The sequence below is a fragment of the Anabrus simplex genome, chromosome 11, assembly GCF_040414725.1.
Source record: "Anabrus simplex isolate iqAnaSimp1 chromosome 11, ASM4041472v1, whole genome shotgun sequence".
Classification (NCBI taxonomy): domain Eukaryota; kingdom Metazoa; phylum Arthropoda; class Insecta; order Orthoptera; family Tettigoniidae; genus Anabrus; species Anabrus simplex.
The window spans coordinates 119,528,102-119,672,280 of NC_090275.1; the positions used below are offsets into that span (position 1 = coordinate 119,528,102).

The window sequence follows — 144,179 nt, forward strand, 5'->3', positions numbered from 1 at the left end:
TCTGTTGGAATCCAAACGGCGAGGTGTACGGACTGGAAGTGCTGGTGGTGAGAGCGTGTGTACAGTATCTATCGAACAATACAGGAGCACGTTGCAGTATAAAAATCAAATACATTCCAGATACCACCAGTCCCCTTAATATAGGGCAAGTGTTGTTGACGGTAATGATTGATGGTGATGAGATGAACCCCGTCCCTGAACTATCACGGGAGGATATTGAAAAGTTAAAGCAGGTAATGAAACATGCCAAATCCCAACACACGTTTTCCGAAATTAAAAATCTGGCTCCGAGGTGCATTTGGACCTCCTTCCATCTAAAAACACACAGTCACTTCCTTTTGTTATTAAAGATTACTTCTTTATCATACACCCCAAGGTGGAACCAAGTTCAGAGCCAATAGTCTTTGTATTTAGCCCTCTAATATTCTGGTAGAAGTCTAGTTCACATCCCCCGTTATTAATCATTAAGGCAGATTTTAAACACCCTCCACTGACTTCAGGGTATACACATATCTGTCGCTTTCTTCTTTCAATAATTTTATATTTCGAGCCCTATATGCCCAGAGACAATACCCCTTTCCTGCAGGGAGTCAAGCTCACTGGTGGAGAATCCAGTACAAAGTTCTCTTCACCTTGCGCTTCTCTTTGTCAGCTCTTCATGCAATGGTTTCGGGTTTCCTGAAGCCACGACATGTATCTGACATCTCTAAAGTTATTTGCAGGTCGAACCCTCGACCTACAGGTCGTGTTGCTCGCACCGAACTGAACTGAGTCATGAATCTGCAATTTAATTTCTTCAGTATTGTGTTTTAATGAAAATTTTTAGTTCTTGGAAGATCAATTCATTCATAATACTTCTTTCAGGTGTCTGCCTCAACCTTCAGTCCAAATTCTCGTGTACAAAGTTAAAAGACTTGTTAAGTTCCTCCTGAATAGTCACATGAGATTTGGAAAGAGCAAAATCCTGTTCATGAACTGAGAGTAATATACTATTTACATCTTTGGGCGTTGGACAGCCTGTTGTGCCTCCAAGAGCTGTTTGATTGCCATCCCTCCTCATACTTTCACGCTTGGCTTGGATACACTCTTCTCATTTTCACAGTATGTCTGAACTTCTCAAGATCTCGATGTCTTCCTACTTTACATTTACAAAAGAAGTCTCTTAATAGTTAATGCGCAGTGTGTTCCAGTTTCTAAGAAAGGAATAGAATTAAGTAATTTAATAGATATATATTTACCAGATATTGTAATAGGAGTTGAATCATGGCTGAGAAATGATATAATGGATGCAGAAATTTTCTCACGGAACTGGAGGGTGTATCGTAGAGATAGGATAGGAATGATGGGAGGGGGAGTATTCATTCTGGTGAAAGAATAATTTGTAAGCTACGAGAAAGTTAAAGATGAGAAACATGAAATTCTAGGTGTAAGACCCATTTCTAAAGATAATAGGCAACTTGATGTCTTTGGAGTGTACAGACCGGGAAAGGGTTGCGCTGACACGGATTCAGAATTATTTGACAAGATAATCAGCTCTGTGAGAAATGACATTGAAAGGAATGTGATTGTTGCGGGAGATCTGAATTTACCAAACGTCAGTTGGGAAGGAAATGCGAACGACAGAAAGCATGACCAAAAAATGGCAAATAAGCTAATATAGGAAGGACACCTAATTCAGAAAGTGACGGAACCAACTAGAGGGAAAAATATCCTGGACGTGGTGCTGATAAAACTAGATGAGCTCTATACACTGACTGAGCAAATGTCATGGGATAGCGGAGCACTGTTGCGCAGATGTGTTGTCTGCGTACCACAAGCCCCCTGTGCCAGCGGCAGTTGTATAGGAGACCTTGTGAGCAGTGGCTGTGCATGTGACAGGCATAACATGGAACGTCGTCGTGAGCTGACACCGTTCGAACGGGGTATGGTGGTCGGTGCCCGACGGATGGAAAGTGCGATTTCGGAGGTTGTGCGGGAATTCGGCTTCACACGATCAACCGTGTCCAGGGTGTATCGTGAATGGTTGAATGCGGGTGTCACCGTCCACAACAGACGAACGACCGGCCGTCCAGCCACCCTCGATGACCGTGACTGGCAACATCTGAGACAGATTTTCAATAGTGACAAACGGGCAACCGTGCAACAAATCACGGCTCAATTCAACATAAGCCGTGCTAGAGAAGTCTCCCAGTGGACAATCTGTCGGAACATGGGTGCTATGGGGTATGGGAGCCGGTGCCACACACGGATGCCACTGTTAACCCAACGTCATCGGGCATAACGACGCGCATTTGTCGCCAGTCACCAGGGATGGACACTGGAACAATGGCGTAACGTGATGTGGTCGGACGAATCACGATTTCAACAGCACCATGCAGATTGGAGGCACCGCGTATGGCTCAGATCACATGAAGCGATGGATCCCGCCTGCCTCGAAGGTGTGGTCCAGGGCGCTGGTGTCCCTCTTATGGTCTGGGGTGTATTTTCCTGGTATTGAATGCGTCTCCTAGTCGTTGTGGATAATACTTTGAATGGTACGCGGTATGTTGAGCTGCTCGGAGACCATCTCCACCCATTTTTGGCCTTCCAGCGCCCAGACGGTTCTGCGGTATTTCAAGATCATAACGCGCCGTTCCAGGAACATGCACCGGACGTCCAACGACTGCCATGGCCACCCAGGAGCCCCGATATGAACCCTATCGAGCATGTCTGGGATGTCCTGGAACGCAGGCTCCGTGCCATGGATCCTGCACCCACGAACAGACCACCATTAGCGGCCGCTCTGCAAACGATTTGGTGTCAGCTGCGTCCAGAGGACTACCAGGGACTTGCCGATTCACTTCCACGGCGTCTCACTGCACTTCGCAGGGCCAGAGAAGGCCCCACACGCTATTAGGTGACTATCCCATGACATTTGCTAAGTCAGTGTAGAGAAACCGAAGTAATGGATGGTATTAGTGATCATGGAGCGGTTTCTGTCGTAGTTAAAAATAAATGTAATACAAAGGAAGGTTATAAAAGTAGGACTATTAGGCAGTACCATATGGCTGATAAAGCAGGCGTGAAACAGTTTTTAAAAAGTAATTATGATCGGTGAAAAACGGTAAATAAGAATGTAAACAGACTCTGGGATGTGTTTAAAGAAATTGTTGAGGAATGAGAAAACAGGTTTGTACCTTTAAAGGTGGTAAGAAATGGTAAAGACCCACCTTATATAATAGAAAAATAAAGAGACTAAGAAGGAGGTGCGGACTCGAAAGAAATAGAAATGGCTGTTGAAGTAAGGGGACATTGAAGGAACTTACTAGGAAATTGAATCTAGCAAAGAAGGCAGCTAAGGATAACGTGATGGCAAGCATAATTGGCAGTCATACAAATTTTGGTGATAAATGGAAGAGTATATATAGATACTTTAAGGCAGAAACAGGTTCAAAGAAGGACATTCCAGGAATAAGTAATGGACAAGGAGAGTGTGTATGTGAGGATCTTCAAAAGGCAGAAGTATTCATTCAGCAGTATGTAAAGATTGTTGGTTACAAGGATAATGTCCAGATAGAGGAGAATAATGCTAAAGAAGTATTAAAATTTACATATGATAACAATGATATTTACAATTAGATACAAAAGTTGAAAACTAGAAAAGCAGCTGGAATTGATAAGATTTCTGGGGATATACTAAAGACAATGGGTCGGGATATAGTACCATATCTTACGTGATTATTGTTTGGTTGAAGGAGCTATACCAGATGAATGGAGAGTTGCTATAGTAGCCCCTGTGTATAAACGAAAGCGTAATAAACATAATGCTGAAAATTACAGGCCAGTAAGTTTGACATGCATTGTATGTAAGCTTTGGGAAGGCATTCTTTCTGATTACATGAGACACGTTTGAGAAATTAATAACTAGTTCGATAGAAGGCAATTTGGTTTTGGGAAAGGTTATTCCACTGAAGCTCAACTTGTAGGATTCCCGCAATATATAGCAGATATTTTGGATTGTGGAGGTCAAATGGACTGTATCGCGATTAACCTGTGTAAAGCATTTGATAGGGTGGATCATGGGAGACTACTGGCAAAAATTAGTGAAATTGGAGTGGACAAAAGGGTGAATGAATGGGTTGCTATATTTCTAGGAAATAGATCTCAGAGAATTAGAGTAGGCGAAACTTTATCTGTCCCTGTAATAATTAAGAGGTGAATTCCTCAAGGCAGTATTATTGGACCTTTATGTTTTCTTATATACGTAAATGATATGAATAAAGGAGTGGAATCAGAGGTAAGGCTTTTTTCGGGTGATGTTACTCTATACAGAGTAATAAGTGAGCAACTGCAAAATGAACCCGATAATGTTGTGAAATGGACAGTAGCCAATGGTATGATGACAAGGGTTAAAAGTCAGGTTGTGAGTTTCACAAATAGGAAACGTCCACTCAGTTTTAATTACTGCGTTGATGGGGTGAAAGTTCCTTTTGGGGATCATTGTAAGTATCTGGGTGTTAATATAAGGAAAGATCTTCATCGCGGTGATCGCATAAATGGGATTGTAAATAAAGGATACAGATCTCTGCACTTGGTTATGAGGGTGTTTAGGGGTTGTAGTAAGGATGTAAAGGAGAAGGCACTGGTAAGACCCCAAGTAGAGTATCGTTCCAATCTATGGGACCCTCACCAGGGTTACTTGATTCAAGAACTGGAAAAAATCCAAAGGAAAGCAGCTCGATTTGCTCTGGGTGATTTCCGACAAAAGAGTAGCGTTAAAAAAATGTTAGAACGTTTGGGCTGGGAAGACTTGGAAGAAAGGAGACGAGCTGCTCGATTAAGTGGAATGTTCCGAGCTGTCAACGGAGAGATGACGTGTAATGACATCAGTAGACGAATAAGTTTGAGTTGTGTCTTTAAAAATTGGAACGATCATAATATGAAGATAAAGTTGAAATTTAAGAAGACAAATTGGGGCAAATATTCATTTATAGGAAGGGGAGTTAGGGACTGGAATAACTTACGCCTACCAAGGGAGATGTTCAATAAATTTTCAATGTCATTGAAATCGTTTAAGATAAGTCTTTTTTTTTTTTTTTTTTTTTTTTTGCTATTTTGCTTTACGTCGCACCGACACAGATAGGTCTTATGGCGACGATGGGATAGGAAATGCCTAGGAAGTGGAAGGAAGCGGCCGTAGCCTTAATTAAGGTACAGCCCCGGCATTTGCCTGGTGTAAAAATGGGAAACCACGGAAAACCATCTTCAGGGCTGCCGACAGTGGGGCTCGAACCCACTGTCTCCGATTAGTGGATACTGGCCGCACTTAAGCGACTGCAGCTATCGAGCTCGGTAAAGATAAAGATAAGTCTAGGAAAACAACAGGTAGGGAATCTACCACCTGGGCGACTGCAATAAATGCAGATCGGTATTGATTGATTGATTGATTGATTGATTGATTGATTGATTGATTGATTGATTGATTGATTGATTGATTGATTGATTGATTGATTGATTGATTGATTGATTGATTGATTGATTGATTGATTGATTGATTGATTGATTGATTGATTGATATCACCCGAGGGAGGTACTGAGGCGGTTACTGGTATGTGAAGTGGCGTTATGAGGTAAGGGCTGAATCTTCATCTAACTATATGAATATTACCTACGTGTGGATAAAGCTTTCTCCCTTGGCATGTAAGGGTTAGTTCGATCTCCGTTTACTTCAACTTTAACGTAGGGGTTTCTCTTTTTGATTTAAACTTAACATGTAGATTTTTCTAGGTAGTCTTTTTTTTTTTTGCTAGGGGCTTTACGTCGCACCGACACAGATAGGTCTTATGGCAACGATGGGATGGGAAAGGCCTAGGAGTTGGAGGGAAGCGGCCGTGGCCTTAATTAAGGTACAGCCCCAGCATTTGCCTGGTGTGAAAATGGGAAACCACGGAAAACCATCTTCAGGGCTGCCGATAGTGGGATTCGAACCTACTATCTCCCGGATGCAAGCTCACAGCCGCGCGCCTCTAAGCGCTAGGTAGTCTTAGTACTTAAAAATAATCACCGCAAATGGGGGATTTTATAAAATGTAAGGGCAGATGAGTGTGTATCCTTGTAAAAATAATCACCTCTAACTGTCAATTTGTAAAATGTATTGACGCACGAGTGTGTATCTTTGCTCCCCTTCTTCAGTTTGTCTTGTGGTGATTTTTTTCTTCCAATTTTCTCAATTCATCTACCTCTCTTCCGGCCTTTAATTCTATTTTGTCTTGTCACCGATTAGTATGGCGAACGGGCTTTATGTTATGTTAGGTGTTTATTTGGTCTTAAACGCCGGAGCGCTTCATTGTTCTCGGCCTCCAATATTCATATTGTTCTGGCCGTTGTCCTTTCTTATATATGTACATGATATGAATAAAGGAGTGGAATCAGATCCACACCTCGAAATTAGCTTCCCTAGCAGAGTGGCTGGTGCTTAACTATAAACATTAAAGAAATCTTCTGGCCCAATACAGGGCCTTTTTAAGGTATAATTTTTAACTAGGCTTCAGGGTTCTAGATCCGTCCTATATAACTTTGTTCCACAAGCTACGTCTTCTTTATCTGAACTGAATCCGCTCCATGTTAGGCTAGCCCATGGTTTTCAATCTGTCGATATCCGACTAACGTACACCAGATGTGAGTTCTTCACCTAATATTTTAAAGCTTCTGAGCTTATAAGCAACCTTGTATTTATTTTCAAGGTTTCTCTCTTGTATGATCTTTGTTGTTCCTGTCTGAAACATAATGAAAGAAAATATATTTTCTGCAGTTGGTATTGTTGGCAAAATTTAAACTTTGGTTCAAACTTCGTCCAGTCATTCATCCCTTAAGTATCTTTCCTATTCTGCTCCGTGAAATCACCGTAACAGTTAATTGTTGTTAATGCTAGCGGCAGTGACAGGTGCTGAGGAGGAGACACTTGTATTGGGATGTTGCTACGAACACACCGTTATTGCTATGCGTTTCATTGTAAATATTAGTTTTAATTTAATTAGCTTCCCATTAAAAATTGTTCCTGAGGCAGTCCAGATTGTTAGCGATAACTGGACGTATTCACGCGTCATGCTACGAGCACGAATATAATTCCCACTGAGACTGCCACTAATCAACCCAGCGACCCCGAAAACTATGGATTTGAGACCGGCGAGAAGCGTTTTCATATGTACACCTCACCCCCTGCTGACTCCTGACCCTGGAATGTCAGCGCTGTCTTATCCCCAGATTGTAACTCATATCTGTTCAAACTTGAGTTGAAAACGGGCCAGTGATTTAGGAGGAGGTGTAGAACATACACACATTTGTATATAGATATTATTTATTTTCAGGGACGAGACACGCTGATGAAGCAGGAGGTGGAGGTAACCAGCGACACTTACTGTCACATGTTCTGGTGGGTTTGGGCGCTGGAGCTCATTGACGAGAAGTCCATGTGCACACAATTCCACCGTGAGAAGACGCCATCACACAACTCGTGGGTTCGTGTTCCATTACATTTCAGAAATAGGCTAAGTAGAAATACGCTTTAAACCTGCATTCGAAAGGTGGTGACTTCAAATCCCGCTATCGTTTCGCCGCAAGGCCGATTCGGATTCTAAGTTCACTCCTTCAGACAGCAGTTTCTGACTTGCACTTTGCAGTGGAAAATATAGAGACCTAAAGACGAGTTGTCCAGAGTTGTGCGGATCTGACACAATTTGCTGTAGCCATCTAGACTGTTAAATACAGAAGTACAACGAGTTAAAGGAAAGAAATCACTCGACTCCTCGAGTAAATGCCATCGATTTATGTACAATAGCCGTGAAGACAGACGTTTGGAACTTTGCGCGTATAATTTAATGACACATGAACTTGCCCTTCAACTGAACTACGTGCTATTGTATTTATGAAAATAGCCAGAAAAGGCTCAGGCGAAAAATGAACAGAAATGTTGAGAAGAACTGAGCTCAAGAGCACACAATGAACAGAGTTGTTGAGAAGAACTGAGCCCAAGAGCACACAATGAACAGAGTTGTTGAGAAGAACTGAGCCCAAGAGCACACAATGAACAGAGTTGTTGAGAAGAACTGAGCTCAAGAGCACACAATGAACAGAGTTGTTGAGAAGAACTGAGCTCAAGAGCACACAATGAACAGAGTTGTTGACAAGAACTGAGCTCAAGAGCACACAATGAACAGAGTTGTTGAGAAGAACTGAGCTCAAGAGCTCACAATGAACAGAGTTGTTGAGAAGAACTGAGCTCAAGAGCTCACAATGAACAGAGTTGTTGAGAAGAACTGAGCTCAAGAACAAACAATGAACAGAGTTGTTGAGAAGAACTGAGCTCAAGAGCACACAATGAACAGAGTTGTTGAGAAGAACTGAGCTCAAGAGCACACAATGAACAGAGTTGTTGAGAACTGAGCTCAAGAGCTCAATGAACAAAGTTGTTGAGAACTGAGCTCAAGAGCACACAATGAACAAAGTTGTTGAGAACTGAGCTCAAGAGCACACAATGAACAAAGTTGTTGAGAACTGAGCTCAAGAGCACACAATGAACAAAGTTGTTGAGAACTGAGCTCGAGAGCACACAATGAACAGAGTTGTTGAGAGGAACTCAGCTCAAGAGCACACAATGAACAGAGTTGTTGAGAAGAACTGAGCTCAAGAGCACACAATGAACAGAGTTGTTGAGAAGAACTGTGCTCAAGAGCGCACAATGAACAGAGTTGTTGAGAAGAACTGAGCTCAAGAGCACACAATGAACAAAGTTGTTGAGAGGAACTCAGCTCAAGAGCACACAATGAACAGAGTTGTTGAGAAGAACTGAGCTCAATGAACAAAGTTGTTGAGAACTGAGCTCAAGAGCTCAATGAACAAAGTTGTTGAGAACTGAGCCCAAGAGCACACAATGAACAAAGTTGTTGAGAACTGAGCTCAAGAGCACACAATGAACAAAGTTGTTGAGAAGAACTGAGCTCAAGAGCTCAATGAACAGAGTTGTTGAGAAGTAGTACTGTGACAAGTAGTACTGTGACAAGTAGTACTGTGACAAGTAGTGCTGTGACAAGTGGTACTGTGACAAGTGGTACTGTGACAAGTAGTGCTGTGACAAGTAGTGCTGTGACAAGTGGTACTGTGACAAGTAGTACTGTGACAAGTAGTACTGTGACAAGTGGTACTGTGACAGGTAGTGCTGTGACAAGTGGTACCGTGACAAGTAGTGCTGTGACAAGTAGTACTGTGACAAGTAGTGCTGTGACAAGTAGTACTGTGACAAGTAGTACTATGACAAGTGGTACTGTGACAAGTGGTACTGTGACAAGTAGTGCTGTGACAAGTGGTACTGTGACAAGTAGTGCTGTGACAAGTGGTACTGTGACAAGTGGTACTGTGACAAGTAGTGCTGTGACAAGTAGTGCTGTGACAAGTGGTACTGTGACAAGTAGTACTGTGACAAGTAGTACTGTGACAAGTGGTACTGTGACAGGTAGTGCTGTGACAAGTGGTACCGTGACAACTAGTGCTGTGACAAGTAGTACTGTGACAAGTAGTGCTGTGACAAGTAGTACTGTGACAAGTAGTACTGTGACAAGTGGTACTGTGACAAGTGGTACTGTGACAAGTGGTACTGTGACAAGTGGTACTGTGACAAGTAGTGCTGTGACAAGTAGTGCTGTGACAAGTGGTACTGTGACAAGTAGTACTGTGACAAGTAGTACTGTGACAAGTAGTGCTGTGACAAGTAGTACTGTGACAAGTGGTACTGTGACAAGTAGTACTGTGACAAGTAGTGCTGTGACAAGTAGTACTGTGACAAGTAGTACTGTGACAAGTGGTACTGTGACAAGTAGTACTGTGACAAGTAGTACTGTGACAAGTAGTACTGTGACAAGTGGTACTGTGACAAGTGGTACTGTGACAAGTAGTACTGTGACAAGTGGTACTGTGACAAGTAGTACTGTGACAAGTAGTGCTGTGACAAGTGGTACTGTGACAAGTAGTACTGTGACAAGTAGTACTGTGACAAGTAGTACTGTGACAAGTGGTACTGTGACAGGTAGTACTGTGACAAGTGGTACTGTGACAAGTAGTACTGTGACAAGTAGTACTGTGACAAGTAGTGCTGTGACAAGTGGTACTGTGACAAGTAGTGCTGTGACAAGTAGTACTGTGACAAGTGGTACTGTGACAAGTGGTACTGTGACAAGTAATACTGTGACAAGTGGTACTGTGACAAGTAATACTGTGACAAGTAGTGCTGTGACAAGTAATACTGTGACAAGTAGTGCTGTGACAAGTGGTACTGTGACAAGTAGTGCTGTGACAAGTAGTACTGTGACAAGTGGTACTGTGACAAGTGGTACTGTGACAGGTAGTACTGTGACAAGTAATACTGTGACAAGTGGTACTGTGACAAGTAGTGCTGTGACAGGTAGTACTGTGACAAGTAGTACTGTAACATGTGGTACTGTGACAAGTAGTGCTGTGACAAGTGGTACTGTGACAAGTGGTACTGTGACTGGTAGTACTGTGACAAGTAGTACTGTAACATGTGGTACTGTGACAAGTGGTACTGTGACAAGTGGTACTGTGACTGGTAGTACTGTGACAAGTAGTACTGTAACATGTGGTACTGTGACAAGTAGTGCTGTGACAAGTAGTACTGTGACAAGTGGTACTGTGACAAGTGGTACTGTGACAAGTGGTACTGTGACTGGTAGTACTGTGACATGTAGTACTGTAACATGTGGTACTGTGACAAGTGGTACTGTGACAAGTGGTACTGTGACAAGTGGTACTGTGACAAGTGGTACTGTGACAGGTAGTACTGTGACAAGTAGTACTGTAACATGTGGTACTGTGACAAGTAGTGCTGTGACAAGTAGTACTGTGACAAGTAGTACTGTGACAAGTGGTACTGTGACAGGTAGTACTGTAACATCTGGTACTGTGACAAGTAGTGCTGTGACAAGTGGTACTGTGACAGGTAGTACTGTGACAAGTAGTACTGTAACATGTGGTACTGTGACAAGTAGTGCTGTGACAGGTAGTACTGTGACAAGTAGTACTGTGACAAGTGGTACTGTGACAAGTGGTACTGTGACAGGTAGTACTGTGACAAGTAGTACTGTGACAAGTAGTACTGTGACAAGTGGTACTGTGAAAAGTGGTACTGTGACAAGTGGTACTGTGACAGGTAGTACTGTGACAAGTAGTACTGTAACATGTGGTATTGTGACAAGTAGTGCTGTGACAGGTAGTACTGTGACAAGTAGTACCGTGACAAGTGGTACTGTGACAAGTGGTACTGTGACAGGTAGTACTGTGACAAGTAATACTGTGACAAGTGGTACTGTGACAAGTAGTGCTGTGACAGGTAGTAATGTGACAAGTAGTACTGTAACATGTGGTACTGTGACAAGTAGTGCTGTGACAAGTGGTACTGTGACAAGTGGTACTGTGACAGGTAGTACTGTGACAAGTAGTACTGTAACATGTGGTACTGTGACAAGTAGTGCTGTGACAAGTAGTACTGTGACAAGTAGTACTGTGACAAGTGGTACTGTGACAAGTGGTACTGTGACAAGTAGTGCTGTGACAAGTGGTACCGTGACAAGTGGTACTGTGACAAGCGGTACTGTGACAAGTAGTGCTGTGACAAGTAGTACTGTGACAAGTGGTACTGTGACAAGTAGTGCTGTAACATGTGGTACTGTGACAAGTAGTGCTGTGACAAGTGGTACTGTGACAAGTGGTACTGTGACAAGTAGTGCTGTGACAAGTGGTACTGTGACAAGTAGTGCTGTAACATGTGGTACTGTGACAAGTGGTACTGTGACAAGCGGTACTGTGACAAGTGGTACTGTGACAGGTAGTACTGTGACAAGTGGTACTGTGACAAGTGGTACTGTGACAGGTAGTACTGTGACAAGTAATACTGTAACATGTGGTACTGTGACAAGTAGTGCTGTGACAAGTGGTACCGTGACAAGTGGTACTGTGACAAGTAGTACTGTGACAGGTAGTACTGTGACAAGTAATACTGTAACATGTGGTACTGTGACATGATGTGCTGTGACTTGTAGTACTGTGACAAGTAGTACTGTAACATGTGGTACTGTGACAAGTAGTGCTGTGACAAGTGGTACTGTGACAAGTGGTACTGTGACAGGTAGTACTGTGACAAGTAGTACTGTAACATGTGGTACTGTGACAAGTAGTGCTGTGACAAGTAGTAATGTGACAAGTAGTGCTGTGACAAGTAGTACTGTGACAAGTAGTACTGTAACAAGTAGTACTGTGACAGGTAGTGCTGTGACAAGTAGTGCTGTGACAAGTGGTACTGTGACAAGTAGTACTGTGACAAGTAGTACTGTAACATGTGGTACTGTGACAAGTAGTGCTGTAACAAGTAGTACTGTGACAGGTAGTGCTGTGACAAGTAGTGATGTGACAAGTAGTGCTGTGACAAGTAGTACTGTGACAAGTAATACTGTAACATGTGGTACTGTGACAAGTAGTGCTGTAACAAGTAGTACTGTGACAGGTAGTGCTGTGACAAGTAGTACTGTGACAAGTAGTACTGTGACAAGTAGTACTGTGACAGGTAGTACTGTGACAAGTAGTACTGTAACATGTGGTACTGTCACAAGTAGTGCTGTAACAAGTAGTGCTGTGACAAGTAGTACTGTGACAAGTAATACTGTAACATGTGGTACTGTGACAAGTAGTGCTGTGACAAGTAGTACTGTGACAAGTAATACTGTAACATGTGGTACTGTGACAAGTAGTGCTGTGACAAGTAGTGCTGTGACAAGTAGTACTGTGACAAGTAGTGCTGTGACAAGTAGTACTGTGACAAGTAATACTGTAACATGTGGTACTGTGACAAGTAGTGCTGTAACAAGTAGTACTGTGACAGGTAGTGCTGTGACAAGTAGTACCGTGACAAGTAGTACTGTGACAGGTAGTACTGTGACAAGTAGTACTGTAACATGCGGTACTGCGACATGTAGTACTGTAACAGTACTGTGACAAGTAGTACTGCGACAAGTAGTACTGTGACAAGTAGTACTGTGACAAGTAGTGCTGCGACAAGTAGTAGTGTGACAAGTAATACTGTAACATGTAGTACTCTGACAGGTAGTGCTGTGACAAGTAGTACTGTGACAGGTATTACTGTGACAAGTAGTACTGTAACATGTGGTACTGTGACAAGTAGTGCTGTAACAAGTAGTACTGTGACAAGTAGTGCTGTAACAAGTAGTACTGTGACAAGTAGTGCTGTAACAAGTAGTACTGTGACAAATAGTGCTGTGACAAGTAGTACTGTGACAAGTAGTACTGTGACAGGTAGTACTGTAACATGTGGTACTGTGACAAGTAGTGCTGTAACAAGTAGTACTGTGACAAGTAGTGCTGTAACAAGTAGTACTGTGACAAGTAGTACTGTGACAAGTAGTACTGTGACAAGTAGTGCTGTGACAAGTAGTACTGTGACAAGTAGTACTGTGACTGGTAGTACTGTGACAAGTAGTACTGTAACATGTGGTACTGTGACAAGTAGTGCTGTAACAAGTAGTACTGTGACAAGTAGTGCTGTAACAAGTAGTACTGTGACAAGTAGTGCTGTGACAAGTAGTACTGTGACAAGTAATACTGTAACATGTGGTACTGTGACAAGTAGTGCTGTGACAAGTAGTACTGTGACAAGTAATGCTGTAACAAGTGGTACTGAGACAGGTAGTGCTGTGACAAGTGGTACTGTGACAGGTAGTGCTGTGACAAGTAGTACTGTGACAAGTAATACTGTAACATGTGGTACTGTGACAAGTAGTGCTGTAACAAGTAGTACTGTGACAAGTAGTGCTGTGACAAGTAGTGCTGTGACAAGTGGTACTGTGACAAGTGGTACTGTGACTGGTAGTACTGTGACAAGTAATACTGTGACAAGTGGTACTGTGACAAGCGGTACTGTGGCAGGTAATACTGTGACAAGTACAACTGTGACAAGTAGTACTGTGAGAAGTAGTACTGTAACATGTGGTACTGTGACAAGTGGTACTGTGACAAGTAGTACTGTGAGAAGTAGTACTGTAACATGTGGTACTGTGACAAGTGGTACTGTGACAATTGGTACTGTGACAAGTAGTACTGTTGGAAGTAGTGCTGTGACAAGTAGTACTGTGACAATTGGTGCTGTGACAAGTAATACTGTGACAAGTGGTACTGTGACAGGATGTGCTGTGACTTGTAGTACTGTGACAAGTGGTACTGTAACATGTGGTACTGTGACAGGATGTGCTGTGAGTAGTAGTACTGTGACAAGTAGTACTGTAACATGTGGTACTGTGACAGGATGTGCTGTGACTTGTAGTACTGTGACAAGTGGTACTGTAACATGTGGTACTGTGACAGGATGTGCTGTGGCAAGTAATAGTGTGACAAGTAGTACTGTAACATGTGGTACTGTGACAGGATGTACTGTGACAAGTAGTACTGTGACAAGTAGTACTGTGAATACTGTAACATGTGGTATTGTGACAGTGCTGTGACAAGTGGTACTGTGACAAGTAGTGCTGTGACAAGTAGTACTGTAACATGTGGTACTGTAACATGTGGTACTGTGACAGGATGTACTGTGACAAGTAGTACTGTGACAAGTAGTACTGTGAATACTGTAACATGTGGTACTGTGACAGTGCTGTGACAAGTAGTACTGTGACAAGTAATACTGTAACAAGTGGTACTGAGACAGGTAGTGCTGTGACAAGTAGTACTGTGACAGGTAGTGCTGTGACAAGTAGTACTGTGACAAGTAATACTGTAACATGTGGTACTGTGACAAGTAGTGCTGTAACAAGTAGTACTGTGACAAGTAGTGCTGTGACAAGTAGTGCTGTGACAAGTGGTACTGTGACAAGTGGTACTGTGACTGGTAGTACTGTGACAAGTAAAACTGTGACAAGTGGTACTGTGACAAGCGGTACTGTGACAAGTAGTACTGTTGGAGGTAGTGCTGTGACAAGTGGTACTGTGACAAGTGGTACTGTGACAAGTAGTACTGTTGGAGGTAGTGCTGTGACAAGTGGTACTGTGACATGTGGTACTGTGACAAGTAGTACTGTTGGAAGTAGTGCTGTGACAAGTAGTACTGTGACAATTGGTGCTGTGACAAGTAATACTGTGACAAGTGGTACTGTGACAGGATGTGCTGTGACTTGTAGTACTGTGACAAGTGGTACTGTAACATGTGGTACTGTAACATGTGGTACTGTGACAGGATGTGCTGTGACTTGTAGTACTGTGACAAGTAGTACTGTAACATGTGGTACTGTGACAGGATGTGCTGTGACTTGTAGTACTGTGACAAGTGGTACTGTAACATGTGGTACTGTGACAGGATATGCTGTGGCAAGTAATAGTGTGACAAGTAGTACTGTAACATGTGGTACTGTGACAGGATGTACTGTGACAAGTAGTGCTGTGACAAGTGGTACTGTGACAAGTAGTACTGTAACATTTGGTACTGTGACAAGTAGTACTGTGACAAGTAGTACTGTGACAAGTAGTACTGTAACATGTGGTACTGTGACAAGTAGTACTGTGACAAGTAGTACTGTGACACGTAGTACTGTGACAAGTAGTACTGTGACAAGTAGTACTGTAACATGTGGTACTGTGACAAGTAGTACTGTGGCAGGTAGTACTGTGACAAGTAGTACTGTGACAAGTAGTACTGTGACAAGTAGTACTGTGACAAGTAGTGCTGTGACAAGTGGTACTGTGACAAGTAGTACTTTGACAAGTGGTACTGTGACAAGTAGTACTCTGACAAGTGGTACTGTGACAAGTGGTACTGTGACATGTAGTACTGTGACAAGAGTACTGTGACAAGTAGTGCTGTGACATGTGGTACTGTGACATGTAGTACTGTGACAAGAGTACTGTGACAAGTAGTACTGTGACATGTAGTACTGTGACAAGAGTACTGTGACAAGTAGTGCTGTGACAAGTAGTACTGTGACAAGAGTACTGTGACAAGTAGTACTGTGACAAGTAGTACTGTGAATACTGTAACATGTGGTACTGTGACAGTGCTGTGACAAGTGGTACTGTGACAAGTAGTGCTGTGACAGGTAGTACTGTGACAAGTAGTACTGTAACATGTGGTACTGTAACATGTGGTACTGTGACAAGTAGTGCTGTAACATGTAGTACTGTGACATGTAGTACTGTGACAAGTGGTACTGTGACAAGTAGTACTGTGACATGTAGTACTGTGACAAGTGGTACTGTGACAAGTGGTACTGTGACAAGTAGTGCTGTAACATGTGGTACTGTGACAAGTGGTACTGTGACAAGTAGTGCTGTAACATGTGGTACTGTGACATGTAGTACTGTGACAAGAGTACTGTGACAAGTAGTACTGTGACATGTAGTACTGTGACAAGAGTACTGTGACAAGTAGTACTGTGACAAGTAGTACTGTGAATACTGTAACATGTGGTACTGTGACAGTGCTGTGACAAGTGGTACTGTGACAAGTAGTGCTGTGACAGGTAGTACTGTGACAAGTAGTACTGTAACATGTGGTACTGTAACATGTGGTACTGTGACAAGTAGTGCTGTGACAAGTAGTACTGTAACATGTGGTACTGTAACATGTGGTACTGTGACAGGATGTGCTGTGACTTGTAGTACTGTGACAAGTAGTACTGTAACATGTAGTACTGTGACATGTGGTACTGTGACATGTAGTACTGTAACATGTGGTACTGTGACAAGTAGTACTGTAACATGTGGTACTGTGACAGGATGTCCTGTGACTTGTAGTACTGTGACAAGTAGTACTGTAACATGTAGTACTGTGACATGTGGTACTGTGACATGTAGTACTGTAACATGTGGTACTGTGACAGGTAGTGCTGTGACAAGTAGTACCGTGACAAGTAGTACTGTGACAGGTACTACTGTGACAAGTAGTACTGTAACATGTGGTACTGTGACAGGATGTGCTGTGACTTGTAGTACTGTGACAAGTAGTACTGTAACATGTAGTACTGTGACAAGTAGTACTGTGACAAGTAGTGCTGTAACATGTAGTACTGTGACATGTGGTACTGTGACAGGATGTGCTGTGACTGGTAGTGCTCTGGTATGTATTGCTGGGTCAGGTATTTGTATGAGATCTAGTGCTGTGACAACTGGTATTGTGTGAAATGTATCCTCTCCGCTCGTGCGCATGCTTCATCAGTGCACACTTTATGCGAAATGAACGTACATTTGTTAGGAATCCCACTGATTATGTGGCAGGGTGCGATCCTGTCTTTCTCTCTTAATGTCCCATTTACATGATGCTGATATATTGTCTTTGTTCGTTTCAGAGCGACTACGGAAGCACCGTGGTGGCCAACGGTCAAGTGATTGGGATCACGTTTTACAACGATGAAAATTATTCGCTTCCTAACGTTCACACTCGAGTGTCCTACTTCATCGACTGGATAGAAGGTCATGTGCGCCCGTCGGCGTGGGAAAGTGAAGAAGTTGTAACTGAGATTCCGATTACTGAATAAAGAACTAATTCATTTCACTTGACCTCTTTCTAAACATTCAATAATCTTTTCATTTTATTCCTTGTTTGCTGGCCTTTTCTTATACATTTACCCACGACACATTCACAAAATTGTCGCCGAACGATTGGAAATAAACAACGTTGAAATCCCCGACCCGGTAAGCATTTAGCCCTCCAATACTACAGGCTATGACGTGAGGGCAGTAATGCGACACACTTTACATAGGAAGCAAGCTACACGTGTTGAAATTCTTTACTGCACAGGTAAGGTCTTCGCTCTGAAGAGCTACGCATGGCATAATTCGTGCTCTCTCCGTGTGACCGGCTTTTGTATAGTCTCGTTGTAGCTGCCACGAGCTGATTAGTGTACGCCTACAGTTAATGTGTAGGAACTTGTTTTCTTGTAGTAGGTGTTACTGCAGTGGTGTCTGTAGTTAAAATCTGAAATTGTTTTGATAGTGAAGACGTTGAAATATTTTCCTTCTACCTCATCTTACTTCCTTTCTTCTTGAAATATTTGCAAAGTGAGAGAACGTGTGGTAGGCTTACACCTAGAATTAGAAATACACAATTCTAGCCCCTCAGGCAAGCAACTCAATGCCGAAAGCATTCTAGGAATATGAGCTACGAATTTTAGCTAAATAAAATGTAGTAAATTATGAGAACAATCTGTATTTATTCCTAAAAATTTTAATGCGTTCCTTAATGATCGTTATGCGGCCGATTAGCTGAGCTGTTTGCCACCACGAGTGCAGCCAGGGACAGGCTAAGACTTGAAGTGATTTTCTAAATTTGTTTGTTTAGTTTTATAGATTCCACGGACCTTTAGCCATCCAACTGTTGGCACAACTGATGATATTGTGGGGACCCCCACTTTGTTTGCTAAGGAATGTTTTCGATATTTATGGCTCTGATAGTAAAGAATTGTTGGGATCTCAATTTTAATCCTCCTGCTTCTTTTAATTTTGAGATGTGCGCGTAATAGCAGGTTCAGGCAATGAGTAAGATTTTAAAATATTTTGCTTGAATAAACTTCTTCCTCGATGAAGCTGCACTAAAATCTCCGCTCTGAGTGTTTTAGAACTGACTTCTAAAGCGTTTCCCAGAGGTGCCAACTATTGCGGATTGTACGGTTCTGAAGACGAAAATGTCATCTCAGGCGGAAGTGTGTTTCAACAAAACCTACACCAAAAAGCAGCTGCTGCGCGCGAAACAAGCTACAAAGAAATTTTTACTACCAGGTAATGAGCAAATTTTATTGTGTAATATGATATACTTTAGAATAGATTGCTGTAGGAAAGGGGAAACGGGCTCCTTTGTATTTAACTCGTAAATGTTTTGTCCGGGGTGGAGGGGGGGGGGGGGAGGGGTTGCGCGCGTTCAAAATGGGATTACTGATAACCCACTTCAAAGGTTGGCACCTCTGGTTTCCACTCAGAAACAGTCTTACACGATATCTCATGACATCCCTTGTTGTATCCCCGCACGCTCTTTGCAAGTATAGCTAGGAATGGGTTGCTCCATCATAGACAATTTTACTGAATTAAACTAAAACAATATCAAATGATGAATCTCTGTTTCAAACAGACGCAGTTTGCCATGCGAATCTATCGCTTACAATCTCTCTCTCTTATACAGGTGAGCTTTATGTAGTGCGCCTTCTGTAAGCTCTAGTTCGCAATTGAAAGAATCATTATAACAATGCACATGCGAGACGGCTATAAGCGAATGGTACAAATGTCAGGGTTCGATTAGCATCCGCTGTAGAGTAGAGCTCATCTGAATAGATGTGGTATAATGTGTAACATCGGTAGTAGTATAATTGGATGGTTCTGCGGCCACCGCCACCGCGGGCTCCCAGATGCCTCCTCCACCACCACCGCAGCCAGAGGCCTCCCAGAGGTCTCCTCCACCACCCGCGGGAAATTTGAATTTGAAAAACAAAGCCACGTGCTATTTGACAGCTGTCATCGACAACAACCCATCGCTAACCTCAGTACTGCCATCTTGACGGGCCTAAACCACAGTAGTACCAACTTAACATAACTAGCGCGAGATAAACAAAGCCACGTGTTTTTTGAGAGCCACGTGCTTTTTGACAGACAACAACGCATCGCTAACCTCAGTACTGCCATCTTGACGGGCCTAAACCTCAGTAGTGCCAACTTAACCTAACTAGCGCGTGGTAAACAAAGCCACGTGCTTTTTTGACAGCTGTCATCCGCCATCTTTAAACTACAGAGCACTGTGCTGCCCTCTTTATCGCAGTAGCTACAAATTCGTCACCTGTCATCGGCAGTGCTGCCATCTTGGCGGGTCTAAACCTTAGTGCTACCAACTTAACCTCACTAGCGCGAGATAAACAAATCCACGTTCTTTTTGACAGCTGTCATCCGCCATCTTTAATCTATAGAGCACAGTGCTGCCCTCTTTAGCTACTTACCTTTGAAATGTGGTGGCGGATAATTTGAAAAATACGTTTTGATAGCAGCCATCTTTAATCAAGAGAGCACCGTGTTGCACTCTATGTGGTAGCGGCAATTTGAAAACTTCTAAGTGCCCCTGTTTGGAAACAAACCACGTGCTTTTTTGACAGCTACATCCGCCATCTTTAATCAAGGGAGCACCGTGCCGCACTCTTTAGTTGAAATGTGGTGGCGGTAATTTGAAAAATTCCACGTGCTCTTGTTTGGAAACAATGCTACATGCTTATTTGACAGCTACCGTCCGCCATCTTTAATCCATAGAGCACAGCGCTGCCCTCTTTAGTTACTTACCTTTGAAATGTGGTGGCGGATAATTTGAAAAATGCTTTTTGACAGCAGCCATCTTTAATCTAGAGAGCACTGTGCTGCCCTCTTTAGCTAGATACCTTTGAAATGTAGTGGCAGGCAATTCCACATGACAGCAGCCATCTTTAATCAAGAGAGCACCGTGCTGCCCTCTATGTGGTGGCGGCAATTTGAAAAATTCTACATGCTCTTGTTTGGAAACAAACTCACGCGCTTTTTTGACAGCCGTCATCCGCCATCTTTAATCAACAGAACACAGTGCTGCCCTCTTTAGCTAGATACCTTTGAAATGTGGTGGTGGCAAATTCACGTGCTCTTGTTTGGAAACAAAGCCATGTGCTTTTTGACAGCTGTCATCCACCATCTTTAATCAATAGAGCACTGTGCTGCTATCATGCGGGTAATTTCGTCAGTTGTCATCCGCCATCTTTAATCCACAGAGCACCGTGCTGCCCTCTGTATGACATGTAGTAGCGGGCAATTTGAAAAGTTTTGTTAGCTGTCATCCGCCATCTTTAATCAAGAGAGTACCGTGCTGCCATCTTTAGCTAGATACCTTTGAAATGTGGTGGTGGCAATTTGAAAAATTCTATGTGCTCTTGTTTGGAAACAAAGCCACGTGCTTTTGACGGATGTCATCCACCATCTTTAATCAATAGAGCACTGTGCTGCTATCATGCGGGCAATTTCGTCAGCTGTCATCCGCCATCTTTAATCCACAGAGCACGGTGCTGCCCTCTGTAGTAGCGGGCAATTTGAAAAGTTCTGTTAGCTGTCATCCACCATCTTTAATCAAGAGAGCACCGTGCTGCCATCTTTAGCTAGATACCTTTGAAATGTGGTGGCGGCAAATTGAAAAATTCCACGTGCTCTTGTTTAGTACACAAACTCACGCGCTCTTTGTCAGCTGTCATCCGCCATCTTACATCGCAAACCTCAGTGCTACACTCTTTAGCGGATAATTTAAAAAGAAAAATTCTACAGCAGCCATCTCTCGACGCTAATTGCACAAGATGGTAGCTATACATGACTCCTTAAAGGTGCTTATGCAAGATGGCTACTATACATAGGTTCGTATGAGACGCCCTTGGGATGCTTGCGCAAGATAGCGGTTATACAAGGCTCCTTATGAGACGCCCTAGAGATGCTTGCGCAAGATGGCGGTTGCTCTTATGAGGCGGCTTAAGGGTCCTTGCACAAGATGGCTAGAGACGCCCTAAGGATGCTTGCGCAAGATGGCGGACGCAAGATGGCGGCTATACACGACTCCTTATGAGACGCCTTAAGGGTGCTTGCACAAGATGGCTGCTGCTCTTATGAAGAAAGCTACCTTAGAGGCTAACGTGTCGTGCTAGTTCGATTCATTAAATTTGGGGCTTAAATGCAAAATGTTAAATATCTCGAAAACGGTGCATCGTAGAGCAAAACGGACAAAATTTTTCTACCCAATACCTCGGTTCGCAGTATGGGGAACAAGTAAAACATAGTCTATTGATGAGATCAACGGTTCGGTTCCTACTTAGACCCTTTGGCATTCGCTCTGTTTTAGCTTGTATTGAAGCAAGTCTTCGCAACATGATCAAGTCTAGCTATGGTAGAGAGTATAACGTGCCGTGCAGGTTCGATTCATTAAATTTTGGGCTTAAATGCAAAATGTTAAATATCTCGAAAATGGACAAAAATTTTCTACCTAATACCTAGGTTTGCAGTATCAGGAACAAGAAAAACATAGTCTAATGATGAGATCGACGGTTCGATTCCTACTTAGGCCCTTTGGCATTGGCAGCTATCTATTTCTACAAGATGGCGGCTATACATAGCTTCTTATGAGACAGCTTAAGAGCGCTTGCACAAGATGGCTGCTGCTCTTATGAGACGCCCTAGGGGTGCTTGCGCAAGGTAGCAGCGACAAGACGGTGACTATACACAGCTGCTTATGATACGGCCTAGAGGTGCTCACACAAGATGGTGGCTGCTCTGATGAAGAAAGCTAGCTTTGCATCGCGCAGGTATTTTTACAGCATTAAACCTCATACCTTTGAAATTTGGTGGCGGGCAATTAAAACTTCGACGTGCTTTTCCTTCACAGCAGCTATCTTTAGACAATAGCGGCTATACATAAGCTGTTAAGGCCTCCTCTTATGTCAAGGCATAGCTCTATCGAACAAGTTTAAACCTGCATCGGAATAGCTAGAGTAAGCACGTGCTGCAGTGATGACGTCATTATGCATGTTTAGACTTGCAAATCACTAAAGAAACATAACAAGACTAGAATCGAACACTGCACTCTATACCGTGATCATGTGATCGGAACATTGATTGAAGTGTTTAGAACACTCAATAAGTGATCAAGACTATAATAGAACACTGTACTCGATACAACATGAGTTTAGAACATGTCAGGGGATACCTTTGTTCTAAGAAGATTAGATTACCGCACATTCCTTGTAGGGCTAATAGGCTAAAGGGCTAATGGGCTAAAGGGCTAAAGGGCTAATGGGCTAAAGGGCTAAAGGTGCAACAACCTCATCGATCGCTATCAGCAAGAACGCTTGTACTTTGTTAAGTGTAGAAAATTAATCTTTATTTGTAAATGGTTTCATGTTCAGAACAAGGAATGGAACCTAGGGGTTACGTCTTACCTAATAAAATCCCCGAGGTGCGATGAGTTACGTTTTTCGAACTAGTGTTTGGAACACTGAACTTTTCAAGATGATAGCAGAGTGTTTAGCAATGTTCTGTTGTTGGTTTATAAATTCCGCGCTACAACATGCATAAGGTAGCAGCCTTGAGGTTTAGCGCCGTAAAGATGACAAGAGTGAGGTTAGCAATGTTCCGTTGTTGGATTTCAAATTCCGCGCTATAACATGCATAAGGTGGCAGCCTTGAGGTTTACCGCCGTAAAAGATGGCAGCAGTGAGGTTAGCAACGCTCTATTCTCCTTCAAAGTGAGGTTAGGGTTCGTCAAGAAGACAGCTTTCAAAAACGCACGTGGCTATGTTTACCAAACAAGAGCATGTGGCTGTGACATCACGGTCACGTAATCAATCCTTAGCTCGACGTCGTTAAGAGCAGCATTAGGATTAGCTATGCTTAAATGTCTTGGAAACAGAGCACCAGTATGAATTGCCATGTTTCAAAGCGTGTACACATCAGCTATCGATTTTACATGCATCGACCATCGTACTAAACTTCTTCCGCTAGATCGTGCTGCTATCCTAGCATAACCTATACACATAAAATTTAAGTACAATGAATAGCAATGTTTCAAAGCGTGTACACATCACCTATCGATTTTGCATGCATCGACTCTCGTACTAAACTTCATCCGCTAGATTGTGCTGCTATCTTAGCATGACCTTAAAGTACAAAGAACAGCCATGTTTCAAAGCGTGTACACATCACCTATCGACTTTGCATGCAACAAATATCGTACTAAACTTCTTCCGCTAGATTGTGCTGCTATCTTAGCATAACTTATACACATGAACTTAAAGTACGAAGAATAGCCATGTTTCAAAGTGTGTACACATTACTTATTGATTTTGTATTCATCGAATCTCGTACCGCACTTCTTCCGCTAGATTGTGCTGGTATCTTAGCATAACTTATACGCATGAACTTAAAGTACAAAGAACAGCCATGTTTTAAAGCGTGTGCATATTACTTATTGATATGACATGCATCGACCCCCGTACTAAACTTCTTCCACTAGATTGTGCTGCTATCTTAGCATAACGTATACACATGAACTTAAAGTATAAAGAATAGCCATGTTTCAAATCGTGTACATATTACTTATCGATTTTGCAAGCATCGACTCTCGTACTAAACTTCCTCCTCTAGATTGTGCTGCTACCTTAGCATAATCTATACGCATGACCTTAAAGTACAAAGAACAGCCATGTTTCAAAGCGTGTGCATATTACTTATTGATATTACATCCATCGACTCCCGTACGAAACTTCTTCCGCTAGATTGTGCTGCTATCTTAGTATAACTTATACACATGAACTTAAAGTACAAAGAATAGCCATGTTTCAAAGCGTGTACATATTACTTATCGATTTTGCAAGCATCGACTCTCGTACTAAACTTCTTCCTCTAGATTGTGCTGCTACCTTAGCATAACCTATACGCATGACCTTAAAGTACAAAGAATAGCCATGTTTCAAAGCGTGTGCATATTCCTTATTGATTTTGCATGCATCGAATCTCTTACTAAACTTCTCCCGCTAGATTGTGCTGCTATCTTAGCATAACATATACCCATAAACTTAAAGTACAAAGAATAGCCATGTTTCAAAGCGTGTACACATTACCTATCGATTCTGCATAAAACAAATATCGTACTAAACTTCTTGCGCTAGATTGTGCTGCTATCTTAGCATAACCTGTACGCATGAACTTAAAGTACAAAGAATAGCCTTGTTTCAAAGCGTGTACTCATTACCTAATGATTTTGAATGAAACGACTATCATACTAAACTTTTTCCACTAGATTGTGCTAAAATCATGTAAGTGTGCTGCTATCTTAGCATAACCTATTGATTTTACATGCATCGAGTATCGTACTAGGCTTCTTCCGCTAGAGCATGTAGCAATCGCTTTTCTGTATCCCTAACCTATGTGCATGAACTTAAAGCACAAAGAAGAGCTATGTTCTAAAGCGTGTACACATCACCTATCGATAATGTATGTATCGACTATCGTACTAAATTTCTTCTGCTAGAGCGTACGACTATCGCTTGGGTGTGCACGAACTTAAAGCATAAAGAATAGCAATGTATAAACAACTTGTAAACATGACAGCAGCATTAAGTATAGCCATGTTTAAATGCGCGTACACATCATGTATCTATGATGCACGCAGTAGTAAACTTATTCCACTAGAATGTACAATGTTCGCATGTGTTTGTGCTGCTATCTTAGCATAGCCTATGTGCATGAACTTGAAGTACAAAGAATAGCGATGTTTAAAAATCTTGTGAACATGGCAGCGGTAAGAATAGCAATGTTTAAAAGCGTGTACACACCACCTTTTGATAATGCATGCATCTTCTACTAGAGCGTGTGACCATCGCTTGTATCTGCTGCTATCTTAACATAACCTATGTACAGGAACGTAAAGCATAAAGAATACTTATGCGTAGAAAATCTTGTGAACATAGCAGAGTGTTAACTACGTAGGTGTATACATTGATCGTTTCATGCTGACGCAGCATACAACGTGACCGTGACGTCACAGCCACATGCTCTTGTTTGGTAAACATAGCCACGTGCGTTTTTGACAGCTGTCTTCTTGACGAACCCTAACCTCACTTTGAAGGAGAATAGAGTGTTGCTTACCTCACTCTTGTCATCTTTACGGCGCTAAACCTCAAGGCTGCTACCTTATGCATGTTGTAGCGCGGAATTTATAATTCAACAACAGAACATTGCTAAACTCTCTGCTATCATCTTGAAAAGTTCAGTGTTCCAAACACTAGTTCGAAAAACGTAACTCATCGCACCTCGGGGATTTTATTAGGTAAGACGTAACCCCTAGGTTCCATTCCTTGTTCTGAACATGAAACCATTTACAAATAAAGATTAATTTTCTACACTTAACAAAGTACAAGCGTTCTTGCTGATAGCGATCGATGAGGTTGTTGCACCTTTAGCCCTTTAGCCCATTAGCCCTTTAGCCCTTTAGCCCATTAGCCCTTTAGCCCATTAGCCCTTTAGCCTATTATCCCTACAAGGAATGTGCGGTAATCTAATCTTCTTAGAACAAAGGTATCCCCTGACATGTTCTAAACTCATGTTGTATCGAGTACAGTGTTCTATTATAGTCTTGATCACTTATTGAGTGTTCTAAACACTTCAATCAATGTTCCGATCACATGATCACGGTATAGAGTGCAGTGTTCGATTCTAGTCTTGTTATGTTTCTTTAATGATTTGCAAGTCTAAACATGCATAACGACGTCATCACTGCAGCACGTGCTTACTCTAGCTATTCCGATGCAGGTTTAAACTTGTTCGATAGAGCTATGCCTTGACATAAGAGGAGGCCTTAACAGCTTATGTATAGCCGCTATTGTCTAAAGATAGCTGCTGTGAAGAAAAAGCACGTCGAATTTTTCAAATTGCCCGCCACCAAATTTCAAAGGTATGAGGTTTAGTGCTGTAAAAATCCTGCGCGATGCAAAGCTAGCTTTCTTCATCAGAGCAGCCACCATCTTGTGTGAGCACCTCTAGGCCGTATCATAAGCAGCTGTGTATAGTCACCGTCTTGTCACTGCTACCTTGCGCAAGCACCCCTAGGGCGTCTCATAAGAGCAGCAGCCATCTTGTGCAAGCGCTCTTAAGCTGTCTCATAAGAAGCTATGTATAGCCGCCATCTTGTAGAAATAGATAGCTGCCAATGCCAAAGGGCCTAAGTAGGAATCGAACCGTCGATCTCATCATTAGACTATGTTTTTCTTGTTCCTGATACTGAAAACCTAGGTATTAGGTAGAAAATTTTTGTCCGTTTTCGAGATATTTAACATTTTGCATTTAAGCCCAAAATTTAATGAATCGAACCTGCACGGCACGTTATACTCTCTACCATAGCTAGACTTGATCATGTTGCGAAGACTTGCTTCAATACAAGCTAAAACAGAGCGAATGCCAAAGGGTCTAAGTAGGAACCGAACCGTTGATCTCATCAATAGACTATGTTTTACTTGTTCCCCATACTGCGAACCGAGGTATTGGGTAGAAAAATTTTGTCCGTTTTGCTCTACGATGCACCGTTTTCGAGATATTTAACATTTTGCATTTAAGCCCCAAATTTAATGAATCGAACTAGCACGACACGTTAGCCTCTAAGGTAGCTTTCTTCATAAGAGCAGCAGCCATCTTGTGCAAGCACCCTTAAGGCGTCTCATAAGGAGTCGTGTATAGCCGCCATCTTGCGTCCGCCATCTTGCGCAAGCATCCTTAGGGCGTCTCTAGCCATCTTGTGCAAGGACCCTTAAGCCGCCTCATAAGAGCAACCGCCATCTTGCGCAAGCATCTCTAGGGCGTCTCATAAGGAGCCTTGTATAACCACTATCTTGCGCAAGCATCCCAAGGGCGTCTCATAAGAACCTATGTATAGTAGCCGTCTTGCATAAGCACCTTTAAGGAGTCATGTATAGCTACCATCTTGTGTAATTAGCGTCGAGAGATGGCTGCTGTAGAATTTTTCTTTTTAAATTATCCGCTAAAGAGTGTAGCACTGAGGTTTGCGATGTAAGATGGCGGATGACAGCTGACAAAGAGCGCGTGAGTTTGTGTACTAAACAAGAGCACGTGGAATTTTTCAATTTGCCGCCACCACATTTCAAAGGTATCTAGCTAAAGATGGCAGCACGGTGCTCTCTTGATTAAAGATGGTGGATGACAGCTAACAGAACTTTTCAAATTGCCCGCTACTACAGAGGGCAGCACCGTGCTCTGTGGATTAAAGATGGCGGATGACAGCTGACGAAATTGCCCGCATGATAGCAGCACAGTGCTCTATTGGTTAAAGATGGTGGATGACATCCGTCAAAAGCACGTGGCTTTGTTTCCAAACAAGAGCACGTGAATTTGCCACCACCACATTTCAAAGGTATCTAGCTAAAGAGGGCAGCACAGTGCTCTATTGATTAAAGATGGTGGATGACATCCGTCAAAAGCACGTGGCTTTGTTTCCAAACAAGAGCACACAGAATTTTTCAAATTGCCACCACCACATTTCAAAGGTATCTAGCTAAAGATGGCAGCACGGTACTCTCTTGATTAAAGATGGCGGATGACAGCTAAAAACTTTTCAAATTGCCCGCTACTACATGTCATACAGAGGGCAGCACGGTGCTCTGTGGATTAAAGATGGCGGATGACAACTGACGAAATCACCCGCATGATAGCAGCACAGTGCTCTATTGATTAAAGATGGTGGATGACAGCTGTCAAAAAGCACATGGCTTTGTTTCCAAACAAGAGCACGTGGAATTTGCCGCCACCACATTTCAAAGGTATCTAGCTAAAGAGGGCAGCACTGTGCTCTGTTGATTAAAGATGGCGGATGACGGCTGTCAAAAAAGCGTGTGAGTTTGTTTCCAAACAAGAGCATGTAGAATTTTTCAAATTGCCGCCACCACATAGAGGGCAGCACGGTGCTCTCTTGATTAAAGATGGCTGCTGTCATGTGGAATTGCCTGCCACTACATTTCAAAGGTATCTAGCTAAAGAGGGCAGCACGGTGCTCTCTAGATTAAAGATGGCTGCTGTCAAAAAGCATTTTTCAAATTATCCGCCACCACATTTCAAAGGTAAGTAACTAAAGAGGGCAGCGCTGTGCTCTATGGATTAAAGATGGCGGACGGTAGCTGTCAAATAAGCATGTAGCATTGTTTCCAAACAAGAGCACGTGGAATTTTTCAAATTGCCGCCACCACATTTCAACTAAAGAGTGCAGCACGGTGCTCCCTTGATTAAAGATGGCGGATGTAGCTGTCAAAAAAGCACGTGGTTTGTTTCCAAACAGGGGCACTTAGAAGTTTTCAAATTGCCGCTACCACATAGAGTGCAGAACGGTGCTCTCTTGATTAAAGATGTCTGCTATCAAAAAGAATTTTTCAAATTATCCGCCACCACATTTCAAAGGTAAGTAGCTAAAGAGGGCAGCACTGTGCCCTATAGAGTAAAGATGGCGGATGACAGCTGTCAAAAAAGTACGTGGATTTGTTTATCTCGCGCTAGTGAGGTTAAGTTGGTAGCACTAAGGTTTAGACCCACCAAGATGGCAGCACTGCCGATGACAGGTGACGAATTTGTAGCTACTGCGATAAAGAGGGCAGCACAGTGCTCTGTAGTTTAAAGATGGCGGATGACAGCTGTCAAGAAAGCACGTGGATTTGTTTACCGCGCGCTAGTTAGGTTAAGTTGGTACTACTGAGGTTTAGGCCCGTCAAGATGGCAGTACTGAGGTTAGCGATGCGTTGTTGTCTGTCAAAAAGCACGTGGCTCTCAAAAAACACGTGGCTTTGTTTATCTCGCGCTAGTTATGTTAAGTTGGTACTACTGTGGTTTAGGCCCGTCAAGATGGCAGTACTGAGGTTAGCGATGGGTTGTTGTCGATGACAGCTGTCAAATAGCACGTGGCTTTGTTTACAAATTCAAATTTCCCGCGGGTGGTGGAGGAGACCTCTGGGAGGCCTCTGGCTGCGGTGGTGGTGGAGGAGGCATCTGGGAGCCCGCGGTGGCGGTGGCCGCAGAACCATCCAATTATACTACTACCGATGTTACACATTATACCACATCTATTCAGATGAGCTCTACTCTACAGCGGATGCTAATCGAACCCTGACATTTGTACCATTCGCTTATAGCCGTCTCGCATGTGCATTGTTATAATGATTCTTTCAATTGCGAACTAGAGCTTACAGAAGGCGCACTACATAAAGCTCACCTGTATAAGAGAGAGAGATTGTAAGCGATAGATTCGCATGGCAAACTGCGTCTGTTTGAAACAGAGATTCATCATTTGATATTGTTTTAGTTTAATTCAGTAAAATTGTCTATGATGGAGCAACCCATTCCTAGCTATACTTGCAAAGAGCGTGCGGGGATACAACAAGGGATGTCATGAGATATCGTGTAAGACTGTTTCTGAGTGGAAACCAGAGGTGCCAACCTTTGAAGTGGGTTATCAGTAATCCCATTTTGAACGCGCGCAACCCCTCCCCCCCCCCCCTCCAACCCGGACAAAACATTTACGAGTTAAATACAAAGGAGCCCGTTTCCCCTTTCCTACAGCAATCTATTCTAAAGTATATCATATTACACAATAAAATTTGCTCATTACCTGGTAGTAAAAATTTCTTTGTAGCTTGTTTCGCGCGCAGCAGCTGCTTTTTGGTGTAGGTTTTGTTGAAACACACTTCCGCCTGAGATGACATTTTCGTCTTCAGAACCGTACAATCCGCAATAGTTGGCACCTCTGGGAAACGCTTTAGAAGTCAGTTCTAAAACACTCAGAGCGGAGATTTTAGTGCAGCTTCATCGAGGAAGAAGTTTATTCAAGCAAAATATTTTAAAATCTTACTCATTGCCTGAACCTGCTATTACGCGCACATCTCAAAATTAAAAGAAGCAGGAGGATTAAAATTGAGATCCCAACAATTCTTTACTATCAGAGCCATAAATATCGAAAACATTCCTTAGCAAACAAAGTGGGGGTCCCCACAATATCATCAGTTGTGCCAACAGTTGGATGGCTAAAGGTCCGTGGAATCTATAAAACTAAACAAACAAATTTAGAAAATCACTTCAAGTCTTAGCCTGTCCCTGGCTGCACTCGTGGTGGCAAACAGCTCAGCTAATCGGCCGCATAACGATCATTAAGGAACGCATTAAAATTTTTAGGCATAAATACAGATTGTTCTCATAATTTACTACATTTTATTTAGCTAAAATTCGTAGCTCATATTCCTAGAATGCTTTCGGCATTGAGTTGCTTGCCTGAGGGGCTAGAATTGTGTATTTCTAATTCTAGGTGTAAGCCTACCACACGTTCTCTCACTTTGCAAATATTTCAAGAAGAAAGGAAGTAAGATGAGGTAGAAGGAAAATATTTCAACGTCTTCACTATCAAAACAATTTCAGATTTTAACTACAGACACCACTGCAGTAACACCTACTACAAGAAAACAAGTTCCTACACATTAACTGTAGGCGTACACTAATCAGCTCGTGGCAGCTACAACGAGACTATACAAAAGCCGGTCACACGGAGAGAGCACGAATTATGCCATGCGTAGCTCTTCAGAGCGAAGACCTTACCTGTGCAGTAAAGAATTTCAACACGTGTAGCTTGCTTCCTATGTAAGGTGTGTCGCATTACTGCCCTCACGTCATAGCCTGTAGTATTGGAGGGCTAAATGCTTACCGGGTCGGGGATTTCAACGTTGTTTATTTCCAATCGTTCGGCGACAATTTTGTGAATGTGTCGTGGGTAAATGTATAAGAAAAGGCCAGCAAACAAGGAATAAAATGAAAAGATTATTGAATGTTTAGAAAGAGGTCAAGTGAAATGAATTAGTTCTTTATTCAGTAATCGGAATCTCAGTTACAACTTCTTCACTTTCCCACGCCGACGGGCGCACATGACCTTCTATCCAGTCGATGAAGTAGGACACTCGAGTGTGAACGTTAGGAAGCGAATAATTTTCATCGTTGTAAAACGTGATCCCAATCACTTGACCGTTGGCCACCACGGTGCTTCCGTAGTCGCTCTGAAACGAACAAAGACAATATATCAGCATCATGTAAATGGGACATTAAGAGAGAAAGACAGGATCGCACCCCGCCACATAATCAGTGGGATTCCTAACAAATGTACGTTCATTTCGCATAAAGTGTGCACTGATGAAGCATGCGCACGAGCGGAGAGGATACATTTCACACAATACCAGTTGTCACAGCACTAGATCTCATACAAATACCTGACCCAGCAATACATACCAGAGCACTACCAGTCACAGCACATCCTGTCACAGTACCACATGTTACAGTACTACATGTCACAGCACTACTTGTCACAGTACTACTTGTCACAGTACTACAAGTCACAGCACATCCTGTCACAGTACCACATGTTACAGTACCACATGTTACAGTACTACTTGTCACAGCACTACTTGTCACAGTACCACATGTTACAGTACCACATGTTACAGTACTACTTGTCACAGTACTACCTGTCACAGCACTACTTGTCACAGTACCACTTGTCACAGCACTGTCACAGTACCACATGTTACAGTATTCACAGTACTGCTTGTCACAGTACTACTTGTCACAGTACTCTTGTCACAGTACTACATGTCACAGTACTACTTGTCACAGTACTCTTGTCACAGTACTACATGTCACAGTACCACATGTTACAGCACTACTTGTCACAGTACCACTTGTCAGAGTACTACTTGTCACAGTACCACTTGTCAAAGTACTACTTGTCACAGTACCACTTGTCACAGCACTACTTGTCACAGTACTACTTGTCACAGTACCAAATGTTACAGTACTACTTGTCACAGTACCACTTGTCACAGCACTACTTGTCACAGTACTACTTGTCACAGTACTACTTGTCACAGTACTACTTGTCACAGTACTACCTGCCACAGTACTACTTGTCACAGTACCACATGTTACAGTACTACTTGTCACAGTACTACTTGTCACAGTACTACTTGTCACAGTACCACATGTTACAGTACTACTTGTCACAGTACTACTTGTCACAGTACTACTTGTCACAGTACCAAATGTTACAGTACTACTTGTCACAGTACCACTTGTCACAGCACTACTTGTCACAGTACTACTTGTCACAGTACTACTTGTCACAGTACTACTTGTCACAGTACTACCTGCCACAGTACTACTTCTCACAGTACCACATGTTACAGTACTACTTGTCACAGTACTACTTGTCACAGTACTACTTGTCACAGTACTACTTGTCACAGTACTACATGTTACAGTACTACTTGTCAGAGTACCACATAATACAGTACTACCTGTCACAGTACCACTTGTCACAGTACCACATGTTACAGTACTACTTGTCACAGTACCACATGTTACAGTACAACATGTTACAGTACCACATGTTACAGTACCACATGTTACAGTACTACTTGCCAGAGTACCACATGTTACAGTACCACATGTTACAGTACTACTTGTCCCAGTACCACATATTACAGTACTACTTGTCACAGTACCACATGTTATAGTACCACATGTTACAGTACTACTTGACACAGTACCACTTGTCACAGTACCACATGTTACAGTACCACTTGTCACAGTACCACATGTTACAGTACTACGTGTCACAGTACCACATGTTACAGTACCACATGTTACAGTACTACTTGTCACAGTACCACATGTTACAGTACTACTTGTCAGAGTACCACATGTTACAGTAGTACCTGTCACAGTACCACTTGTCACAGTACCACTTGTCACAGTACCACATGTTACAGTACTACTTGTCACAGTACCACATGTTACAGTACCACATGTTACAGTACCACATGTTACAGTACCACATGTTACAGTACTACTTGTCACAGTACCACATGTTACAGTACCACATGTTACAGTACCACATGTTACAGTACTACTTGTCACAGTACGACATGTTAAAGTACCACATGTTACAGTACCACATGTCAGAGTACCACATGTTACAGTACTACCTGTCACAGTACCACTTGTCACAGTACCACATGTTACAGTACTACTTGTCACAGCACTACTTGTCACAGTACCACATGTTACAGTACCACACGTTACAGTACTACTTGTCACAGTACTACTTGTCACAGTACCACATGTTACAGTACTACCTGTCACAGTACCACATGTTACAGTACTACCTGTCACCGTACTACTTGTCAGAGTACCACATGTTACAGTACTACCTGTCACAGTACTACTTGTCACAGTACCACATGTTACAGTACTACTTGTCACAGTACCACATGTTACAGTACCATATGTTACAGTACTACTTGTCAGAGTACCACATGTTACTGTACTATCTGTCACAGTACTACTTGTCACAGTACCACATGTTACAGTACCACATGTCACAGCACTGACACAGTACCACATGTTTCACTACCACATGTTACAGTACTACTTGTCACAGCACTACTTGTCACAGTACAACTTGTTACAGTACCACATGTTACAGTACCACATGTTACAGTACTACTTGTCACAGTACCACTTGTCACAGTACTACTTGTTATAGCACTACTTGTCACAGTACCACATGTCACAGTACCACATGTTACAGTACCACATGTCACAGCACTGTCACAGTACCACATGTTACAGTACTACTTGTCACAGTACCACTTGTCACAGTACTACTTGTCACAGCACTACTTGTCACAGTACCACATGTTACAGTACTACTTGTCAGAGTACCACATGTTACAGTACGACTTGTCACAGTACCACATGTTACAGTACCACATGTTACAGTACTACTTGTCACAGTACCACATGTTACAGTACTACTTGTCACAGTACCACATGTTACAGTACTACTTGTCACAGTACCGCATATTACAGTACTACTTGTCACAGCACTACTTGTCACAGTACCACATGTTACAGTACCACATGTTACAGTACTACTTGCCACAGCACTACTTGTCACAGTACCACATGTTACAGTACCACGTGTTACAGTACTACTTGTCACAGTACTACATGTTACAGTACTACTTGTCACAGTACTACCTGTCACAGTACTACTTGTTACAGTACCACATGTTACAGTACCACATGTTACAGTACTACTTGTCACAGCACTACTTGTTACAGTACCACATGTTACAGTACCACATGTTACAGTACTACTTGTCACAGTACCACATGTTACAGTACTACTTGTCACAGTACTACATGTTACAGTACTACTTGTCACAGTACTACCTGTCACAGTACTACTTGTCAGAGTACCACATGTTACAGTACTACTTGTCACAGTACCACATGTTACAATACCACATGTTACAGTACTACTTGTCACAGCACTACTTGTCACAGTACCACATGTTACAGTACCACATGTTACAGTACTACTTGTCACAGTACTACCTGTCACAGCACTACTTGTCACAGTACCACATGTTACAGTACCACATGTTACAGTACTACTTGTCACAGCACTACTTGTCACAGTACCACATGTTACAGTACCACATGTTACAGTACTACTTGTCACAGCACTACTTGTCACAGCACTACTTGTCACAGTACCACATGTTACAATACCACATGTTACAGTACTACTTGTCGCAGTACTACATGTTACAATACCACATGTCACAGTACTACTTGTCACAGCACTACTTGTCACAGTACCACATGTCACAGTACCACATATTACAGTACTACTTGTCACAGCACTACTTGTCAGAGTACCACATGTTACAGTACTACTTGTCGCAGTACCACATGTTACAATACCACATGTTACAGTACTACTTGTCACAGCACTACTTGTCAGAGTACCACATGTTACAGTACTACTTGTCACAGTACTACATGTTACAGTACCACATGTTACAGCACTACTTGTCACAGCACTACTTGTCACAGCACCACATGTCACAGTACCACATGTTACAGTACTACTTGTCACAGCACTACTTGTCAGAGTACCACATGTTACAGTACTACTTGTCGCAGTACCACATGTTACAGTACTACTTGTCACAGTACTACATGTTACAGTACTACTTGTCACAGTACTACCTGTCACAGTACTACTTGTCAGAGTATCACATGTTACAGTACTACTTGTCACAGTACCACATGTTACAATACCACATGTTACAGTACTACTTGTCACAGCACTAATTGTTACAGTACCACATGTTACAATACCACATGTTACAGTACTACTTGTCACAGCACTACTTGTCACAGTACCACATGTTACAGTACCACATGTTACAGTACTACTTGTCACAGCACTACTTGTCACAGTACCACATGTTACAGTACCACATGTTACAGTACTACTTGTCACAGTACTACCTGTCACAGCACTACTTGTCACAGTACTACCTGTCACAGTACTACTTGTCACAGTACTACTTGTCGCAGTACTACATGTCACAGTACTGTTACAGTACTACTTGTCACAGTACTACTTGTTACAGTACTACTTGTCACAGTACTACTTGTCGCAGTACTACTTGTCGCAGTACTACTTGTCGCAGTACTACTTGTCACAGTACCACATGTTACAGTACTACTTGTCACAGCACTACTTGTCACAGTACTACTTGTCACAGCACTACTTGTCACAGTACCACATGTTACAGTACTACTTGTCACAGTACTACTTGTCACAGTACTACTTGTCACAGTACTACTTGTCGCAGTACTACTTGTCGCAGTACTACTTGTCACAGTACTACTTGTCACAGTACTACTTGTCACAGCACTACTTGTCACAGTACCACTTGTTACAGTACTACTTGTCAGAGTACCACATGTTACAGTACTACTTGTCACAGTACTACTTGTCACAGTACTACTTGTCACAGTACTACTTGTCACAGTACTACTTGTCACAGTACTACTTGTCGCAGTACTACTTGTCGCAGTACTACTTGTCACAGTACTACTTGTCACAGTACTACTTGTCACAGCACTACTTGTCACAGTACCACTTGTTACAGTACTACTTGTCAGAGTACCACATGTTACAGTACTACTTGTCACAGTACTACCTGTCACAGTACTACTTGTCACAGTACTACTTGTCACAGTACTACTTGTCACAGCACTACTTGTCACAGTACCACATGTTACAGTACCACATGTTACAGTACTACTGGTCACAGTACTACCTGTCACAGTACTACTTGTCACAGTACTACTTGTCGCAGTACTACTTGTCACAGTACTGTTACAGTACTACTTGTCGCAGTACCACTTGTCACAGTACCACTTGTCGCAGTACTACTTGTGACAGTACCACTTGTCACAGTACTACTTGTCACAGTACTACTTGTCACAGTACCACTTGTCACAGTACCACTTTTCGCAGTACCACTTTTCGCAGTACCACTTGTCACAGTACCACATGTTACAGTACTACTTGTCACAGTACTACTTGTCACAGTACTACTTGTCACAGTACTACTTGTCACAGTACCACTTGTCACAGTACCACATGTTACAGCACTACTTGTCGCAGTACTACTTGTCACAGTACTACTTGTCACAGTACTGTTACAGTACTACTTGTCACAGTACTACTTGTCACAGTACTGTTACAGTACTACTTGTCACAGTACTACTTGTCACAGTACTGTTACAGTACTACTTGTCACAGTACTACCTGTCACAGTACTACTTGTCACAGTACTACTTGTCGCAGTACTACTTGTCACAGTACTACTTGTCACAGTACTGTCACAGTACTACTTGTCACAGTACTACTTGTCACAGTACTACCTGTCTCAGTACTACTTGTCACAGTACTACTTGTCACAGTACTGTTACAGTACTACTTGTCACAGTACTACTTGTCGCAGTACTACTTGTCACAGTACTACCCGTCACAGTACTACTTGTCACAGTACTACCTGTCACAGTACTACTTGTCACAGTACTACTTGTCGCAGTACTACTTGTCACAGTACTGTTACAGTACTACTTGTCGCAGTACTACATGTCACAGTACTACCTGTCACAGTACTACTTGTCACAGTACTACTTGTCGCAGTACTACTTGTCACAGTACTGTTACAGTACCACTTGCCACAGTACTACTTGTCGCAGCACTACTTGTCACAGTACTACTTGTCACACTACTACTTATCACAGCACTACTTGTCACAGTACCACATGTTACATTACCACATGTTACAGTACTACTTGTCACAGTACTACTTGTCACAGTACTACTTGTCACAGTACCACTTGTCGCAGTACTACTTGTGACAGTACCACTTGTTACAGTACTACTTGTCACAGTACTACTTGTCACAGTACCACTTGTCACAGTACCACTTTTCGCAGTACCACTTTTCGCAGTACCACTTGTCACAGTACCACATGTCACAGTACTACTTGTCACAGTACTACTTGTCACAGTACTACTTGTCACAGTACTACTTGTCACAGTACCACTTGTCACAGTACCACATGTTACAGCACTACTTGTCACAGTACTACTTGTCGCAGTACTACTTGTCACAGTACTACTTGTCACAGTACTACTTGTCACAGTACTACTTGTCGCAGTACTACTTGTCACAGTACCACTTGTCACAGTACTACTTGTCACAGTACCACTTGTCACAGTACCACTTGTCACAGTACTACTTGTCACAGTACTACTTGTCGCAGTACTACTTGTCACACTACCACTTGTCACAGTACCACTTGTCACAGTACCACTTGTCACAGTACTACTTGTCACAGTACCACTTGTCACAGTACCACTTGTCACAGTACTACTTTTCACAGTACTACTTGTCACAGTACCACTTTTCGCAGTACCACTTGTCACAGTACCACATGTTACAGCACTACTTGTCACAGTACTACTTGTCACAGTACTACTTGTCGCAGTACCACTTGTCACAGTACTACTTGTCGCAGTACTACTTGTCACAGTACTACTTGTCACAGTACTACTTGTCACAGTACTACTTGTCGCAGTACCACTTGTCACAGTACTACTTGTCGCAGTACCACTTGTCGCAGTACTGCTTGTCGCAGTACCACTTGTCACAGTACTACTTGTCGCAGTACCACTTGTCACAGTACTACTTGTCGCAGTACCACTTGTCACAGTACTACTTGTCACAGTACTGCTTGTCACAGTACTACTTGTCGCAGTACCACTTGTCACAGTACTACTTGTCGCAGTACTACTTGTCACAGTACTACTTGTCACAGTACTACTTGTCACAGTACTGTCACAGTACTACTTGTCACAGTACTACTTGTCACAGTACAACTTGTCACAGTACTACCTGTCACAGTACTACTTGTCGCAGTACTACTTGTCACAGTACTACTTGTCACAGTACTACTTGTCGCAGTACTACTTGTCACTGTACTTTTTGTCACAGTACTACTTGTCACAGTACTACTTGTCACAGTACTACCTGTCACAGTACTACTTGTCACAGTACTACTTGTCACAGTACTGTCACAGTACTACTTGTCACAGTACTACTTGTCACAGTACTACTTGTCACAGTACTACTTGTCACAGTACTACCTGTCACAGTACTACTTGTCACAGTACTACTCGTCACAGTACTACTTGTCACAGTACTACTTGTCACAGTACTACTTGTCACAGCAGTACTTGTCACAGTACTACTTGTCACAGTACTGTTACAGTACTACTTGTCACAGTACTACTTGTCACAGTACTACTTGTCACAGTACTACTTGTCACAGTACTACCTGTCACAGTACCACTTGTCACAGTACTACTTGTCACAGTACTGTCACAGTACTACTTGTCACAGTACTACTTGTCACAGTACTACTTGTCACAGTACTGTCACAGTACTACTTGTCACAGTACTACTTGTCACAGTACTACTTCTCGCAGTACTACTTGTCACTGTACTACTTGTCACAGTACCACATGTCACAGTACTACTTTTCACAGTACTACTTGTCACAGTACTGTTACAGTACTACTTGTCACAGTACTACTTGTCACAGTACTACTTGTCACAGTACTACTTGTCACAGTACCACATGTCACAGTACTACTTGTCACAGTACTGCTTGTCACAGTACTGTCACAGTACTACTTGTCACAGTACTACATGTCACAGTACTGTTACAGTACTACTTGTCACAGTACTACTTGTCACAGTACTACTTGTCACAGTACTACTTGTCACAGTACTGTTACAGTACTACTTGTTACAGTACTACTTGTCACAGTACCACTTGTCACAGTACTACTTGTCACAGCACTACTTGTCACAGTACTACTTGTCACAGTACTGTTACAGTACTACTTGTCACAGTACTACTTGTCACAGTACTACTTGTCACAGTACTACTTGTCACAGTACTACCCGTCACAGTACCACTTTTCACAGTACTACTTGTCACAGTACTGTCACAGTACTACTTGTCACAGTACTACTTGTCGCAGTACTACTTGTCACTGTACTACTTGTCACAGTACCACATGTCACAGTACTACTTTTCACAGTACTACTTGTCACAGTACTGTCACAGTACTTCTTGTCACAGTACCACTTGTCACAGTACCACATGTTACAGTACTACTTGTCACAGCACTACTTGTCACAGTACCACATGTTACAGTACCACATGTTACAGTACTACTTGTCACAGCACTACTTGTCACAGCACTACTTGTCACAGTACCACATGTTACAATACCACATGTTACAGTACTACTTGTCGCAGTACTACATGTTACAATACCACATGTCACAGTACTACTTGTCACAGCACTACTTGTCACAGTACCACATGTCACAGTACCACATATTACAGTACTACTTGTCACAGCACTACTTGTCAGAGTACCACATGTTACAGTACTACTTGTCGCAGTACCACATGTTACAATACCACATGTTACAGTACTACTTGTCACAGCACTACTTGTCAGAGTACCACATGTTACAGTACTACTTGTCACAGTACTACATGTTACAGTACCACATGTTACAGCACTACTTGTCACAGCACTACTTGTCACAGCACCACATGTCACAGTACCACATGTTACAGTACTACTTGTCACAGCACTACTTGTCAGAGTACCACATGTTACAGTACTACTTGTCGCAGTACCACATGTTACAGTACTACTTGTCACAGTACTACATGTTACAGTACTACTTGTCACAGTACTACCTGTCACAGTACTACTTGTCAGAGTATCACATGTTACAGTACTACTTGTCACAGTACCACATGTTACAATACCACATGTTACAGTACTACTTGTCACAGCACTACTTGTTACAGTACCACATGTTACAATACCACATGTTACAGTACTACTTGTCACAGCACTACTTGTCACAGTACCACATGTTACAGTACCACATGTTACAGTACTACTTGTCACAGTACTACTTGTTACAGTACTACCTGTCACAGTACCACATGTTACAGTACTACTTGTCACAGTACCACATGTTACAATACCACATGTTACAGTACTACTTGTTACAGTACTACCTGTCACAGTACCACATGTTACAGTACTACTTGTCACAGTACCACATGTTACAATACCACATGTTACAGTACTACTTGTCACAGCACTACTTGTCACAGTACCACATGTTACAGTACCACATGTTACAGTACTACTTGTCACAGTACTACTTGTCACAGTACCACATGTTACAGTACTACTTGTCACAGCACTACTTGTCACAGTACCACATGTTACAGTACCACATGTTACAGTACTACTTGTCACAGCACTACTTGTCACAGTACCACATGTTACAGTACTACTTGTCACAGCACTACTTGTCACAGTACCACATGTTACAGTACCACATGTTACAGTACTACTTGTCACAGCACTACTTGTCACAGCACTACTTGTCACAGTACTACTTGTTACAGTACTACTTGTCACAGTACTGTTACAGTACTACTTGTCACAGTACTGTTACAGTACTACTTGTCACAGTACTACTTGTCACAGTACTGTTACAGTACTACTTGTCACAGTACTGTTACAGTACTACTTGTCACAGTACTACTTGTCACAGTACTACTTGTCACAGTACTACTTGTCACAGTACTACCCGTCACAGTACCACTTTTCACAGTACTACTTGTCACAGTACTGTCACAGTACTACTTGTCACAGTACTACTTGTCGCAGTACTACTTGTCACTGTACTACTTGTCACAGTACCACATGTCACAGTACTACTTTTCACAGTACTACTTGTCACAGTACTGTCACAGTACTACTTGTCACAGTACCACTTGTCACAGTACCACATGTTACAGTACTACTTGTCACAGCACTACTTGTCACAGTACCACATGTTACAGTACCACATGTTACAGTACTACTTGTCGCAGTACCACATGTTACAGTACCACATGTTACAGTACCACATGTTACAGTACTACTTGTCACAGTACTACTTGTCACAGCACTACTTGTCACAGTACTACTTGTTACAGTACTACCTGTCACAGTACCACATGTTACAGTACTACTTGTCACAGTACCACATGTTACAATACCACATGTTACAGTACTACTTGTCACAGCACTACTTGTCACAGTACCACATGTTACAGTACCACATGTTACAGTACTACTTGTCACAGTACTACTTGTCACAGTACCACATGTTACAGTACTACTTGTCACAGCACTACTTGTCACAGTACCACATGTTACAGTACCACATGTTACAGTACTACTTGTCACAGCACTACTTGTCACAGTACCACATGTTACAGTACCACATGTTACAGTACTACTTGTCACAGTACTACCTGTCACAGCACTACTTGTCACAGTACTACCTGTCACAGTACTACTTGTCACAGTACTACTTGTCGCAGTACTACATGTCACAGTACTGTTACAGTACTACTTGTCACAGTACTACTTGTTACAGTACTACCTGTCACAGTACTACTTGTCACAGTACTACTTGTCACAGTACTACTTGTCACAGCACTACTTGTCACAGTACCACATGTTACAGTACCACATGTTACAGTACTACTGGTCACAGTACTACCTGTCACAGTACTACTTGTCACAGTACTACTTGTCGCAGTACTACTTGTCACAGTACTGTTACAGTACTACTTGTCGCAGTACCACTTGTCACAGTACCACTTGTCGCAGTACTACTTGTGACAGTACCACTTGTCACAGTACTACTTGTCACAGTACTACTTGTCACAGTACCACTTGTCACAGTACCACTTTTCGCAGTACCACTTTTCGCAGTACCACTTGTCACAGTACCACATGTTACAGTACTACTTGTCACAGTACTACTTGTCACAGTACTACTTGTCACAGTACTACTTGTCACAGTACCACTTGTCACAGTACCACATGTTACAGCACTACTTGTCGCAGTACTACATATCACAGTACTACCTGTCTCAGTACTACTTGTCACAGTACTACTTGTCACAGTACTACTTGTCGCAGTACTACTTGTCACAGTACTGTTACAGTACTACTTGTCGCAGTACTACATGTCACAGTACTACCCGTCACAGTACTACTTGTCACAGTACTACCTGTCACAGTACTACTTGTCACAGTACTACTTGTCGCAGTACTACTTGTCACAGTACTGTTACAGTACTACTTGTCGCAGTACTACATGTCACAGTACTACCTGTCACAGTACTACTTATCACAGTACTACCTGTCACAGTACTACTTGTCACAGTACTACTTGTCGCAGTACTACTTGTCACAGTACTGTTACAGTACCACTTGCCACAGTACTACTTGTCGCAGCACTACTTGTCACACTACTACTTATCACAGCACTACTTGTCACAGTACCACATGTTACATTACCACATGTTACAGTACTACTTGTCACAGTACTACTTGTCACAGTACTACTTGTCACAGTACCACTTGTCGCAGTACTACTTGTGACAGTACCACTTGTCACAGTACTACTTGTCACAGTACTACTTGTCACAGTACCACTTGTCACAGTACCACTTTTCGCAGTACCACTTTTCGCAGTACCACTTGTCACAGTACCACATGTCACAGTACTACTTGTCACAGTACTACTTGTCACAGTACTACTTGTCACAGTACTACTTGTCACAGTACCACTTGTCACAGTACCACATGTTACATTACCACATGTTACAGTACTACTTGTCACAGTACTACTTGTCACAGTACTACTCTTCACAGTACCACTTGTCACAGTACCACTTTTCGCAGTACCACTTTTCGCAGTACCACTTGTCACAGTACCACATGTCACAGTACTACTTGTCACAGTACCACATGTTACATTACCACATGTCACAGTACTACTTGTCACAGTACCACTTGTCACAGTACTACTTGTCACAGTACTACTTGTCACAGTACTACTTGTCACAGTACTACTTGTCACACTACTACTTATCACAGCACTACTTGTCACAGTACCACATGTTACATTACCACATGTTACAGTACTACTTGTCACAGTACTACTTGTCACAGTACTACTTGTCACAGTACCACTTGTCACAGTACTACTTGTCACAGTACTACTTGTCACAGTACTACTTGTCACAGTACTACTTGTCGCAGTACTACTTGTCACAGTACTACTTGTCACAGTACCACTTGTCACAGTACTACTTGTCGCAGCACTACTTGTCACAGTACCACTTGCCACAGTACTACTTGTCACAGTACTACTTGTCACAGTACCACTTGTCACAGTACTACTTGTCACAGTACCACTTGCCACAGTACTACTTGTCGCAGCACTACTTGTCACAGTACCACATGTTACAGTACTACTTGTCACAGTACTACTTGTCGCAGTACTACTTGTCACAGTACCACTTGTCGCAGTACTACTTGTGACAGTACCACTTGTCACAGTACTACTTGTCACAGTACTACTTGTCACAGTACTACTTGTCACAGTACTACTTGTCACACTACTACTTATCACAGCACTACTTGTCACAGTACCACATGTTACATTACCACATGTTACAGTACTACTTGTCGCAGTACTACTTGTCACAGTACCACTTGTCACAGTACCACATGTTACATTACCACATGTTACAGTACTACTTGTCGCAGTACTACTTGTCACAGTACCACATGTTACATTACCACATGTTACAGTACTACTTGTCGCAGTACTACTTGTCACAGTACCACTTGTCACAGTACTACTTGTCACAGTACCACTTGCCACAGTACCACTTGCCACAGTACTACTTGTCACAGTACTACTTTTCACAGTACTACTTGTCACAGTACCACTTTTCGCAGTACCACTTTTCGCAGTACCACTTGTCACAGTACCACATGTTACAGCACTACTTGTCACAGTACTACTTGTCACAGTACTACTTGTCGCAGTACCACTTGTCACAGTACTACTTGTCGCAGTACTACTTGTCACAGTACTACTTGTCACAGTACTACTTGTCGCAGTACCACTTGTCGCAGTACCACTTGTCGCAGTACTGCTTGTCGCAGTACCACTTGTCACAGTACTACTTGTCGCAGTACCACTTGTCACAGTACTACTTGTCGCAGTACCACTTGTCACAGTACTACTTGTCACAGTACTGCTTGTCACAGTACTACTTGTCGCAGTACCACTTGTCACAGTACTACTTGTCGCAGTACTACTTGTCACAGTACTACTTGTCACAGTACTACTTGTCACAGTACTGTCACAGTACTACTTGTCACAGTACTACTTGTCACAGTACAACTTGTCACAGTACTACCTGTCACAGTACTACTTGTCGCAGTACTACTTGTCACAGTACTACTTGTCACAGTACTACTTGTCGCAGTACTACTTGTCACTGTACTTTTTGTCACAGTACTACTTGTCACAGTACTACTTGTCACAGTACTACTTGTCACAGTACTACTTGTCACAGTACTACTTGTCACAGTACTACCTGTCACAGTACTACTTGTCACAGTACTACTCGTCACAGTACTACTTGTCACAGTACTACTTGTCACAGTACTACTTGTCACAGCACTACTTGTCACAGTACTACTTGTCACAGTACTGTTACAGTACTACTTGTCACAGTACTACTTGTCACAGTACTACTTGTCACAGTACTACTTGTCACAGTACTACTTGTCACAGTACTACTTGTCACAGTACTACTTGTCACAGTACTACCTGTCACAGTACTACTTGTCACAGTACTACTCGTCACAGTACTACTTGTCACAGTACTACTTGTCACAGTACTACTTGTCACAGCACTACTTGTCACAGTACTACTTGTCACAGTACTGTTACAGTACTACTTGTCACAGTACTACTTGTCACAGTACTACTTGTCACAGTACTACTTGTCACAGTACTACCTGTCACAGTACCACTTGTCACAGTACTACTTGTCACAGTACTGTCACAGTACTACTTGTCACAGTACTACTTGTCACAGTACTACTTGTCACAGTACTGTCACAGTACTACTTGTCACAGTACTACTTGTCACAGTACTACTTCTCGCAGTACTACTTGTCACTGTACTACTTGTCACAGTACCACATGTCACAGTACTACTTTTCACAGTACTACTTGTCACAGTACTGTTACAGTACTACTTGTCACAGTACTACTTGTCACAGTACTACTTGTCACAGTACTACTTGTCACAGTACCACATGTCACAGTACTACTTGTCACAGTACTGCTTGTCACAGTACTGTCACAGTACTACTTGTCACAGTACTACATGTCACAGTACTGTTACAGTACTACTTGTCACAGTACTACTTGTCACAGTACTACTTGTCACAGTACTACTTGTCACAGTACTACTTGTCACAGTACTGTTACAGTACTACTTGTTACAGTACTACTTGTCACAGTACCACTTGTCACAGTACTACTTGTCACAGCACTACTTGTCACAGTACTACTTGTCACAGTACTGTTACAGTACTACTTGTCACAGTACTACTTGTCACAGTACTACTTGTCACAGTACTACTTGTCACAGTACTACCCGTCACAGTACCACTTTTCACAGTACTACTTGTCACAGTACTGTCACAGTACTACTTGTCACAGTACTACTTGTCGCAGTACTACTTGTCACTGTACTACTTGTCACAGTACCACATGTCACAGTACTACTTTTCACAGTACTACTTGTCACAGTACTGTCACAGTACTACTTGTCACAGTACCACTTGTCACAGTACTACCTGTCACAGTATCACTTGTCGCAGTACTACTTGTCACGGTACCACTTGTCACAGCACTACTTGTCACAGTACCACTTGTCACAGTACTGTTACAGTACTACTTGTCACAGTACCACTTGTCACAGTACTACTTGTCACAGTACTACTTGTCACAGTACCACTTGTCACAGTACTGTTACAGTACTACTTGTCACAGTACCACTTGTCACAGTACTACTTGTCACAGTACTACTTGTCACAGTTCTATTTGTCACAGTACTACTTGTCACACTACTACTTGTCATGGTACCACTTGTCACAGTACCACTTGTCACGGTACTACTTGTCACAGTACTACCTGTCACAGTACCACTTGTCACAGTACTACTTGTCACAGTACTACCTGTCACAGTACCACTTGTCACAGTACCACTTGTCACAGTACTACTTGTCGCAGTTCTACTTGTCAGAGCACTACTTGTCACAGTACTACCTGTCACAGTACCACTTGTCGCAGTACTACTTGTCACAGTACCACTTGTCGCAGTACTACTTGTCACAGTACCACTTGTCACATTACTACTTGTCACAGTACCACTTGTTACAGTACTACTTGTCACAGTACCACTTGTCGCAGTACTACTTGTCACAGTACTGTTACAGTACTACTTGTCGCAGTACTACTTGTCACAGTACCACTTGTCACAGTGCCACTTGTCGCGGTACTACTTGTCACGGTACCACTTGTCACAGCACTACTTGTCACAGTACCACTTGTCACAGTACTGTTACAGTACTACTTGTCACGGTACCACTTGTCACAGTACTACTTGTCACAGTACTACTTGTCACAGTACTACTTGTCGCAGTACTACTTGTCACGGTACCACTTGTCACAGTACCACTTGTCACGGTACCACTGTCACGGTACTACTTGTCATACTACTACTTGTCACGGTACCACTTGTCACAGTACCACTTGTCACGGTACTACTTGTCACAGTACTACTTGTCACGGTACTACTTGTCACAGTACCACTTTTCGCAGTACCACTTGTCACAGTACTACCTGTCACAGTACTACTTGTCACAGTACTACTTGTCGCAGTACTACTTGTCACGGTACCACTTGTCACAGTACCACTTGTCACGGTACCACTGTCACGGTACTACTTGTCATACTACTACTTGTCACGGTACCACTTGTCACAGTACCACTTGTCACGGTACTACTTGTCACAGTACTACTTGTCACGGTACTACTTGTCACAGTACTACTTGTCACAGTACCACTTGTCACAGTACTACTTGTCACAGTACCACTTGTCACAGTACTACTTGTCACAGTACTACCTGTCACAGTACCACTTGTCACAGTACCACTTGTCACAGTTCTACTTGTCAGAGCACTACTTGTCACAGTACTACCTGTCACAGTACCACTTGTCACAGTACCACTTGTCGCAGTACTACTTGTCACAGTACCACTTGTCGCAGTACTACTTGTCACAGTACCACTTGTCACATTACTACTTGTCACAGTACCACTTGTTACAGTACTACTTGTCACAGTACCACTTGTCGCAGTACTACTTGTCACAGTACCACTTGTCACAGTACCACTTGTCACGGTACTACTTGTCACAGTACTACTTGTCACGGTACTACTTGTCACAGTACTACTTGTCACAGTACCACTTGTCACAGTACTACTTGTCACAGCACTACTTGTCACACTACTACTTGTAACTGCCGATGACAGGTGACGAATTTGTAGCTACTGCGATAAAGAGGGCAGCACAGTGCTCTGTAGTTTAAAGATGGCGGATGACAGCTGTCAAAAAACACGTGGCTTTGTTTATCTCGCGCTAGTTACTTTAAGTTGGAATACTGATGTTTAGGCCCGTCAAGATGGCAGTACTGAGGTTAGCGATGCGTTGTTGTCGATGACAGCTGTCAAAAAGCACGTGGCTTTGTTTACAAATTCAAATTTCCCGCGGGTGGTGGAGGAGACCTCTGGGAGGCCCCCCAGTGCGGCGGCGGTGGAGGTGGCCTCTGGCAAGGTCTGTCTAGGGAGGTCTGGTCACGCTACCACAATCCTTTGCGGTGGCGGCCATATTGGGTCTCAAATATCGTTGTTATGTGGGCGTGCACGATGTAATGATGTGAGTTATTACTTGTATTTTGGAAGAAAATGGGATACTGTGCCGCTCCAAATTGTCAAAATAAGACAACTGACGGAATTAGAGTGTTTCGCTTCCCGAAAGTTAAGCAAAGGAGAGCTCAGTGGGTACAAAACTGTAGGCATGACAGATAATTCCGTCTTGTGCGCGGTTTTGTGAACTTATACACTCGTATTACTCCTGAATAATACAGTAATATGTTTGTATGAACGATGTTTTATATTTATAGGTATTATTATGTATTTTCTTCTAGCATAATTTTGAAGAATCGCTATTTGAACTAAAGAGGGCAGATGGACGGAAAATACTCAAGTGGAATTCCATCCCAACAATTTTCAACGTCCCTAATCCACCCAAGTCTTTGACATATTATAGGGAACCTCCCAAAGAAAGGGAACTGTCTTTCAAAACAAGCAGCCGGGCTGAGTGGCTCAGACGGTTAAGGCGCTGGCCTTCTAACCCCAAATTGGCAGGTTCGATCCTGGCTCAGTCCGGTGGTATTTGAAGGTGCTCAAATACGACAGCCTCGTGTCGGTAGATTTACTGGCACGTAAAAGAACTCCTGCGGGACTAAATTCCGTCACCTCGGCGTCTCCGAAGACCGTAAAAGTAGTTAGTGGGACGTAAAGCAAATAACATAAGGAAAATAACAGGAAATGTGTAATTGTAGTATTGTAGTTTATGAAAAAATCCTTTTCGTGCGTCCGGCTCCATGGCTAAATGATTAGCGTGCTTGCCTTTAGGTCATAGCGGTCCCGGGTTCGATTCCCGGCAAGGTCTGGAATTTTAACCGTAATTGGTTAATTTTGCTGGCCTATCTCTTCAAACCAACAATTTGTGTGCAGCTTGTCATCATTACAACAATAATTGTTAATAGCAGTCTTTTACGGTACTGTAGTTACTATTTACAGCTATATTTCATTCACCTTAAATGCTCTATGGAGTACATTATCTGGCTGGACAAATACAACCCTCGCACTAACCAACTACTGTAATTTAACGTACCGTACCCTAACACAATATCCTAATGTAATCCCTAAAATAGCCTAAGCTAGGTTAACCCAATAGTGACTGAATTTCTATTTCTTAAGGAATCGCGTCTATCAATGGCTGTAAGTTTCTAACCACTATTATTATTATTATTATTATTATTATTATTATTATTATTATTATTATTATTATTATTATATGCATGAACGTTAGGACTCAGTTGAGAGCCCCGTGGTCGCCAACCCACGCTCCCTAGTTAGGAGCTCCTGACGCCCCTTTCAGTCACCTCTTATGACGGGCAGGGGATACCGTGGGTGTTATTCTATTTCCCCCGCCCACAGGGGGAAATCAATTTGGGTTGTGACTACGTGGCCCTTAGCTGAGTCTTAACATTGCTTTCACTTGTGTTAGGCTCACACCTATTCTATCCCATCCGACTTCGCCAGGTCAACACTTGTTCTTTTCCGACCGCGACAGCATTAGCGCATGTGAGGTCAAGGAAGTTTTTCATTTCCACGCACTTTGTGGCCTTCATCTTTCTTTTGCCGATACCTTCATTTTTCGAAGTGTTGGACCCCTTCCATTTGTTTTCTTCTGATTAGCGTTTATAGACGATGGTTGCCCAGTTGTACTTTCTCTTAAAACAACCGTCACCACCACCACTTGGTACTATACAGCTGCAATAAACTAGTTAAGAATAGCTAAGAACATCACTCTTGTTGCACATGTGCAGAGTATTTTTGCCTTAGAACCCAAAGAAATACCACATGAATGGATAACAACAGTTACCATACATAATTTAATGCACTCAACTCAAGAGGCATTCGGTGTTCGTCAACACACTGGGGTAACCCCTTAGAAACGCAGTATCGGTAATTACTTTCTTAATAAAGAAAACGCTGAAGGTAATTTATTACAACTGTCTTTTAGTACTTCAAGTTCAGTATTTCTTGTACCGGTAATCATAATATGACACAGGTACTGTACAGATTACGTATTTGTCAGCTGATATTAATAGGAAACACTGCAAGGAAGTAAAAGAGTAGGACATGAGCTTTCCTGTTTCAAAAAAAAGAAAAAAGACCTTCAGGCTCTGCTAATTATCTTCCTATTCAAACAGCTGTGAATGTATTAAGTGTTATACATGAACAGTACATACCAAATTAAATTCTTTACGAAAATTAGTTGATGTTCTGTTTTATCCCTCAACTGGTATCATACGTCTGTGAGACGGCCGAAAATTTTCCCAATGCCATCCCCTCTCCTATCCTCAGCCTAGTGCTTTCTTCCCTTGTGTACCTCTCAGTTGGAATGTTGTTTCCCTGCAGGGAAGGTGATGTACCGCTCGCTTTGTTTCACGTTGAATAAGTGAGTATTAAACTTATCGCGCCGTCTGACAGACGTATGATACCAGTTCCGTGACTATTGTTCGGGAATGACATTATTCAGTATTGAGATAATAGCTAGGCTTGATTTTATGAAGACACTTGCCAAGTCACTGGTATATCCTCAAATGCATCGGAAGCTTACTGAGGTGGAGAAAATTCCACGTGAACTGACATTCTGGATGAGGAGGATTCATCAGATTGATGACGAACAAGAGGAACCTGAATTCTTCGAGGTTCGTAAAACGTGCTACTTTTGCGATCCTCAACTGAAAAGAAGAACGAAGTACCAGTGCCAGAAGTGCGGAAAACCGATCTGCTTGGAGTGCGCCAAAAAAGAAGAAAAAATAATGAAGTAACATATCCTGTGATAAGGAAAATTGTGCTTTCTAACAAACAGTGACATTGAACCTTAAAATTTAAATTTATGTTTTGAGTTTTCCAGTAATTTTATGTTTTATTTGTTTGGATGGTCTTTGTATAATACTGATATATCAGCGAAATAATCGTAATAATCATATTTTCTAGATTTTTAAGAAAAGCAGAAGCGTCCATATTTTTGGAGCATCATTCTAATATTTTATTATTTTTTTCTGGGTTTGTAATTTTCTTCTTCTACTGTTTGCACTGACATATTTGCAAACATATATTTAAAGGAATTAAGTTGAATAAATAACAAAAATTTAAGAACAAATGTTTTAATTTAAAAGTAAATATCTGGAGTCTGACAGACGTATGATACCAATTACGTTACAAACGTAGATGATACCAGTTGAGGGTTATCCAATGTACGGCACCGAAATCCTCTAAATTCAAATACACTTGCCTTTGGTTGCGCTAGCTTAAAGACCCAATATGGCGGCTCCATAAGAAGCATTCGTGACTTGACCTCCCTAGACAGACCTTGGCCTCTGAGAGCCCACGGTGGCGGTGGCCGCAGAACCATCCAATTATACTACTATCAGTTTTCACCACTCTAATTGAAAGAAGCTGTAACTTTGAGACGTAGCATACGTCTACTCAAATTTGAATAGAAATGGGTACTGAGTTAAATTTTTAGGAACTGCAGTCGATACCCTTCTAGCTGTATGAGCAGGAGGAGGCGGCGTCCATACACGACTAGCTATATGAGGAGGCGGCGTCCATACACTACTAGCTATAGGAGGAAGAGCCGGCTTTCCTACACTACTAGCTATATGAGGAGAAGGCGGCGTCCATACACTACTAGCTATATGAGGAGAAGGCGGCGTCCATACACTACTAGCTATATGAGGTGAAGGCGGCGTCCATACACTACTAGCTATATGAGGAGAAGGCGGCGTCCATGCACTACTAGCTATATGAGGAGGAGGCGGCGTCCATTCACTACTAGCTATAGGAGGAAGAGCCGGCTTTCCTACACTACTAGCTATATGAGGAGAAGGCGGCGTCCATACACTACTAGCTATATGAGGAGATGGCGGCGTTCATACACTACTAGCTATATGAGGAGAAGGCGGCGTCCATGCACTACTAGCTATATGAGGAGGAGGCGGCGTCCATTCACTACTAGCTATATGAGGAGAAGGCGGCGTCCATACACTACTAGCTATATGAGGTGAAGGCGGCGTCCATACACTACTAGCTATAGCAGGAGGAGGCGGCGTCCATACACTACTAGCTATATGAGGTGAAGGCGGCGTCCATTCACTACTAGCTATATGAGGAGGAGGCGGCGTCCATACACTACTAGCTATATGAGGAGAAGGCGGCGTCCATACACTACTAGCTATATGAGGAGGTGGCGGCGTCCATGCACTACTAGCTATATGAGGAAGAGCCGGCTTTCCTACACTACTAGCTATATGAGGAGAAAGCGGCGTCCATACACTACTAGCTATATGAGGAGAAGGCGGCGTCCATACACTACTAGCTATATGAGGTGAAGGCGGCGTCCATACACTACTAGCTATATGAGGAGGAGGCGGCGTCCATACACTACTAGCTATATGAGGAGAAGGCGGCGTCAATACATTACTAGCTATATGAGGAGGAGGCGGCGTCCATACACTACTAGCTATAGGAGGAAGAGCCGGCTTTCCTACACTACTAGCTATATGAGGAGAAGGCGGCGTCCGTACACTACTAGCTATATGAGGAGGAGGCGGCCTCCATACACTACTAGCTATATGAGGAGAAGGCGGCGTCCATACACTACTAGGTATATGAGGAGAAGGCGGCGTCCATACACTACTAGCTATATGAGGAGAAGGCGGCGTCCATGCACTACTAGCTATATGAGGAGGAGGCGGCGTCCATACACTACTAGCTATATGAGGAGATGGCGGCGTCCATACACTACTAGCTACATGAGGAGAAGGCGGCGTCCATACACTACTAGCTATGGGAGGAAGAGCCGACTTTCCTACACTACTAGCTATAGCAGGAGGAGGCGGCGTCCATACACTACTAGCTATATGAGGAGAAGGCGGCGTCCATACACTACTAGCTATATGAGGAGGAGGCGGCGTCCATACACTACTAGCTATGGGAGGAAGAGCCGGCTTTCCTACACTACTAGCTATATGAGGAGAAGGCGGCGTCCATACACTACTAGCTATATGAGGAGGAGGCGGCGTCCATACACTACTAGCTATAGGAGGAAGAGCCTGCTTTCCTACACTACTAGCTATAGCAGGAGGAGGCGGCGTCCATACACTACTAGCTATATGAGGAGAAGGCGGCGTCCGTACACTACTAGCTATATGAGGAGAAGGCGGCGTCCATACACTACTAGCTATATGAGGAGAAGGCGGCGTCCATACACTACTAGCTATATGAGGAGATGGCGGCGTCCATACACTACTAGCTATATGAGGAGAAGGCGGCGTCCATGCACTACTAGCTATATGAGGAGGAGGCGGCGTCCATTCACTACTAGCTATATGAGGAGAAGGCGGCGTCCATACACTACTAGCTGTATGAGGTGAAGGCGGCGTCCATACACTACTAGCTATAGCAGGAGGAGGCGGCGTCCATACACTACTAGCTATATGAGGTGAAGGCGGCGTCCATTCACTACTAGCTATATGAGGAGGAGGCGGCGTCCATACACTACTAGCTATATGAGGAGAAGGCGGCGTCCATACACTACTAGCTATATGAGGAGGTGGCGGCGTCCATGCACTACTAGCTATAGGAGGAAGAGCCGGCTTTCCTACACTACTAGCTATATGAGGAGAAGGCGGCGTCCATACACTACTAGCTATATGAGGAGGTGGCGGCGTCCATGCACTACTAGCTATATGAGGTGAAGGCGGCGTCCATACACTACTAGCTATATGAGGAGGAGGCGGCGTCCATACACTACTAGCTATATGAGGAGAAGGCGGCGTCCATACATTACTAGCTATATGAGGAGGAGGCGGCGTCCATACACTACTAGCTATAGGAGGAAGAGCCGGCTTTCCTACACTACTAGCTATATGAGGAGAAGGCGGCCTCCATACACTACTAGCTATATGAGGAGAAGGCGGCGTCCATACACTACTAGGTATATGAGGAGAAGGCGGCGTCCATACACTACTAGCTATATGAGGAGAAGGCGGCGTCCATGCACTACTAGCTATATGAGGAGGAGGCGGCGTCCATACACTACTAGCTATATGAGGAGATGGCGGCGTCCATACACTACTAGCTATATGAGGAAGAGCCGGCTTTCCTACACTACTAGCTATAGCAGGAGGAGGCGGCGTCCATACACTACTAGCTATATGAGGAGAAGGCGGCGTCCATACACTACTAGCTATAGGAGGAGGAGGCGGCGTCCATACACTACTAGCTATGGGAGGAAGAGCCGGCTTTCCTACACTACTAGCTATATGAGGAGAAGGCGGCGTCCATACACTACTAGCTATATGAGGAGGAGGCGGCGTCCATACACTACTAGCTATAGGAGGAAGAGCCGGCTTTCCTACACTACTAGCTATAGCAGGAGGAGGCGGCGTCCATACACTACTAGCTATATGAGGAGAAGGCGGCGTCCATACACTACTAGCTATATGAGGAGAAGGCGGCGTCCATACTCTACTAGCTATATGAGGAGAAGGCGGCGTCCATACACTACTAGCTATATGAGGAGAAGGCTGCGTCCATACACTACTAGCTATAGGAGGAAGAGCCGGCTTTCCTACACTACTAGCTATATGAGGAGAAGGCGGCGTCCATACACTACTAGGTATATGAGGAGAAGGCGGCGTCCATACACTACTAGCTATATGAGGAAGAGCCGGCTTTCCTACACTACTAGCTATATGAGGTGAAGGCTGCGTCCATACACTACTAGCTATAGGAGGAAGAGCCGGCTTTCCTACACTACTAGCTATATGAGGAGAAGGCGGCGTCCATACACTACTAGCTATATGAGGAGAAGGCGGCGTCCATACTCTACTAGCTATATGAGGAGAAGGCGGCGTCCATACACTACTAGCTATATGAGGAGAAGGCGGCGTCCATACACTACTAGCTATATGAGGAGAAGGCGGCGTCATACACTACTAGCTATATGAGGAGAAGGCGGCGTCCATACACTACTAGCTATATGAGGAGAAGGCGGCGTCCATTCACTACTAGCTATATGAGGAAGAGCCGGCTTTCCTACACTACTAGCTATATGAGGTGAAGGCGGCGTCCATACACTACTAGCTATATGAGGAGAAGGCGGCGTCCATACACTACTAGGTATATGAGGTGAAGGCGGCGTCCATACACTACTAGCTATATGAGGTGAAGGCGGCGTCCATACACTACTACCTATATGAGGTGAAGGCGGCGTCCATACACTACTAGCTATATGAGGAAGAGCCGGCTTTCCTACACTACTAGCTATATGAGGTGAAGGCGGCGTCCATACACTACTAGCTATATGAGGTGAAGGCGGCGTCCATTCACTACTAGCTATATGAGGAAGAGCCGGCTTTCCTACACTACTAGCTATATGAGGTGAAGGCGGCGTCCATACACTGCTAGCCATATGAGGAGAAGGCGGCGTCCATACACTACTAGCTATATGAGGTGAAGGCGGCGTCCATACACTACTAGCTATATGGGGAATGGCAGGCGGCGCCCATACACCGCTAATTCTAGTCGAAGGAGTAATTTTTCAGCTGCAAGGACCAGCTCGGTGTCAAAATGTGGAAATATCTTTAGAGCTGGGATTCTAACTTAGTATATCTTGACGCCTATTTATATCTATGCAAGGGAAACCGTGCGGCTAACTCGCTCTGTGTAAGACGAAAGCTGGCTGTCACTCGCAAGCCTACCCGGTGCTATTTTATATGCGACTAGCTGATGTACCCGTGCTTCGCTACGGAATTGTATATTGTATACAGACTTTTAGGTTAGGTAGTGTACACGTTGTGAGCATAGCTCTTAACGTTACCCTAGAAACGCGACGGGGAAGTCACTAAACATGTTTCCTCATATGAAGACTGAGTTAGGGAATTCTCACTGTAATGTTAGACCCCCTTACATACCATCAGTCACAATCAGGTTGGTGAGTTTTCGTTATAATGGTAGAAACTCACTCTCCACCTGCCTTTTTATATCATCAGAGAGATTGTCTTAGTGGTTTTCCCAACTGGAATGAACATACATTACAATAACGTCAGTAGGAATTTCGCGATTAAAAGCAGTGCTTTCATATGAAATACTCGATCAAATGAAACACCAGACATTTTCTCACTTTTAACGAACAGGATTAACCTGCTGATCTAACAGTCCCAAGTTCCAGAGCTGGAATGACCAAGCCGCAGACTACCGTGATTCGTGAACAGTTCTTCGTCCCTCTTCGGCGGGGAGGGTGTCGAATAGTGGCGACTCCCAGGGCAAAAGCTATGCCCTTTTACTAATCTGTTTCCTAAGAGTACCCGAGGAGATGGAAAATATCAATTCACTACACTGGCAGCGGATAATCTATCTGACTTGGAGGCAAATTTTTCCTCCAAGCCAGAAGAGAAACCCCCTCTTCACTGCTAATTTGGAATAAAATGAATGTAGAATTTAATAAAACTGAAGAGAAAGAAACGGCTCTTTTCAGGGTTGAGTTATGAGTTATTTAGTGAATTGCGGTGCTATAATTTGAATAGCCCTAATTGTTATTCAAGACCAGTGCATACTATTACTACTATTGTACTAAGTGAGCCTCTGCCTTAAGTATGCACACTGCTCATTCAAAACAGCGTGTCAGAGTAGGGATCGAATAGCTGGAATACTATGATGAACCAGTGTGCTACGTACCAGCTGTATCAGAAAATGAATGAACCAAAGGAATGGCATGCTAAAGAAGAAAGTTTTCTAACTCCTCGGCTATTTCCCGCCAATATTCAGTCAGGCTATTATACTCGGTACGCAGCAGTAATCCCATCTATCGGAGTTGAGAGGCGGCATAAGAGACAAATAGCGTCACAACAAACAATAGTCAATGAAATGTTATTGTTGATCAATGTTATGCGGTTTCGATATTGTAAGTCTTCACATTTAGTTTTCTTCCGACTCTGAAATACCACTCATCATAGTCGGTACGGTAAAACTGAAAAAAACATAAATGATCGGAAATTGTATTCTTTATAACTTTTGTAATGTAGTACTTTTCGGTAGGACCAATAAGATAGGTATTTAAAAATTACATTTTAGGCGCCTTCCCCTAAACTACAGTTTCATCCAGGGTGAATAAAATTGTTTATAGCTTAGACTGTAGTTTCTTATTCTCCCACTCTATATACCGATTTTCACTAAATTCTGTTAATCCATTTTCCCGTGACTCGGCGTTGATATGGACTTAGCAACAAAAATACAAATTAATGAATATCTGTGTTACCATAGCCGGTACGGTAAAAATGTATAAGACATAAATGGTCGGAAATTTAATTCTATATAATTTTGGTTGTGTAGTATTTATCGATACGGCCACAAATAACATAAATATTTGAGAATTAAATTTTAGGCCTTCCACTAAACTACCATTTCACTCAGGGTGAATTAAGTTATTTATAGTCTAGATTGTAGTGGCTCATTCTCCGACTTCGCACACTAATCTCCAATGAGATAGGACCACTAATAATGTAAATATTTAAGAATTAACTTTTACGTCTTCCCCTAAACTACCATTTCCATCAGCGTGAATAAAATTATTTATAGCCTAGATTGTAGCGACGTATTCGCCGACTTTGCATACCAATTTTCATTAAGTTCCCTTTAGCCGTTTTCTAGTGATGCGTACATACATACATACGTACATACATACATACATACAGACAGACAGACAGACAGACAGACAGACAGACAGACAGAAATTACGGAAATGTAAAAAGTGCATTTCCTTGTTACTATGGACATGGCCGATACAGAAATACCTTTCTTTTCAAATTATGAGCAATGTACAGACAAAACTCTTATTTTATATATATAGATTAACGTAGTGAGCGTGGCGTTAAGTCTGCACTCTCAGCCGGAGTGTGACTTAGGTTACGTTAGATTAAAGCTTGCTCAGCGTTAGGCTAATCCTGCTGTCTCAGCTGGAGTGTGAGTTACTTTACCTTAGATTAAAGCATGCTCAGCGTTAGGATAAGCTTGCTCTCCCAACCGGAGTGTGACTTAGGTTACGTTAGATTAAAGCTTGCTCAGCGTTAGGCTAATCCTGCTGTCTCAGCTGGAGTGTGAGTTACTTTACCTTAGATTAAAGCCTGCTCAGCTTTAGGCTAATCCTGCTGTCTCAGCTGGAGTGTGAGTTATATTACCTTAGATTAAAGCCTGCTCAGAGTTAGGCTAAACCTGCAGTCTCAGCCGGAGTGTGAGTTATATTACCTTAGATTAAAGCCTGCTCAGAGTTAGGCTAAACCTGCAGTCTCAGCCGGAGTGTGAGTTACTTTACCTTAGATTAAAGCCTGCTCAGAGTTAGGCTAAACCTGCTCTCTCAGCCGGAGTGTGAGTTATTTTACCTTAGATTAAAGCCTGCTCAGCGTTAGGCTAAACCTGCAGTCTCAGCCGGAGTGTGAGTTAGGTTACCTTAGATTAAAGCCTGCTCAACTTTAGGCTAAGCCTACTCTCTCAGCCGGAATGTTAGTTAGGTTACGTTAGATCAAAGCCTGCTCAGCGTTAGGCTAAACCTGCAGTCTCAGCCGGAGTGTGAGTTAGGTTACGTTAAATTAAAGCCCGCTCAGCGTTAGGCTAAACCTGCAGTTTCAGCCGAAGTGTGAGTTACTTTACCTTAGATTAAAGCCTGCTCATCGTTAGGCTAAGCCTGCTCTCTCAGCCGGAATTTGAGTTAAGTTACCTTAGATTAAAGCCTGCTCAGCGTTAGGCTAAACCTGCAGTCTCAGCCGGAGTGTGAGTTGGGTTACTTTAGATTAAAGCCTGCTCAGCGTTAGGCTAAGCCTGCTCTCTCAGCCGGAAAGTGAGTCAAGTTACGTTAGATTAAAGCCTGCTCAGCGTTAGGCTAAACCTGCAGTCTCAACCGGGTGTGAGTTATTTTACCTTAGATTAAAGCTTGCTGAGCGTTAGGCTAATCCTGCTCTCTCAGCCGGAGTGTGAGTTATTATACCTTAGATTACAGCCTGCTCAGCATTAGGCTAAGCCTGCTCTCTCAGTCGGAATGTGAGTTAGGTTACTTTAGATCAAAGCCTGCTCAGCGTTAGGCTAAACCTGCAGTCTCAGCCGGAGTATGAGTTATTTTACCTTAGATCAAAGCCTGCTCAGCGTTAGGCTAAACCTGCTCTCTCAGCCGGAGTGTGAGTTAGGTTACGTTAGATTAAATCCTGCTCAGCGTTAGGCTAGAACTGCTCTCTCAGCCGGAATGTGAGTTAGGTTACGTTAGATGAAAGCCTGCTCAGCGTTAGGCTAAACCTGCTCCCTCAGCCGGAGTGTGAGTTAGGTTACGTTAGATTAAATCCTGCTCAGCGTTAGGCTAGAACTGCTCTCTCAGCCGGAGTGTGAGTTAGGTTACGTTAGATTAAAGCCTGCTCAGCGTTAGGCTAAGCCTGCTCTCTCAGCCGGAGTGTGAGTTAGGTTACGTTAGAGTAACGTGTGCTCAGCGTGACGTTATAACCGCACACGTAGCGCAGGTACCTCAGTTTGTAAGGTTTTCTCATAAGCTCCTGTGGAGTTGAAGGCTATGGAACTGTAAGGTTGAAAATGCTATTTTGACCAGCAACCCGCATTGAAAATTTCCAGCGCTTATGACGGCGTAACAACACCCCTGGCTCATTATAGGCTCAATCCTATGATACCAAAGCCACGCTCGACTTATGTCATAGCGTTGAGAAGGAGGCATTAGGAGTGAGGAGGCCAACAGAACCATTACCTTTACATTCAACTGGTCGCGTTCACCGGGCGATTACACAGCCGTTACAAATAGAACTTGTATAATCACAATGACAATTTCACGATATTTAGGTTTGTAACATTAATAAATCCGTATCTCCTCTGTAATTCTGAGCAATATTGAGAAAGCCTGTATGTAGCAATATAGCCCATAGTAATTGTTCAAAGTGACGACTGCCTGTCTTAATGCATGCATGGCAATGGTCCGTGCAGTTCTGCAGCATTCTCGCAAAGCTCCCGTTTGTCTGTTGTACACTGGAATAGGCAGCGGGTCGTAAACTACGTACATCCCTTACCACCGAACGGACGCACTGTACAGAACTTAGCTCATAGCACGTGTGTCATGTGACGACCGCATGACGAGGGCTTGTTATGTGTCCTTAGTGAGTACTTGGATTTGGAAGGGAGGGCCAGCTCGATCGCCGGATCTCACACCTCTGGAATATTTCTTGTGGGGTTACGCCAAGTCTTTAGTGTATGAAGGTATCGGCCAAAGGAAGACAAGGGCCACGAAGGGCGTGAAAATGAAAAACTCCCCAGGTCTCGAGTGCTCTAATTCTGTAGGTAAGAAGGGAATGTACTGCATTCTCCTTCAAAACAACTTTCTTTATTGACTGATCAAGTAATTCCGGTTTAACATGTGCTGAGCATATTCTGGTGTAAGGAGAAGATATCCAATTTTCTCTTCTAATGGCCTTAATCCACTCCGCTCTCCTTTCTTCATGAACAGGAAACCTCAGGAAAAATTGACGATAAATAACAATTCTAACCTAAAAACTGTTACAAAAAGTAGACGGTGCTTCTGAGACTCCGAAATACAATGGAGGTAATATAATGTACTATACTACATCTTACAATCTTACCTGTGAAATGTTATTCAAGGAATATTTTTGAATTTCGGATTCTTGCAACCGTATGCACAACGAATTGTAAGAGCTACAACTCTTACATTCCAGCGTGTCGTTCGCATCTCAAAATTCCCGCAATTACAATTTGCGTACACCATATTCACTTCAATGAACTGTGATAGACTTGAGCATGCGTTCTCGCGCCTATTTACGACCACGCCCCCATGTAGACCACTGTCACTCTCAGAGCTCCAAGCCATCTCCCTGTATTCTTTACTCCCTGGATTGGTCTGATCAACAGCACATGGTGGAGCATCGAATATAAACTGAATATGATGAGATATTTTCATTTACTTATTTCTTCAATAACATTTTTTAAGACTCTTTAGACTACTTTTCTTGCTTAAGGAATTACTTTGCAAAGAACCTGAAAGTACATTAAAATATTTTGTAATGTAGTACAAGAACTTGCGTTTTGTTATGCTAAGTTTGGGTTCGTATAACATACAACGGTGGTACATCTTACTGCGTGTTGAATATTCATGTTTAATGTTCTCAATTATATTTTTGTTTTTTAATAACTTTGTATATTTCAAGGACATAGAGCAGCTTTACAATAAATATATTTGAATCAGCACATAATTGACTACTTGAGTACAATCTTTCTTTCTGGTACATTATTAGAAATAAAACGTTTTGAATAACCAGGATTTTATTGATTACACTTTTGTAGGCTGCTCTCTTCCGTAGCTAAGAACAGACTGAACTAAAGCATAATAAACCTCTCTTAACAATTTCATAGACATGTATTTTAAATTTTGAAATATATAAATAGTTGTTTATTTTATTTCTTAAGTCGATAATGTGACTTTCCTGTTTCATGTTCGCATCAATTAATAATCCCGAATAATTAACGTTGCTTACTTTATGAATTATGTAGCAGTTGCAATTAAAGTTACAGTTGATTTTATGTACAGCCAATTAATTAAAATAATTCCTTGTATCTGTTATTGAAAAGTTCATAGATATTGTCTTCTTAATGTTTAAAAACAATTCATTATTATCTAAATGAGTGTATCATCTGCATACTTATGTTACGATATGCGTATGTTCGTCGTTTGCTATTGTTTTCTGTAGATCATTAATAGATAGAATAAACAATAATGGACCTTATACCGTGCCTTGTGGGACCCCCTTTATTGTCTTCATCGGTGTGCTTGGAGATCGTTAATTTTACACACTGTACTCGATCTGTCAAGAAGCTTACGTCTGAAGCCGTATTACTTGAATTTCTGTAGGAGCAAGCGGTGTGACATATTTTAAGGTCTAGAAATATCCCAGTGGAGATCTGAGTAAAATGTTCATACATTTTCTTGATTAAGATGCATATGGCATCAATCGTCACGAGTTTTCTATGAATCCAAACCGTTTGGGCGAAAGTATGCGATGTTTCTCTAAATATTGGTAAATATTGTTCTTTAAGCAATTCTCGAATATTTTTGATATTGTTGTAGTTATCGAAATGGGTCTATAATTTTTAATGTCATAAATATTTCCATATTTGTAAAGAGGTTTTACTATTTTTATTTTCAGATACTTCGGAAAGTAACCCAAGGTGAATGAATCATCGATAATATTCAGCAACGTTTATTTTAATAACTAAATTTTCATGATTATTTCTGTCTATTCCTACAGCTTCGTTTTCATCTAATTCATTGAAACATTTCTTCAGATCGCATTCTGTTACTGCTGCAACGAAGCAAGTATGAGGGTTGCGAGCGATATTTAATGTGGGGAGGGAAATCTGTCTATGATGCTTTGCTTTCTCAGTGGTTTCATTATGAAATAATTGTTAAATTTATTACCTTTATTAAAGACTTCACCTTTATATCTGATTCCTTTGATCTATTCTTTTCTAAGAGTCCTTTGTCTTATTTCATTGACTATGCCCCACACCTTACCCCGGTTATTTGAATTGCGATTGATCAGATTCCTATAGTACACCATTTTTTCTTTCACAATTATATCACTTAGTTTGTTCCTATATTTCCTGCACTGTTCTCTAATTTCCAAGTTATCCTTATTTTTTAAAAATATTGTTTGTTGAGAATTAAGAAACAAAAGTATAATTTCATGATAATCACTGTTACCATATCCGGTACGGTAGAGCTGTATAAAACATAAAAAAGGAAATTGTATTCCCTAAAATATTTTTATGTAGTTATCGATGTGACCACTAGGCCTAATAACATGCATATTTGAGATTAAACTTTAGGCCCCTAAAATTCCATTTCAGCCAGCCCGTATAAAATTATTTATAGCGTATAGTATAGAGCCATATTTAGCTACTTTGACGATTTTCATCCAGATCTCTTGAGGCAATTTCTCGTGAACGCCGAGCCAGGAGAAAATGGACAATAAATAACTACCCTCTAGGCAATTCGCACTGGGTCCAATGGAACTGTGAGGAAATATCAGCAGCCCTAAAGAGTTTTCTGTGCTTTCCGATTTTCACACTAGAGAGGCTGAGGACAGTCACAAGACCTATCCACGTCGGAGTGGCGTACAGCAAATTGTAAAACACATGTTTGTTATTAGTGGCCTATAGAGAACTCATACTGGCTGTGATAACGCCTAGTCTCGCTATCGCAGCAAACTTGGTTTTTTCCGTCGTGATTTTCTGAAGGTCTTCACCCCGTATCGACAAGCAAAATGGTGAAGATGACTGCCAAAATGAGAAAAACAAAACAAAAAGAAAACGTGAATGAACGATCACAAGAGCGAGTTATGAAAGTAGGGAGGACTGCCTTTTGCATGGAGCCAGAGTAGAAAGAAAACTAAATGTGAAGGCCTACAGTATCGGAAGCAACTATAATGACTAACGTTTGCTGAGACATCGCACTCAGCTACCGTGCCTCTACTATGTCTGCTCTAACACGCTTTCCCAATACAGCAATATGGGCCTACTGTCGAACACTTCATCGCTCGCAATGAAACACGTCTGTTCATTACCTTACACGTCTTTCTCTTTAAATATATAGCCTATCTCTCGACAAACAGATTCAAATCATTCAGTGCAGAGCCTGTCCCTCCGTAGCGGAAAAATCCGTACACATAATGTTACCGGGGGTAAACACTAGTTACACAATACGTCCTGTGTATGGGTTTCGCGTTCATGCGGTCATTGAGACATCTCTGTTGTTGTTGTTGTTGTAGCTAAGAATACAGAAATAACACACTTGCAAATAACTTCACTCAATAACTGTGAATGTCCGAATTCAGCACAACCGAAATGAGGAGAATCCCGCAAATTGGCACACATTTTTTATGCTTTCACGAATGAGTTACAGCAGCAAATCAGATGAGTACTGCAGCCTCACATTTCCATCTGGGGTACACGAAAGGAGCCTCCCCGAAGATTGCGATGATTTGTGATCAAGATAATAAAAGCAATCGGGCGTACCCTGGGCAACGTCAGAGAATGAATAACCTGACGGCTGATCCTTTCACAACAGAAACATCCACACCTGAGCCCTTTTCAGGGCCACAGTTAACGATTATCTCTGTTAACATAGAAGGCATTACACCAGCCTAAGAAGAACTGCTACAAGAACTATGCAGGAAGCACCAGTGCCACATACTGTGCATACAGGAGACACATAGAGGTTGTGATATTCGCAGGCCAAAAATAGATGGAATGCGTCTCGCCATTGAAAGACCTCATGATAAATATGGATGTGCTATTTTTGTTCATCCAGATATCCAGATTTCATCCACATCATTCACAGAGGAAAACAACATTGAAATCCTTACTGTAGAAACATCTAATTGCACCATTTCATCCCTTTATAAACGACCTGGTGCTCAATTCACTGTAAACCTACCATCCAATTTCGGAAACAAGCATGTGCAAATTGTGATCGGTGATTTCAACAGCCATAGTCCTCTCTGGGGCTATGACCATGAAGATGAGAACGGGACAGCAGTACAAGAATGGGCAGAAATAAGCCAGCTGACTTTAATCCATGATGCAAAACTACCTGGATCCTTTAACAGTGGCAGGTGGAGAAGAGCTTACAATCCTGACCTCATATTTGGCAGCAGCAATATCAACCAACAATGTGTAAAATCTGTCTGTTCCCCAATACCCAGTACACAGCATAGACCAATAATGTGCCAAGTATTTGCTGCTATAAGACCTCAGATGGTATCCTTTCGGAGGAGGTTTAATTTTAAGAAGGCAGACTGGTCAAGATTTGCGGAATTACTGGACGCTGAAATATCTGCTATAGAACCAGTACCCAGTTACTATGACACCTTCACCACAGCTGTAAAGAGATGCTCAAGGATGTCTATCCCCCGTGGCTGTCGAACATCTTATATCCCCGGGCTTACTTCAGATCAAGCCACACTACTTGCAGAATACAGCAACTTATTTGAAGAAAATCCTTTCAGTGAAGCAACCGTGGAAGCAGGGAACAAGCTTATTTCCTCTATTAGAGAGACCAAAAGGGATCAGTGGATACAAACTATTGAAAACTTGGACCTGAAAAGAGACAGTCATAAAGCTTGGAGACTTCTGAGACGTCTAAGCAATGATCCAACCAAGACCACCGCACATCATAATATCACTGCTAACCAAATAGCACATCAGTTACTGCTGAACGGGAGGGCAACCCACAAATCACAAAAACCGAAACTGCAAAGAGAAGAGCATGAGGAGAGCGACGACCTAACATCATCACTCAGCATGGAAGAATTAGAGAAGGCTATCAAACAGAGTAAAAATGGAAAATCAGCTGGCTTGGATGATATACGAACTGAGCAAATTAAACACTTTGGCTTAATGACAAAGAAATGGATTCTCCAACTCTTCAATAACTGTTTGAGCAGAAACCAAATTCCAAAGATATGGCGGAAGAGCCGAGTGATTGCCTTGCTGAAACCTGGCAAAGAAGGGAATGATCCAAAGAATTTTAGACCAATTGCGCTACTATGTCACCTTTACAAACTGCTGGAAAGATTGATCTTAAATCGCCTATTGCCTGTAATTGACCCATTACTTATACCTCAGCAATGTGGATTTCGTCCTGGTAAAAGCTGTACTGGACAGTTATTAAACCTCACACAGTTTATAGAAGATGGGTTTGAGGCTCGTAAGGTGGCAGGAGTGGTATTTGTTGACTTATCAGCAGCGTTCGACACTGTCAATCACCAGCTACTATTAGTGAAGGTCTACAATCTAACCAAGGACTTTAATCTAACAAGACTCATCGCCACTCTTTTGCAGAATCGCAGGTTCTTTGTTGATTTCCAAGAACAGCGTAGTCGATGGAGACTACAGAAAAACGGTCTTCCGCAAGGAAGTGTGCTGGCTCCAATTCTGTTCAATATATACAGAAACGACCAACCCATAGCCGCCAATTGCAGTAGCTTCTTGTATGCTGATGACCTCGCTCTAGCCACTCAGAGAAGAGATTTTGAAACAGTGGAGATCACCCTCACGGATGCCCTTAATGATCTTTCTAGATATTACAGCACAACCCAGCTTAAACCGAACCCCTCAAAGACACAAGCGTGTGCTTTTCATCTGAGAAACAGGGAAGCTACTCGCAAGTTAAAGATAGTATGGTCAGGAGTCAAACTGGAACACTGCGAATCTCCAAAATATCTAGGAGTGACACTTGATAGATCTCTTACTTTCAAGAAGCACTGCATGAACTGCAAATCGAAAGTCTCCACCAGGAACAATCTTTTACGGAAACTGGCCGGATCACAGTGGGGTAGCCAACCTGAAACCATACGAACTTCTGCAATGGCACTATGCTATTCTGCGGCAGAGTATGCGTGTCCTGTCTGGTATAATTCAACATATGCCAAACAGGTGGATATAGCTCTCAATGAAACTTGCAGAATTATAACAGGTTGTTTGATGTCTACTCCAGTTGAATGGCTCTACACCTTGCAGGAATAGCACCTCCTTCTCTTCGAAGAGAAATAGCTGCGAACAAGGAAAGAAAGACAGGGGAACAGGAAAGGACCCATCCCCTATATGGGCATGAACCGCATCTGCAACGTTTAAAGTCAAGGAAGAGTTTTCTCAGAACTTCAAAGGAACTTAGAACCACTACTGAAAAAGCCAGGTTGCAGTTATAGAGGGCTACATCCTACCTTCCTCCTGGCTGGATAAGATTTTCTGAAACTCTACCTCCTGGCTACGATGAGGAATGGATGACCTGGAAGTCCCTGAATAGACTGAGATCTGGAGTTGGCAGATCCAAGGTTAATTTGGCGAGATGGGGCTACATAGATCAAGAAAAAATCCAATGTGACTGCGGAGAAGACCAGACCGTCCAACATATGCTCCAGTGTCGTCTATGTCCAGCCTCCTGCACAGAAGATGAACTATATCAAGCATCAAAAAATGCATTGGAAGTGGCCAAGTTTTGGGCAAATGTAATATAGTAATTATAACTGTGTACAACATGTATGTTTCTGATACGAGAATAGTAATAATAACATTTCCATCTCACTCATCACTCAAATCAGATGAGTACTGCAGCCTCACATTTGCATCTCACTCATCACTCAAATCAGATGAGTACTGCAGCCTCACATTTGCATCTCACTCATTACTCAAGTCCATAAGCAATGATAAACACGTTCGTCTGATCAAAGCAATCAAGCCGCTGTCCAGGCGTTTTTTTGCGCAACCAAACTTCCCACACACGACATGTATGATAAATTCATACCGGGTTTGAACAGAGCAGAAAGAGAGAACTTTGGGATTTTAAATCGTGACCCAGACCAATAATAATAATAATAATAATAATAATAATAATAATAATAATAATAATAATAATAATAATAATAATAATGTATACAAATGTGAAACAACTACACCGGCAGATAAGCACATCAAATGCTTTGCAGGTGTAAATAATTGCAAAGATAATGTATAATATCCTACTGGATATTTGCAAATGTATTTTAGATAAGTTATAAATAAATAAATAAATAAATAAATAAATAATTAAAATAATAATAATAATAACAACAATAATAATTGTACCGCGGAGACACATTCTCCGTCCCGTTGAACTGCTCGCCTTCTAGAAGGCCATCTGTGTGGTGATTCCGGAAGTAATATAACACAAGATACTTGGATCTTCAACCAATAGATGTCTCTACCATCGGCCAATGTGCCCCCTTGGGCGGGACAAAAGACAAATTCTGAAGGAAATTTCAATTATTTGAAGGTGGCAAACCTTAAGTGTTGTAGAATGTTTTGTTAATGTATCTATGTTGTCAACACCCCTATTGCTCTACTATCACCGAGCTCGAAGAATGAGATTGCTCTAATATCACCGAGCTCGAAGAATGAGATTGCTCTTAAATCACCGAGCTCGAAGAATGAGATTGCTCTTAAATCACCGAGCTCGAAGAATGTGATTGCTCTAATATCACCGAGCTCGAAGAACGAGGTTGCTCTTAAATCACCGAGCTCGAAGAATGTGATTGCTCTAATATCACCGAGCTCGAAGAATGAGATTGCTCTTAAATCACCGAGCTCGAAGAATGTGATTGCTCTAATATCACCGAGCTCGAAGAATGAGATTGCTCTTAAATCACCGAGCTCGAAGAATGTGATTGCTCTAATATCACCGAGCTCGAAGAACGAGGTTGCTCTAATATCACCGAGCTCGAAGAATGGGATTGATCTAATATCACCGAGCTCGAAGAATGAGATTGCTCTTAAATCACCGAGCTCGAAGAATGTGATTGCTCTAATATCACCGAGCTCGAAGAATGAGATTGCTCTTAAATCACCGAGCTCGAAGAATGTGATTGCTCTAATATCACCGAGCTCGAAGAATGAGATTGCTCTTAAATCACCGAGCTCGAAGAATGTGATTGCTCTAATATCACCGAGCTCGAAGAATGAGATTGCTCTTAAATCACCGAGCTCGAAGAATGTGATTGCTCTAATATCACCGAGCTCGAAGAATGGGATTGATCTAATATCACCGAGCTCGAAGAACGAGGTTGCTCTAATATCACCGGGCTCAAAGAAGGTTGCTCTAATATCACCGAGCTCAAAGAAGGTTGCTCTAATATCACCGAGCTTAAAGAAGGTTGCTCTCATATCACCGAGCTCGAAGAATGGGATTGATCTAATATCACCGAGCTCGAAGAACGAGGTTGCTCTAATATCACCGGGCTCAAAGAAGGTTGCTCTAATATCACCGAGCTCGAAGAATGTGATTGCTCTAATATCACCGAGCTCGAAGAATGAGGTTGCTCTAATATCACCGAGCTCGAAGAATGGGATTGATCTAATATCACCGAGCTCGAAGAACGAGGTTGCTCTAATATCACCGGGCTCAAAGAAGGTTGCTCTAATATCACCGAGCTCAAAGAAGGTTGCTCTAATATCACCGAGCTCAAAGAAGGTTGCTCTAATATCGAAGAAAGCTAAATTTGTATACTAGCCGCTTAGTTGGGAAATACTTTCTTAATGTCAACCAGCCAGTGGGTAATTATTCAGCGCAACATACAGTTTTGGAATGCGTACAGTAGTGTGCGGCAGATGTAAATACTCAACTGAAAGATGTACTTTACCTGGTTTATTTAAATTATTAATGATATAGTAGAAATTCAATAGCATTATATTATTACAGTTTTTCTTTTAAACCCGTAAATATACACATAGTGTTTTCATTCAAAACTGAATATAAAAAGTGTTCCTTTCATTACTATGTTGAAATTTTCGAGGTTTTCAGATATGCATCAATAGGTTCTGGTTCATAAATTGCGCACAGTGTGGTAAGCACGAAGTGCCACGTTCCCGTCGCCTCTGGTTGGACGGGCACACAACACAACGTTTTCTTGAGTGATTCCTACTTCTGGTCGGCGGGAATGCCGGTACATACAGTGTCGCTTTTCACCACTGCTTCTTATTCTTCTTTTTCAGGATCGTCGTTGTCTGTGTCACCTTGCCTATTAGTGGACGTATCACTGTCAGTGTGTTCCCCTATTTCATCGTCATCGATATAATGCAACGTCTTTCCTAACCAAGCCATGTTCACGTCACGCGGAATAGTTTACACAGAGCAATTTACAAAATGTTATCAGAACATGGAGAATGGAGTTCGCAGAACAACTGTATCGTAACAACAACAACAACAACAACAACAACTTGCAAATTTAGTAATTTCAATGTACATATACACAAATAAATTCTGCACGAAGAATTTGGCGCGAACCACCCGACTGGAGTGAGACCGAATAAAAATGAATAGCAATAATCACATCTAACATGAATGGAATTAGGTTTAAGTTACGATAGTAGATGGCAGAAGTGATTAAGAATAGCCAGACGCCTACAGGCAGGTAAACTACTTAACGGGCTGCTATTGCGTTCAACATGATTTTTATAATAATATATTTGTTCCTCCCAAAGTACGTAAATAATATTCCTGGACTGTGAACTGTGACATTTCATGAACATAATCCAAGTGTAACACAGCACTTGCAATTTTTGGTGTTGTGTTAGTTTCTCGGACAATATTTATTTGTCTTATCACCCGCTAGCCCCTTGCGGCCATGTACGGAATTTTTTTGAGTTCCTACGTTCTCCAACAGAGAGTCGTTCGAAGGAGCAGTTCAATCAATCAATCAATCAATCAATCAATCAATCAATCAATCAATCAATCAATCAATCAATCAATCAATCAATCAATCAATCAATCAATTCTGATATGCATTTAAGGCAGTCGCCCAGGTGGCAGATTCCCTATCTGTTGTTTTCCTAGCCTTTTCTTAAATGATTTCAATGACATTGGAAATTTATTGAACATCTCCCTTCGTAAGTTATACCAATCCCTCACTCCCCTTCCTATAAACGAATATTTGCCCCAGTTTGTCCTCTTGAATTCCAACTTTACTTCATATTGTGATATTGCCTACTTTTAAAGATGCCACTCAACCTTATTCGTCTACTGATGTCCTTCCACGCCATCTCTCCACTAACGGCTCGGAACACACCACTTAGTCGAGCAGCTCGTCTCCTTTCTCCCAAGTCTTTCCAGCTCAAACTTCTCAACATTTTTGTAACGCTACTCTTTTGTCGGAAATCGCCCAGAACAAATCGAGCTGCTTTTATTTGGAATTTTTCCAGTTCTTGAATCAAGTAATCCTGGTGAGGAACTCGTACACTGGAACCATACTCTACTTGAGGTCTTACCAGAGACTTATATGCCCTCTCCTTTACATCCTTACTACATCCCCTAAATACCCTCATAAAAATATGCAGAGATCTGTGTCCTTTATTTACAATCATATTTATATGATCATCCCTATAAAGATCTTTCCTGATATTAATACCTAGGTATTTACAATGATCCCCAAAGGGAACTTTCCCCTCCATCAACGCAGTCATTAAAACTGAGAGTACTTTTCCTATTTGTGAAGCTCACAACCTGCCTTTTAACCCCCGTTTATCATAATACCATTGTGCGGCTCCATGGCTAAATGGTTAGCGTGCTGGCCTTTGGCCACAGGGGTCCCGGGTTTGATTCCCTGTAAGGTCGGGAATTTTAACCATCATTGGTTAATTTCGCTGGCTCGAGGGTGTATGTGTTGTCTTCATCATCATTTCATCCTAATCACGACACGCAGGTCGCCTACGGGAGTCAAATCAAAAGACCTGCACCTGGCGAGCCGTGTCCTCGGACACTCCCGGCGCTATTTACCAGACCATTGCCTACTGCCCATTCCAGCCTCGCTCGGCTCGCACCATTCGCTGGACATTGTGAGCAGAAAATGGTCGAAAATCTATATTTTTAATAAATGAATTCTGATGTATGTCCTTAGAATGATACAATTCCGAGAAGAAGAATATTTTTTCCTGTTAAAAATAACAACGAGAAACCTTGCTCACCAACTGGCGCCCCCCAGCCCTTACTACAAACTGTGTTCAGGACGTAGTTTATCAAATAGTCAATAGATAGCACTACAATACGGTTCTTCTCGAGGAATACCTTTCTTGGAAACTCGACAAATTGTGAGAAACACATACACAGGAAGAGGCAGGGCATCAGTCTCAGTACACCTGCCCCTGCCATAAAAACAGTATGACCAACTCAACCCGTAATCCATTCATTAATAAATAAATTCTCATAATTCCAGTGTAGATTGAGAAAATTCCTCATTTCTCTTACGAAGAAAGTGACCACTTCTAGTGAAGATGATTGTTGCAGTCACAACAGCCTGTGTTGAGCAAAGCTGAACGCCGCACTGGTATTCGGGTTAGACGTCCATTAGTTCCTACAAAAGGAGTAGAGAAATTGATTTTTTAGTTTTGGGGACAATTGTGGAAAATTACTTGCCATTCCGCATTGTTGAAGGTAAAAAAATTAGGGCACTCATTCGTAAACTCCATAACGCTTATAACTTGCCTAACAGAAAAAATCTATCGCAAATAATTCTTCCACAATTGTATAATTTGTCCGTGACGGCTCATTTCATCAAGGGAGTCGTGTTGGTACCCGTACGACGAGAAGCACGGGGCTCAAAACTTAGCTGAAGAACTCATAAGAGTTGCTCGTGAGTGGAAAGTGCAGATTAAAATTGTGTGTGTTGTTAGCGATAACGCTGCAATACATTAGAGAGCCTGGAGGCACATCCCGTGTTTTGCACTTAATTTAAATTTAGGTGTCAAGTGCGGACTCCACTGTGTTAAAGACATCACTGCGAAAGTGAAAAGAATTGTAGACTTTTTCAAACGCAGCTCACAAGCTGAAAGCAAACTGCGAAAAAAGCAGGTGTGTTACTTCTTATGACTCCTGATCACCAATCAGTATTTAATGCATTTATTTACTCTCCTGTGTGTACAAAAATAAGACTTTACAAGCAGAAACACACCTTAACGAATTCGCGATATCGGGTTCCTCCTTTCTTTTTTAATTTCTTTTGTCTCTTGTCTTTCACTGCCTTCTAAAATCTGCTACATCACTCTCCTGCCAATAACTAAGTTACGTCACCAGAAGATGAAAACTTTTATGAACTATACATGACAAAGGCTAACATAACCTAACCTAAGAAATCATCAACTGAATTCTGTCCCGATATCTGGCAGGAGATCTTATCACTCTACCACTACGTGTACCCTTGACTCGTTCACTGTTCTGGAAGATATTTTCCTGTTTCTGGTTGGCATGGTATTTTTCGGAAACAGGGGGTGTTATAGGAGGTAAGTTACGATTCCTCACTGTATCTCGTTCTATTTCTTTATTCGCTAGTATATAAGCAGGTTTGAGTCTATCAATGGAAACGTTAACATCTTTGCCCTTGATACTGATGCTCAAATATTTGTCCTGCCTCTTTACCACTCGGAATGGTCCTTCATAAGGTGGCTCGAGGGATTTTTTAACTTTGTCTGTCCTCAAGAACACATGTGAACTACAAGAGAGGTCTTTGTGAATAAATGTAGATCTGAATGTCACTTTTCTAGATTTAGCGGGCTTAAGATGCTTTATGTGATCCCAGAGTTGGGTCACAAAGGTATCTGGATTGCACTGTAACTGCATTGAGTGTTCGAAAAACACTCCAGGAAGCCTGATGGTGGTTCCATACATCATTTCTGCAAGTGACGAGTTGGAGTCTTCTCGAATGGCTGCTCGTAGACTACGTAGAACTGTCGGTAGGGTCTAAGTCCATCTGGGGTTCTTGTGTGCTCTGATTGCTGCTTTGAGAGTACGATGTAGCCGTTCTATTTTTCCATTTGCCTGGGGATGGTAAGAAGTTGTATGTTGCACCTTCGCTCCGCAGAGCTTTGCTATGTTTCTAAATAATTCCGATTCAAATTGTTTCCCTCGGTCCGTAACAATTACTTCTGGAACTCGAAATCTACTTATCCAATTGTTATAGAAAGAACTTACTACTGACTGGGCGGTGATATTGGCCATTGGAATGATTTCCATCCAACTGCTGAATCGATCAATGCAAGTAAGGCACTACATGTTTCCCTCTGATGGTGGCAAGCTTCAAATTATATCTACATGAATGACTTTTAATCTATCATCTGGTTGCTGGAAATTTCCAACTGGAGACTTAGTGTTCCTTGTCACTTTGTTTTGTTGACAACTAATGCAAAATTGAGCCCATTTACGCACATCATTTCTTATTCCTGGCCATATACACTTGGCAACAACGTTTTGATAGTTGCTTTCACGCCAGGATGTGCCATATCGTGAATCTGTTTGAAAATGTTTGTGCGAGATAACTTTGGAACAAAAGGGCGAATGTTATTAGTAGAGAAATCACACCACAACATGTACTGAGAACCTAACTGACACTGTTTGAATTTCAGTGATGTATTGTCTTGTCTTAACTGCTTCAGCTCTTCATCATTTCTTGATACTTTGCTATGACTTCATAATCAATTAGTGAAATTTCATCAAGTCTTGACAGAGTATCGGCTACCACATTATCTCTGCCAGTGACATGACGTATGTAGGTGGTGAACTGCAGGTGCCGTAGTTGCCTTCTCATTCTTTTGTTGGAATGCGTTCGTGATTGGTTTCTGATCCGTAAAAATGGTAAAATTCTCTGCTTTCAATGAGGTGCCTGAATTGTTTCACGGCCAGGTATATTGCAATTATTCTTTATCATATGCACTGTAATTCATCTGCGCACTGCTAAGCTTTTTGGAGTAGAAAGCTATGGGTTTCCAACCAGTGTCTTCATACTGCTGTATTGCTGTTCCAAAAGCCTGTTCAGAAGCATCTGTGAACAGGGCTATAGGAAGGTCTGAAACTGGGAATGTCAGAAATGTAGCATTAATCAGGTCTTCTTTACATTTCCTGAACTGCTTCTTGGCTTCGTCGGTCCAGTCAATTTTTCTGCTGTCGTTCTTCTTAGCTCCTTTCAAATATTCGTGTAGAATAGCTTGAGTTTCTGCTGCATTTGGCAGATAACGACGATAAAAGTTGATCAAACCGAGGAATGTGCGTAAGTCTCGCACAGTCTCAGGCAACTTATAATCCTTGATTGCTTGTACCTTCTCAGGAAGTGGTCTCGAACCATTTGGTGTAATCAGGTACCCCAGAAATTCAAGTTCTTTTGCAGCTATTACATATTTAGTCATGTTGATACGAAGGCCATACTACCACAACCGACATAAAACTAGCTGTAGGTGATGCTTGTGTTCTGCAACTGATTTGGATTAATCAACATATCATCCAGGTAAGCGAATACAAATTTTAACCCGTTCAACACACCATGAATGAACCACATGAATGTCCAAAACTCATGACAATAAATTCAAAAAGTCCGAATAGTGTGATGAAGGCAGTTTTGTGCTTGTCTTCTTCTGCTATTGGGATCTGAAATTACGCCCTGAATAAACCTATTTTGGAAAAACTCGTTGTACCATCCAAGATGTGATGAAAGTCTTCAAGTATATTTACTGTGAAAGTTGAGTGCTTTGGATCTAGGAAGGGGAAATGGCTTCGTCCTAAATATCCTCCTATATAATATTGTAAGTTGATGTTTATTTACTTTTTGCGTTGGACAACACCTCATCGTCTGTATGGGAACTAGATAGCAGCTAATATCGGTGGCTTTTGTGTCTTAAAAGGTGGAATCATTGTCTTCGTATTTAAAGTACGCTCTCAGCATTCAGTCCATCATACTGAGATTTCAATTGTTGTTTATTCCCCTCAAGTAACTAATGTACAGTGACGGACAAGAAAAGTAGGACACTTTATAAAAACGAAATGGCAATTGGTAAACACCAATTATTGGAGGGAATTGTACCATTGTTACATTAAGGTGGTTTGTAACGTGTATTCTGCAGTTTTGGGGAATATGATGTTTAGAGACCACAACTAAACTTAAGGAGCAGCTTTCCACCCCTAAGTGTTAGGTACTCAATTTTATAGCAATACAACCACGATACTGCCACAATAGAATATTTTCCATCAGGTTCTCCTTCACATTTGACAAGTTAAGATGCCTCTTAACACAAATGACGCTGTAAGGGCAGTGGCGTTGGTTGATGATGGACGTAGCAATCGTTATGCGGCTAAAGCCATCGGTACATGATATGGAAGCGTCCAGCGTGCTCAAAGACGATTCGGAGAACTCAGTACCTACCACAGACGACCTGTATCACACCGTCGGAAGTCTATATCTGCTGGGACGATAGGTTTCTGGTCATCCGAGTCTTGAGAGAACGCCAAACTACCGCCGTAATCGAGTCTAGGCAGTAAAAATGTCCCTGTGACTGCGAGGACTGTCAGACGAAGACTCCGAGAAGCCAATTTGATCTGAAGAAGACCTGCAACTGGTCAACACCTTACCCTCCAGCACAAAGCAGCTCGATTACAGTTTGCGCGTCAACAGTGGAATTGGACTGTGGAGCAGTGGTCAATGGTGCTGTTCACAGATGAGTCTCGATTTTGCCTCCGGACACCTCATGGTAGAGAGCGAATTGAGAAGGAGTGGGGAGCAATATTTACCTTGCAACATCTCTGAAAGGTCACCTTGAGCCTGTATCGGCAGAGCATATAATCTTCTATACTATCTTAGTTTAATCCTGATGCATGATAATGCATGCCTCCGTGCCGCTCGCTTCGTGACGGAACATCGTCAGGATACGAAACCTCGAATGGTCCACTCGCAGTCCCGACTTCAATCCCACAGAACGCCTGTCGAATATGCTCCTCCTAAATATCCGGCTTCGCAACTTTGACACACTCAACGAAATGCGGGCATTACTACTGGAAGGGTAGGCCCTCATCCCTAAGGAAACGATCCAGGACCTCCCAGCTAACATGATGCGAAGGATGGAGGCCGTACAGAGGTCTTACCAGCCAATACTAAGGCAAGATAAGTGTACAGTGTTATCAAGAAAGCTTTCGGTGGCATCTTCGTAAGTTTGCTCAATGTAATGCCATGTTAATTTATAGTAATGGTATTTTCATAAATTACAGCATATAAGAACGTTTTGGACAAACTTAACAAAAAAGAACTTCGATAATCAGTATTAATTATGCATAGAACTGGCTTCATTATAATAATACTAGCCGATACTAGCTCCGCTACGGAATTCTACATTTTATACAGAATTGTAGGTTAGGTAGAGTACACGTTGTGAGCAAGACTGTATTAAATTGCATATCTCTTAGCGTCACCCTGGAAACGCGACGGGGAAATCACCAAACGTCCTTTCTCACATGAAGACTGCGTCAGGGAATTTTCATTGTAATGGTAGGCCCACTTGCCTACCATCAATGACAATCAGGTTGGGGAATTGCGTTATAATGGCAGACATTCATTCTCAACCTGCTTTTTTACATCCTCAGAAAGACTGTCATAGTGGTTTTACCAAGTGAAATCAACATAGGTCATTACAATGACGTCAGTAGGAATGGCGCGAGTAAAAGCAATGATTTCGCATGAAATACGCAATCAAATGAAAAACCACACATTTTCTCACTTTTAACGAACAGTACTACGGTGCCGATCTAACAGTCTAAAGTTCGAGAGCTGGATTGACCAGGCCGCAGACAACCGTGATTCGTGAACACTCTTAGTCTTTTTTCGGAGTTCGGGGGTGTCGAATAGTGGAGTGTCCCAGGGCAAATCTATGCCCTTTTACTAATCTGTTTCCTAGGAATACCCGATGAGTCGGAAAATCGCAATTCATTACAACGGCGGAAAAATCTATCTGACTTGGAGGCATTTTTTCCCTCCAAGCCAGAGGAGAAACCCCCTCTTCACTGCTAATTCTGAATGAAATGAATGTAGAACTTAATAAAAGTGAAGAGGAAGGAGCTCTTTTTAAGAAACGGCTCTTTTCAGGGTTCAATTTTGAGTTATTTAGTGAATTGTGGTGCTATAATTTGGAATATAACTAAATTGTAATTCTAGACCAGCTCAGTCTATTGCTACTACTACTAAGTAAGCCTTTACCTTCAGAGTGCACACTGCTCATTCAAAACAGCGCGTCAGAGTAGGTATCGAATAGCTGGAATACCATGATGAACCAGTGTGTTACGTACCAGCTGTATCAGAAAATGTATGAACCAGAGGAATGACGTGTTAAAGAAGAAAGTTTTCTAACTCCCCAGCTATTTCCCGCCAATGTTCAGTCAAGCTGTCATACTCGGTACGCATTAGTAATCCCATCTATCGGAGTTGAATGGAAGCATAAGAGACAAAGAACATCGCCACAAACAATGGTCAGTGTAATGTTATTGTTGATCAATGTTGCGCGCTTTCGATATTGTAGGCCTTCACATTTATTTTTCTTCCGACTCTGAAATACCACTCTTATCATAGTCGGTATGGTAACATTGAATAAAACATAAATGGTCGGAAATTGTATTCTCTATAACTTTTGTTATGCAGTACTTTTCGATAGGACCAATAACATAGGTATTTGGGCGCCTTCCCCTAAACTACAATTTCATACAGGGGAATAACATTGTTTTATAACTTAGACTGTAGTTTCTGATTCCCCGACTCTATATACCGACATTCATTAAATTATGTTTACCCATTTTCTCTTGGCTCGTCTTTGTTTGGTACGGTAACAATGTATGATATAAATGATCAGAAATTTAATTCTATATAACTTTAGTTATGTACTATTTATCGATAGGACCAATAATAATATAAATATTTGAAAATTCAATTTTAGGCCTTCCCCTAAACTACCATTTCACTCAGCGTGGGTAGTGGTTCATCCCCCAACTTCAGATGGCCATTTTCATTAAATTCTCTTTAGCTGTTTTCTCGTGATGCGTGTTCATATATACAGACAGACAGACAGACATTACGGAAAAGTAAAAAAAAAAAAAAAAAAAGCATTTCCTTGTTACTATTGACATGACTGATACAGAAATACCTTTTTTATTTTCAAATTCTGAGCAATGTACAGAGAAAACTCTTATTTTTTATATATAGATGCTGTAGAAATGAGGAAAACGCAAGACATAAAAAATACAGATTTTGCTCTTAAATGAAAGTGATTGACATTTTTTTGTCCACCAGTGTAGATTAAATGTCATTTGTAGATTGTAATTTTCATCTATAATTTCGGAGATATCGTCGTTTTCAAGTTTTCATTCTGAAATCTATGCATAACAAGTCATTGTCTGAGCGCGGGATGTTTGTGGTTTAGTTCGACATCGGGCCGATCTCAACAGAACAAGGTACACATATTCCTTACTATCTGAAGACGAGATTAGAAAATCAGAAAACACAAATACTATTGTCAAATCCAGGGTCGAAAGAAAATTAAATGTGAAGGCCTACCATAAACTGATCAACAAGAACATTACACTGACCTATGTCGTGATGTGATTTGTCTCTTGTGCTATCACTCATCTCCGATAGATGGAATTATTTCTGCGTTCCACTCTAGATCCATATGTGTACGCACTCTTCGTGATGATAACACGAAACTCCATGACAGCGGCCGGGACAGCGCCAGTTCCGTAACTGCGAAGGTGTAGCTGTAATTCTACGAATTGGGTTGCGTAGCTGTGATTTTTCAGTCCGGAATCGAATCCTACCGCCGGCAGCACTGCAGATATCTTTCTGTACTTTCGCATTTTCACCTTCGATCTTTCGGTGCATATTTAGACAAACGGAAATGTATTAGCCATACTCTTTAGAAAGGTACCATCCCAGCATTTTTCTGCAGATGAAATGGGAAACCGCGGAAAGTATTTCTAGGATGGTATTGCAACCCACAGAGCTAACGTGCTCTGCGTAGTACAGTATCGCAATGCCACCGCTAGTGTAACTATTTACCTAATTAAAATTAATTGGCAAAATTAATTCGTTGAAAGTAATTCAATCAAATTGGTTAAAGTGCAGCACAAGAAGACTGGTTCAACAATTAGACCAGTCCGAAACATTTCCAGTCCTGGGAGCTTGTTACTCAAAGAAGATCTCTCAGCATCTTATATTATAAACTTTAATGGCACAATAAAATTGTTGTATAATAATTATGATATACACTGAAAGTACTCCCCACATTAAATGACGCGTGCAGCTGCTGACCGTAGCGAACGGTCAGACGAGCTGCTTCTCTTCACCATGGTGCCGCTGTTTCTGGTGGCTCTAGCGGCTCTGCCAGTCTTCGCAGGTGAGTTCTGCCACTTGTAACGCAGGGTCGGGCTTAAAAAAATGACACAATGAACGCGGTGGGGCGGGGGGGGGGAGGGTGTTAAATCGTCATTTCTGCGCTCCTAGGCTCAATTTCATCAAGCGTCCTAACCCCATAAAGAGAGAACAATGTTCAAGTATTTGAAATAACTGTAGAATATGGTACAGCACACAAATATTATGTACAATTACACCAAACTCCTCCTCTGCGAACCATGTGACCTTGCCGCGGTGGGGAGGCTTGCGTGTCCCAATGATGCAGATAGCCGAGCCGCAGGTGCAACCATATCGGATGGGTATCTGTTGAGAGGCCAGACTAACGAATGGTTCATCGAAAAGGGGGTAGCAGCCTTTCGGTATTTGCAAGGGTGGCAGTCTAGACGATTGACTGATACGGCCTTGTAATAATACTCAACATGGCTTAGCTGTGTTGATACTGCTACACGGCTGAAAGCAACGGGAAACTACAGCCGTAACTACCTCCCAAGGACATGCAGCTCTCTCTGTATTAATGATGTACTGATGATGGCTTCCTCCCGGGTAAAATATTCCGGAGGTAAACTAGTCCCCCATTCGGATCTCCGGGTGGGGACTACACGAGAGGGGGCGATCATCAGGAAGATGGATACTGACATTCTGCGAGTCGGAGCGTGGAATGTTAGAAGTTTGAAACGTTGTGGTAGGTTAGAGAATCTGAAAAGGGAGATGGATAGGCTAAAGTTAGATGTAGTTGGTATAAGTGAAGTACGTTGGCAGGAAGAACAAGATTTACGGTCAGGCGACTACCGAATTATCAACACAAAATCAAACGGGGGAAATGCAGGAGTTGGTTTAATAATGAATAAGAAAATAGGGCAGCGGGTAAGCTACTACGACCAGCATAGTGAAAGAATTATTGTCTTCAAGATAGACACCAAACCAATGCCCACCACAATAGTGCTGGTCTATATGCCTACTAGTTCAGCGGATGATGAAGAAATTGAAAGAATATATGAGGAGATAGAAGATTTAATACAATATGTAAAAGGTGACGAGAATCCAATTGTGATGGGAGACTGGAATGCAGTGGTAGGCTAAGGAAGAGAAGGTAATACAGTAGGAGAATTTGGATTGGGATAAAGGAACGAAAGAGGAAGTCGGCTGGTTGAATTCTGCACTGATCATAATTTAGTCCTTGCCAATACTTGGTTCCAACACCACAAACGACGGCTGTATACGTGGACGAGACGAGGTATCAAATAGACTCCATTATGATTAGGCAGAGATTCAGAAACCAGGTGTTGGATTGCAAAACTTTCCAAGGAGCAGACGTGGACTCTGACCACAACTTGTTGGTCATGAAATGCCATCTGAAGTTGAAGAAATTGAAGAAAGGAAAGAATGCAAAAGGATGGGATCTAGACAAGTTGAAAGAAAGGAGTGTGAGGGATTGTTTCATGGAACATGTTGCACAAGGACTAAATGAAAAGGCTGAAGGAAACACTATAGAGGAAGAATGGAGAGTCATGATAAATGAAGTCAGTAGGGCTGCTGAAGAAATGTTAGGAAGGAAGAAAAGATCAACTAAGAATCAGTGGATAACTCAGGAGATACTAGACCTGATTGATGAACGACGAAAATACAAGAATGCTAGAAATGAAGAGGGCAGAAAAGAATACAGGCGATTAAAAAATCAAGTGGATAGAAAGTGCAAGGTAGCTAAGGAAGAATGGCTGAAGGATAAGTGCAAGGATGTCGAAGGCTGTATGGTCCTGGGAAAGGTAGATGCTGCATACAGGAAAATCAAGGAAAGCTTTGGAGAAAGGAAATCTAGGTGTTATGAATATTAAGAGCTCAGATGGAAAGCCACTTCTAGGGAAAGAAGACAAAGCAGAAAGATGGCAGGAGCATATCCAACAGTCGTATCAAGGTAAAGATGTAGATAATTTGATTCTGGAACAAGAAGAGGCTGTTGATGCTGATGAAATGGGAGACCCAATTTTGAGGTCAGAGTTTGACAGAGCTGTGAGTGACCTCAATAGGAACAAGGCACCTGGAATTGATGATATTCCCTCTGAACTACTGACTGCCTTAGGAGAAACCAGCATGGCAAGGTTATTTCATTTAGTGTGCAAGATGTATGAGACAGGAGAAGTCCCATCCGATTTTCGGCAGAATGTTGTTATACCTATTCCCAAGAAAGCCGGTGCTGACAGGTGTGAAAGCTACCGCATCATTAGTTTAGTATCTCATGCCTGCAAAATTTTAACACGTATTATTTACAGAAGAATGGAAAAACAAGTTGAAGCTGAGTTGGGAGAAGATCAATTAGGCTTCAGAAGAAATGTAGGAACACGTGAAGCAATCCTGACTCTACGTCTGATCTTAGAGGATCGAATCAAGAAGGACAAGCCCACGTACATGGCATTCGTAGATCTAGAAAAGGCATTCGATATTGTTGATTGGACCAAGCTATTTATGATTCTGAAGATGATGGGGATCAGATACCGAGAACGAAGAATTATCTACAATCTGTATAAAATTCAGTCTGCAGTGATAAGAATCGAGAGTTTTGAAAAAGAAGCTGCAATCCAGAAAGGAGTGAGGCAAGGCTGCAGTTTGTCCCCTCTCCTTTTCAATGTTTACATAGAACAGGCAGTAAAGGAAATCAAAGAGAAATTTGGAAAGGGAATCACAGTCCAAGGAGAGGAAATCAAAACCTTGAGATTTGCCGATGATATTGTTATTTTATCTGAGACTGCAGAAGATCTCGAGAAGTTGCTGAATGGGATGGATGAAGTCTTGGGTAAGGAGTACAAGATGAAAATAAATAAGTCCAAAACAAAAGTAATGGAGTGCAGTCGAACGAAGGCAGGTGATGTAGGAAATATTAGATTAGGAAACGAAGTCTTAAAGGAAGTAGATGAATATTGTTACTTGGGTAGTAAAATAACTAACGATGGCAGAAGTAAGGAGGACATAAAATGCAGACTAGCACAAGCAAGGAAGAGCTTTCTTAGGAAAAGAAATTTGCTCACTTCAAACATTGATATCAGAATTAGAAAGATGTGTTTGAAGACTTTCGTGTGGAGCGTGGCATTGTATGGAAGTGAAACATGGACGATAACTAGCTCAGAAAGAAAGAGAATAGAAGCTTTTGAAATGTGGTGTTACAGAAGAATGCTGAAGGTGAGATGGATAGATCGAATCACGAATGAAGAGATACTGAATCGAATTAGTGAGAGGAGATCGATTTGGCTCAATTTGACGAGAAGAGATAGAATGATAGGAGACATCTTAAGACACCCAGGACTTGTTCAGTTGGTTTTTGAAGGAAGTGTAGGTGGCAAGAACGGTAGGGGTAGACCAAGGTATGAATATGACAAGCAGATTACAGCAGATGTAGGATGCGGTAGTTATGTAGAAATGAAAAAGTTAGCACAGGATAGGGTGGCATGGAGAGCTGCATCAAACCAGTCTATGGACTGATGACTCAAACACAACACACACCAAACTAGAGTATTCTGAACTTAATAACATCTGATGATGGAAACTAGTCCCCAATCATAGAAGCTTTCGTCTTTAGCCGAGAGTGAAGAATACAAGAGTTACGATTTATGATGGAACACTTCCTTTATTACCAGAACTTCCAAGGTAAAGTACTGAAGTTAACTTCTTGAAAGTGAAACTAAAAATGCCCTCTGGTACGGGCTAGAACAAATTTGTTACTTCCAATGACCTGTCACATTCTCATCCTTGGCTTTGATAATATGAAAGTGACAGAAGTATGAGCGATGCTAGTAATGCACTTCCTTATGCAGCCAGTGGTGGTAAATGTCTCTCCTAGGGTTGGTTGGTACATACGTTTCAGTGGGATTGGCAGACTGAGATGAAATAGCAACTTGTGGCTCGGTAAGGAAAGCAACGGGAAACTATCTCACTCCTAATTTCCCTAGTACGTCTCTTCAGTGACGCCTAGGCCATCTATGACAGATGTTGGTGGAACTGTGGAAGATCTAACTAGTCTTCGGGCTGAATACCCAATATAAAACAACATACATGAATAATATGTATTTTATATAAGTTTGGATTAAGCAGGCCTTGAGTCAGAACTCAAGAATGAAATTGCCACCATTAGACAGATTGTCCCTTTCCGATTTTATCTGAAAAAGAAAATCCAGTACATGGTACCTCAAGTTAAGGAATGCAAATTGTGTCTAACAAAAGCAGAGTTCCGCTATGGTCTGAATAATGGTGTCCGGGATTTTGTTTATAACCTCAGAAATTATGAAATACGTGGCCATTGCACATTTCCTTTGTGTTGCAACAGAAAACATGTCATGTCATGTTGCAGAACATTTGATCATTAAATTGACATTTTAAAAATTATTTTAATTTCAACAGAGTTTTCGAAATATAAAACAAGGTAGTCTTTCAAACAGCCAGAATTGCTTGCAATAAAGCTAACACAAGATTAGAACGATGACACTCACTTGAGAGATTTTTCAAAGCACAGTACCCTACATCTTCACAATAAACTCCTGAAATGGTATGTAACACATTATTATTGGTGAAGTTTTAGAAATACGAAGGCCATCCGGAAAGTGGTACCCGTTTCCGCAATAAATACATAGGAGTAAATATTAACAAAAATACACATTCTTATTGGAAAGAGCATACTTTACGCTACATCTCCACATAATCTCCAAGCAAATTTAGGCATTTGTCATAACGTGGGACGAGTTTTTGTATTCCAGCGTCATAGTCCTCCACCGCCAGCGTATTGAGATACGTAGTCACGACTCGTTTAAGTTCTTCATCGCTGTCAAATCTTTTTTCCGCCAAATGGTTTTTAAGCTTCGTAAAGAGATGAAAATCCGAAGGGGCCAAGTCCGGGATATACGGGGGTTGGTCGAAGGTTTCCCGCTTGAATTGCTGCAAAAATTGTTGTTTTGTCGAAGCTGCATGAGACCTGGCATTGTCATGAAGGAGAATGACGCCTGTAGACAATAGACCTCGCCGTCGATTTTTTATTGCCCGCCGTAATTTCTTTAATGTTTCACAGTACGCATTAGCATTAATTGTGTCTCCACGGGCCATAAAATCAATGAGCAGTACACCTCGGCGATCCCAGAAAACGGTTGCCATGAGTTTCCTGGTGGACAGAACTGCCTTGAATTTTTTTGGTTTGGTTGGTGAATGAGCATGACTGTCGTTTACTGTCAGGTGATGCATAACAAACCCATGTTTCGTCCCCAGTAATGATGCGAGTCAGGAAAGAGTCTCCTTCATCGGAATTACGTCCCAGACACGTCAGTGCTGCAGCCATACGCTTGGTTTTGTGCTCCTCTGTAAGCATGTGAGGGACCCACCTTGCACAGATTTCTGAATAATGCAGATGGTCTTTGACAATTTCATGAACAATTGTTCGAGACAAATGAGGAAAATGTTCACAGAGTTCATCAATTGTGACGCGCCGATCGTTCCTCCGCGCTCAGCAGTTGGTCTGTAATGACAGATGGTCTCTCTGAACGCTCCTCGTCGTGTGTATTCCCCCTCCCCAGGTTGAAGTTGCGACACCAGCGCCGAACAGACGACTCGTCCATCACACTGTCTCCAAACACCTCCGTTAATTGGCGATGAATATCACAAGATCGAACGAAATTTAATCACGGCCCTCACTTCACAACTGGCGGGGTTCACGCAACCTCGCACAGAGCAGGCAGACAAGCCACTGACGCGGTCTGACCTCGCCCAGCGGCTACCCGAGTCGTCAGCGCTTCATGCAGCGCTAATGGGATGGCCCTCGTATTATGACCGGGCAAGTTGGCTGTGCGATCACGGAAACGCGGCTGCGAGCTTGCATCCGGGATATAGTGGGTTCGAATCCCACTGTCGGCAGCCCTGAAGATACTGTTCCGTGGTTTTCCATTTTCACACCAGGCAAATGCTGGGGCTGTACCTTAATTAAGGCCACGGCCGCTTCCGTCCAACTCGTAGGCCTTTCCTATCCCATCGTCGCCATAAGACCTATCTGTGTCGGTGCGACGTAAAGCAACTAGCAAAAAAATATCATGAACAGATGTTTTTCGTCGCACCAGCAGTGCGGAATACATCTTCAAACTTTTGAACTCCTTTACCCTTACCGTATGCTTCCTGATCCATTCCTAATTAATGTCCGCACTACGAACAGCTGCAGGAAGTGAACTCTGCAAAACTATCTAAAACAAAACATACTTGGAGTTAGAACACAAAACACATCAATCTTTGTAGTTTTTCAGTGCGTGATATTTGCAAAAGTTTCCTCGCTTCTCTATTTTCTTGCGAACTTTTCCAACCAACCCATGATCACCAGTTTTCGCAAGGATTTTTGCGGTTGCCACCTAAAGTAGCTAGAAGTACAATTTCCTCCACAACTAGATGTGTAGTGGCCCGAGCGATCAACGCCTTCCATCCTTGACGGGCAGCCAATAATTACATTAGCTTTCTCTAACGCTTCAACACAGTTTCGCTTCTTTCTGTCCACAACTGAGGTTGAATTGTTCCCAGATGGTAAAATCAATAATACTGTCTACATAGGAGTCCGCCGCTGGACGCTTCTTTCTTTCAAGAGATCACCAAATCAACTGATCACAGAAGCTCGCAGTCTCCAATTACGTTGCGCTCAGCTAAAAACAGAAGGCGGGCGAAACACTGAGAAGCAATTAATACATTTCACTTCAATAAAGAGAATATTGATGAATATTGAATTTTCACGACCGCATTGTAATCGAAACCGACTTTCAACCTATTAGGTGGTGTTACGTACATATAGTACGTGTTGAAGAGATGTTAAGTACAGAACAAAATTGGCCAACCGGACACCAGTGGGATCCGAACCCACAACCTCCCAATTTCGCGTCGGTTGCTCTACCAATTGAGCTATGGTGGCCTAGAAATTCTTTGTTCTGTTGGAAAGGATCCAAGTTGCAGGTCTGGCACTACAACACTGTAGAGTGCGTTTAAGTGGATACTGACGATTGCTGGAAAGCTTGCTATTATTTGGAGGTGGAGGAGGAAAGTAGTATAGCAATGTATGTTCTAAAATATCTTGTCAGCATTTTCTGTGCTGAGTCAGTACCCGAGTAGTATGTATAGTAGTATATCTATACCTACACCTATGCGGGTTCTGACCTAGTATAGTATAATAGTAGTGCATAAGAGGTTAACCTCACAGATGCCATCTTGGAGGGGTCTAACCACACTTTTACGGCCTGTTGCCCTTCCCGTCGCGGATTTTGCATAAGAGAGCAAGCATAACCTCACAGTCACGATCTTGGAGGGGCCTAACCTCACTTTTAAGAACAGATGATCTTCCCGACGCCATCTTGAGTAGTAGGGCAATGAGGATTCTTGCGACACCATCTTGAGTAGTTGGGCAATGTGGATTCGCTTAAGAGAGCAAGCCTAACCTCATGGAGGGGCCTAACCTTACTTTTACGGCTAGATGCCTTTCGCGACACCATCTTCTGTAGTAGGGCAATGGTAATTCTCGGGACGCCATCTTGATTAGTAGAGAAATGGTGGATTCGCAGAAGTGAGCATTCTTAACATCATGGATGGGGCGTAACTACACAAGGCCTAGTTTTACGGTCATATGCCCTTCCCGACGCCATTGTGGAGGTGCCTAACTAAACAGGGCACAGTTTTACGGTCAGATGATATTTCCGTCGCCATTTTGTTTCTCCTACCAGAGGGGGCACATATAACCTAACCTATAATTATGGCCAGATGCCCTTAACTACACAGGGCCCAGTTTTATGAAAAGGTGCCCCGCCCGATGCAATCTTGGAGGTTCCTCACCAGACAGGGCTTAGAGGCTCAGTTTTACGATTAGATATCCTTCCTGCCCGCCATTTCAGAGGGGTCTAAAACACAGTCGCTACCTTGGGCCCAGTTTTTGGTCACTTGCCTTGAGATTGCTATACGTAGAGTAGTGATGAATGCCAAGTAACTTCAGGTAAGGAGAAAAATCCTTGTTGTAAAACTCTTTACCTTGATCGGTTTGAAGAAGCCTTGGGCAGCGTTTCGATTCTTCAACAATATGTTTCAATGCGTCTTTGACTTGAGCTGCTGTCTTAGAACGCACAGGTTGTGGAAAAACAAACTTAGAGTACACATCGATGACAGTAAGTAGATACTTATACCCCTTATTGCTAGAGGTGTATGGAATCATTTCTACTAAGTCTGCTTGCCAGAGATCACGTTTTCCGCGTGTAATAACGCATTTGCGACAATAGGTGCGACGTGTTGTTTTATGTAACCCATGTGCGATGCTTATCTTTACAGGTGAGATCTTATCTTGACGAGCCATTACTGAATAATACCCGCATGTCGTAATGCTCTCTCTATTTCTAGGATTTCTGATTCGTGACCTGTGTGACCAGCATCTTAGACGTTGTAATCGTTCAACGAGTAAGTTAGGGTCATTCCAGTATCTTACGTCTACATACGGCAACAAAGGCTTGTAAGGTAAGGGTTATTCTGCCCGAAGGCAGGTCCGAACCTCCGGAGAAGTGTTCCTTAGCCGGAGTTTACGCGCGGTAGGGTGGCCAGTTCCTTTCCGCTCCTCCATTCCCTTACCCCCCACCAACAGCGCGTGGCAACCCATCCAACTTCTGACCACGCTCAATGTTGCTTAACTGCGGAGATCTCACGGGATCCGGTGTTTCAACACGGCTACAGCCGTTGGCAAAGGCTTGTAGATAACATCAAACCACGTGCAGTTGGTTGATGTGACGGAAACAGCTTAGAAATAAACTCTCGATACTCTCGATATTTGCATTTACAGCTTCTGTCCTCTTGTAATTATGTCGTGTTGGGTGAGTAGCAAAAATTTCTGATTTATATTTTTTAAGATCATCTTGTAAAATTATATACGTGTCAGGTATTCGTGAGAAAAGAAGTTCTAAGAGTCCTTTCGTAGGTTTATAGGTAACACCTTTTACGATAAGTCTGTTGCTATTAATCTTAACATTTGCATTACCTATCCAGAAACAATCGTCTTCATAGCGAATACCGTAGGTTATGTCAGTTTGACCTGTAAAGGGTTTTTCTATATAAGGAGCAAAGAGAGTTCCATAGGTAATTCAAATAAAAGTCCTAAACTGATTACGATACTCTGGCGTGATCGTAACCTCAGAAGAACATCTACAGTTAAAAAGTTAACACGCGTAGATTGTGACGTATCGTTAAGTTCTTCTTCTACATCCACTTCTGCATCGCTATCCTGCTTCTCCTCTTCCTCATCCTGCTTCTCTTCTTCTTTATGAGTTTTTGTTTATCCTTCTCTTTTTCTTCTTCTCCATGTTTTTCTTGTTCATGCTTCTCTTTATCATATGATGTTTACATAGAAACAAAACTTGTGGTAGACTGCGGCAATGAAGTGGAAATAAAAACTTCTTTCAGTGGTGTACCTAATTGCGTTTTCAAAAATAAATCATTGACTGCTTGAACACATTTAAACTCTTTAATTTTCCGTCGAATATTGTTTCGTGCACTGATTATATGTTTTGTAATCTCCTTGCTATGTGTTGACATGATGGTGGATTTTGATCAAGTGATGACTCTAACTCTGTGTTAATGCATACCAGTGGTATAACAGGACAGTTCGGCCACCGCCACCGCCACCGGGCTCCCAGGGGCCTCCTCCACCACCGCCACCCGGGAGGCCTTCCCAGGGGCCTGTTCCTCCTCCTCCTCCTCCCGGGAGCCTTCCCAGGGGCCTGCTCCTCCTCTCGCAGGAAATTTGAATTGGTAAACAAAGCCACGTGCTTTTTGACAGCTGTCATCGACAACAACGCATCGCTAACATCAGTACTACCATCTTAACGGGCCTAAACCTTAGTGGTACCACCTTAACCTCATTAGCGCGAGATTTGAATCGGTAAGCAAATCCACGTGCTTTTTTGACAGCCACGTGTTTTTTTACAAACAACGTATCGCTAACCTCAGTACTGCCATCTTGACGGGTATAAACCTTAGTGCTACTAACTTAACATCACTAGCGCGAGATTTGAATCTCGGATTTCTGACAGCTACCATCCGCCATCTTTAATCAAGAGAGCACAGTGCTGCACTCTTTAGTTGAAATGTGGTGGCGGCAAAATCTACGTGCTCTTGTTTGGAAACAAACCCATGTGATTTTCTGACAGTTGTCATCCATCATCTTTAATCAAGAGAGAACAGCGCTGCACTCTGTAGTTGAAAGGTGGTGGCGGCAAATTCCACGTGCTCTTGTTTGGAAACAAATCGACATGCTTTTTTGACACCTGTCATCCGCCATCTTTAATCAACAGAATACTCTGTAGTTGAAATGTGGTGGCGGCAAATTCCACGTGCTCTTGTTTGGAAACAAATTCTACGTGCTCTTCAGCTGTCAAGAGAGCACCGTGCTGGTCTCATTGTGGTGGCGGTAAATTCCACGTTCTCTTGTTTGGAAACAAAGCCACGTGCTTTTTTGTCATCCGCCATCTTTAATCTAGAGAGCACCGTGCTGCCCTCTTGCGTCAGCTGTCATCCGCCATCCTTCAACCACAGAACACCATGCTGCTCTCTGTAGAAGCGGGTAATTTGAAAAGTTCTGTCAGCTATCATCTGCCATCTTTAATCCAGAGAGCACCGTGCTACCATCTTTGTGGTGATGACAAATTCCACGTGCTCTTGTTTGGAAACAAACTCACGTGCTTTTTGACAGCTGCCATCCGCCATCTTCAATCTACAGAGCGCCGCGCTGCACTCTGTGGTGGCGGACAATTTGAAAAGCTGCCATCTTTTTTGACAGCTGTCATCCACCATCTTTAATCAACAGAATACTCTGGGGCGGCAAATTCCACATCCGCCATCTTTAATCAAGAGAGCACCGTGCTGCGCTCTTGATCGTTGTAGAGGACAATTTAAAAGAAATTACAAAATAAGCGACTAAGAATATAATCGAACACTGTACAAGATACAACATATGATCAGAACATCGATTGGGGGTATACCTTTGTTCTACGAGAAAAAAGAGCACAGTTTTGAATAGCTTGCGTAAGATAGCGATAGTTTGCTTAGCATAACTTGCACCTAACATGCTTGTTGTTACGTCAGGAAAGGTAACTGGCTAAATCTTGGTTTTCCAGCGCTAGTTCAAGAAACTGTGATTTAAAATCCAGCTGTAGAAAAACAGATTCTTGCGTCAGGAAGGGCATTCGGCCGTAAAATACGGTCTTGCAACTTAAAATATCATGTTAGGAAGGGGGCAACCAGTCGTAAAACAGGACTAGAAGTAGGAGAGCAGCTGCTTCCTAGTGCATTTCAGGTGTTATGCCTTACGACTAGCTATAAGCAGAGTCTAGAGCGAGAAAAAATATCTGGGATGTGTTTTTCGAAACATGCCTACACACACGCAAGGTAAGAGTGTACACGTGCTGCAGAGATAACGTCATTGTGCATGTTTAGACTTGTACACATACTGCTGTTCAAAACATATTATAACTAAATTCCATACTATAGATGATGTTCAGAACACTGCATTGTGAGACAAGAATCAAACATTGTGTACAAAAATAATTCTCAACGTACTTACTAAGCTGCCACTCTAAGAAGATAACATACTTTCGAATCTGCTAAAAACCTTTTTTCTTGACATACAGGCCTCTTCTTCTCCGAGAGGAAGGAGCGGGGAGGAGGAGGAGGAGGAGAAAGTAAAACCTAATCTAAAATAAAAGAGTATGCTTATTGTACATTATTTATTTGTATTAAATACCATAACTTATGCTCCAAGTTTAGAGACTTCTTAGTACTTTTGAGATTGCAACAGTATAACCCTTTACTCCAGAGATGTTGATAATTCATGCTCCAAGTTAAGAGCCAGTTTTAGTACTTTTGACATTGCAACAGTATAATCTCTTACTCCAGAGATGTTAATAATACTCGATGTACCTAAAAAGAACAAAAAATAATATATGAATGTAGCGTAGAAAGAGAACAACTGTTTATCAATAGAGATTAGACTAAAGTTACGATGTTCGGAAGAAACCAAGTTTCAACGTATAGAGGTCAGACATTACTGAAAGATTTAAATTATAAGATTAACCTCTTCTATAACATGCAGATTGAAGAGAACAGCTATTTATCAATGGAGATTAGACTAAAGTTACGATGTTCGGAGGAAACCAAGTTTCAACCTATAGAGGTCAACAATTGCTGTAAGTTTGAAATTATACGATTAACCTCGTCTATAGCATGCGGATTAAAGAGAACAACTATTTATCAATAGAGAGATTAGCCTAAAGTTGCGATGTTCGGAAGAAACCAAGTTTCAACCTATAGATGTCAAACATTGCTGTAAGATTGAAATTATAATATTAACTTCTTCTGTAACATGCAGATTGAAGAGAATAGCTATTTATCAATGGAGATTAGACTAAAATTACGATGTCCAGAGGAAGGCAAGTTTCAACCTATAGAGGTCAGACATTGTTGTGAGTTTGATATTATAAGATTAACCTCTTCTACACCATGCAGATTGAAGAGAATAACTATTTATCAATAGCTTGAAGTTGCGATGTTCGGAAGAAACCAAGTTTCAACCCATAGATGTAAGACATTGCTGTAAGTTTGAAATTATAAGATTAACCTCGCCTATAGCATGCAGGTTGAAGAGTATAACTATATATTAATAGAGATTAGACTAAAGTTGCGATGTTCGGAAGAAACCAAGTTTCAACCTATAGAGGTCAGACATCGCTGTGAGTTTGAAATTATAAGCTTAACCTCATCTAAAGCATGCGGATTAAAGAGCATGACTATTTATCAATAGACTAAAGTTGCGATGTTCAGAAGAAACCAAGTTTGAACCTATAGAGTCAGACATTGCTATAACTTTGAAATTATAAGATTAACCTCTTCTACAGCTTGCGGATTAAAGAGCACAACTATTTATTAATAGAGATTAGCTTAAAATTATGATGTTCGAATGAAACCAAGTTTGAACCTATAGAGGTCAGACATAGCTGTAAGTTTGAAATTATAAGATTAACCTCTTCTAGAGCATGCGGATTGAAGAGAATAACTATTTATCAATTGAGATTAGCTTAAAGTTGTTATGTTCGGAAGAAACCAAGTTTCAACCTATAGAGGTCAGACATTGCTGTGAGTTTGAACTTACAAGACTAACCTCTTCTATAGCATGCAGATTGAAGAAAATAACTATTTATGAATAGAGATTAGACTAAAGTTGTGATGTTCGGAAGAAACCAAGTTTCAACTTATAGAGGTCAGACATTGTCGTAATTTTAAAATTATAAGATTAATCTCACCTATAGCATGCGGATTATAGATCACAACTATTTATCAATAGACTAAAATTACGATGTTCGGAAGAAATCAAGTTTCAACTTATAGAGGTCAGACCTTTTTGTGATTTTGAAGCTATAAGATTAACCTCCTCTACAGCATGCGGATTAAAGAGCACGACTATTTATCAATAGACTAAAATTGCGATGTTCGGAAGAAACCAAGTTTCAACCTATAGAGATCAGACATTGCTGTAAGTTTGAAATTATAACAGTAACCTCTTCTATAGCATACAGATTGAAGAGAATAACTATTTATTAATAGAGATTAGCTTAAAGTTATGATGTGCGAAAGAAAACAAGTTTGAACCTATAGAGGTCAGACATTGCTGTAAGTTTGAAATTATAAGATTAACCTCTTCTACAGCATGCGGATTGAAGAGAATAACTATTTGTCAATAGAGATGACCCTCAAGTTACGATGATTGGAAGAAACCAAGCTTCAACGTATAGAGGTCAGACATTGCTGTGTGTTTGATAAGATTAACCTCTTCTATAGCATGCGGATTAAAGGGCACAACTATTTATCAATAGACCAAAGTTGCGATGGTCGGAAGAAAACAAGTTTCAACCTATAGAGGTCAGACATTGCTGTAAATTTGAAATTATAAGACTAACCTCTTTTAGAGCATGCGGACTGAAGAGAATAACTGTTTATCATTAGACTAAAGTTACGATGTTCGGAAGAAATCAAGTTTGAACCTATAGAGGTCCGACATTGCTGTAGGTTTGAAATGATAAGTTTAACCTCTTCTGTAGCATGCGTATTGAAGAGAATTACTATTTATCAATAGACTAAGGTTACGATGTTGGGAAGAAACCAAGTTTCACCCTCTAGAGGTTAGACATAGCTGGAACTTTGAAATCATAAGATTAACCTCTTCTACAGCATGCGGATTGAAGAGAATAACTATTTATCAATAGAAATTAGCTTAATGTTACGATATTCGAAAGAAACCAAGTTTCAGTCTATTGAGGTCGGACATTGCTGTGAGTTTGAAATTATAAGTTTAACCTCTTCTGTAGCATGCGGATTGAAGAGCACAACTATTTACCAATAGACAAACGTTGCGATGTTCGGAAGAAACCAAGTTTTAACCTATAGAAGTCAGACATTGCTGTATGTGTGAAATTATAAGATTAACCTCTTTTTAACATGCGGATAGAAGAGAATAACTATTTATCAATAGAGATTAGCTTAAAGTTACGATGTTCAGAAGAAACAATGTTTCAACCTATTGAGGTCGGACATTGCTGTAAGTTTAAAATTATAAGATTAACCTCTTCTACAGCATGCGGATTGAAGAGAATAACTGTCAACAGACTTATGTTACGATGTTCGAAAGAAACCAAGTTTCAACCTATAGAGGTCGGACATTGCTGTAAGTTTGAAATGACAAGTTTAACCTCTTCTGTAGCATGCGTATTGAAGGGAATAACAATTTATCAATAGACTAAAGTTACGATGTTGGGAAGAAACCAAGTTTGAACCTATTGAGGTCCGATATTGCTGTGAGTTTAAAATTATAAGATTAACCTCTTCTACAGGATGCGGATTGAAGAAAACAACAATTTATCAATAGACTAAAGTTACAATGTTCGGGAGAAATCATGTTTGAACCTACAGAAGTCAGACATTACTGTAAGTTTAAAATTATAAGATTAACCTCTTCTATAGCATGCGGATGGAAGAAGACAACTATTTATCAATAGACTAAAGTTACGATGTTCGGAAGACCTCAAGTTTTCAACCTATAGAGGTCGGACATTGCTGCAAGTTTACAATTATAACGTTAACCTCTTCTGTGGCATGCGGATTGAAGAGAATAATTATTTATCAATAGACTAAAGTTGCGATGTTCAAAAGAACCCAAGTTCGAACGTATACAAGTCAGACATTACTGTAAATTTGAAATTATAATATTAACCCTTTCTATAGCATGCGGATAGAAGAGGACAACTATTTATCAATAGACCAAATTTACGATGTTCGGAAGAAACCAAGTTTCAACCTATAGAGGTCGGACATTGCTGTAAGTTTAAAATTATAAGATTAACCTCTTCTACAGCATGCGGATTGAAGAGAATAATTATTTATCAATAGCTTAAAGTTATGATGTTCGGAAGAATCCAAGTTTCAAGATATAAAGGTCAGGCATTGTTCTGTGTTTGAAATTATAAGGTTAACCTGTTCTATAGCGTGTGGATTGAAGAAAACAAATATTTATCAATAGAGATTAGACTAAAGTACGAAACATTACCTAAAATGCACGCGCTGCATACTGTTACTCGGATACATAAAATGCGTACATTCAAGCTTGTAACTCGAACATTAATATTCTAGTTGTACCAAAAAAGAACAAACATATATGAATGTAGTGTAGGAATATGAAAGTGTACGTCAGCCAGCCTAGCTATCTTTACAAACGTACAACTCAAAGTTCGAAACATACTTTAAAATGTTCGCGCTGTAAACTGTTACTCGGATAAATAAAATGCGTACTTTCAAGCCTCTAACTCGAACGATAATATTCTAGTTGTACCTAAAAAGAACAAAAATATATTAATGTAGATGTTTATTACCTAGCGTGGAAGTTGCTTTGCAAACACTAACCAACAGTTCAGGCTTACCTTAAGTTCAAGGCTTCAAACTGAAGAATAATATTCACAGCAGACAGTACTTAGGCGGTAAGTGAGAATGAGCACGCAATAAACACGCACAAACAACTGTAAGCGCTTCACGCAGACTGCAGCGAGTAAATACGCTGCTTGTTACCAAGCGGATGTCAGAGATGTTGACATCTGCAGTACAGGTGGAACTAAATATTTATGCAACAAGAGCTCTCCTGAGTGAATTACGCCGTGTTCTGCAGGCTGACGTATTTAAGCACTAAGCCGGGATCGAACCTGCTGCTGATGCCGAGGTGCTAGAATTTAGGAGTTCTGCAGCGGATCGAACCTGGGAAGGTCAGCGCGCGATTGCAATGTTTGGGAAAAAGCCACGTTTCAACCTATACAGGTCAGACATTGATGTGAGTTTAAAATTATAAGATTAACCTCTTCTATAGCATGCGGATTGAAGAGAACAACTATTTATAAATAGAGATTAGCCTCAAGTTGCAATGTTCGCAAGAAACCAAGTTTTAACCTATAGAGGTCAGACATGGTTGTAAGTTTGAAGTTACAAGATGAACCTCCTCCTTGTCTACGCCTTCTAATCCTAGAGTGCTAAAAACCAAAGGGCGAGTTACCTAGCCTAGAGTTGCGATGTTCAGAAGAAACCAAGTTTCAACCTATAGATGTCGGACATTGCTGTGAGTTTGAAAATAAAATATTAACCTCTTCTACAGCACGCGCATTGAGGAGAATAACTATTTATCAATAGAGATTAGCTTAAAGTTTCGATGTTCGGAAGAAACCAAGTTTCAACCTATAGAGGTCGGACATTGCTGCGAGTTTCAAATTATAAGATTAACCTCTTCTACAGCATGCGGATTGAAGAGAATAACTATTTATCAATGGAGATTAGCTAAAAGTTGCGATGTTCAAAAGAAACCAAGTTTCAACCTATAGAGGACAGACATTGTTGTGAGTTTGAAATTATGAGATTAACCTCTTCTATAGCATGAGGATTGAAGAGAACAACTATTTATCAATAGAGAGATTAGCCTAAAGTTACAATGTTCGGAAAAAGCCAAGTTTCAACCTATAGAGGTGAGACACTGTCGTGAGTTTTACTAAGCTGAGCAGACGTCCACAGTATCCCCTACCTGTTAGCGACCTTTGAAAACAACACGAAACACTGAGGTACCGAAATATACAAGTTCTGCAAGCTGACGTATTTGTACTACGATTATACGAGAAGGTTTGAGCTCAGCTCTATAAGCTGCTAATAATTTTAATGCGAACTGTACGCATGCAGTGGACTTCGTACTCCGCTGAGGCAAACACATTCCGGTAGGAGCACGCTAGCCGGATGTAGCTGGCGTGTGTGTGTAGGCATGCTTCGAAAAACACATTCCAGATTTTTTCTCGTTCTAGAGTCTGCTTATTCGAAACCCGGTGCTAGTATATAGCTACACGTAAGGCATAACACCTGAAATGCACTAGGAAGCTGCTAGCTGCTGCTCTCTTACTCCTAGTCCTGTTTCACGACCGGTTGCCCCTTCCTAACATGAGATTTTAAGTTGTAAGAATTATTTTGCGACCAGGTGCCCTTCCTGACGCAAGACTCTGTTTTTGTACAGCTGGATTTTAAATCACAGTTTCTTGAACTATTGTTTTACGGCTAGATGCCCTTCTTAGCGCTGAAAGACCAGGATTTAGCCAGTTACCTCTCCTGATGTAACAACAAGCATGTTAGGTGCAAGTTATGCTAAGCAAACTATCGCTATCTTACGCAAGCTATTCAAAACTGTACTCTTTTTTCTCTTAGAACAAAGGTATACCCCAATCGATGTTCTGATCATATGTTGTATCTTGTACAGTGTTCGATTATATTCTTAATCGCTTCTTTTGTAATTTCCTTTAAATTGTCCGCTACTACGATCAAGAGCGCAGCACGGTGCTCTCTTGATTAAAGATGGCGGATGTGGAATTTGCCGCCCCCACATGTCAAAGAAAAAAGGTGCCAACACGATGCTCTCTTGATTACAGATGGCAGCTTTTCAAATTGTCCGCCATCACAGAGTGCAGCGCGGCGCTCTGTAGATTGAAGATGGCGGTGGCAGCTGTCAAAAAAGCACGTGAGTTTGTTTCCGAACAAGAGCACGTGGAATTTGTCATCACCACAAAGATGGCAGCACGGTGCTCTCTGGATTAAAGATGGCAGATGATAGCTGACAGAACTTTTCAAATTACCCGCTACTACAGAGAGCAGCATAGTGCTCTATGGTTTAAGGATGGCTTATGACAGCTGACGCAAGAGGGCAGCACGGTGCTCTCTAGATTAAAGATGGCGGATGACAAAAAGCACGTGGCTTTGTTTCCAAACATGAGAACGTGGAATTTACAGCCACCACTAAGAGACCACCACGGTGCTCTCTTGATTAAAGATGGCGGATGACAGTTGGAGAGCACGTAGAATTTGTTTCCAAACAAGAGCACGTGGAATTTGCCGCCACCACATTTCAACTACAGAATGCTCTGTTGATTAAAGATGGCGGATTGTAGCTGTCAAAAAAAGCACATTGATTTGTTTCCAAACAAGAGCACGTAGAATTTGCCGCCACCACATTTCAAATACAGAGTGCAGCGCTGTTCTCTCTTGATTAAAGATGGTGAATGACAGCTGTCAGAAAAGCACATTGGTTTGTTTCCAAACAAGAGCACGTAGAATTTGCCGCCACCACATTTCAACTAAAGAGTGCAGCACGGTGCTCTCTTGATTAAAGATGGCGGATGGTAGCTGTCAGAAAACCGATTCAAATCTCGCGCTAGTGACGTTAAGTTGGTAGCACTAAGGTTTAGACCCGTCAAGATGGCAGTACTGAGGTTAGCGATACGTTGTTTGTCAAAAAGCACGTGGCTGTCAAAAAAACACGTGGATACGTGGATTTGTTTACCGATTCAAATCTCGGGCTAGGGAGGTTAAGTTGGTACCACTAAGGTTTAGGCCCGTTAAGATGGTAGTACTGATGTTAGCGATGCGTTGTTGTCGATGACAGCTGTCAAAAAGCACGTGGCTTTGTTTACCAATTCAAATTTCCCGCGGGAGGAGGAGAAGGCCCCTGGGAAGGCTCCCGGGAGGAGGAGGAGGAGCAGGCCCCTGGGAAGGCCTCCCGGGTGGCGGTGACGGCGGCCGAACTGTCCTATTATACTACTCATATCGTATAAAATGGTCAAGGCCCATGCGATATCGTCCATACTGAACGTCACTTTCTTTATCAATAACTAAAAAGCCGTAACGATGTGATGACCAACATGTAGCAGACATACGTTTAAAGTCATTAAATGTCATATCCGAGTTAACATGATCATCATACACATGCCGCATATTGCACTCATTTTACCGAAAAAGCACAATAATATTTGCGTTTTCGAGTATCAACTGCTTAGGCACACGAGAAACGGTTTGATATAAATAGATGCAATCTCATATTTACGTATGTCGCCCCATACTAAAGTATGCACGAATAACGTTTTGGTGTTGTGTTGCGACATCGTCGAAAATCATCAGAGAAATGGGAAGCACATCATCCGGTGAATGAACTTGCTCATGTGAATTTAACTGAAAATATTTCAATCGATCTTTAACCAGATCGTGCATGACAATTTGTGGAATGTTATACAGCGGTTGGTACAGTTACTTGGCGAAAAAATAAATATTCTCGAAGCGTATGCCATTTAAAGAGGTAATGAGTGTAAGTACAAGATTTGTCTTGCCACATCTCAATGGACCAGATATATTACATCGAATTGCAAAAGTAAATAATGTTCCATGACGCCTTTTTGTAGTTGTACTGGAAATAGGTAAGAGACGTGACACGATGTCACTAACAGGTAGTAGGTCTTGTTGCATTATAATCTTCATGGTAACTGAATAATAAAGTGGACAATAGTAATATATATATCAAACGAAACAACAATAACTCTCCGTTCATAATTTTGCTCTTCGCGGTTAAAGTCGTGTACAGAATGGTCAAACAACTATATCCAAACGAAATGAAGAAGAAAACTAAAACTGTTGGATGGAAAGATATAAAGGCTGGACGAAAAGCTACTCGTGGGGAATACAATCCACGTGCAGCTATTACTAAGGCACAACGCGCAGCAAGAGCGAGAATCTCTCCAAAGTGCAGAGCAATGTTTGGTAAATGTGCACGAATTATTTCTGTACCAAAACGAGGAGGACTTTTTCCTGTGCTGTTTGCTGGACGGCTGTAGAAGAAGCGAAGCAGCAGTTGAAAGAGAGAAAACGTCATAACAAGACTATGGATGTAATCGCATTACGAGGAAAAGGCGTACACATGAAGCTTGCGCCATAAAAACGGGGTTGGCAACTACGTATGTCAAAAAAGTCTACGAATGCACCGCCACACCGAGCTCTAACCCACGAAGAAATGTTTACATTAGCTAAATGACTTGGAATTCATTATTTTCGAGGTGTGTATATGCGCGATCAACTACCAGCACGCCCACGTCAACGTGAGAATGCTGTAATTAACTTAGACAACAGTCGTGGGTCTGGAACTCGTTACGTTGCCAACGTAAAACGAAAATCTAATGTATGGTATTTCGATAGCTATGGAGACTTCCTTTTGAGCTCATACGTTATTTCGGAAGCAGCGCAGACATTGTTTACAATAAAATCTGTGTGCAAAAAATTCAATACACGCATTTGCGGACGATTATATCTTATGTTCTTATATCAAAACCAGGCAGTAGACAAAGAGCATTAGTGTGCACGTGATGACTAACGGTGAAAGAACTTTCGCTGTACGCGGAGAAGGACCTGAAACAACCGTCTATTTTAATCCATCGATCGAACTCGGTTATCAGCTACATAATCTTGGGCTTGTGTCGTTTGAAAGCTACAATAAAATCTATAATGTGCATGACGGTGTAAACAGGTTCTATTACGATGAGTGTGTGTTAACGCTGCGATCAGGCAGTTATTCAGTAGACTCTATTCAAGACTACATTAGAAGTACGTTAATTGAACAGTTTACTGAAGAGAGTTTTAGTAATAATAATTACAATGTGTCAATTACTGTAAGCAACATCACTCATAAATGTGTTATTGAGTCATCATTTAAGATTGGCTTCAAATCACAACCTGATTCGATTGGACCTTTGCTTGGATTTCCACCAAGGGAGCTACTGCCGAACGTACGTTACGAGTCTGATCAATCTTCGATGATCATCATGTGAACATTACCTGTAATATTATTACAGACATGAATAGTAACAACCTTAGCACGTCTTTCACGACTTTATTATTACAGCGGAAAGTGATTATACTCTTCGTGAGAAACCGTCAGTAGTTCTTTATCATCCTGTGTTTGTAAAACATATTAGTGCATCACTCCCAGTCTTGTGAATAAACATAATCAGCTTATTAATTTAGACCGGTACACCTACGTAGCTTACAAACTTCATCTTAAACCAGCATGAAGAAGTCCATAAAACACGGTGTACATTCCGAAGACATACTACATGTTCGCGAAGACTCAACGAGTTAACCGATGCCCATAAGCAGATATTGCACTCCAAGATTTATGTTATACGCTACTACAACAAAATGGAAGAAATACTAGACATTATGAACACAGTAGAAACTCATGGAGGTGTAATACGAAGTGAGATTGATTCTTATCAACATTTTACGTTTGACTGAATAACTGTGATAAAATTCGCTTTATCATTAATCAGCAATACGTATACACCATACCATATGAAATCTACCTCTGTATTGAAAGACGACTATAGAAGTCAAATGGAAGTGGACCAAGCACACATCAACTAAACAACAGTATGCCATTGCGATACACCATAAAAAGCAACAGTCATCATTATTCTGAATATTTTTAACAGGTCTTTTATCTGCAGTGGCTTTCGGAAGTCGGATATATTGTCTATCTGAATTTAACGGATCAAATTTACAGACATTAATCTGAAGATCAGAGATTCAGTAGAAGATTGTCAGGACTTGGAAACCATAACAGAAGATAGAGAGGGAGAGACACACAGGGAAACAAGAAGCTTCTCATTCGCAAATGAAGATATTTTCAGAGAAATCCAACTGCTTCAGCAAGGAAAAGCAGCAGGAAGTGATCAAATTACTGGGGAGGTATTAAAGACAATGGGGTGGTATATAGTGCCTTATTTAAAATTTCTCTTTGACTATGTCATAAATAATAGTGTAATACCAAAGGAATGGAAGGAATCTATAATAAGACCAATTTATAAAGGAAAGGGTGATAAAAGGAAACCAGAGAACTACATACCAATCAGCCTGACCAGTATAGTTTGTAAAATACTGGAGAGTTTAATAGCAAAGTACATCAGAGGGATATGTGATGATAAAAATTGGTTCATGAGGAGCCAGTATGGATTTAGAAAGAAATTTTCTTGTGAGGCACAACTGGTGGGATTTCAGCAGGACATATCAGATCAGTTGGATTCAGGAGGCCAGTTAGATTGCATAGCCATAGATCTTTCCAAAGCCTTTGATAAAGTGGAACATGGAATATTATTAAAGAAATTGGAGGGAATAGGATTGGACGTAAGGGTTATACGTTGGATAAGAACATTTCTAAATTCAAGGGTTCAGAAAGTCAAAGTAGGAAATAATATATCACAGGAAGAGAAAGTTTGGAAGGGAATTGCACAGGGTAGTATAATCGGTCCGTTACTTTTCTTAATATACGCAAATGATTTAGGGAACAATATAACATCGAAAATAAGATTGTATGCAGATGACATAATTGTTTATAGGGAAATAAATAACATTGAGGATTGCTCAGAATTACAAAGGGACCTTGAGAGTATCCAAGAATAGGTTGAAGAAAATAATATCAAGATTAATGGAGGCAAATCAACTGTTACAACATTTACAAACAGGAGCTTTAAAACTGAATTTGAATATACTTTGGATGAGGTAGTTATCCCTAAAGATGGCAAGTGCAAATACTTAGGTGTGAGATTTGAAAGTAATTTGCACTGGAAGGGTCATGTTGATGACATTGTTGGGAAAGCAAACAGATCGTTACATGTCATAATGAGGCTACTTAAAGGATGCAACAAAGAATTAAAAGAAAAAAGTTACTTAAGTATGGTTCGTCCATTATTGGAATATGCAAACAGTGTTTGGGATCCTCATCAAGAATACCTAATAAAAGAACTAGATGGTGTGCAGAGGAAAGCAGCAAGGTTTGTAACAGGGGATTTCAGGAGAAAGAGTAGTGTATCAGAAATGTTAAAGGAACTTGGTTGGGAAACTTTAAGTAAGAGAAGGGAGAAAACTAGACTTATAGGATTATATAGAGCCTATACAGGAGAAGAAGCATGGAGATATATCCGTGAGAGGCTTCAGTTGGAAAATAATTATATTGGTAGAACTGACCACAAGTACAAAATTAGAAGGAATTTTAGCAGAAGCGATTGGGGTAAATTTTCATTCATTGGGAAGGGCGTGAAGGAGTGGAACAGTTTACCAGGGGTAGTGTTTGATCCTTTTCCAAAATCTGTACAGATATTCAAGAAGAGAATAAACAACAACAGAGAAAATAAATGAAATGTTAGAGGGCATTCGACCAGTGCAGAATATTGTAAATAAAAAATGTGTGTGATTAAATTAATTCCATCCCCTTGTCTATGGAGTTTGGACAGCCCAAGTAGGGGACTGCCTGTAGGGGTGAAGTACAGTGGGGACTTCGAGGGCCCTGGGGCCGCTACGGTAGCTGTGAAGGCCCTTCAGGAACTCTGAAAAGTGGTGGCAAAAGGGGCTCTGGTTAAGACGCAGCAGGTCGTTATGCTACTTAGGTTCCAAAATGGGTAAAATATAAATATATAAATAAATTCAATGTTAATTTTAATCTTATACCAGTTGTATATTATTATTAGAAGTAATTTCACATACTGTATATGAGTTGTCTATGTTTGTAAGATATTATATAAGTAGAATTTTGTAAACAATATAAATTTATTAAGGATGATTATTAGCGTAAATTGTATAATATTGTATTCTAGGAAAATTTTCTTCGTCTCTTGTTAATTTAAAATTTAGTGCTTGACAATAATGTATTTTAGTGTACCATTTGCCACCGAGGTAGACACCTCATTTGCAAATAAAGAGATTTTGATTTGATTTGATTTTGAATACTTTGTAGAGCTTTATTGTTCGCACCCTCTTCAAACTTTTGAAATTTTGCAAGCAATTCGTCTACAACGTATTCACGAAACCATTCTGAAATATTATCAGAATATAACAGTTTTGTCATTTTCGATCATATATAAAAAGTTTCATGAACTTCATCATTATCTTTAAAAAGAATAAATGAACATGCAAGTGAGGTATTTAACTTTAGTGCAGTATGCGTAGTTAGCAAAGAAGTCGCTTTTTCTTCAAATACATTATAGCATGATTTGAAAAAGGAATTTGGATCTAAAATAGTCATTGAATTTTTTATAATACCAGTTACTATACGTGATGGAAAAACATGCATTAATAGTTTTCCGATTAGATGCCACTGATAGGTCAACAGCCCAGAGGCTGGTTGGATCCTGAAATAGCACCACCAAAGCCTATGTGGCTATAGGGAAACTGCAAACACCAGTGGCAGAGCCCAGATGAGGCATGCTAGACAAGATGAGGAGCGAAGTAGTTTGCCATGACATTAAAAATAATAAAATTAATTCATATTCAATTTTACTATGTGTGTGTTAATTTAATATCAACAAAACTAAGAATGTATGTATTGTTTCCTATGCCATGATATGATAAGGCAATTGTTTGTTGATGTATATGTTATAATTACGTATCTGTTAACGCATTAAATCCATTAGGAAAAAACCTTAAATTCTTCACACAAGTGCACAATATTCTATCACCAAATCTCGTAGATAATCTTCGTAGTGAAATAAATCTAAATTGTTCTTTAACAGGAAGATCAGTTAGTTGTCTTGAAGGTGTCCCTGTAAACCGTCCTAGATTGTTAATCCTTTCCAATTTTCTAAAAATCAAATACTATAATTAGACTATTTTATAACAATCGCATTTGTATAATAAAAATTTAAAAACATACCTTTAAAACTTAAATGATGCACGCGTTGAAAGTGGATACAGCAAAGCACCCCTAGTCCTTTCTGCGATGTGGATACAGCAAAAATACTCCAATCATTAAACGTTTGTAGCTCTGATATTATGCGTGTTCTTTTGACAAATAAGGATAATATCTAAAAAGAAAACAAAAAGAAACAATTAAATTAATAATATTTTATACATTTAAAAATCAACTTTCTTTTTCAGATTAATGTAGAAAATCCAGGCGCCAAGATTCTTGTTAATAAGAATAGACAGCAGATAACAATCAGCGATGATGATGGCAATAATAATGATGATTTTCTAAAAAGAAAAATCGTAAATATATCATTCATTTTTACTTTAAATATAAATATATATTCTTATTTAAAACAGTACACACACGTGCTTACCTTAACTTGTCGCGAAAGATGCTTCGATAAAAAAGAAAGAGGGAGAGGATTGATTGTCTGCTTATATACGCACGTATCGATCAATGAACATTATCCGTCAGCATTTTTATAAAACGATGTGCACGTTGGATCGCGGTCTGCCTCCAAGTTTTACGCACACACACACACACACACACACACACACACACACACACCCACATATTATATTTGTTCACTGCATTTAACGAATAACCAATAATAATTATTCAGTTTTATGATGATATAAAAATGCAGTGATAAAACCCATCCGAACAGAGCGAGTAACCAAGCACTAACTGCAGTGCTCCATTCCTGTCTTTTGTTCACACGATATGGCATGGACAGCCAGTAAAGATTGTATGGCACGACATAAATAATCCGTACAATTATTATTTCGGTAGTGGTTTTACGACACATCGACAAAGATAGATCATATAGCGACAATAAGATTGGAGATAAAAGAAGCGACCGTGTCCTTAATTACTGTAAGGTACAGCCTAGAGGAAACTACGAAAAACTAGCTTTTTGCGCTGTTAACAGCGGGATTCGAACCTACCATACCATCTTCCGAATGCAAGCTTACAGATGTAAGCCCCTAACTGCACGGCTAACTCGCCCGGTACCACGAAATTAATAGTAATTCTAGACCTCACAAGTATAATACTCTTATTATTATTATTATTATTATTATTATTATTATTATTATTATTATTATTATTATTTACTGGGAGGAAAACTATCTTTTTGCGTTGTCGACATTGGGATTCTAACCTGCCATCTTCCGAATGCAAGGTGACAGCCGTAATCCCCTAACCGCACAGTCAACTCGCTCAGGAAATTTAGTATTATGTTAAAACCTCAACACTGCATGCTGATTACCTCCAAAGGCATTGAATAACACAGACCTTCTCCGAGGGGAGAAGCTACATGCTATTATTATTTTATGAATTGCTTCTTAATTATCATAATATGACTGTTGTAAAAATAGAAAACTATAAACATCTATGTTTAGCGGTATGTGCTAGCAGTCGTCAGTGCGTGCAAGTTTGCTTGTACACCCATTACAAAGACGATAACAGAGTCACTTCCTGCCGACCGGCCTTATGAGTCCTATTTTGCTGAGCAAAGCAAAGCAGTTTCCTGCTTTCACACTGAACAAACTAAATTATACCAGTGTGTGTATGTTAGGATATAAAATTAATAATGCATATCTGCTGTACTAAGTGACTGCGATATGTTTTTTAGTGAAGTAGCAGAAATCACGTAACTCCCCGCCTCTGTAGAGTAGAAGTTAAGGTCTACCCTCTTGGGGCCTACGAGTTCGATTCCCCACCTCAGCCATCCGTTTTCCGTAGTTTCCTATTTTACATCAGGTTGTATCTTAATTAAGGATACGGCCACTTCCTTGTTAGCAAGGATATTATTCTACACAGTTCCCTTAGGTAAAAATCCCTGACCTTACAAGGAATCAAACTGAAAAATCCCTGACCTCGCCGGGAATCGAACCCGGGGTGTCCGGGTAAGAGGCACACAATATTAATAATCATAACAGTATTTTATTTGCGACGTCTAGAATGACAATTAATTGTGTGGCACCGGGCGAGTTAGCCGTGCGGTTAGGGGCACACAGTTGCGAGCTTGCATACAGGAGATGGTAGGTTCGGACTGTGCAGCGGCCACGTGCTATGGGCGAGAGGATTTGTCGTACTAACTACACGACACTTCGTAATCTGCAGGCCTTCGGAGTGTCATGCTTAGTTTTATTTGCATAATAATAATAATAATAATAATAATAATAATAATAATAATAATAATAATAATAATAATAATAATAATAATAATAATAATAATAATAATAATAACAATAATAATAATAATATTTTTTTTTGCTAGGGAGTGTGGAAAATCTTTCATAAGACGCTTGTGAGGGTCCGCACTCAACAAGTGTGTGGAGATTCTTACCCACTAAAAACCACACTCCCTTTTCCCACGACGTTTATCTCCGCCCCGGAAACCGCTCTCGCATTACTTCAGGGCGGATGTCGTGCCTAATGCATCTTGTGCTTCATCTTCCTTCTTCTGCTTTGCTATCTGTCGTAATCGTCCAGGTCCTTCTTCTTCTGACGCAGAATATTTTCTACGTAGACTGCCACCTGGTCCCAAGATTCTCGACTTCGTAGCATTACTGACACGATCCCTTCTGGCGTCAATTCTCCGTGCATAACTTCTAAGCATCTTCTTTGTGGCAGCCAATGAACACACACAAAGAAAGTATGTGATACGTCATCGATATGCACACCGGACTAGTTGCTAGCCCTAGCCTATGAAGAAATTTTCGGAAGTATCCATGACCTGTCAAGAACTGTGTGAGATAGTAGTTCACTTCACCATGATTTCGGGCAACCCATACGCCCAGAGAAGGTATCAGTCTTTTCGTCCATTTCCCTCTAGAATCATCTTCCCATCTTGTTTGCCATCGTTGCGTTCTGCGACTATGAGCCAAAGCCTTTGCCCTTTTCCTTCCTAGCTCTTCTTATGTGAGCCAAATTTCTTGTCTTTCGAAGGCCAACAAGTCAATGGGAGCTACTGCTGCTACTACTAGAATCGAGGGTTCTGATACTGTGCGATATGCGCAAGCAATTCGTAAAGCTGCTCTCCGTTGTACAGCCGCAATTCTTCTCCGATATTTCACAATTTTTAACGATTCAGCCCAAATTTCCGAACCGTATAACAGTATCGATTGAACAATCGACATGAGAAGCCGCCTTTTACTAGATATCGGTCCCTTGATATTTCCCATGAGTCTGCTCAGTGCAGTCATGGTTTTCGCTGCCTTATCTGTTACCCGTTGGATGTGGTCCCAATATGTAAGCTTAGTATCAAGCGTTACACCAAGATATTTTGTGCTCCTAGTTGTTTCGATGGCTATCTGTCCGATCTGCATCGGTACAACAATATTAATCCTTTTCCTCGTCAGGAGGACAATTTCCGTTTTGTGATCTGCGAGTTCTAACTTGTGATTTATCATCCATTCTTTGACACGTCGCATCACCTGATTCAATTTAAATTGAGCCGGCTCTAGGTTACGGGTTACTATCACAGCAGCCACATCATCAGCATAACCCACAAGTTTTACATCTTCTGGCATCTCCAGCCGTAACAAATCATCATACATGATGTTCCAAAGGTGTGGTCCGAGAATTGAGCCTTGCGCTGCACCAGCTGTGAGCCGTTTTCTTCTCTGACCGTCTTCCGTGTCGTATAACAATGTACGGTCTTTCAAATAGTCTCGCAGTATATACATGAGATATTCTGGTAACTTGAAAGTGTCTTCTAGAGCTTCCAAAATATCACTCCATCTTGCCGAGTTGAAGGCATTTTTAACATCTAGAGTCACAAGAAGCATCAGTTTCCTAGAATAATGATTACCCGTTTGAGCTCGTTCTGCTGTCTTCACCACTTCCTTCACAGCATCTAGCGTTGAGTGACCTCTGCGAAATCCATGTTGTTGGTCGGATAGGTCGCCAGCTAATCGGACTGCTGCTAGTATTCTCGGTTGTAGGAGCTTCTCTAAACCTTTCCCGGCAGTGTCCAGCATACATAGAGGTCTGTAACCCCCAGTTTTCCCTTTACTGATCAGAACCAATCTAGCTCTCTTCCAACGAAAGCTAAAAATTCCGGCTTTCAAACAATGATTATACATTCTCAACAGCAGTTGAGGACATAAATCGACTGCCACCTTTAGTACTTCTGCTGGAATACCATCTGGACCAGGGGCTTTCTTATTTCTAAGGGAATTAATTGCTGTTATCAATTCTTCAATTGTAAAAGGTGGTACATTGTCTAGTTCTTTCTCGGCCTCATCATCAATCCTCTCTGCATGATCAGGGAATAGTATGTGTACTATTTCTTCCATGGTGCGTGGATCCATGATAGGGCTTGGTAGCATCCCGAATTTCTTCATGACAATTTTATACCCTAATCCCCATGGATTTTCATCCACTTCCTTAGACATTTCCCACCACTTGTCAGCTTTACTCTTTTTAATTGTATTTCGCAGTATTTTCTTCATTGTCTTATACTCTACTGAGAGAGCTGCGTCGTCATGTCGTGCTCTTTGTGTCCTTCGTCTGAGTCGCAGGCATTGTTTCCTCAACTCAGCAATTTCTTCATTCCACCAATATGCTGGACGCTTGCCTCTCCGTTGTTTGATTCTGGTCATTGATGCGTTGCATGCTTGCTGAAGGAGTCTCATGGTGTGTTCCACGCATTTATTAGCAATAATGCTTCTTTTGCCTCCGTGACATGTATCCGTCATACAATTCATTCCATTCTGTATTACTTCATGAAATTTTTCTCTATCCATAGTGGCTATGTTCCATCTTTCTGACTTGGGCGTGGTAATCCTTAGATTCGGAGTCTCTTGAAGTACACGAAAAGTGATATACTGATGATCGCTTCCAGTATATTCTTCAATTACTCGCCATTCAGTTATCCTAGACGCAATGTCTTCAGAAGCAAAGGTTACATCTGGTATGGTTCCCTGACACCCTGGTCGCCGAAAGGTTGTCACATTACCAACGTTGATAACCATTAATCCCAATCTCGCGACCATCTCCATTGTACGCCGCCCTCTAGAATCTGTTTGAGGCATGTTCCATTCAACTGCTTGAGCATTAAAATCACCAGCAACAACTAGGTTAGTGTTCATCCCTTGCAGAGTTTCTTCAAGCCCATCTAGTTTTGTCTGGAAGTCAGAAATAGCCTCTGACAAAAATTACCTTCTCAACTTGGACCCAGACGAACCCATCTCCGCATCCTTGATTTATAACTGAGTATTTTCCAAGGTCTGGTACCCATATCGCAGCTGTCCCTAGATTGTCTGGAAACCAGCCTGGTTCTTCTCTGTCTTGATATTGTTCGCTGAGAATCAAGATGTCTGCTCCTATCTCATTGATCATCTGCGTCAATAGATCATTGGCAGTTAGACTCCTGTGTATATTGGCTTGAAGGATCTGTACCATTCACCACTGCTTTTTGGCCTTTTCTAGTGCTTCACGAAACACAATACACTTGCCTGAGCCAAGAGCATGATGTCGTTTTGACTCTTCAACGCCCATATCTGTGCAAATTATGCATCGTGGATTCGTTTTGCATCCTACTGCCTTGTGACCAGCTTCTCCGCACTTAAAGCAGAGTTTACTTCTGTCCAATCCTTGACAGTTTCGTGCTTGATGCCCATATGACAGACATCTAAAGCACCGAGGAACTACGGCCCACCGTCTTACTCTGCAGTATAGCCAGCCTAGTTTAATTTTGCCTATGTCTAACAGCTTTCGTGCCTCGCTATCTTCTATCTCCACGATGGCGAGTTTTTGTCCCCTGCTGTTCGGATTTGTGATTGAGACCTTCAATTCTTGATTAAGATTTCCTAATTCTCGTTTTACAGCCTCCTCTACGTCGGAAATAGTGGTGGCACTGTCCATATCCCGAATTTCCAATGTAGTTCTAGGCGTCAAAACCTTTACTTCGCCATCATGTCCAAGAGCGCCTTTAAGTGATTTATTCAAATTGTCTCTATTCTCCTTTTCCGTGGCCTTATTAAATTCAAGAAGAACTGCTCCAGACATAGTTTTCCTGATCGATCTAACACTGGCGCCACTGTCTTCTGGGTTCACCTTGCTGCGGATATCCTTCACAACATCTGCAAAAGTCTTGCCATTCATCGGTTTAATAAGTACGGCTTCTGGGCTGCTTCTTATAGTTGAACGTTTCCGTTGCTCGTTCTTTTTAACAGTTTCAGATACCGGTACTGGTTCAGGTTAAGTACCTTCATCTTTATCTGCCTTCTCCTGGCTCTGTTCCCTCTTCTTCTTCTTCTTGGATAACGCTATTTCCCAATTCTCCTGTTCTACGTTTCTGTTTGCGGTGCTCTGTTCTACTTTCTCTTGATCGGGCAAATCCTTTTACATTAATGCTCTAGTTGCTTTCCAGGCTTTTCTGTGCGTAGATCCCGCATCTAGGGCTCCCTCCAATTTCCTTAAACCTTGCTGAATTTCAATCTTCATATTTTCTGCTGAATTGCAAGAATACTTTTCAACAGGCCCCTGGCGATTTCCAGTTGTTCTTCCTCTTTTAGCATATCCTCCATAATTTGTTGAGCGATATCAAGCCTCAGATTCGTTTTCGCATTCTGCCCAATACTTCTATTGCATGTATCATGCGTGCGCTCCACGTCCATGATATTGTGGCCATGTTCCATAGATGCTGGATTCAAATCCACAGAGTCGCACTGGATTCCAGCTCCCGACATATAATAATAATATAATATATATATATATACAAGAGATACACACTATTCAATGCACACGCCCCCATAAATGAAGACAATAGAAACAATCCTGATAAGGTGAAAATATTCTGGGATCAATTGGAGAATGAATTGCTAAAGACGCCAAGCAATCACGTCAAAATTCTAATGGGTGATTTCAACGCGCAGGTTGGGAAAGAACGTCAGTTCCGAAAAATAGTAGGTGGTTATCCAGCTCACACCAGAACAAATACGAATGGGAAGAGACTTATTGACTTATGTGAGACATTCGATCTTAAATTAATGTCCACGTACTTCAAAAGACTGCCAAGGAAAAAGAAAACGTGGTGCGCTCCACGGAAAGACCTAGGTGAATATCAACTGGACCATGTTACAATTTCAAGTAGAAACACTAAAGAAATTATGAATGTGGTAGTACGGAAAGGAGCCAATCTTGACTCTGATCACTTCTTGACCCGCATAAAATTCAAGCCGTTACCGCTAAACAAGAAGAGACTCTCTCCGAATGCGTCAATAAAAGTAAACCATTAAAAACTTCAAGAAAACAGAAACGACTTTCAAAGACGTATGCGGGAGAAGAAAATGGAGACTTGTGAGGATATTCGAGAGAATATGGCTAATATAGCTAAGGATGTTGCACCATTGTGACGAACTCGCAGACACCGATGGTGGACTACAGACTGTGATGTAGCAATTGATAGGAGAGCTGCAGCCTATAAAGCATGGTACGCAGATAAAACAGAAGATAAATTTGAGACATACAAAGAGGTACGCAAACAGACAGCAAAGATCCTCCGGCAAGCCAAAAGGAATCAAATATCTGAAGAAATTCGAAGTATTGACACGGAATTTAAGAAGAACAATACTAGAAACTTTTATAGGACCTTTAAAGAGCACATACATGGATATCAACCATCTACCATGGGATTTCGAAGGGAAGATGGAAAATTGGCAGTGAATAAGAATGAAAATTGTGAGATATTAGCTACATATTTTGAGAAATTGTTGAACTGTGAAAAACCTAAAAATAAATGGCCAAAAGAGGATCCAAAGCAACGGAATGAAAACTCAATACCCCCTGACGAAAAAGATTTCTGTGAAATAATTACAGACTTAAAGAACAACAAAGCTGCAGGGGAAGACTCTGTCACAGCAGAGATGCTGAAAAGTGGTGGAGAAATCGCAATAACAATTTTAAGGCGAGAAATGGAAAAGATATGGGAAATGGAGGTAATCCCTGAAGATTGGAAAAATGCTATCATTCATCCTCTACACAAAAAAGGTGATAGAGCAGATCCTAACAACTACCGCGGCATTTCCATCACATCTGTAACTTATAAGACACTCTCTAAAGCACTACAGAGGAGACTTGTGGAACAAGTGGATCATCAACTAGGCGAGTATCAAGGGGGATTTAGGAAGGGAAGATCGTGCGTTGATCAAATCTGGAGTCTGAAACGTATACTAGAGAATCATCTCTCAAAGGATCTGGTAGTCGTTTTTGTAGACTTTAAAAAGGCGTATGATTCAGTCGACAGGGAAGTGCTATTCAATATATTAGTGGAATTTGGAATTGACGCCAAAACAACAGCAATTATTAAGCAGACTTCAACTGGGACACATTCGAAAGTTATGTTCATGGGAGAGAACTGCAAGCAGTTCGAAATTAAAACAGGAGTCAGGCAGGGTGATGGATTGTCTCCAATTCTTTTCAACTGTGTGTTGGAGAAGATTATCCGGGAGTGGGAAAAAGAACTGGACAGAAAAGGATTACTTAACCAAGTAGGCTATACATTGGAGGGTCAAAAAGTGGTGTCATGATTAATTGCCTTGCCTTTGCTGATGACGTTGCGCTGCTATCTAGGAATACTGACACAGCAATAGAACAGCTGAATGTACTAAAACTACAAGCAGAAAAAGCAGGACTACAGATTTCTTTCGAAAAACTAAATATATAACAAACATCAAAACAGCCCCTCGGTACCTGAAGACAGAACACGGTAAAATAGAAAGAGTTGATAGCTTTAAGTGTTTGGGTGAAATAGTGCAATTGAAAACAAATGAAAGAGAAGCAAACAACACCAGACGGGAGAAAATGGCTGCGGCTTTTCGTAGGACATATCCTATATACAAGAAGAAAACCATCTCCAGACCAGCTAAACTATGGCACTACAACACAGTGATTAAAACGGAATGTCTTTATGCTAGTGAATGCCTCCAAATGACAGGAAAAGCGGGACTGAGAGAAGCTGAGAAAGTTGAAAGAAAGATCCTTCGCAAAATAATGGGTCCAAAGATTGTGGATGGACAGTATAGGCTGCGAGGAAGGGGAGAACTTTACCGAGACAATGAAAGGCTGAGTCCATGAGAAAACGGAGACTTGAATTCTATGGGCATTTATTTAGAATGGATGAGAAGAGACTAACGAAAAGGATTTTCACAATACTAGACAGCAGACCTAAAGTGTCGGACAAATGGTTCAGGGAGGTAAGAAAGGATCTCAGACAGGTGGGACTAAATTCGGAAGACATCTCAAACCGAACAAAGTTTAGGTCAGTGATCGACAGATTTCAGGGATTCCATGACGAACCAAAACTTAACCGTGGGTGGACGGACGAAAGAAGACAGGCTGCCAGAGAGAGGATGTTGAAGTTCTGGCTGTGAGGAAGGCTTCCAGAAACATGTAATTGTTATCTAACGTGGTCTCTAATGGCCGTAAACGAATAAATATACATAATATCATAATAATAATAATAATAATAATAATAATAATAATAATAATAATAATAATAATAATAATAATAATAATAATAATAATAATAATAATTGTATTGGTCATGTAGTTGCGTTAAGGCCTCCGGGTTCGTTCTGCAGAGGCTACATGGTGTTATTATTATCCGAGGTGTCGGAATGTTGACGCGCACGAGTACATAAGAGTGATTACACAGCTATAGATTTATTCACCGTTAGTAATATAGCAACCCCGGTCTGGTCTCGTATTTTGATTCCCTAGACAGCTCAGGACATTCGATAGAGAGGTAATCGAAATTAATTAGTGTCAGAATCGATTAACAATACAACAGATAGTCATATTATTAATTTGTATGGTTTTCACATTTTTATAACACCACGACGCAAGTGTGATAATTAATTTAATATATAATATTCTCATTACTGTACAGAATCGGTACTGTAGGTAAGTTAAAGTGTGCTGTACTTGCTTGCGTGTTGCTGAGCCAGCATCTGGTCTAGTGGCAGACACAGGTGTCATCCATTTCTTTGATGGAGGGCACACATCCACATACAAAAAATTTGAATTGATTTAATCATCCGCCCCCCCCCCCACCTTTTCACACGTAAGTATCTCAGGTAATCAAAATTAAATACTAAAAATGAAAATTGCTATATCTGTGAACGGAGCGTGCAGAGAATTAAAACTCCCGTGTGTTTACACGTAGTGATAAAATGTACATGTGTAAGACTTGCTCACAGCATCTGCTTGTCCTACAAACAATTCCGTATTTTGCATGTGTTCGGTTTTACGATAGAGACCGTTGCGTGTGTATAACATCAAAGAAGTGAACAATCGAAAACAAGAAGTAGTGCGTTTGTTAACATGAATACAGTAGTCAGTTGTTATCTTAAACAAGAGAGTGTTTCAGTGTTCGAAAACATGCATGAAATATTTTACGATAACTGTGTTATAAATCAAGGTTAGGCCCTCTAAGATGTGTTGGGAAGGGGCATGACGTAAAGGGCCGCTGGCCTTAAACTATAATCCTCTGAGGTTAGGCCACTCCTCGGGAAGGGCATCTAGCTAGAATCTTGTGAGTTTACGCCCCTCGAAGACGGTGTCGCACATGGCCAAGTCCGTCAAGATAACATCAGGGAGGTTAGGATCGTTCAAAATTCCACGTCTGCACATGGCTAAGTCCCGTCATGAAAACAGCTGTGAGGATAGGGGATCGTTTATTATTCCGCACCAAAACAAGGGCACGAGGTTAAGGCCTGTCAAGATAACGGCAGTGAAGTTAGCCAAGCACACGTTTTCAAAATCCGCGCCATAACAAGTGCACGAGGTTAGGACCTGTCACGATAGCAGCAGTGAGGTTAGCCACGTTCACTTGTTTAAAAATTCCGTGCCGACCTGTCAAGATAACGGCAGTGAAGTTAGCCAAGCACACGTTTTCAAAATCCGCGCCAAAACAAGTGCACGAGGTTAGGACCGCTGTCACTTGTTCAAATTCCGAGCCCACGTGGCCAAAAAGTAAGGTTAGGAACTGTCCAGATGGCAGCTGTCATGTTGACATACATACATTATCATTATAGACTGTTGTGCCTTTCAGCGTTCAGTCTGCAAGCCTCTGTGCATTTACTAAACATCGCCATAATCCTCGATTTGCAACTAGTACTGTGGCCTTATTTTGTTCTATACCACTTATCTTTAAATCGTTAGAAACTGAGTCTAACCATCGTCGTCTTGGTCTCCCTCTACTTCTCTTACCCTCCATAACAGAGACCATTCTTCTCCTAGGTAACCTATCTTCCTCCATTCGCCTCACATGACCGCATCACCGAAGCCGGGTTGTGCGTACAGCTTCATCCCTAGAGTTCAATTCTAAATTAGCCTTCATCTCCTCATTCCGAGTACCCTCCTGCCATTGTTCCCACCTGACTGTAACAGCAATAATTCTCGCTACTTTCAAGTCTGTTACTTTTAACTTATGAATAAGATATCCTGAGTCCACCTAGCTTTCGCTTCCGTAAAGCAAAGTTACGTCTGAGAGCTGACTTCCTTCTTATAGAATACTGCTGATCGCAACTGCGAGCTCACTGTATTAGCTTTAGTACACCTTGATTCAATCTCACTTACTATATTAACATCCTGGGAGAACACACAACCTAAATACTTGAAATTATCGACCTGTTCCAGCTTTGTATCACCAATCTGACATTCAATTCTGTTGAATTTCTTACCTACTAACATCAATTTAGTCTTCGAGAGGCTAATTTTCATACCATACTCATTGCACCTATTTTCAAGTTCCAAGATATTAGACTGCAGGCTTTCGGCACAGTCTGCCATTATGACCAAGTCATCAGCATAGGCCAGACTGTTTACTACATTTCCACCTACCTGAATCCCTCCCTGCCATTTTATACCTTTCAGCAGGTGATCCATGCAAACTATGAACAGCAAAGGTGAAATATTACAGCCTTGTCTAACTCCTGTAAGTACCCTGAACCAAGAACTCATTCTACCGTCAATTCTCACTGAAGCCCAATTGTCAACATAAATGCCTTTGATATATTTTAATAATTTACCATTAATTCCATAGTCCCCCAGTATGGCGAACATCTTTACCCTCGGTACCCTGTCATATGCTTTCTTTAGATCTACGAAACATGAACACAACTGCATATTTCTCTCGTAGCATTTTCTAATTACCTGGTGCATACTGAAAATCTGATCCTCACAGCCTCTCTGTGGTCTGAAACCACACTGGTTTTCATCCAACAACCCCTCAACGACTGATCCCTTCCAAGATGCCAGTGAATACTTTGCCTGGTATACTAATTAAAGACATACCTCGATAGTTGTTGCAATCCTTCCTGTTTCCTTGCTTATAGATAGGTGCAATTACTGCTTTTGTCCAATCTATAGGTACCTTACCAACATTCCATGGTAATCTTATTATTCAATGAAGCCATTTCATCCCTGCCTTCCCACTATACTTCACCATTTCAGGTCTAATTTCATCTATTCCTGCTGCCTTATGACAACGGCGTTTATTTTCCATCCTTTCCACTTCATCAAGCATAATTTCACCACCATCACTTTCCTCCTCCCCATGAGCTTGGCTGTTCGCAACACCACCAGGAACATTTCCTTTTACATTGAGAAGATGTTTAAAATATTCCCTCCACCTGTCCAGTGATATCCTGGGATCTATTATGAGTTAACCTGAATTATTCAAAACACTGTTAATTTCCTTTTTCCCTCAATTCCCAGTCCAGAAAAGTTTCCCTGCTGCTTGACCTAGCCTTTACAGGTTATTACCAAAATCTTCCCAAGACTTCTTTTTGGATTCAACAACTATTTGTTTCGCTCTGTTTCTTTCATCTACGAACAAATCCCTGTCTGCCTCGGCCCTTGTTTGGAGCCATTTCTGATAAGCCTTCTTTTTACGTTTACAAGCTGCTCTCACTTCATCATTCCACCAAGATGTTCGCTATTTCCCATCTTTACACACAGTTGTTCCTAGGCATTCCCTTGCTGTTTCTACTACAGAATACATGTATGCCACTCATTCTCTTTCTATATCCTGAACTTGCTTACTGTCTACTGTTTGAAACTTCTCACTAATCATATCCATGTACTTCTGTCTAATTTCCTTGTCCTGGAGATTGTCTACCCTTATCCGTTTGCAGAATTATTTCACTTTCTCTATCCTAGGCCTAGAGATACTTAGTTCACTACAGATCAAATAGTGGTCTGTACCTTTGAAAACTCCCCGGAAAACTCGTATATTCCTAACAGATTTCCTGAATTCGAAGATTGTTAAGATATAGTCTTTTATGGATCTGGTGCCCCTAGCCTCCCATGTGAAGCGGTGAATAGCCTTATGCTTGAAGAATGTATTCGTAACAGCTAAACCCATACTAGCACAGAAGTCCAGCAAACGCTTCCCTTTAGCATTAGCTTCCATATCTTCTCCACATTTACCATCACTCTTCCGTATCCTTCAGTTCTATTTCCAATTCTCGCATTGAAATCACCCATTAGCACTATTCTATCCTTGCTGTTGACCCTGACCACGATGTCACACAATGATTCATAAAACTTGTCAACTTCATCCTCATCTGCACCCACACATGGTGAATATACTGAGACAATTCTTGTCCTAATTCCTCCAGCTGCCAAATCTACCTATATCATTCGCTCATTGACGTGCTTAACAGAAATGATGTTGCGTGCAATGGTATTCCTGATGAAGAGCCCTACCCTAGACTTCGCATTTCCCTTTCTAACACCCGTTAAGTACACTTTATAATCTCCTATCTCTTCCTCGTTATCTCCCCTTACCCGAATATCACTTACTCCTAGCACATCCAGATGCATTCTCTTTACTGACTCAGCCAGTTCTACTTTCATTCTTCCATAAGCCCCGTTAATATTGATAGCTCCCCTTCGAATTCCATTTCGTTCGCCAAGTTGTTTCCAAGGAGTACCTCGCCTGTCAAATGGGAGTTGGGCTCCGTTACTCCCGTAGGTCCAAGGCTTGCTTAAAATGTTCTGAGCTCGATAAATTCATGAAGCAGGATGATACGCTACTTACACCTAGTCCAAGTGAGGATCTCTCCTCTAACGGGTTATGGACCACCGGTGGATTGTTTAGTCCTAGCCACCTGAGCACAAGGAGGGCCATGACTCAGAATATGTCCGAGATGCCCACTCTTATTCCATAGCAACTGGTATCCCGACTCTCAGGACCACTTACTAGGCCACTCAACCGTTGCCCATGGTTCACGAACTAGGACGTGACTACAGTAACCCACACCCCAGCTGTCACTTATTCAAATTCCCCTCCCACGTTGTTGAAATGGCAGCAGCGATGTTAGGACCTGTTAAGATGGCAGCAGTGAGGTTAGCAACGTTCACTCTTTCAAAAATTCCGCACCCACGTGGCCAAAAATAAAAGGTTAGGACCTGTCAAGATGGCAGCAACCAAAACGGTTGTCGTGCAGCAAAACACATTACAGGGACTGAGTTTCTCTGAGGTTATAGATCTTAGTTCTTCACATATCGTAGATTTACATGTGCAACAGCTTAAGTCAAACACGTTTTGTTTCAGAAAAAAAGGTTGGAAGTTTTTGCAGTCGTTCATTGAAAGTATCCACACTCAGAATAGCAATATTTCTCATTAAAATAATGCAGCAGCTTTTTCAGGGTGTCTAGAATAGCGCTGTGCAGTAGTATCGTAGCTTACCAACTGAGACAGTATTAATACACTGTCTCCTTGTTTGACATTTTCGAGTTGGAGTCTATCTCCGTGGAAATTATTTCACTTTATCTCCCTGCGAGATATGGACTTAATCCTCATAGTAACTTAAATTAATGAACTGCTTCCTTCTCCTACGACTGTGGGTGAGTTACTATTTATTTGAAACTTGATTATACGCAACTACTCGAAGTTGCATCGGGTCTGTAAACTCTGTTGGTTAATATGCCCTACCGGGAGTCGTTTAATTTCCGTGGACTGTAACCTACTGCGCAACCTCTGGCGCATCCCGATCCTGGAGTAACGAAAGCCAACTTCCGCTTACCGTTGTAAGAGGAAGAGAGAGGTGGTCTGCCGAGAACATGGAAGCCGAACAGACGTGCATGTATAGCTCCGCTATGATGTTCAACTTCAAGATGGTGCCTGGTTGATCCAGTGCATTTTCGGGGTCACATTCCCCGATTTATGAGTTCCTGTACTCTGGACGAACTTTTGGGAGCATCGCAGATGTTGTATTTTCTACTAGTTTTATTTGTTTGAACTTCGGCCTAATGTAAGTACGGGGTCCTTCCTCTACGTCACCGCCAAGACTGTAAGTTATAACTTTTCCTCTAACTTCATCTACGATTTCGTCGAAGTGATTGTGCTAGTTGGGTTGTGATACATGGAATGCCTCTACTGGAATTACAAATCGAAATTTACCTGAACTTGAATTTAATAATAGTAATAATAACTTTTTCGGCGGTGTGCTGTGATTAGAAATCAGTTCCCATGCTTTGTATCGTTTTCCAAACTAGGAACTGTTCAAAATTGGAAACCTTAAAAATGTGTTACTAATATTGTAAAATTTATTCTGGTCACCTTTCCGTTATTTTATTTTCAAAAAAAGGTGATGTCTTAAACCCTTGTTAGAGGGCCTACTCTTGGGTAACGAAAGATGCTAAGCGAGGAAGTTGTATAAGGTATTTCTGTGCGAATTTCCTGCTTATTTCTGCCTTTCTTTTATGGCTTTTCTTTTCCCTTTGGGAAATTGCGGTTTTCTTTTAAAGCGGTCTGTTTTGCCATTGTTGCGTTTCTCGTTGGGATTGGTTCACTCTCTTTGAAGTGAATGTTAATTGTTGTTGTTGCTATGGAGCCGGATTTGAGGGTTGTTGACAAAAGGTTTTATGCTCCTGTGGGATGCTGTAAAGTTGAAAGCTAATATTTGTCCTTAATTTTTGGCTCGCTTATCTTTGGTTATTGATTTATCTCTTGGTATCCCCGTTTACCCGCGTGATATGATTTTCCTGATTTATTCTCAATTTAATTTCGGGTTTTTCCTTGTTTTCCTCTATTTGGGTGTGGGTACAATGAACTTTGTACCACCTCCTCGCTTAGTACCTCAAAGAATTTCTGTATTCGCTTAGTGTATTTTCTAAGAGAAGAAAAGTTAACTTAACAAATTTATTTCATGCAAATTAACTAAGTTAATGGTGCGAAAATAATTAATCTAAACCAAAAGACTTTAAAACGTATCATGATTTATTGGTAATTTATAAATAAGAAGGTAGGTTAGGCTAGTACTGAAATTTTATATTGGGTCCCAATAAGTTAGGCCGGTTCGAACCGTAGGTTAGTTGTGTTTTGGTATTATTTCTCTTTGAATATTTTTTCTTATTCCTGTTGATGTTCTGAGTCCAGAGTTATTTTAATTTTATTTTTTACTTCTTTCTCTTATTAAATATATTTATTTGTTTCAAAAGTACCTGGACGTGTCATTCTTGTAGTATTTGAAACCATACAGTGATCGTTATTTTCATTCTTTCCATGGCCTCTGGTCGCTTGTCTTATTCGTGGTAAGTACCTTTTGTGATGGTTTACTTTTGGATAATTTTGCTTCCACTTGTTTGGTTTTTTTTTAAACCTATATTTCTTGTCTTGTTGCTACCTGTGCGGACACTGTGGGGATGGGTGTTTGTGCGGGTCAGTCAGTGGTAGCTTCAGAGCGTGGTTGTCATTTGTTTTCCCTTCGCTCTGGGCGGTATGCGAGCTGTTCCTTCAGAATTGCTCGCCTGTTAGTAGACCCTTGTGTTATTGTGTTTCGTGGGGTCGTAGCTGACCCTCTTGGCATCCCCTTAACGTTGTCACTGTATGGTTTTAAAAGGTGTGTCTGGGTAATGAAAGGCATGTTAAGATATCTATTAAAAAATGTAAAGGAAATGCATTCATCTTGTTTAACTGTACAAAAATTTGTTTCATGTTAATATATTCGGGGTGTTTTGTCCGGTTCCCTGTCGAGCTGTGTGCTACCTTCTTGGATTGTGTACGTGATGTTGGTATTGCTCTACCAGCTGCTGTTCGTGTGTTTCCCGCCTGCCTGCCTTACTGCTTTCAGGTGCCTTGTATCATTCCCTTCTTTGTTTCTTCGTAAATTGGTGAGTTTGAAGTTTATCAATTACTCTAAATTCTGAATTTATCATCATTTATCTTAAAAAATTGTGAAATGACCGACACTTGAGCACGAATCGATTGGCTTTGGGCTACGAGTGTACCACAGTTTGCCGTGTACTCTGTGATTTTCTTGGTGGTTATTTGTTCAATATTTTCATGGTCTACCTGCGAAAATGATTTAATCTGTGGTTATGGAATTAATTGTGTTTAATCGAGTTATTGGTTTTGCTCGGATATGTTGCGTGTGACGTTATTTGTTTTACTGGATTATGATCGTTGGCCTGTACTCTGGGAACTTATTACATTATCTGTCCTGACGTTTTATATTGCTTCCCAGGTTTGTTATTATTTTAGTTATTTTACCTGACATCATGCTTCGACTGTGCTAAAATCATTCTGCGAGAAACTATCGTTGTTGATTTTACCTACTGCGTTGCTAACAGCGTGTGAACCTTGCATGTACTTAATCTATTGGCATGTCTACCTTGTGCCTGGTCAGTATGGGTGTGATTTACTGCTGAACTGTTTGGCATTTCATTGTATCCTCCCATCGTTAGTGCCTATGAACCCGTTTTAAACCTTTACTGGTTTATGTGATTGGCATGTATGTGTTACTGTTATTTGCTCTGTGCGATTGAAATTATGCATTGCTGCCTTCTTTGGCCTAAATGGGATTGTGTGCATGCCTGTACCTGTTTCTTTCGAGTACTTAATTCTTGATGATTGTTAAACTTTGAAATTAATCCTGCCTGTGATGTTTCTTTACATTGGGCCGGTAGTTAACTCGAAAATCTTTACCTTTACTTTGTCTGGTAAATGTTTCCTAACCTTGTTTTGTTACCATTTGTCCCGTGGGGAACTTGTCTTTAAAGTGTAGAGCCTTATATCTACTTGGAAGTCATCATTTATGTTTTATTTAACCAGTCGGTGGTGATGTGTTTCCATTGTTTCCTGTGCAATTGCTGATCAGAGCTAGCTGCGAGACTTGGCTGTGCTTTTTGCATGAGTGGTTCCCACTTTTACCCTGTCTTGTGGTTGGTGTCGGTTTGGTGTGTCGTTAGGTGGTGGACGGAGGCATGTTACATTATGTCATCTGTTATTCGGTAGTTATGGGCTATAGTTGAACTCTGTTAATCGGTGATTGGGTTGGTGACTTGTTGGCCACGTGCCTGGACATTTTAGTGTCTTTGCTTGTTTACCCTTTTCCAAACTATTGATTGCATGTGGTTCTCTGTTTCATTGTGTTCTGTACCCTATTATCGGTTGTATTTGTTACCTGGTTGGAAGTATTTGTACAGTGCGGCCTGCCTCAAGTGTTCCTGCTGATGAATTGTTTATGGTGGAATTATTAAACTAGCTCGTTCTGTCTGAAATTTGTGACCTTGTTGTCATCCTGATGTAAATTTTTGATCATATATGGAGGTTCTTGTATTTGGTAGTTCTCGGCATATCTGACATTGGTACCATGTTGAAGCCATCATGTGTCTAGGTATACTTCTTCTGCGAAATTCATTTAACCTATCTTTATTTGCCTAGTTCCATTTCGAGTTGTGAGTTCTGTGAAACCCTTTACCTTATCTACTTATTGTTTTGGAGTTGAGTGATGCAGTAGGGTCATAACACCTGAGGACTGAGTTCCTTTTAACCTGTAATGGTTTGTCGTGATCCTGTGTTTGAAGGAAAGTGTACGGTACCGTAAGTTTGATTTTGGGATTTGCATATTGATTACTGAGCATGTTGTTGAGGATGGTGTATTCCTTTAATCCCTTTAAGGGCTAAACACGTGGCTTGGGGTAGTCATTATGGTTTTACTATTATTATTGTAGTGTGTGTAATTGTGGTTATGGCATGTCAGGTAAGGGTGATGTGTTGCCTTGATGTTTTACCTTGTGCCTCTGTAGATTTGGGAATAACCCCTCGCATGAATTTATTTCTCGTTTGGAACTATCTTACCTTGTTGTAACTTCCTGGTTTCGTGTTTCATGGTTTCTTCATTTCCTGTCGCCCTGCATTTCTGGTTGATCTGATGTCATCGTATCTGTTTTTGGTTCTTCTGTAATGCTCATTTTAAATTTTATCTGCCACTCTATGGTGTTCTTCTCTCAGTGGTTCTTTGGTGTCTGTTGACATTGGTGTTGACCATCTTACCGTGCTTTGAGTTTGCTACTCTGGTATGGGACGGATTAGGATTCTCTTAGTCGGTACTGGAATCTTCCTGCTAATAGATTATGGGGTCTATTAGTGGAGAACTGCCTTCTTCATGCTTCTGTGAGCATTTTCCATGGACTTGCCTCGTATGCCGCCACTTATGTTTTATTTGCCTGCTCCCCTGCGAGATAGGGGGAGGCACCTGTTGGCTGTAGAGCGACAGTGTGATCGGAAAGTCACGTATTTATAGACCAGGTAATGCTGAGACCCTTTTGGGTAACCGGTAGTGTACGCTGTGTTGGTCAGTGCTCGTTATTTTCCTTTCGGGGTCTTCTGATCTGAGGTTTTAAATTTCCTTTTAATTTGATTGGGTGTCCCTTTGTGGAATGAATTGTGATTGTGTTTCCATGCAGTAGGTTAGTTACCTGATTCCGGATTTTGTTCCCTCCTGAGTTTCTCCTGTCCCTATTTCTGTCCCGTTGCTTCCATGGAGCTAATTATGGTCCTGTGTTGTACTTAATTTTGATCTGTAAGTTTTGGTAGCTTGGTGTTTGTTGGTTGGTCTGTTGTTGATGACAAACTGAAACGCGTACCCTCCATCTAAATGATCTTTAAGAGGTCTCCAACCGATCCTGCCTACTCTTCCCTTGCTATGAATTTGTTTACCTTTTTAGCCTTGGATTTTTCCATATTTTATATCCTATTTTCGCTTACCTGAAACCTTGCTAATTGATTGTGTATTGGTTGCCTCTCCTTGTTCTTGTTCATCTTGGTTATGCATGGTGTATATGGAATATTGAGCCTCATTTGTTGGATATTCATTTGCACCTTTTCTGGTGTATTTGTGAAATTTGGAATTTTGCGAGCTCGCTGTGTTGAAGGTCAGCCTCTGTTCTGTTCTACTTGTTGGAGTTAGTTCTGGTTACCTTGGTTCTGCTTGTGTTATGCATTATTTGGGGTATTTTGTGGTATACTCGGGTCCTAGTTCAATCGAGCGCAAGTTAAAAATTTAAATTAAAGCTAATACTTGGATCTTGGGTATCATGTAGTACTGCATACACCAATTTATGATCCTTTCTTGTTCCCTGTTCCTTGCTCCCTTGCGTTCCTTCCTTTTCGGGTGGTAATCTTCGTTTATCTTGATATTGAAACAAGAAGATTGCATTTCTTAGTAGGTAAAAGGGAACTCTATAAATAAAACTGATATTAAGATTGAGAATATCTCCATTACTATCTCAAAAGTTTTAAAATTGACGTTTGGGAATTTTCCATTCGTTAACTGAAACATGTTCTGGTATAGAGGTGATATAATTATGGTAACAGAAAATACCCAAGAACTTGCAAATTAATTTTCTTTTGAAGAAGATAATTCCGGGTATTCATCGTAATACATATCTACTGTATGTGAACTATGAATCAACATTTTGGTTATATGGCTGGTGTAGTACAACAGTCTTATTATTCTTGTGATATCTGAACTAAACAAGCATTGGGTTTAAAAGTACTAACTACAGTTGGAAGGCATATACATTGGTATGTTGGCGTTCCTGGGGCATAATGCAATCATGTTAAGGGAGTGCATGGAAGTGAACTTATCTCGGTGTGTCGTTTACTCATATGGACTCCTTCACCAAAATTTAGTATACTTCTGGACCACCGCAGTATGTGTAACATAAAGTACGAGTGTACGTGTGGTTTCTGGGCGGGAGGCTGAGACAGTATTAATACACTGTCTCCTTGTTTGACATTTTCGAGTTGGAGTCTATCTCCGTGGAAATTATTTCACTTTATCTCCCTGCGAGATATGGACTTAATCCTCATAGTAACTTAAATTAATGAACTGCTTCCTTCTCCTACGACTGTGGGTGAGTTACTATTTATTTGAAACTTGATTATACGCAACTACTCGAAGTTGCATCGGGTCTGTAAACTCTGTTGGTTAATATGCCCTACCGGGAGTCGTTTAATTTCCGTGGACTGTAACCTACTGCGCAACCTCTGGCGCATCCCGATCCTGGAGTAACGAAAGCCAACTTCCGCTTACCGTTGTAAGAGGAAGAGAGAGGTGGTCTGCCGAGAACATGGAAGCCGAACAGACGTGCATGTATAGCTCCGCTATGATGTTCAACTTCAAGATGGTGCCTGGTTGATCCAGTGCATTTTCGGGGTCACATTCCCCGATTTATGAGTTCCTGTACTCTGGACGAACTTTTGGGAGCATCGCAGATGTTGTATTTTCTACTAGTTTTATTTGTTTGAACTTCGGCCTAATGTAAGTACGGGGTCCTTCCTCTACGTCACCGCCAAGACTGTAAGTTATAACTTTTCCTCTAACTTCATCTACGATTTCGTCGAAGTGATTGTGCTAGTTGGGTTGTGATACATGGAATGCCTCTACTGGAATTACAAATCGAAATTTACCTGAACTTGAATTTAATAATAGTAATAATAACTTTTTCGGCGGTGTGCTGTGATTAGAAATCAGTTCCCATGCTTTGTATCGTTTTCCAAACTAGGAACTGTTCAAAATTGGAAACCTTAAAAATGTGTTACTAATATTGTAAAATTTATTCTGGTCACCTTTCCGTTATTTTATTTTCAAAAAAAGGTGATGTCTTAAACCCTTGTTAGAGGGCCTACTCTTGGGTAACGAAAGATGCTAAGCGAGGAAGTTGTATAAGGTATTTCTGTGCGAATTTCCTGCTTATTTCTGCCTTTCTTTTATGGCTTTTCTTTTCCCTTTGGGAAATTGCGGTTTTCTTTTAAAGCGGTCTGTTTTGCCATTGTTGCGTTTCTCGTTGGGATTGGTTCACTCTCTTTGAAGTGAATGTTAATTGTTGTTGTTGCTATGGAGCCGGATTTGAGGGTTGTTGACAAAAGGTTTTATGCTCCTGTGGGATGCTGTAAAGTTGAAAGCTAATATTTGTCCTTAATTTTTGGCTCGCTTATCTTTGGTTATTGATTTATCTCTTGGTATCCCCGTTTACCCGCGTGATATGATTTTCCTGATTTATTCTCAATTTAATTTCGGGTTTTTCCTTGTTTTCCTCTATTTGGGTGTGGGTACAATGAACTTTGTACCACCTCCTCGCTTAGTACCTCAAAGAATTTCTGTATTCGCTTAGTGTATTTTCTAAGAGAAGAAAAGTTAACTTAACAAATTTATTTCATGCAAATTAACTAAGTTAATGGTGCGAAAATAATTAATCTAAACCAAAAGACTTTAAAACGTATCATGATTTATTGGTAATTTATAAATAAGAAGGTAGGTTAGGCTAGTACTGAAATTTTATATTGGGTCCCAATAAGTTAGGCCGGTTCGAACCGTAGGTTAGTTGTGTTTTGGTATTATTTCTCTTTGAATATTTTTTCTTATTCCTGTTGATGTTCTGAGTCCAGAGTTATTTTAATTTTATTTTTTACTTCTTTCTCTTATTAAACATATTTATTTGTTTCAAAAGTACCTGGACGTGTCATTCTTGTAGTATTTGAAACCATACAGTGATCGTTATTTTCATTCTTTCCATGGCCTCTGGTCGCTTGTCTTATTCGTGGTAAGTACCTTTTGTGATGGTTTACTTTTGGATAATTTTGCTTCCACTTGTTTGGTTTTTTTTAAAAACCTATATTTCTTGTCTTGTTGCTACCTGTGCGGACACTGTGGGGATGGGTGTTTGTGCGGGTCACAACTTGAAAGTACCTTTTTGTTTTATGTCATGTGCCATCCGTCGCTCACGGAAAATGACAAGTAAGTGATGCTCGCTGTATTCTACCTCCCGTGTGAGAAGTGACGTCGGAGATTTGCCAGTAGGCCTGCCTTTAAATGACAACTCTTTTAAATTCTTCTTCTAGCTTGTTCAGAACGGCTGCTGATTTAGGACTTGTCTTCTGCTCCAGTTCCACAGGATAAGGCGCCCGTTCAACACAGAGCCTACAGGAACAAGCAACGTATCATTGGAGGGGTTCGAGGAAATATAAAGCAGTTCCCGTTCCTTGTAAGTACACCAGTATTTCAAATGAGTGTGCAAGTTTCTCTGCAGCGGTTGTAATTGTCCTTCCTCTCGCACTTTCCACGTAACGGAGACATTGAGTTGGCTGAAAAAATATATTTTGAATCCCTTCCGTCTCATAATAAGACCCAAGAAGAGACGGCCACTGATCTGCCCTCTAGTGGATATGAGACAGGGAAGGGGACAGTAGCCTAGTGGTTGCTCAGCACCGAGTCATAGATCAGCACTCTAGTACTTATGCCACAGAAATGTGGACAGAAGCATAGTGGTTGCTCAACACCTGGCTATAGATCTGCCGTCTACTGGACATACCAAAGAGAAGTGGACAGTATCCTAGTGATCGCACAACACAGAGCCACATATCTGCACTCTAGTATTTATGCCACAGAGTAGTGGACAGTAGCCTAGTGGTTGCACAACACATGGCTAAAGATCTGCAGTCTACTGGATATGCCTGAGAGAAGTTCACAGTAGCCCATCGGTAACCCAACACCGAACCATAGATCTGCACTCTAGTATCTATGCCACAGAGAAGTCCACAGTAGCCAGGTGGTTACTCAACACTGACCCATAGATCTGCACTCTAGTATTTATGCCACACAGAAGTGGACAGTAGCCTAGTGGTTGCTGAACACTGAGCCATAGAGCCTTTAACTAGTGGATATTCCAAAAAGAAGTGGACAGTAGCCTAGTGGTTGCACGACACTGAGCCATAGATCTGCACTCCAGTATTTATGCCACAGGGAAGTGGACAGTAGCCTAGTGGTTGCTCAAGACTGAGTCATAGATCTACGCTCTAGCATTTATGCCACAGAGGAGTGGACAATAGCCTAGTGGTTGCACACTGAGCCATAGATCTGCACTCTAGTATTTATGCCACAGGGAAGTGGAGAGTAGCCTAGTAGTTGCTCAACACATGGTTATAGATATGCCGTCTAGTGGATATGCCTGAGAGAAGTTCACAGTAGCCAAGTGGTTACCCAACACTGAGCCATACATCTGCCGACTAGTGGATATGCCACAAAGAAGTGGACTGTAGCCTAGCGGTTGCTCAACACAGAGCCATACATCCTTTAAATAGTAGATATTCCAAACAGAACTGCACAGTAGCCTACTGGTTGCTCAACACTGAGCCATACATCTGCCGACTAGTGGACATGCCACAGAGAAGTGGACAGTAGACTAGTGGTTGCTCAACACTGAGCCATACATCTGCCGACTAGTGGACATGCTACAGAGAAGTGGACAGTAGCCTAGTGGTTGCACATCACATGGCTAAAGATCTGCAGTCTAGTGGATATGCCACAGAGAAGTCCACAGTAGCCAAGTTGTTACTCAACACTGAGCCATAAATCTTCCGTCTACTCGATATGCCACAGAGAAATGGACTGTAGCCTAGTGGTTGCTTAATACTCAGCTATATATCTGCCGTCTAGTGGATATGCCACAGATATTTATACAGTAGCCTAGTGGTTGCTCAACACTGAGCCATGGTTCTTACGTCTAGTGGATAAGCCACAGAGAAGTGGACTGTAGCCTAGTGGTTGCTTAATACTCAGCCATAGATAGGCCGTCTAGTGATATGCCACAGATATTTGGACAGTAGCCTAGTGGTTGCTCAACATAGCGCCATGGATCTGCCGTCTAGTGGATATCCCACAGAGAAGTAGACAGTAGCCTAGTGGTTGCTCAACACTGAGCTATGGATCTGCCGTCTAGTGGATATGCCGCAGAGAAGTGCACAGAGGCCGAGGGTGTGCTCAGTTCTGCCGTCTAGTGGATCTGCCGGAAAGAAGTGAACAGTGCCCTAGAGGTGGCCCAACATTCAGCCATTGTCCGACTAAATGGCTAATTGGTCAGCATATTGGCTTTTTTCACAGGGACCGGGTTAGATTCCCGCAGGGTCGTAAATTTTAACTTTCATTGGTTAATTTCTCTGACACTGGGACTGCTTATATGTGTCGTATCCATCATCATTTAATCTTCATCATGACGCGCAGGTCGCCTAAGGACGTCAAATCAGAAGACCTGCACCTGACGAGCCGAACATGTCCGCAGACACTCCCGTCATTAAAAGCCATACACCATTTCATTTCACTCAGCCACTGATCTGCCGTCCAGTGGACATGCCACAGAGAAGTGCACAGTAGCCTAGAGGTTGCTCAACATCCAGCCATAGATCTGCCGTCCAGTGGACATGCCACAGAGAAGTGCACAGTAGCCTAGAGGTTGCTCAACATCCAGCCATAGATCTGCCGTCCAGTGGACATGCCACAGAGAAGTGCACAGTAGCCTAGAGGTTGCTCAACATCCAGCCATAGATCTGCCGTCCAGTGGACATGCCACAGAGAAGTGCACAGTAGCCTAGAGGTTGCTCAACTTCCAGCCATAGATCTGCCGTCTAGTGGAAATGCCACAGAGAAGTGCACAGTAGCCTAGAGGTTGCTCAACATCCAGCCATAGATCTGCCGTCTAGTGGACATGCCACAGAGAAGTGCACAGTAGCCTAGTGGTTTCTCAACATCCAGCCATAGATCTGCCGTCTAGTGGACATGCCACAGAGAAGTGCACAGTAGCCTAGTGGTTGCTCAACATCCAGCCATAGATCTGCTGTCTAGTGGACATGCCACAGAGAAGTGCACAGTAGCCCAGAGATTGCTCAACATCCAGCCATAGATCTGCCGTCCAGTGGACATGCCACAGAGAAGTGCACAGTAGCCTAGAGATTGCTCAACATCCAGCCATAGATCTGCCGTCCAGTGGACATGCCACAGAGAAGTGCACAGTAGCCTAGAGATTGCTCAACATCCAGCCATAGATCTGCCGTCCAGTGGACATGCCACAGAGAAGTGCACAGTAGCCTAGAGATTGCTCAACATCCAGCCATAGATCTGCCGTCCAGTGGACATGCCACAGAGAAGTGCACAGTAGCCTAGAGGTTGCTCAACATCCAGCCATAGATCTGCCGTCTAGTGGACATGCCACAGAGAAGTGCACAGTAGCCTAGTGGTTTCTCAACATCCAGCCATAGATCTGCCGTCTAGTGGACATGCCACAGAGAAGTGCACAGTAGCCTAGTGGTTGCTCAACATCCAGCCATAGATCTGCCGTCTAGTGGACATGCCACAGAGAAGTGCACAGTAGCCTAGTGGTTGCTCAACATCCAGCCATAGATCTGCTGTCTAGTGGACATGCCACAGAGAAGTGCACAGTAGCCCAGAGATTGCTCAACATCCAGCCATAGATCTGCCGTCCAGTGGACATGCCACAGAGAAGTGCACAGTAGCCTAGAGATTGCTCAACATCCAGCCATAGATCTGCCGTCCAGTGGACATGCCACAGAGAAGTGCACAGTAGCCTAGAGATTGCTCAACATCCAGCCATAGATCTGCCGTCCAGTGGACATGCCACAGAGAAGTGCACAGTAGCCTAGTGGTTGCTCAACATCCAGCCATAGATCTGCCGTCCAGTGGACATGCCACAGAGAAGTGCACAGTAGCCTAGAGATTGCTCAACATCCAGCCATAGATCTGCCGTCCAGTGGACATGCCACAGAGAAGTGCACAGTAGCCTAGAGATTGCTCAACATCCAGCCATAGATCTGCCGTCCAGTGGACATGCCACAGAGAAGTGCACAGTAGCCTAGTGGTTGCTCAACACTCGCCCATAGATCTGCCGTCTAGTGGACATGCCACAGAGAAGTGCACAGTAGCCTAGAGATTGCTCAACATCCAGCCATTGATCTGCCGTCCAGTGGACATGCCACATAGAAGTGCACAGTAGCCTAGAGATTGCTCAACATCCAGCCATAGATCTGCCGTCCAGTGGACATGCCACAGAGAAGTGCACAGTAGCGTAGTGGTTGCTCAAAACTCAGCCATAGATCTGCCGTCTAGTGGACATGCCACAGAGAAGTGCACAGTAGCCCAGAGATTGCTCAACATCCAGCCATAGATCTGCCGTCCAGTGGACATGCCACAGAGAAGTGCACAGTAGCCTAGAGATTGCTCAACATCCAGCCATAGATCTGCCGTCCAGTGGACATACCACAGAGATGTGCACAGTAGCCTAGAGGTTGCTCAAAACTCAGCCATAGATCTGCCATCAAGTGGACATACCACAGAGAAGTGCACAGTAGCCTAGAGGTTGCTCAAAACTCAGTCATGGATCTGTCGTCCAGTGGACATGCCACAGAGAATTGCACAGTAGCGTAGTGGTTGCTCAACATCCAGCCATAGATCTGCCGTCTAGTGGACATGCCACAGAGAAGTGCACAGTAGCCTAGAAATTGCTCAAAACTCAGCCATAGATCTGCCATCTAGTGGACATGCCACAGAGAATTGCACAGTAGCGTAGTGGTTGCTCAACATCCAGCCATAGATCTGCCGTCCAGTGGACATGCCACAGAGAAGTGCACAGTAGCCTTGGTAGTTGCTCAACATCCAGCCATAGATCTGCCGTCTAGTGGACATGCCACAGAGAAGTGCACAGTAGCCTAGAAATTGCTCAAAATTCAGCCATAGATCTGCCATCTAGTGGACATGCCACAGAGAAGTGCACAGTAGCCTAGAAATTGCTCAAAACTCAGCCATAGATCTGCCATCTAGTGGACATGCCACAGAGAAGTGCACAGTAGCCTATAGGTTGCTCAAAACTCAGCCATAGATCTGTCGTCTAGTGGACATGCCACAGAGAGGTGCACAGTAGCCTAGAGGCTGCTCAAAACTCAGCAGTAGATCTGTCGTCTAGTGGACATGCCACAGAAAAGTGCACAGTAGCCTAGTGGTTGCTGAACAGTCAACAATTCGATATGTCTCCGGTATGTTCTGCTGCATACTTTTCAATTATTTGGCAACCACCAACGAATGACAGCTAACACCACACTTTTTTAATGATAGAGGCTGTATACACTCGGTTTTCCAGGAATTGTATTACTAGGGGACTGGAGGGGAAGTTGCGGATTTTCCGTGAACGGTATCGCCTCAGTTTCACACAGTTCATAGCGCGGTAGTTGGAAGCATTCAGGTACAAATTTGATAATGCCTAAAATTAAATCACACGTGTCAGTTCATTGAAGTAAGCGACTTCGGTGATGGGCTGTTGTCTTGAAAACTGCTGGAAATTGTTTGTGCTGATACGAGCTTATCGTTCTACGTTGCGATTTTATTTGACGTAAATAAATATCACACGAGAACACGTTCACTTCCTTGTATAAAATACTTTATTTACACTGTACGTCACAACACACAATTTTACACAGTAGCAAATGACGCTATATACAACATCCAATAGCGGAGAAACTTGAAGTCGATTCTGACAAGTACAGATATCAACAACTCTGACGCGCGCACTATAACATACTCTCTCTTGAATTCCCCGCCTCACTCACTCACTCACTCACTCGAGTCCAATGATCTGACTGCCTGGCTGACTTGACAGCTCGATATTTATACTATTCGATCAGCCATCTAGAGTGATCGACTTCTGGAAGGGTTCTTACAACACACTAATGAAACACACTCGAAACATCGATCGACCAGCTAGTCGAATGGGTACGCCAATGTTCTTTCGATATTTAAAAATGTACATGGAAATATCTACAACATTCGTAATGCCTCTACATGTATCTGGTTAATAAAACCTTATTGTAAGTTTCCAGAACCCTTCAGATATACCAAATATAGTACAATAAGTCCAATATACGAACATTATGTAATTTTCTACAGCTCTCAACTCTATAGATTTTTAGGTTATACAATACGTATTTGAGGTTATACAATTTTATACTACATATTTACAGAGAAACCATATGCTAGTCATGTTTAACACTTAATAAAAGATAATTTAGCATTAAATAAACTATGATTAAAATATATCAAACATAATAATTGAAGGTTTTACACCAATTACAGCGTCGTACGTACGACATGCTGAATGGACCAGCGTATTCGACCTACTTGAGGAACTGTAGGAACATGTTAATGTACATACATGAAGAATGGACCAGCTTACAAGACTTATTTGAGGGATTGTAGGAACATGAATGTGTTAAAAGTAATTCCGTGTGGCTGTTTCTAGCCAAGTGCACCCCTCGTAAGGCAGACCCTCCGATGAGGGTGAGCGGCATCTGCCATGTGAGGTAACTGCGTGTTATTGTGGTGTGTGAGTTGCAGGGATGTTGGGGACAGCACAAACACCCAGCCCTCGGGCCATTGGAATTAACCAACGAAGGTTAAAATCCCTGACCCGGCCGCGAATTGAACCCGGGACCCTTTGAACCGAAGGCCAGTACGCTGACCATTCAGCCAAAGAGTCGAACATGTTAGTGTTCATAAGTGCTGAATGGACCGGCGTATTCGACCTCCTTGAGAGTCCGTAGGAACATGTTAGTGTTCATACGTGCTGAATGGACCGGCGTATTCGACCTCCTTGAGAGTCTGTAGGAACATGTTAGTGTTCACAAGTGCTGAATGGACCACAGTATACGACCTTTTGAGGGACTACAGGAACATGTTAGTGTTCATAAGTGCTGACTGGACCAGAGTATACGAACTCATTGAGGAAGTTTTGGAACATGTTAGTGTTCATACGAGCTGAATGGACCAACGTATACAACCTCCTTGAGGGTCTGTAGGAACATGTTAGTGTCCATAAGTGCTGACTGGACCAGAGTATACGACCTTCTTCAGGGACTATAGGAACATGTTTGTGTTCAGAAGCGCTAAATGGACCAGAGTATACGACCTTTTTGAGGGACTGTAGGAACATGTTAGTGTTCATAAGTGCTGAATGGAATAGAGTATACGACCTTCTTGAACGTGTGTAGGAACATATTAGTGTTCATAAGTGCTGAATGGACAGGAGTATACGACCTCCTTGAGGGTTTGTAGGAACATGTTAGTGTTCATAAGTGCTGAATGGACCAGAGTATACGACCTTCTTTAGGGACTATAGAACATGTTAGTGTTCATAAGTGCTGAATGGAGCAGAGTATACGACCTTCTTGAGCGTCTGTAGGAACATGTTATTATTCATAAGTGCTGAATGGACCAGAGTATACGACCTTCTTGAGCGTCTGTTGGAACATGTTAGTGTTCATATGTGCTGAATGGACCAAAGTATACGACCTTCTTGAGGGTTTGAAGGAACATGTTATTGTTCATAAGTGCTGAATGGACCAGAGTATACGTCCTTCTTGAGCGTCTGTAGGAACATGTTAGTGTTCATAAGTGCTGAATGGACCAGAGTATACGACCTTCTTGAGGGTTTGAAGGAACATGTTAGTGTTCATATGTGCTGAAAGGACCAGAGTATACGACCTTCTTGAGGGTTTGAAGGAACATGTTAGTGTTCATATGTGCTGAAAGGACCAGAGTATACGACCTCATTGAGCGTCTGAAGGAACATGTTAGTGTTCATAAGTGCTGAATGTACCAGAGTATACGACCTCGTTGAGGGTTTGTAGGAACATGTTAGTGTTCATATGTGCTGAAAGGACCAGAGTATACGACCTTCTTGAGGGTTTGAAGGAACATGTTAGTGTTCATATGTGCTGAAAGGACCAGAGTATACGACCTCATTGAGCGTCTGAAGGAACATGTTAGTGTTCATAAGTGCTGAATGGACCAGAGTATACGACCTCGTTGAGGGTTTGAAGGAACATGTTAGTGTTCATAAGTGCTGAAAGGACCAGAGTATACGACCTCCTTGAGGGAATGTAGGAACATGTTAGTGTTCATAAGTGCTGAAAGGACCAGAGTATACGACCTCCTTGAGGGACTGTAGGAACATGTTAGTGTTCATAAGTGCTGAAAGGACCAGAGTATACGACCTCGTTGAGGGTTTGTAGGAACATGTTAGTGTTCATATTTGCTGAAAGGACCAGAGTATACGACCTTCTTTAGGGACTATAGGAACATGTAAGTGATCATACGTGCTGAATGGACCAGAGTATACGACCTCCTTGAGGGAATGTAGGAACATGTTTGTGTTCATAATTGCTGAATGGAGCAGAGTATACGACCTCGTTGAGGGTTTGTAGGAACATGTTTGTGTTCATAATTGCTGAATGGAGCAGAGTATACGACCTCCTTGAGGGAATGTAGGAACATGTTAGTGTTCATAAGTGCTGAAAGGACCAGAGTATACGACCTCGTTGAGGGTTTGTAGGAACATGTTTGTGTTCATAATTGCTGAATGGAGCAGAGTATACGACCTCCTTGAGGAAGTGTTGGAACATGTTTGTGTTCATAAATGCTGAATGGAGCAGAGTATACGACCTCCTTGAGGGAATGTAGGAACATGTTTGTGTTCATAAATGCTGAATGGAGCAGAGTATACGACCTCCTTGAGGGAATGTAGGAACATGTTAGTGTTCATAAGTGCTGAAAGGACCAGAGTATACGACCTCGTTGAGGGTTTGTAGGAACATGTTAGTGTTCATAATTGCTGAATGGAGCAGAGTATACGACCTCCTTGAGGGAATGTAGGAACATGTTAGTGTTCATAAGTGCTGAAAGGACCAGAGTATACGACCTCGTTGAGGGTTTGTAGGAACATGTTAGTGTTCATAATTGCTGAATGGAGCAGAGTATACGACCTCCTTGAGGGAATGTAGGAACATGTTAGTGTTCATAAGTGCTGAAAGGACCAGAGTATACGACCTCGTTGAGGGTTTGTAGGAACATGTTTGTGTTCATAATTGCTGAATGGAGCAGAGTATACGACCTCCTTGAGGAAGTGTTGGAACATGTTTGTGTTCATAAATGCTGAATGGAGCAGAGTATACGACCTCCTTGAGGGAATGTAGGAACATGTTTGTGTTCATAAATGCTGAATGGAGCAGAGTATACGACCTCCTTGAGGGAATGTAGGAACATGTTTGTGTTCATAAATGCTGAATGGAGCAGAGTATACGACCTCCTTGAGGGAATGTAGGATCATGTTTGTGCTCATACGTAGTAGATGGACCAGCGTATTCGACCACCTTGGGAGAGTGTAAGAACATGTTTTTTGTGATACGTGCTGAATGTAGCAGCGTATCCGACGGGATGCTGAGGGATGTGAAAACAGGTCTGTAACATTATTGTTGATAAGTAATGGTAAAGACCCACTTTAACATAATGGAAATATAAAGAAGTTAAAAAGGAGGTGCATATTTAAAATAAATAATGTTAGAAATGTCTGTGGAAGTAAGGAGAAATTGAATGAACTTACTAGGAAATTGATTTATGAAAGAAGTCGGCAAAGGATAACATGATGGCAAGCTTAATTGGCCGTCATACTAATTTTAGAGAAAAATGGGAGTGTATGTATAGGTACTTCAAGTCCGAAATAGTTTCCACGAAGGATATTCCAGGAATCATTAATAAACAAGGGCGGTGTGCATGCGAGGAACTTCAAGAGGCATAAGTATTCAGCAGTATGTAAAGATTGTTGATTACAAGGATAAGGCCCAGATGGAGGAGGAGTCTATTGACAAGGAAGAATTAAAATTTAAATATGATAACACTGGCATTTACAATGAGATGCAAAGTTGAAAACTAGAAAAGCGGCTGAAAATCGCAAGATTTCGGGGGATGTACTGGGACCTTTCCCACCATCCCCCATAGCTCATGGTACCATGTGCCAACAATGAGATGACCCTGTCGGGTCACGAACACATGGGACCATGCTCCACGGAAGTCGATAGTCAAGGGATCTTTTTGGTCTGTGCCGATTTCCCCTCATTGGGATTGTATACTTAATCCACTCACATGAGAGGTTATCGGCCATACGACTCAGCCAGATCAAAGCTACTCTCCCGTTCCTGAGGTCTGAACACGGACTCCTCAGGGCCGAAGACCGTTCGCGGCATATAGAGAATAAAATACCTTACAACTAACTTAAAGGCATAACATGAACGGAAGAGGTTCTGGATGCTAATTATCGGCGAGAATAAGGCACGAATAAATTTTCTGATTATTTAATTCACTCCCGTTGAACATATTTACAATCTACAACCTTGAACTTCAACGTTAAATTACATCCATTGAATTTTAATACCAGCCACGGACAACCATGTCCGGGCTATCACACAAGTGAAATTTTGATCCACATCATTATAAGATTCATTATGTGGTCTATTGACATTACGCTGTTGAATATTATAACACAAAAATTATCACCTATTCGGATTAAGCACCTGGGTGTTCACATATAACTTCAAACAACTCGGAGAAATTTGAGTTGCGTTTACTACACTCTTGGTTGATAAAACTTGGTTTCGAATTTACGGACACGATTATTTTATCTGCTGAGTACGGTAACCACTATTATAATGAACCAAACTTTTTACAAAAATTTATAAGGAAACTATGACCTTACGGATATAAATATTCCCGGGATTAATTCCCAAATTACATATTTAAAACACAGCAAGTTACACTAATTTACTCTAAGATTAGAGTGGCCACCTACATCGAACATAACACGAGAAATATAATATTTAAAGACATTTAAAAAATCATAAAATGATAAACAACTTCACGGCGTTACAACCTCCCTATTTACACTATTATCACACCTGGAAGAGAAAACACATATTATAACATTTCCCATACATGGTAGCTGCATCTGGTTTACCATTAGCCGTCGTTTGTGTGACTGACTCCCTTTTGTCATGTCCGAGGTACGAACAGGAGACCAACAGGTCGCTCGAGTCGGGGAACCTGGAAAATCAAGACCCTATCTATCGCTTCTACATGTGTATGAATTAAGCGTTCCTGCATTCATTCTTTCTTAGCCTTATTAGATTGTGGTAATCGATTAACATAAAACATTTCCTTAAGAAAGACGGCCATGCATTTGTCCTTTAGCAGGCCTGGTTTGGCACGACAAGCGAGCTCCGACCCCCCCGGGGAAGGATGCCATAAATTTCCTTGTCAACCGCCCTCACGCCGGCCACATACTTCTTTCTTTAAAACCCAACATTAGTACGTTTACAAAAGCCTATTCAGTGGGCCAATTTATTCACGCGAACAAAAATAACAAATACAAACAGGTGCATAGAATTATGCTCTAACCCGCTCAGGTATTCTTCATCGGACCAATCTCTCAACCTTTGGGCCGTTACATGATTTTACTCTCTCTCTCTCTCTTATATAGGAGTCCGGAGTTCCATCCTCGTGCCTCTCATAGTAAAACTACCACAATCCACGGGCTAGCAAACTAGAGTTTAATAATCTCACAGAATTTACTAATAACAATAGTCATAATAATCACAATAATGATAATAATAATAATAATAATAATAATAATAATAATAATAATAATAATAATACGGACTATGTACCTGACATGAAGTTATAATTCTTTAATAGATCGGCATAAAATTATCCGACCAAACTGATTAATTTAAATGAAATAAAATGAACTACCAAAAAGGTATTTAAGCAATCACAAAAACAAAAAAATAATATTTTCTTTAACAGAGGCACTAGCTAGAGTTGGTGGGGTGGACATTTGTACCTCGGTGCCATGACTCTTCACACACATGTTATACAGCAACACCTTAAGTTATCATGCATAAAATACAACTACTTTACATTAAATAGAGTACTTCATCTACCCAACTTTATCTGGTTCACAGGATATATGGCAAAGATTCTTGCGTCATCTTAACCTGACTTCTTTCATATATCTCTCCAAGAACGAAGGCTCCTTTATTACCTCAACGAAATTAATTAGCCTTTTCCCCCCGTCTCCTCTGACAGTACTCATAAAACAAGGATATAATCATGCTCGTGCAATAAAGACAACTAGATGGGAAATTCATACTCTATTCCTAATTTGTTTCCTTCCCAAATAACTTTAAAAGGTTAAACTAAAATAAAAATACCGACCACTCTAATCTTACTATAATTATTCAATATAAAATCATCCCATGCTATTCCTATATTCTGACATGATTTATCTACAGGGAATATCAATATCATAAGATCATAATTTTGTACTCAACATGTTGGTCCGTTGTCCATCGTCCGTCGCTCGAGCCCCGAGGAGGGCTGCCTTGTAGGTCTTAACCCATCCTGCTGAAGTGGGAGATCGCTGGTTCAAGACGTTCCATGATGCTCCTGGAATAATCCATAGCGTTGGGGTTTGAACACTGAAATGACACTGTTTACACTGTTTTCACAAAACTTCCTCCACTCACGTCACAGGCAAATTTTCCTTTCTTCTAACCAGAATGAAAGTTATGAATGCATACGATACCCTGGTACAGGAAGCAGCTAGTCTATCCTAATCTGACATATGCAATTCCGAGCTCACAGTTTCATTACCGAAACAGTTTAACCTCCCGCATTACCCCAAGGTGGGCGACTTATGTTTATTCTCAACCCTGTCTGGTATGCTTTGTTCAGCGCGCTCCTCAGACTACGCTGTTCTGAAGCACGATAAACGTTGATACAATTTTGTTTATGTGATAACCACTAATTCTTCGTACCATCACTATTCACTCGCCTGCCGTTTACACAGTTTCTAACATAGATTATAATTAAGAGGCTCTCTGCCTCCACTACGGGATACTGATTGAAAAACAACGTTCCACGTCCGACAGACGGCAATTCATTGTTTCACCGTTCTCGGTGCGATTTTATGTCACTCACGATCCTTCGTGTCGCACCGCAATTAAATTATAGATGCGCACATCATGTTTACACAATTCAGATTTTTACTGCAGATTCGCACTGAAATCCGACTGTTCACACTCCCGCTTACAGAACTTTTACCATACAAAGAGAGGGAAATCAGACCAAAAATCGGCCGTGTGGTCACCTCGTGGACTCCTCAAAGACTGGCGTCCACCCTCATATGTGCAGGCAAATATAAAGGCTCCCTAGGGTGGGGAATGCTTGGGGAGACATCTCCCTCCTACACATTTCAGTTTTCCAGATCCACAAGGCTTACGAATCCCAGCGATGCGGCAATTTGTGTAGCCAACTACTCCGAAATACACGCTGTGATGCGGAACTCAGGATGATCGGTGGATTTGTAGTAATTAATTCCAATACAATCGGGGTGGGGGTAGTACTCGCTATGAGCATTTGGCGACCCTGTAGGCGTGGGTACGCCGAGGAGGTTACGTAACCTTATGAAGATGCATTTTCGTAGGTGAGATTATTTTACCTTGATTTTCAATTTTGCCATCCATCCACTATTCCTCTTATTACTCTGCCGTATGTTTTCTGGTTAGTTTAGCCTTTATTGAGCTGAAAATACCCCTGAAATCGCCCCATCGCTTTGGCATCGCTGTGCGTTGGCATTTGTTTTCAATATGGAGTCAGCAAAATTGTATTCTTCTTCCCCTTTTTCCATGATACGCGCGCAGTTCGGGAGTTTTTCTAAGCCACCCCCTGGGAGATCTAGGCGCCTCTATGTCGCGAAGTGTTATGCAATATGACGCTACTACCAGCATCCACACAAAGGAAGCTACAAGCCTACTAACTTCTTAAATATATAATTGAAATAATTATTCCTGTGACTATACGGTCACAGTACTAAGAGCAATGGGTTGGGATATAGTACCATATCTTATTTGATTATTGTATGCATGAAGGAGCTATAAGAATGAATGGAGATTTGCTACAGTAGCCCCAATGTATAAAGGAAAGGGTGATATACATAAAGCTGAAAATTAAAGGCCATTCAGTTTGACATGCGTTGTATGGAAGCTTTGGGAAAGCATTCTTTCTGATTATATTAGACATATTTGTGAAATTAATAACTGGTTCAATCAATCAATCAATCACTACTGATCTGCATTTAGGGCAGCCGCCAAGGTGGCAGATTCCTTATCTGTTGTTTTCCTAGACTTTTCTTAAATGATTTCAAATAAATTGGAAATTTATTGAACATCTCCCTTGGTAAGTCATTCTAATCCCTAACTCCCCTTCCTATAAATGAATATTCACCCCAATTTGTCATCTTGAATTCCAACGTTATCTTCATATGGTGATCTTTCCTACTTTGCAGACACCACTCAAAATTATTTGTCTACTAATGTCATGCCACATCATCCCTCCACCGACAGCTCGGAACATACCACTTAGTCGTGCCGTTCGTCTCTTTTCTCTCAAGTCTTCTTAGCTAAAACTTTGCAACTTTTTTGTAACGCTACTCTTTTGCCGGAAATCACTCAGATCAATGGAGGTGCTTTTCTTTGGATTCTATCCAGTTCTTGAATCATACTCTAGTTGGGGTCTTACCAGAGAGTTATATGCCCTCTCCTTTACATCCTTACTACAACCCCTAAATTCCCTCATAACCATGTGCAGAGATCTGTACCCTTTATTAAAAACATATTTATGTGAACACCCCAATGAAGATTTTTACCATTACTTACAATGATCCCCAAAGGAACTTCACCCCAACAACTGAGAGTACTTTCTTCTATTTGTGAAACTTACGACTTGACTTCGCAATACAGTCCATTTGACCTTCTGAATACAGGATACCTGCTATATCCTGCTGGAATCCTACAAACCGGGCGAGTTCGAATCCCACTGTCGGCAGCCCTGAAGATGGTTTTCCGTGGTTTCCAATTTTCACACCAGGCAAATGCTGGGGCTGTACCTTAATTAAAGCCACGGCCGCTTCCTTCCAACTCCTAGGCCTTTCCTATCCCATCGTCGCCATAAGACCTATCTGTGTCGGTGCGACGTAAAGCCACTAGCAAAAAAAAAGGAATCCTACAAGTTGAGCTTCAGTGGATTAACCTTTCCTAAACCCAAACTGCCCTCTTTCAAACCAGTTATTAATTTCGCAAACCTGTCTAATAAAATCAGAAATAATGTTTTCCCAAAGCTTACCTGCAATGCATGTCAAACTGACTGGCCTGTAATTTTCAGC

The 144,179-nt window shown here is 41.6% G+C and overlaps 1 long non-coding RNA gene across 1 annotated transcript; it reads right to left on the minus strand.

Moving 5' to 3' along the window:
- Positions 1–31,535: 31,535 nt before the first annotated feature.
- LOC137502663 (uncharacterized) lies at positions 31,536–106,543 on the minus strand. Its single transcript, XR_011018819.1, has 3 exons — positions 106,351–106,543; positions 105,942–106,092; positions 31,536–31,658 (listed from the first exon to the last, which is right to left on the minus strand). It is a non-coding gene; the product is annotated as an uncharacterized lncRNA (long non-coding RNA).
- Positions 106,544–144,179: the final 37,636 nt, after the last annotated feature.